Source organism: Ictidomys tridecemlineatus, chromosome 5 (genome assembly GCF_052094955.1).
Source record: "Ictidomys tridecemlineatus isolate mIctTri1 chromosome 5, mIctTri1.hap1, whole genome shotgun sequence".
NCBI lineage: Eukaryota > Metazoa > Chordata > Mammalia > Rodentia > Sciuridae > Ictidomys > Ictidomys tridecemlineatus.
Genome location: NC_135481.1, coordinates 159084049 through 159228227, shown reverse-complemented (window position 1 = coordinate 159228227; position 144179 = coordinate 159084049). Strand labels below are relative to the sequence as shown.

Below are 144179 nucleotides of genomic sequence, written 5' to 3'. Positions count from 1 at the left end.
TTCCAGAACTTTATCACTGTACATTTTATTATCTCTCTTATCATTTTTTTCCAAATGGACATATCTCTTATGAAGTCAATGCAGAAATGGGATTTGTTTTGAACGACTGAGCTGTCACAAGTATCCAACATCAAGAGAAGTTTGGCTTTACAGGATGATCAAGAACATGAAAACATCAAGATTTTTTAGCATCTGGTAAAGTCTAAGAATATGTTCCTTTTTCGTTTTTTGTTTGTTTGTTTGTTTGTTTATTTTGTTGTTTTGTTTTGTTTTGTTTCTGATTGGGAGATGTTTTAGACCCTAAATTCTTCAGCGAGGCACTCTCAGTTTACAAATATTCATTGGGACTCTTGTAGTCAAGGGCACGTGTGGATAAATGGAGGTGGAGGCTGCTTTTCTGAGTTCTGCACACAAAAGAAAAAGTCCAAGGTTTGTCCCCAATCTGGAAATCACCTGGGGCAGAGCAAGTGCTTAACAGAGAAGGAGAGCAGCCATGGTCTCTGTAGAACTCTTTTGAGGATGTAAGATCCTGACCTGGGGGACTGAGCACTACTGAATGCAAATCCTTGGGGATTTGTTTGTCTGGGTTTTGTTGTTTTGTTTGTTTTTTGCAGTGCTGGGGACCAGTCCCAGGGTCATACACATGCTAAGCAAGTACTCTATCACTGAGCTACATCCCCCAGCCCTGCAAATCTTGACTTTAAAGAAATTGAGGTATAGACAATGATGCAATCCTAAGGATTATTGAGGACCCTCATTCTGGAGAGATGTGTCATGGAATTCAAACAGGCTGCTCAGTAAAACAGAATTGTGTCAGAGAGCTGGGGGCCTAAGGCTGCCTATAGGCCACCTGTCTGAAATTTAAAGGGTTCCATGGTTGGGTTCAGTGTGGGAGGAAGAGTAGCAACACTCAACACCTACAAGGACAGATGGACATTTACTGAGATTCAACCTTGTGCCTGGCTCTGTACTAGGTTCTAGCAAGACAGAGAACAATAAGCTTCAGGAACCTGGGGGAGGGGGGTAGATTTGTTAAGAAGGGTCCTTCCCTTCCTCATCACCCTGTGCACAACCCCACTTATGCCCCCTCTTAACTCTTGGCATAAGTAAGGTGCTATTTTACAATACTTTTATCTTTATAATAAGGCCTCAGGTGCTCAATAGAAAAGTATTGGCAAATGAATTGAACAGACACCTCAAAAGAATATCTCAGTGGCCAATAAGTTTACTAAAAGTTTCTCAACACCAACAGTTACAGGGAAATGAAAAATAAAACTATAAAGTGCTCTGACTACACACTAGAATGGCTAAAATTAAACTTTCAAAAATATCAAGAATTGGTGAGGATGTAGAGCAAGTTAACTCTCGTATTCTGCTGGTGGGAGTGTAAATTGGTACAAGCACTTGGAAAGCTGTTTGGCAGTTGCTTCTAAAATTAAACATACACTTACGCCCCATATGACCAAGCAGTTCCACTCCTAGGTATATAGTCCCAAAAAGATGAGTGCTTATGCACACCAAAATATAGGAGCACAAATGTACATCACTGTTGAATTTATAATAGTCAAAAACTAAAGAAAATCCAAATGCCCATCAACAGAAAACATTGTGGTGTATAGCACAGCAGGAAAAATGAATGAATTGCTCTTATAAGCAGTAATATGGATGAATCTCAAAAATACAATGTTGAGCAAAAGAAATCAGACTCAGGGGCTGGGGGGTGTAGCTCAGTGGTAGAGCGCTTGCCTAGCAGTGGTATGGACCTGGGTTTGATCGTTGCACTGAAAACAGAGACAGAGAGATAGAGAGAAATCAGACACAAAAGAGCACATCCTAGAAGACTAAATTTCCATGTTGTTCAAGAACAGGCAAAACTCCTGAGGACATCATGTTAAATGAGAAGTCAGGCACAGAAAGACAAAAATACCACATGTTCTCACTTATATATAGAAACTAAAAAAAAAAAAAAAAAAAAAAAAAACTCATAGAAGGAGAGAGTAGAATAGTGGTTACCAGAGCCTGGTAAAGATGGGGGAGGGGAAGATGGAGAGTAGGTTCTAAGGATACAGGGATGCAGTTGGAGAAGAGGAATAACTTCTAATGTTCTATAGCACAGTAGGGTAATTATGGTTGGCAACAATTATATATTTCAAAATAGCCAGTAGATTGCCTGGCATGAACAATGCCCTGGGTTCAATCCCCAGCCAGGTGAAGAAGAAGAAGAAGGAGGAGGAGGAGGAGAGGAGGAAGAGGAAGAGGAAGAGGAAGAAGAAGAAGGGGAGGGGAGGGAGAGGGGGAGGGGGAGGGGGAGGGAAAAATAGCCAATAGAGAAGATTTTGAATGTTTCCCACACAAAGAAATGCTAAATGCTAAATGTTGAGTTACCCTAATCTGGTCATTACACAGTGTACACATGCATTGAAATATCACACTGTATGCCCATAAAGTGCACAATTAATATATGTCAATTAAAAATTAAAGATTATATATTTTTAAATTTTTAGAAAAAAAAGGAATAGGCAAAACATCTATGGCAAGAGATGTAGGAATATTGGTTGCCTGTTAGATAGTAGATAAGAACTGACTAGGAAAGGACTCAAAGGAACTTATTGGAGTGATGGAAATGTTCTTTATCCTAATCTGCGTGATAGTGACACACATGTTTACATAGGTAAAGATTCATTAAGTGTCTATTTTAGAAATCTGTGTATTAGCCTGTCATGGTGGCACATGTCTGTGATCCCAGTGCCTCAAGAGGCTGAAGGGAAGGATCACAAGTTCCAGGTCAGCCTCAGTGACTTAGCTAGACCCTGTCTCAAAAAAAAAAAAAGAAAAAAGAAAAAAAAAAGGCTGGGGATGTAGCTCAGTGCTGAGGATGTAGCTCAATGGAAAAACTTTTTTAAAAAAATCTGTGCATTAAACTATATGCAAATTATACTTCAATAAAAGAGTAAAGATAATCAAAAGTGCTGATTTGAGATAGACACAACTGAAAAATCAAAGGTCAAAGGCTCAATGTATTACAGTAAACAGAGTCATTTGGGGAATTTAATATAATTTCATAACAGCCAGGTGAGTCACATTCCCTTCCATGCTCACCAGCACCAGCACCAAAGGTGATGAGTCCCCTTTCAGCCCAGGAGGCTGGGAACCCTCCCACAGCTCTCAATGGTTCACTCCCCTGAATTGTCCTCTAAGTCTCCAACAGCACTTGGGGCCAAGCAGATGAGCTACCAGCTGCAGCAGCTCTCCAGGAAACCCCCACGCTCAGACCCAAACAGAGAGGACCCTGCAGATCCTTGGAGGAAGGCTAAGAGCCCCAAGCACACTGGCCACACAGGGTTGGCTTGTAATGAAAGGTTAGATGGAGGAAGAAGCCCATGAGGAAGGCTCTGTATGTAAAAATCTTTTCCACTAGACACGTGCATGTATAGTCATGATGCACCCGAGACCAACAACAGGAATTTCCAATCTCAATTGAAAGTCTGAATCCTGGAGATGCTTTTGACACATGCTGGCTGGGCCTGTCTGATCTCCACCAACTGATTAGAACCTCTCATTTGGTGCCTCTCCAAGTACGTCCCCCAGATCAGCAGCTGTAGGATCACCAGGGGAATCTGTTAACATGCATGTTCTCAGGCCCCACTCCAGACCTAGGGAATTCCAAAGCTGGCCCTAGTAATCTTTGTTTTAACTCTTCTGATGAGTTCTGCCAGCAATTCTGATGCACACCCGGGTTTGAGACCCACGGCTCTAATTGCAAATTTGCCTTTCTAGAGAGTTTCTGAGTAATGCAAATTTCTTGGGCTGCTGTTCCAGGGATCACACTTTGAGAACCACCTTGGTCTATTTGTTAAGTAGCACCAAGCTCTGAAAAAGAGTGGGGGAAAATAAGAATGACCTAAGTGAGTGGCCCTGCAGCCTCTAATCTGACAGGAGGCCCAAATCTGGAGAAGAAAATCCATAGAAGTAAAAGAAGAAGAAAATTATCTCAGTTTAACCTTTCTGGGGCCTCTTTTCATTCCAACAAAATTTACACTTTGAGGTTACTGGTGTGACAGAATCCCCTTTCTAGGTGTCCAACCCTGAGAGTTGGCTCCAGCAAGACAACCTAGAGAGCAGCACACACTGGCACAGGCCTATAATCCCAGCCACTCAGGAAGCTGAGGCAGAAGGATCTTAAGTTTGAGGCCAGCCTCAGCAGCTTAGTGAGATCTAGTCTCAAATTTTTTTAAAAAAAAGCAAGGAGGATACATGATATAGATCAGTGGTAGAACACCTGGGTCCAATCCCCAGGACCAAAACAAAAACAAACAAAAAGAACTTGTACTATTAGTGAGTTCACTAATAGGAAGCTGAACAATGAAAAAAATGAAGGAAAGACATGAACCAACACTTCACAAAAGATATGCAAATGGACAGGTATATGAAACAAGGCTCGATATCAGAAGTCATCAGAGAAATGCAAAACAAACCACAGCAAGATACCACTTAACTCCCACCAGAGTTTTAAAATCAAAAAGACTTGTAATATCAAGTGCTGGTTAGGATAGAAAACAACAAGAGCTCTTTTCATTTTCCAGCAGGAATTTAAAATAGTACAACCACTTTGGAGAAATACTGGAATATCTTTTAAAGCAAAACACATACCTACCATATGACCCCATAATTCTACTCTTAAGTATTTATTTACTGAAGGGCAATGAAAACACATATCTGAAAAAAAAAGAAATCTCATACACATAAGCAAACAGCCACAGGAAGCTAGTGACCATAACTCCATAAACTCTGGATGCTCAAAAGCTTGTGAAAATCTGCATGAAAAGAACAAATTATCTTTCAAAAATGTCTTGTACACAAATGTGCACAGCATCTTTATTCACGGTTGCTTATGACTGGAAATGATCCAAATCTTCATCGATTAAGGAATAGCTAAACAAAATTTGGTCCATCCATAAAAAGGAACAGTAATCAAAAAGTTAACATCACTAATAGATGCCACAACATAAATCATCTCAAAACCACTATGTGGAATGAAAGAAGCTGGATGCAAAAGAGAGCCTACCATATAATTCCATTTATAGAAAACATTTAAACAAGCAGAACTAATTCATAGTGACAGGAAGCAGATCAGTGGTTGACTGGGGACTGCAAGGGAGACTAAAACTTTCTGGGGTGATGGATGAGTTCTATATCTTATTAAGTGCTCATATTTCTCAAAAGTCATCAAATTAAATGCCAACCATGTATGCATAAATTTTATTGTATGAACATTATACCTCAATAAAGTTTGTGTTTTTTTAAATTATTATTGTTGTTGTTGTCATTATTATTAGTAGTACTGGGGACTGAATCCAGGACCTTGTGCATGCTAAGCATGTGCTCTGCGGTTGAGTGACGCCATCAGCCCAGTGGTCATGCATTTGTAGGGGATGGAAGTGGATGGGAACAGGGACAGGGACTTAGGAAGACTATTTGGATATACTTTTCTATCTTCATTAAAATTTAGAAAGCTATGAATTCATTACCCATTCAAAAAAAAAATCTAAGTGCTCAGTGTGTTTGTAATCTATTTAAGGAGCCGGTTTCTCCCAATTAACCGAAGATGGATTTTACCTCATTAGCAAGGTCTAATGGGTTTCAGCCCTGAGGGTGGTGCAGAGGACTTTATTATCATCTTTATCGACATTGCTACAATTCCTACTGGGGTAGATTATGAAACAGGGTCAGGTGGCCCTTCCCACTTTGCTGGGAGGGGCACTAAGAGCACATTGCCACTGTCAATCCCAAGACTCCTCTCTCAGCATTCTTTCTTCAGTCTCCAGGAAAATAAATAAATAAATAAAAGACAGCTGCAGAGAGTATGGAGTGGCTGAGGGTGGAGCCCAAGACTCACAGGATGATGGGAACCTTCCCCTAAAGCAGATGTCAGGATTATTATTTGGGCTTTGCATGTAAACTGGTGAGCATCTGACAAATGCCTACATCATGTTCTAAAATTTCTGTAAGAGAATCTGGGATTATAGGTGTGTGCCACCACACCCAAAGATAATATTCTTAATGGCTGCTGAATATCCCATTTAATAAATACACCATAATTTATTTAACATTCTCTTTATTGAACACTTAAAATTTTCCTTTTTTTTTCATTGTGTCAAATAACACTGCAGAAAATATCCTTGCATATAAATTTTTTATCCTTAGCATAGATTCCAGAAACAAGCTATAAATATTTTTAAATTTATATTTTTACCAAAGTATACTATGCATATGGGTTTTAAAACTCAAATGAAGAAATAACAACAAAAAAACAGTGAATATTTGAACAAAACTTCTAAAATAAAATAAACTATAGGAGAGTGATTGCTAAAATAGGCTCTGTCCCTTCTATCACTAGAATCCAAGATAGTCTTATGACATGCTTTTTTCAACAAAAACAGAAGCGTTACAAGGTTCTGATCATAGGTCTCAGGAGGTGCTGCAGAACCCTGCCCAGCCACTCTGTGAACAGCCTGAGCTGCCTGCTAGAGGACAAAGGATCACATGAGGGAGAGCAGAGTCATACCAGCTGAGACCAGAAAAGATCAGCCAGCCCCTACCAACCACCAGCTGCCTTTGTGCATATGAAAGACCCCAGGCAAAGTCAGCAGAACCCAACCCAAATGAGCAGAACCAACACCAACTGCTAGACTTATGACTAAAAATAAACATTATTTTTGTATGCCATGGAGATTCTGGTTTGGTGGTTTTGGGTTTTGTTTTGTTTTGTTTCTACTTAGTGATTAAGTTGCTGAGGCTGGCTTTGAACTCTCAATCCTCCTACCTCAGCCTCCCCGAGCTGCTGGAATTACAGGCATGCACCACTGCTTCCTTTTACCTAGTATATCATATCTGGTTTCCAACACAAAAATGACCAGGCATGCTAAAACATAAAACACAGAGTTTGAAGATGCTGAACAAAGACCAGAATCAGATTCAGTTGTGGCAGGAATGCTACAATTTTTAGACCAGGATTGTTAAAACAAAAAACCTATGATTAACATAGTAAGAGATTTAATGGAAAAAAAGTATACAACATGCTTTAGGAGGGTACTATATGCAAAGACATGAAAATTCAAAGAAAAATAAACAAAATATGCCAAGTCATGATAATAGAAATTTCCAAAACTTAAAAAATAGAGAAGACTGAAAAAAAAAAAAGAGCATACAAAAGCTGTGGATTGACTATAAAAGATGTAACTGGTGCATAACAGTGATAAAAACAGGAGAGAGATATAAATAAGAATTTTTGAAACAATAATCACTGAGTATAAGGTCCTTGCTAAGCATCTAGATAGCCAGCTTAAGTGACAGCTGCTGTTTTAAGAAAAAAGTTTCACTTTCCCACCCAAGGGCATTTCTGAGAAAGGTTCACCACCACTCATACCAACTCAACCCCTAACCGCCTACACTAGGACCCACCCCGCTCTGATTCCTGAGCCTGCCCCAAAAAAGTCCTGGAACCAAAGCCTGTTTTGCTTCTCTCCACTATAGAGAGATAGCCTTTATTTGTCAGCTCTGACAAATAAACTCTCGTGTGTATCTCTGCCTGGTCTCTGTCTTTCATTTCTCACTTACCTGTCTTGTTCCTTGCTTTCCCTTCACTGAAAATTTCCCCAAATTAATGGCAGACACCAAACCACAGATCCAAGAAATTCAGAAAACACCAAACAAAATAAATGTTCAGAAAACTACACCTAAGCATACAATATTCAGATTGTAGGAAATCAAAGAAAAAAAATTGAGCAAAATCATTTTATCAATACATGAGCAAAGAATTCCATTTGACTTCTCAGAAGTCATGCAAGCAAGTTGAGAGTGAGTAAAATATTTAAATTGGTAAAAGAAAAAAGGAAAGAAAGACACAAACTACTAGCATAAAATTCTGTATCCTGTGAAATTATTCTTCAAAAGGGAAGGGCTTTCTTAGACAAACCCAAATTGAGAGGATTTGTTGACAGTAGAACTATCCCGTAGAAATGTTAAATTATTTTAGAGAACTAGAAACAATATAGGTCAAAATTTCTCACCAGAAACCATGGAACATAGAAGAAAGTAGCACAACATTTTTTCAAGGGTTTAAAGAAAAGAACTACCAACCTGGAGTCCTACATCCAACAAAAATATCCTTCAAGACCACTAGAAGAAGTCAAGACATTCTCGGATGAAAGAAAACTTGGAATTTGTCACCTGCACAACTATCCTAGCAGAATGGTTAAAGGACTTTTTCTAAACAGAAAGAAATCTATAAACTAAGGAATACTGGAACATCAGGATGAGGAGAATAAACAAAATACATCTGGAAAAATATGATAGACTCCTCATTTCCTCTTCAAAATAATGTTTGAAAGTTGCAGCAAATATTATAACAGTGGTTGATGTGGTTCAAAGGGTATGTGGAGTAAATATTGAGTTACAATCATATTATAAATGCAGGAAGATGAAGGGGAGTAAGTAGAATGAGATGCCTTACATATATATGCCACAACAATAAAGGAAACCATGAAAAAAAATATGCCAAGAGAAACACTCAAAAACACTATAAAATATATGCTAAGCATTTGTTAAAGCAGAAGAAAGAGAAGTGACTGTATTAGTATCAGATAAAGTAGACTTCAGTGCAAAGAATATTACCAGAAACAGGGAGGGACATTATATAATGATAAAAGACTCAATTTACCAGGAAGACAACAATCTTAAATGTGCATGCACCAAATAACAGAGCTATAAAATGTATAAAGCAAAACTGACAGAACTGAAAATATAGACTAATCCACAGTTATACGGGAAAATTCAACATCCCTCCCACAACAGTTGATAGAGGATCTGAACAATCACAAGGATGTAAAATAATTCAACAATAATATCAAACAAGAGAATCTAGGCTAGGGATGTGGCTCAAGCGGTAGCGCGCTCGCCTGTCATGCGTGAGGCCTGGATTCGATCCTCAGCACCACATACAAACAAAGATGTTGTGTTCGCTGAAAACTGAAAAATAAATATTAAAAAATTTTTAAAAAAACAAGAGAATCTAATTAACATTTATAGAACTCATAACCCAGCAACAACATAATGTGCTTTCTCTTCAAGTAACCACGGAACATAAGCCAAACTATCCTGAGCCATAAAACAAACCAACAAACTTAAAAGAACTGAAATCATAAAAGGTGTGTTCTCCAACTAAAATGGAATCAAATTAGAAATCAGTTAGCTGCAGTGACACAGACCTATAATCCCACCAATTTTGGAGACTGAGGCAGGAAGATTGCAAGTTTGAAGTCAGCCTCAGCAACTTAGTGAGACTCTCAGCAACTTAGCAAGATCTTGTCTCAAAATAAAAATAAAAAGGGCTGGGGGTGTAGCTCAGTAATAGCATATCCCTACATTAAGTCCCCAGGAGAAAGAAGGAAGGAACGAACGGACGAACGAAAAGAAGGGAGGAAGGGAGAGAAGCAAAACGAAAAGAAAGGAAGAAAATAGGATAATCTCCAAAAATTTAGAGACTATACAACATACTTCTAAGTAATCCATGAGTGAAAGAGGAAGACTCAAGGGAAATTTATAATATGCTGAAATGAGGACTGGAGATGTAGCTCAGTGTTAGAGCATTTGCCCTAATATGTACCACGCTTTAGGGTCAATTCCTGGCACCATAAATTAACTATTAATTAAATAAAAATTAAAAGTTAAATGAAATATGTTGAATTGAACAAACATGAAAACACACCCAAATTTCTGGAACACAGCTAAAGCAATATGGAGAGAAAAATTCACAGCAATAAAACATATACAGGGGGCTGGGGATGTGGCTTAAGCAGTAGCGTGCTCACCTGGCATGCGTGCCGCCCGGGTTCGATCCTCACCACCACATACCAACAAAGATGTTGTGTCCGCCGAGAACTAAAAATAAATATTAAAAATTCTCTCTCTCTCTCTCCTCTATCACTCTCTCTTTAAAAAAAAAAAACATATACATTAGGAAAAAAATCAAAAGTTTCAAATCAATAATCTAAGATCCCAATTCATAAATTTAGAAAAAAAAGAGCAAACAATGAAACTCAAAGAAAATTTAAAGAAGAAAATAATAAAAACAGAAATCAATAAAAATGAAAATAAAAACTAATAGAGAAAAAAAATCAATGAAGCCAAAAAGTTGTTTCTTTGAAAAGGTGAACAAAATCACCAAATCTTTACTAAGACTGACAAATAATAAAATAAGACACAAATGACCAATATCAAGAATAAGGTATGGGCCAGGCACAGTGGCACACACCTATAATCCCAGTGGCTCAGGAGGCTGAGGCAGGAGGATTGTGAGTTCAATATGAAGTAGATAATATGACAGTTTTGTAACTATTAAGGAAATGGAATTTGCAAATTGAAAACTCCCAAAAAAGAATAAAACACCAGGTCTATGTGGTTTCATTGAAGAATTTTACGAAGCATTTAAGGAAGAATTAACACCAATTCTACACAAGTTCTTTAAGAAAATAGAAGAGGAGGCAGTACTTTTCACTTCACTTTATAAAGATAGGATCCCTGGTACAAAACCAGACAAAATGGTATAAAAAAAAGAAACTACAGATTAATACTCTTCATGAATATAGATGCAAAGATCCTTAACAAAATATTAGCAAAAAATTCAGTAACTATAAAACAAGTCATACACAATGAACAAGTGGGGTTTATTTCTGGGATGCAAGGCTGGTTCAACATTCAAAAAATCTATCAGTGTAGTAAGTCTAAAGAAGAAAACCACATGCTTACATCCATGAAGAAAAAGCATTTGACAAAATTCAACATCCATTCACAATTTTTAAAAACTCTCAGGAAAAAAAATAGATATAGAGCTGGGTGTGATGGCACACACCTATAATCCCAGCGGCGCGGGAGGCTGAGTCAGGAGGATTGTGAGTTCAAAGCCAGCCTCAGCAACAGCGAGGTGCTAAGCAACTCAGTGAGATCCTGTCTCTGAATAAAATACAAAATAGGGCTGGGGATGTGGCTCAGTGATCAAGTGCTCCTGAGTTCAATTCCCAGTACCAAAAAAAAAAAAAAAAATACAATGAGGGGCTGGGGTTGTGGCTTAGTGGTAGAGCACTTGCCCAGCACCTGTGAGGCACTGGGTTCGATCCTTAGCACCACATAAAAATAAACAAATAATATGAAGGTATTGTGTCCATTTACAACAAAAAAAATTAATTTTTAAAAGAACTGAAAAGAAGTAGCAGAATAAAACTTTCTGAAAAGCAAATCATCTCATTTCAGAATTCTAGGATCAAAGAACTCTAGAGGAAAAGAGAAAAGTATCAAAGAACCTCCTGGGAGCTTTGTGGGAGAACGTGGGGCCTGTCCACACCCCACTACTCACTGAGGATTCGCCTGGCTCTTGTTCACTACATCAGTAGCAAGCCTCTCTGTCTTCCAGCTTCGTTCAACTTTGCTTTTGTCTGTCACTTCAGCTAGAATTCAGGAGGGAACTAGTACCTGCACTCCCCCTCTTAACTCAGAAGTCCAGCTAGAGTTTTATCCTACACTAGAATCTGAAATCCAGATTCTTTCTTCTGCCCCTGGCTGCCTCACATGGGCTCAGAGGCAACTGACCCATCAGTCCATTCCTCTTCCAGCCCTCTAGGCTGTAGCTGGGGCCCAGGTGGCCTTTTTAACCAACTCCACTCTCCACATATATTGTTCACTTTGGTATTTATTATTTAGGCAATTCCTATGTCACCTGCATCTCAAAGGGAGTGGTGGAGTCCTCTGGGGAGGCATGGAGGTGCTGGGAAAATGGGTTCTCAGTGTAACTTAGGGGCGAGGGAGAGCTTCTGCTTGCCTTAGATCTACCTTGACTTTTTAAAAATTGTACAAGCAGCTGGGTCCAATGTCTCATGCTTGTAATCCCAGTGACTCAGGAGACTGAGGCAGGAGGATAGCCAGCTCAAGGCCACCTTGGCAAGTTAGTGAGATCCTGTCTCATAATAAAAACTTTTTTTATAAAGGGCCAGGGAGGTGGTGGTATCCACTTCCAGTCCTTTTTCTTCATATTTTCACAAGTATTCATGTACCCACAGGAAATGTGTAGTGTTGGTCATTATGGATTTTTTTTTTTTTTAACATTTACTATATGAGAATGTTGAGGGAATCAGACAGGTCAAGAAGCCACAAACGGCACTCGGCACTCGGAGGGTGGGAGAACTCAAACTTTATTTTAAGCTGGTGGGCACAGAGGAGATCAGAATCCAAATTCTGAGCCCCCATCTCCAGTTTCTCACAACATTTATAGGTTATCTGGTGCCATAAAATTTCTATCTACAGATAGAAAGCCCGTGCTCCAGGGGGTGGGGGCAGGGGTTGGTTTAGAGGGAAGAATGTTTACTGAAGAGGAGAGTGATAAGAGGAAGAACAGGCTCTTCTCACAAGGCCTTAGATAAATCAATAGCCTTGGGCCCAAAGCCTCCCAGGAGGATGTTTACACTTCAAAGGGGCGTAGTTAGATTCCTAGTGATAGTTATTTACAATCCAAAAGGTAGAGGGTTCCTGAAGAAGGGTGACTAAGTGGGAAGCAAACTCCCCCTGTCCTGGACACTAGTTTTCATGACAGTGTTTTTATAGTTTATTTTACATCCAGGCCTGGTTTTGTCATCCAAGAAAACCAGAAAACTATGTATCATTTTTCACCTTGCTTTTTTTTTTTTCACTCAATAATGTGTTTTAGCCATTTTCCCCTGTAAAGTCTCGCCTCCTTTATCTCTTACCAGTACATGGAATTTATGGCATGGACACACACTCATATAGCCATTCTTCTGCTGATTGATGTTTAGGTAGTTTCTAAGTTGTTTTATTTATTTATTTACAAGTGAAGCACTATGCAGGGATACTCAAAGTCTACAACTCCCACAACCACATAAGCTATTTATTAACATAACAGTCTCTGGTAAGAATAAAAATTGAGCAGAGCACTGTGGAGCATGCCTGTAAATCCCAGTGGCTGGGGAGGCTGAGGCAGGAGGATCACAAGTTCAAAGCCAGCCTCAACAACTTAGTAAAGCACTTAAACTTAATGAGACTCTGTACTGTAATTAAAATATTTTAAAAGGGCTGGTGATGTGGTTCAGTGGTTAAATCCTTGTGGGTCAAATCCCCAGTACCAAAAAATAATAATAATAAAAATTGAGAGTGTGGGTATGTTGTAGCTCAGTGGTAGAGCACTTATCTAGCATATGTGAAGCTCTGGGTTCTACTCCCAGCACCAAAAGAAAAAAGAAAGATCGAAAATAAATTGAAGGTAAGCATTGAAAAACTTTGATGGCATTTTGGCAGAGCAATGTTATGTTGAGTCTCACAATAAAAATTGGAGGGCTGCTTGTGGATTATGCATACTTGTAATCCCAGCAACTCAGGAGAATGAGGCCAGAGGATCCTAAATTCAAGGCAGTCTCAACAATTTAACAAGGCCCTAAGCAACTTAGTGAGACCCTATCTCAAAATAAAAAATAAAAAGGGCTGAGAATATAGCTCAGTTGTAAAGTGCCCCTAGAACCAAAAAAAAAGAGGCCTGTATTTTCTAAGTCTTTGATTTTTAAAATCTTTCTTTCTCTAGTAATTCATTTTTATTGCAAAAGCAAAAATGTACACATTTACAACAGATTGGAGATAAACAGGAGCTTGCCTCCAGCTTGCTGAGAAGCATTGCCTTTGTGAAAAGGCTTGTTTATGCAAACTACCTCCTTCTTCAATGTCAAGCATCTCTCCTATAGATAGAAAGAAGTAAGTCTAGATTGGGGTACAGCTTAGTGACAGAGCACTCACCTAGCATATGCAAAACTTCATCACCTAGCACAATCCCCAGCAACACACAAAATAAAACAATGATTCTCTGGGATGTAGAATATAGATGTCTTTTATTGTAATGGATGGTATCCATTTGTTCACCAAAGGCTGGTCCTCCAACATCACTGGTATCTTGTAATTCTCTTGCTCCTGAATCCAGTGAGGTAGAGCTTCTATGTTTATTATCATTTTACATGTGTCTTACAGCCTGCTTCAAACCCAGGAAGCCAGCCAAGCCCTGGGTTGTGAAACTATTTCATAACTGTATCTGAGGGCTGGGGATGTGGCTCAAGCGGTAGCGTGCTCGCCTGGCATGCGTGCGGCCCGGGTTCGATCCTCAGCACCACATACAAACAAAGATGTTGTGTCTGCCGAGAACTGAAAAATAAATATTAAAAAAATTCATTCTCTCTCTCTCAAAAAAAAAAAATAACTGTATCTGATTTGAATTTGGGGGCAATCCTAGTATTCGGACCAGGCAGAGGTAATTTACTCTTTAAGCATTCCAATTCTTCCTGTGAGAAACAGGAACATATCTATTGGCAGGGCCAGTCTAAGCCCAGGTCTCCTAGCCCAGAATTCTTTCCATAAAGGTAGCCTAGGTTCCAAAGTCACTAGAACAGGTTGGAACTATGTGATGGCACAGGAGAAGGGGGCAGCTGAATAAGCACCAAGAACTAGAGGTGGGCAGTTGAGAAGGGAAAGGGGGAACAGTGAAAAAGCAGGACATACCACAGCCTATCTCAGCACTGGAAATGTCTATCTCCTAGAGTGTCAGAAGGACTTGGGGCCAGAGAGATTAACAGATTCAATGTCAGCCAACAGTCTAAGCAAAAGCTAGGAGTTTCTTCTGTCTATTCGCCTAATCCTTTAATAGTGCTTATTGGTAGGGCTGATGTAACTCAAGCCTCCTGAAATAATACAGGGACTTGTCCTTATCCAACACAAAGAATGAACTCACAACCACCAAGATATTAAGCCAAACCATCACTCATTGTGCTTGGGTGTGCCTTTGTGCAAACACTCACCCTGCCAAGTCCAGGAGGCTATTTCCAGGAATAATGGTGATAATGACCAGTCCACCTGGTGGCAAGCAAGCACAGGAAGAATACACCCTAAGCAGTAGAGATTTGAAAGTTGGGTGGAGACTAGAATTTATGCAAATACATAGGGTCAAGTACTAGATCCCAGATAAGTGACTTGGCTTCTCTGAACCTAATGTCTTTGTTTGGAAGGGGGATCTGCTATGCTAGATGTCATTGATACCTCCCAGTGTTCTGCAGCCCTTACCACCACATGCACAACTTAGCTTGATACTAACAAGTGTGTAAAAATTAACATGCACAGGAGAAACCCTCAACCAGAGACCAACAGGTGGGTATTAAAAAATCCAGGGGCTGGGGATGTGGCTCAAGCAGTAGCGCGCTCACCTGGCATGCGTGCGGCCCGGGTTCGATCCTCAGCACCACATATAAACAAAGATGTTGTGTCCGCCGATAACTAAAAAATATTAAAATTTTCTCTCTCTCTCTCTCTCTCTCTCTCTTCCCCACACACTCTCTCTCTTTAAAAAAAAAAAAATCCAGCTCCCAAGGAGAAGGATAATCCTGAAGTACATGTTCTACTTGTCTCCCAGAATTCTCCAGTGAGACAGAGCAGCAGTTGCCCACAGTGGTGAGGAGCCTGATGATATAGCCTACCCTGGCTGCTTTCCCTTCTCTGTTTCACTTCCCCATGGCCCCTTGGGATCACCTGCCAGAGACAGTATTTGCACTTGAAGTTGTAACAGGGTCAACTTCTGAAGGATCCCAGACTTCCTGACTTTCTCAAGGTGTAAATTCAAGCAAAGTCCTTGAACAAAGTTCAAGAGCAGAGGCACACACCTGTAATCCCAGCAACTTGGGAGGCTAAGGCAGAAGTGTCAAGAGCTGTCTTTGGGCTGTGTGTGGACTGTTGCGCATGGGAGCCTAATGAGGGTATAAGTCTGGCATTGGGAACCTCTCATGGCACCCCCACAGGGATCGACCCTCCTGATGCAGGTGAACTTCCCCCTCAAGCTCTGCCAGAGATCCCACATAGCACCTGAGATGGGTGTGACCTGCCAAGATGTCAGTCAGCCTGCTGACTGCCAGACTCCGGAAGCAAGAGTCCACCCTTGAAACTTTATCCCTGTCTTTGATGTTCCCCAATATAAATAAAGCAAGCAGGCTCCACTTTGCCACAGTTTAGAAGCTCCATCCATCTGATCAGCTTGCCTGTCCTGCCCCCACTTTTGAAACTACTTTCTGTATCCTGTGGGGTTTTTTTCATAGTTCTGTTTTTCTTAGATTTTATTTCTCAGCCAGCCCATTCCACCGAGGGGAACCCCATTTCCATCACCTGTGCAGGACATAGGTGAGACAGGAGTATAACAAAATTCCAGGCCAGCCAAGGGAACTTAGTGAGATTCTCAGCAATTTAGCAAAAAACTGACTCAAACTTAAAAAAAAAAAATTAAAAGGCTGGGGATATAACTCAGTAGTAAAATAGCTCCAGGTACCAAAAAAGAAACAGAAAAAAAAAGTTGAAATCAATGTTATGGTCATGAAATCTTGGCATTATTCAGTATGTCAAGTCAATCTGAGTGGGTATTCTGGGGCTTTTGAATTCTAGATGCTCATGTGGAGACTTTAAAGCAGGAAGAACATAAGCCATAAAAGAAAGTAAAGACCAGAGGACGCCACTCAGGGGAGAGCTCTTGTCTAGTATGAGTGAACCAGCACTGAGAAAAAATTAAAAAGATAGTAGAATTGGAGCCCACTGAGTCCTGCCTGAGCAGTTGTAACTGCTCCCAACACAACTCCCAACCTCCAACTTTCAAAGAATCATCTCTTCCAATATAATAATGAACTAAGTACAATGTTGAGCAAAATCAACTAAGTTCATCAAATGATGTGAAGCAGATGATATTTTTTTTTTGGTACCAGTCATTGAACTCAAGAGCACTCAACCACTGAACCACATCCCCATCCCTTTTTTGTATTTTCTTTAGAGACAGGAACTCACTGAGTTGCTTAGCCTCGCTGTTGCTGAAGCTGGCTTTGAACACTCAAGCGCCTGCCTCAGCCTCCCAAGAGGCTGGGATTACAGGCGAGCGCCACTATGCCCAGCTTCAAGCAGATGATTGATCTATGGCCTCAGTAGCTCACCATCTATGCAAAACTCAAAGAGAATATCTAACAATGAGCTTAGCAAACATCTACAGTAAATCTTGGCACATCGTATGGAACCAGGAAAAGATAGTTTGTGGAAAGAATACAGAAGCCATGGATGAGCTCCCAATGGCCAATAACTGAACAATGAATAGCATCAGACCGTAACCCATGGAATAAAATTAATAACCATGAGTTCAAACTGATATAAATAAATATTTGATTAAATAAATCAATAGAGAAGTGGCTGTTCTTCTTTGCAATGGAAATCCAATCAACCAATGTGAAAGGAAAGAAGAAGAAAATGAGCATTAGGCCAACACAACTGTGGAGACTCCTGCAGACAAAATCTGCTGATAGATGTGAGAATCAATGAAAAGTTTGACAAGAAAAAGGATTTGCAAATCCTCAAGATATCTCTCGGAGAAGGTGTGCTGACAAGGACAGCAGACAAGAGGTAGATGCAACATCACATAGGAACCCCATAGGACCGCCTGACCGGAAATGAGACACCATCAATGCCATGGGCCTTGAAGCTCAGTGCACTGAGCCCCACCTCTGTCACTACATCACCAGAATACATGGCCTGCAGACAATCATGAGAAGACCCAAACAGACCCGAACTGAGGGACTTCAGCAAAGTGACTATCGATATTCTTTAGGGATATCTGAGTCCTGAAAGGTAAGGAATAACAGAACAATGATTGCAGAGGGCAGAAGACCACTGACTTTTAAAAAGCCAACTAAGTGCAAATGTTATTCTGACTGGGATCCTGAAGCAAGAAAAATATGTTAGCAGAAAAATTGGTTAGGGTGGCATAGGGCCTTTAATTGATGAAGGGTATTGTAGCAAGGTTGATTTCCCAGTTCTTGTCTTTGGGTTAAGGTTCTGTTAAATGTGCTATGGTTTTATAAGGTTGGAGGAGACCGAGGGAGGGATACAGTAAAACCCAACTATTCTTAAAACTTTTCTACTACTTTTTTTTTTTTTCAGGGCTGAGGACCAAACCTAGGACTTTACAAATACTAGGCAAGCACTCTAACGCTGAGCTACACTCCCAACCCTATTACTATTTCTTTTTAATTCTACTTGTCTAAAACTAGTACAAAGTAGAAAGTTAAAACACACACACACACACACACACACACACAGAGCAGCAGGGCTCAGAGGTAGAGTGCCCCTGGATTCATTCCCCAGTTCAAAACAAACAAACAAAAAACAGTAGCAAAGGAGGTGGAATATGATGGGCATCATTATCCAAAGTACATGTATGAATACACAAATTGGTATCAACATACTTTCTATACAACCAGAGATATGAGAAATTATAATGGATATGTATAATAACAATTGTAATGCATTCCGCGGTTATTAATTTTTTTTAAAGAGAGTGAGAGAGGAGAGAGAGAGAGAGAGAAAGAATTTTTTTTTAATATTTATTTTTTAGTTCTCGGCGGACACAACATCTTTGTTTGTCTGTGATGCTGAGGATCGAACCCGGGCCGCACGCATGCCAGGAGAGCGCGCTACCGCTTGAGCCACATCCCCAGCCCCTGTTATTAATTTTTTTAAATAATCAATTTAAAAAAGCCTAGTGTTTCAGCAGTATCTGTGAGAAAAGGGACAATTGCGTATGAACAATGCTTAAAACTGGGACCAAGCATCATAAAATATTTTGAAATGTGGAAATGGAGTGGTAAAGTCTGATGCATTTTCTCTTGGAAAACTTCCCCTGAGGTTGGGAGGAGGCAACAATTACAAGGTCCCAGATGAATAGATTTAGGAGAAAAGATGTTGTGACCTGTCCTGGGTCTGTCACACACTTATCAATAGCGTGAGTGACTCTACATATTTCCAGTTCAGGTCTCTCAGACCCATGCCCTGGCCTCAGTCTACACCAAATTCTGATTCCACAAAAAATGATGTGCATATATGTTTCAAAACACATGACCTTTTGCCAGCCTCTTTGTGGCCTGTTCAAATTTGGATCCAGGGCCATGCTGGAGCCAGGAGTATTTGAGGGATATTACGAATGTTTTGAGCACCTCTGTTAGAAGCTCATCAACTAGATAGGCTCATCAACTAGACACAGTGTATGTGAGCCACAAAATCAAGTCAGGGTCTTACAAGGGAAATGGATTCAAGAATGAAGTGAGAAAGCTCTCACAAGACCTCAGGCCCTGGCAGTGGGCCAGAGACAGAGGCAGGCCTGTCTTGGGAGCCTCTGCAGGGAAGAGGCAACTCCCCAGAAATGGCACGCAGGGTACAAGGCAAAGAGGAAAGACAGCCTCATCTGTCCCTGCCCTTTAAGCAAATATCAGGCTATTTGAGACCAGGAAGAAATAAATATTGACAAAGGTGAGAAGCAACAAGACCTGGTGGCCAGCCCCAGCGAGAGCATGTCCTAGAAAGGGCTCCCAGGAGAGTTCTGAGGAAACCCCAGGTCTGAGCTGCCCTCCCTAGGGGCCCCCGGAGAAGCCTCTCTTACAAAAGTCCTCAGTGCCTCTGTGAAGACCTATAGGACCCTGGGGACTTGAGTCAGGTCTCTAGAGGCTCAACTGCTCTTGTTGGACAAAGATGTGGCTCAGAGGAGCTACCCAGAATCTCTGAAGGATCCTTCAGCTGGAAGACCCTGGGAAACACCTGTCCTATGGGTCCCACAGTTCAAAGATCTGCTGACATTCTAGGGTTGAAACTCCTTTTTTTTTTAGTTGTCAATGGACCTTTATTATTTATTTATTTATTTATTTATATGTGGTGCTGAGAATTGAACCCAGTGTCACACACATGCTAGGCAAGTGCTCTACCATTAAGCCACAAACCGAGCCCCGGGTTGAAGCTTCTTGAATGTGGGCTCAAGACTCTCACCAGAGGCCCCTGGGGTACAAGGTGCTTGGTAAAAGGTACAGCCTGACCCTCATCCATCCTGCCTCTATACCAAGGTGCTCAGGGATAGTTTTACAACCTTCTCAGGTGATTCTGTTCAGGTAGAAGGCCATTAGAGCCATTTAATGTAAGAGGAAGCCAGGACCCAAAGAGGGGACATAACTCTCCATTGCCACCTAAGGAATGAAGGGCAGCAAGCAAGAGGGGAGAGTCCAGGTTTCCTGGCTTCTACCTGACCTCAGATGTGCTTCTGTTGCTTTGACTGGAAAGGCTCTTGTTATGGTTTTCATGAGCTGTTCCCAAAAGCTCATATGTGAGACAAGGTTCAGAGGTGAAATGATTAGATGATGGGAATTAACTGGGTGGTGACCATAGGCAGGTAGGGTGTGGCTGAGGAAATAGCTCACTGGGGTCGTGCCTTTAGGGTTTATATTTTGTCCCTGGTGAGCAAAGCTCACCTGGTGGCTATATCCTGAACTGCTTTTCTCTACCACATCTTTCTACTAAGATATTCTGCCTCACCTCAGGCCCAGGGCTATGGAGTCAGCCATCTATGAACCTGTGAGTCCCAAATAAACTCTCCCTCCTCTATGTTGTTCTTTTCAGGTCTTTTGGACACAGAGATGAAAAAGCTGATTTAAACAACTCTTCTTCCCTTTTCTCTCCTGGCCCCTGCCTGTTCCTGGGTCCCCTGTCCCCTGGCTTCCCACTCTCTAGCAATGGCCACCCTGGAGTGTGATTAACCACCAACTGGCCATCCCATACCAACTTGGTGACCAGTACACAGTAGGCAGAGTTAGATGCAGATGTCTGGGCAATACCATCAGGAATTCCTCCCAGCATCTCAGCCCTGTCCTCTTTGGCCCTTATAGGACCATACCAACCCATTCCCACCCTGGAGCTCTAAGGCTATCTCTCCTTGTCCTGTTGGGGGCCATATTCCTGTGTGTGAACCAGTCTCTGTAACTCTACTGGCCAGAGCTAGTGTTCTAGCCACACCTGCATGCAGAACATTGAGTCATCACCACCTGAAGGGTGGAAACAGGAATGGGGCAGAGGCACCCCATGGAAAAATTGGGAGGTGGGGTTTTTCTCCTCAAAAGCATCTTTAACAGCTAGGTAGACAAAACTCAACGCCTATCCACTCTAGCTTATCACACCTTTCCTGACCTCACAAGGGAGCTGCTCTGATGACCATAAATTTCTATGGAATTGAGTCAAGTCGTATCTCCCCATCTCTTCTACTTGCCACATCTAGTTCGGCTTCACTGTTCACCTGAGAGTGCTGAAAGGTTTACTGGAAGTTCTCATGACCCCCACCAAACCCCACCCTGCTTACCTCGGTGCATCCTTGGTCCTGGTGCATCCTTGGTCCTGCGCTCTCACTTCTTCATGTGCCACCACTTCAGTTCATGGATTATAGACCCACCCTGTGCTGATGGCCTGCCACAGAAACCTGTCATTCCCTAAGCATAGATTGCCCACTTCTCAGTCCCTCAAATGGGTCCACATTATCTACCACCACCACACCAAAATCACTCTGGTTCCTGGTTAGTTAGCTTTCTGTAATTAAAACAAAATACCTGAGATAATAAAAAAGAGGAAAAGCTTCTTTTGATTCAAAATTTTGGCAATTTCAGTCCATGGTTTGCTGGCCCCATAGTTTTTGGCAAGGCAAGTACATCAGTGTTGGAAGTGTATGCCTGTTCACTTCATGGCAGAGAAGCAACCTTCTGAAAACTTATTTGTCTGTGAGTGTGTGAGAATATGTGTGTGTGTGCGCATTTGGTGTGGGAGGTATGGATTTACATGTGGTGTGTAGAAGAGGCTAGAAGGATATTTGGAATTATCACCTCAGGGTCCTGCCATTGCAGTGACTTTATTTCCTTTTCTGTGTTTTGTACTTTAGTATGGAATTGGGGGGAAATTAAAAGATCAATTTAAGAAAATTAAGCTGGGCAGAGGTGGCATAAACCTGTAGTCCCAGAGGCTGTGGTCAAAGGATCACTTGAGTCTAGGGGCTTGAGGATAACCTGGACAACATAGTAAGATCTGGTCTCAAAAAAAAAAAAAGAAAAGGATCGAAGGGGCGGGGAGGAGAGTAAAAGCAGCAGATTGTACTGGAAAAGACAAAAAACTTGAAGTTAAATAAGATTGGGTTTTGCCATATTTGTATGACCTCAGATGAGCAGCTTGTGCCTTTAGCCCTCTTAGCCCTGGTTTCTCAACTGAAAAGAGCAGAAATGGTTATGATCTTTACAACTTCTCCCATCAAAATATGGAATTTATTTTTCCGGCTTGAACATAGGCTGCTCTTGTGAATTGTTTTGGCCAACAGAAGGAAGCAGAGGGATGGTGCCTGTTCAGAGTCCACCTGATGGGCCCTGCAGCTTCCCTTGTGCTCTTGGATCCCCCGCCCAGTGCTGAGGGCCATTACCAAGTAGGAATGACGCATCGAAATTTCCTTGCCAAGCGTACCCCATGCTGCTTAGAGGACATTTGATGGGACATTGCATGCATGCTTTAATGAGGTGACCTTGCTCAAGGACCAAGGCAGATCTGGGTTTAGAGCTGATCAGGTTTGAGGAAGTAACCGGCTCCTTGAGTTTAAGGCGTTGCCAGTTTAAGATAATGGGTTTTAGGGAAGTTGGCGGTTGAAGATTATTGCCGGGATTAGGGTGTTCCTGCTGCTTGTTCCCGTTGAGTTCTCGTGAGATTAAAATGGGATTTGGAGAGAGCCTCGTGGAGTAGGTGAATTGTGCGGGAGACGGTAGAACGCGTTTGCCCCTGGACCTGTGTGGAGGTGGTGTGAGAGCTGGAATAAAGAATTGCTGTTTGAACCTACAAAGCTGTGAGTGCCTCGTGATTCTGGTGCCAAGCCGAGACATTGGCCTTGGCATTTTGGTGGCCCGTACGCGGAACGTCTGAAATTTGGAGGTGAGTAAAATCGCTCCCCCCTGAGGGAAGGCGAGAGAATGGGTGACCATTTCAAAAAACAATGTGTTCTTGTTTTGATTTATTTCGTTTTTGTTTCAAGCTGCCTATCCCTAGAAATTTCTCAGGCAAACTGGGAAAAATGGTTGGCTCAAGGTTTGAAGTTTGTTAGCCCCGAGAAAGAGAAAATTGATACAGTGAATTTTTATTCAGTTTTTGTTTCATTCAGTTGTGGTTTTGTTTTGTGTTATCTTATTGGATTGCGTTATCTTTATAGAAGATTAGAAATTATTAAAAAAGAAGCCGAAAAAGTGTTAAGTAAATTGTTAGAGATTCAGACCATGGAGGAAGACATTTTAGGTCAAGCAAAAGAGAAGGTCTCTCAAGCTAGTCAGAGAAAGGGAGAAAATTTAAAGGAAAAGGGGTTATTAGAAAAAAGGCCACAACAAGAGGCTGTCACTAACTCCGTTTTACCAGAGGGTGTAATTCAACCAACAGCCCCACCGATGGAGACAGCTGAGTGGCCCTCAAACCCCGTAGTTGATAGATGGGATCCTGAGACAGGACCTCAAAGATTAGCATGCCCTGTATTTGAACAGGCAGGAGGGCGGCGAATTCACCGTATTTTAGAATTTAACACAGTGAAGCAGTTAAAGGAGGCTGTAACAACCTATGGTCCTCAAGCCCCCTTCACGGTAAGCATGGTGGAGTCCATTACTAACTTGGACATGACGCCAGCAGATTGGGCTAGCATGTGTAAATCTGTGCTAAATGGAGGACAATATTTGTTATGGAAGGTTGCCAATGAGGAATTTTGCATGGAGACAGCTAGGCGAAATGCAGCAGCCGGTTACCCTCAAAGAAGTCTTGAAATGTTATTAGGAAAGGGACCTTATGAGGGTCAGCGGCAACAAATGGAATATGATCCTGCTGTATATGTACAGATTGCTGCAGACGCAGTTAGGGCATGGAAGACTTTACAAGGACATGGAGATTTACAAGGTCAGCTATCTAAGGTAATACAGAGACCTAATGAACCTTACGCTGACTTTGTAGATAGGCTTATTCAAACGGCTGCCAAAATTTTTGGTGACACAGAACAAGCAATGCCATTAATAAAACAACTGGCTTATGACCAAGCAAATCGTTGCTGCAGAGAGGTTATTAGACCATGGAGACATGAAGATTTAAACACATATATTAAATTATGTAGAGATGTTAATGAACAAGGGCAAGTCTTGGCAGCTGCAGTACAACAGGCTTTAGATGCCAGGCTAGAAACATGCTATAATTGTGAACAAACAGGACATTTTAAAAGGAGTTGCCCCATAAGAGGAGGGTTTAACAAAACTAGAAATCAAAGGAATAGAATACCGGGTATTTGCCCACGATGCCGTAGAGGGAGACATTGGGCTAATGAATGCCGTTCTCAAACCACCATAGAAGGTACTCCCTTATCAAAAAACGGACAAGGATCAGGTATTTACCCACGATATCGTGGAGAAAGGCACCAGGCTTCATTGCCAAAAAACGGACCGGGGGGCCCAATGCTCCGGGGCCCACAACCACAAATATACGGGGCAGTGGAGGAACCCAGAAACCCCATCAGGGTGGTGCCCAGGACACATTGTCCATTAAATCCCTCATCAGACAAACCCGAGGGAGCGCAGGGTTGGACATCTGCGCCTCTGCCAGAGCAGTATTAACTCCAGAGATGGGAGTTCAAATCATTCCCACAGGAGTAAAAGGACCTCTTCCCCAAGGAACAGTAGGCTTATTGTTGGGACGTAGTTCATCTACATTAAAAGGACTTATGATAAGTCCTGGGGTAATTGATCCCGATTATGTAGGTGAAATAAAAATTATAGCTAGTTCTCCAGGAGGTATATCAGTAATTTCACCTGGAGATAGAATAGCACAGTTGTTAATACTACCCAGCCTACATAATAAGTTCTCTAGTCTTAATGTAGAAAGAGGTTCCAAGGGATTAGGCTCCACAGGTGTAGATTGGGCTATGTTGTCTTTAAATTTAGATTCTCGCCCAATGTTAAAACTAAATATTCAGGGTCGTGACTTTAATGGACTGCTGGACACAGGTGCTGACCTTAGCATCATATCTCTTCAAGAATGGCCAAAACATTGGCCATTACAACAAGCCACTCAAACGCTTCGAGGCCTAGGAGTGGCGACTAATCCCCATAGAAGTGCTATGGTATTAGATTGGAAGGATCCTGAAGGATGTGAAGGAACTATACAGCCATATGTTTTGGATCACCTTCCTATTAATTTATGGGGACGAGATGTCCTAGATCAACTAGGTTTGATGTTAACAAATAACATCAATCCTAATGTGCCCACTACTAGGGCTAGACAAGGTATCAGGAAAGAAAAAAGTTTAGGAAAACAAGAACAAGGTATAGCAGCGCCAATTCAAATAGATCAAGGAACAGACAGACATGGGTTGGATTTTCAGAAAGGGCCACTGAGACAATCAAAATTACTTGGAAATCAGAAAGACCAGTGTGGGTTCCTCAGTGGCCCCTGACTAAAGAAAAGATAGAAGTAGCCCATGATCTGGTCAAACAACAATTAGCGGAAGGACATTTACAATCTTCCGTATCTCCCCATAATACTCCCATTTTTGTTATCAAAAAGAAATCGGGTAAATGGAGATTATTACAAGATTTAAGAGCAATTAATAATGAAATGGTCATTATGGGACCTGCTCAATCAGGGATTCCTCAATTGTCTGCTTTACCAAAAACGTGGCATGTTTTAGCTATAGACATTAAAGATTGCTTTTTTTCGATTCCAATTCATGCCGAGGATAGTCCACGTTTTGCATTTACTATCCCTGCATTAAATCATGAAGGTCCTGATGAGAGATATGAATGGAAAGTACTCCCTCAAGGAATGGCTAACAGTCCAACTATGTGTCAAATATATGTTAATAAGGCAATCCAGCCACTTAGAAATCAAAATCCTGAACTAAAAATATTTCACTATATGGATGATGTATTATTGGCACATAAAGATAAAAACACATTGCTGGAATGTTATGCCACACTTACAAACTTGTTAAAAAATTATAATCTAGAGATAGGAATAGACAAAGTACAATTAAATTTTCCAATTAATTATTTAGGAGTTCTATTATCCTCAACCATGGTCCGTCCACCTAAAATTCAAATACGAGTAGATCAACTCAAATCACTTAATGACTTTCAAAAGTTGTTGGGAGATATAAATTGGATAAGGCCTTATCTAGGCATACCAACAGGAGAGTTGGGACCTTTATTTGATATTCTAAAAGGTCCATCAGATCCAAATTCACCCCGAATGTTAACTCCTAAAGCTAGAAAGGCATTAAAAACTATTGAGACATATATGGAAAATATGCATTTAGATAGAATTGATATAAGTTTGCCTTTATTATTTATTGTACTACCAACAAGAAATATTCCTACAGGAGTATTTTGGCAGGAAGGTCCATTATTGTGGATACATTTATCTTATTCTCCTAACACTATTCTTACTAGGTATCCTGAGGCTGTAGGACAATTAATACTCAAAGGTATAAGAGCAGCAAAGACAGTGTTTGGAATTTCTCCCAATAAAATTATTACTCCCTATACTATGGAGCAAATTGATGAGTTAGCTAATGAATTAAATACTTGGGCAATAATCATGTGTAAATCGAATGTTTCATTTGATAATCATTTACCATCTAATCCTTTGTTGTCTTTTTGGTCTAAGCATCCTGTAGTTTTTCCTAAAATGACAAGAAAAACACCTATCATGAATGCTCCAAATATATTCACTGATGGGTCTAATAATGGTACAGCTGCAGTAGTTACCCCTGATCAAACTTTTACATTTTTAGTTCCCAAACAGTCAGCTCAAAAGGTAGAGCTTAATGCAGTTCTACAAGCTTTTGTGATGTTCAAAGATTCTGTATTTAATTTATTCTCTGATAGCCAGTATGTAGTTAATGCTATAATATCCCTTGAAGATGCTGGTAGGATTTCCCCTTCCTCTACTGTTTTCTCTTTGTTTTCCACTATACAAAGTCTAATCTGGGATAGAAAAGATCCATTCTTCATAGGACATATCAGGGCACATACAGGATTGCCTGGAGCCCTTAGTTTGGGCAATGATTTAGCAGATAAAACTACACATGATATACATATTTTTTCTACTGTAGAAGAAGCTACAAATTTTCATAAAAGGTTTCATGTTAATGCTAATACTTTACAAAAGCGTTTTAAAATAACTAAGGAACAAGCCAGGCATATAATAAAACAATGTCAAAATTGTGTGACCTTTTTACCACAAGTTAATCTTGGAGTCAATCCTAGAGGATTGATACCTAACCATATTTGGCAGATGGATGTCACACACTTGCCAGAATTTGGAAAATTAAAATATTTACATGTTACAGTTGATACTTCTTCCGGATTTTTGATGGGCTCCCTTCATGCCGGAGAAAAAACTAAAGATGTTATAGCTCATTGCTTACAAAATTTTGCCACTGTGGGTGTTCCTAAACAGTTAAAAACTGATAACGGTCCTGGTTATACGTCTAAATCTTTTAAACAATTTTGCTCATCATTTGGTATTACTCATATAACAGGAATCCCATACAATCCACAGGGACAAGGCATAGTTGAAAGAGCTCATCAAACTATTAAAACGTACCTATTAAAGCAAAAAGAGGGAATTGGAAAGGGGTATATATCCCCCAAAGATAAACTTAAAATAACTCTTTTTACTCTAAACTTTCTAAATTTGGATTCATCAGGACTTAGTGCTGCGGAAAGACATATGTATCCGAAAAATGTACATAAGCCTAAGGTACTTTGGAAAGATATTCTAACAGGACAATGGAAAGGTCCCGATCCAGTTATTGTCTGGAGTCGGGGTTCCGTTTGTGTGTTCCCACAGGGAGAACAGCAGCCGATTTGGATTCCAGAGAGGTTAACCAAAACAATTTCTACAGAAAAAGAAGATGATTTGACTGAAATCCATAACAGCTGAAATCCAGAGCTCCAGCTTGGCTATTCTTACATCTGCGACAGTGATTAACCACGGTGCCTTTTTTTTCAATATCTATTTTATTATTGCATTTTTCCCACATCGTAGTTCTATTTTATTTTTTGAGCTCATACAAACCTAGGTTAATGTTTTTCTGATCAGTTTTGTTTTTTGACTGTGTTTTATTTTTTGACTGTGGAGTTTTTAAACATTGCAATGGAGATTTTACCTAGGTAAAGCTACAAGGCCGTTATTATTGTCTTGTATGTTGTATGTTATGTGTGCCCTGTTTTGTGTTGCATGTCAGTATGTGTGTATGTCCATATTTTTATATGAGGAGCGCTCATGAAAAAATGGATCCGAATTTTTTTTTTTATTCACGTGATTTAAGTGGTTTAATCTAATTAGGTAAACAGCTGTTAATGATTGTTTTCAAGGGTGGTTAATAGATCTGTTTGCTTACTATTGTTTTTAAAGGTGATTAACAGATCTGTTTGTTTACTTTCACTTTTCCTTTTCATTATATTTAATAATTCTGTTCAGGATAATGTCTCTTTAACATCATTGCCAGAATTCCCATCTCCATCCCAGTGCCGGTGAAGACAAAGAAAACCAAACTACAGCTTCTATGATAGCTACCACAGTAAACTGTATAAACTGATGCATCAATGAATATAACTCAACAAGTAATGCTCAATCAAGGACTTGATTTACTTTGGGAGGAAATGGACATATTGATAGACTCCTCCGATTTGAACTGCCTGCAGAACTTGCCTGGACTATATATCAGTTGCATGCATTGTGAACTATCGTCTGGTGCAGCGAATTGTGGTACTGCTGGCATATTTTTGCTGATGGTGTCACCAGTGATGCAATTTCCTTGCCAGCGCACCCCATGTTAATTGTGGTAATGCTGACATCTTTGCTGATGGTGTCACCAGTGATGCAATTTTTCCAAAGGAGCCGTCAATTGGCTTGGTGTTGTGGCATTTCTGTATCTTCCTCCCTTCTACTAGTGATGGTCTAAAATTTGGGGGCCAACAGAGGTGAGGCAAGAACCTCACCCCCCCACTGGCACCAAGGTTAAATTTGGGGGCCAACAGAGGTGAGGCAAGAACCTCACCCCCCCACTGGTGCTTAGGCCTATCCACAAGCATGGCTGAATGCTGGACCGGTAGTCAGCGACGGGTTGATCTGATTGCAGTGGATTCAACCTAAGACAGGGGACTGACGCCTAGAGGTCAGTTCATCCGATGACGGGTAAGAACCATATGTTGAATTGGACAACCTACCAGGCACGGTCCTAAGCCACATTGCTTGTTGTTTAATTAATCAGAAGGGGGGAGATGCTGAGGGCCATTACCAAGTAGGAATGACGCATCGAAATTTCCTTGCCAAGCGTACCCCATGCTGCTTAGAGGACATTTGATGGGACATTGCATGCATGCTTTAATGAGGTGACCTTGCTCAAGGACCAAGGCAGATCTGGGTTTAGAGCTGATCAGGTTTGAGGAAGTAACCGGCTCCTTGAGTTTAAGGCGTTGCCAGTTTAAGATAATGGGTTTTAGGGAAGTTGGCGGTTGAAGATTATTGCCGGGATTAGGGTGTTCCTGCTGCTTGTTCCCGTTGAGTTCTCGTGAGATTAAAATGGGATTTGGAGAGAGCCTCGTGGAGTAGGTGAATTGTGCGGGAGACGGTAGAACGCGTTTGCCCCTGGACCTGTGTGGAGGTGGTGTGAGAGCTGGAATAAAGAATTGCTGTTTGAACCTACAAAGCTGTGAGTGCCTCGTGATTCTGGTGCCAAGCCGAGACATTGGCCTTGGCAGCCCAGCCACCATGAGGACAAGCCTGAGCTAGCCAGATGGAGGATGAAAGCACACATGGAGCAAAGTCCACTCATGACCATGGAGGCCAGTCAACCTAGCCAGCCTCAGAAGACCTACCAGTTGATCTTCTACAACTGAGTACAATCACCTACCTACCAGAGGAACTGCCCCATGAGTAGAGCCATTAAACATAAGTGGCTGCTATGGTAAGCCCCTAAGTTTTGGGGTAGTTTGTAATTGTATCAAATTAACTAAACAGAAACATGCTTCCCCAAAATGTGAAAGATTGTTAAGTTGAAGACAGAACACAGGGAGCTCTCTACTTACAAGCACGACAGAGATTCATAAAGATAAAAGATATTTTTTATCCTCCCTGCATCTCCAGCCTAAAGACAGGATCTAAATCCTCCTTTACAACCCTTAGCAGTTTAGAGATGATGGCAGAGGACTCAGCAGACTTTACTCCATTAATGTTTTCCATACACAGTGCTTTCCATGGTTTCCTGCCACTGAAAGCCTGGGACTGCTTTCCTTTGTCTTGTCACTTGTCTAAAATGGCCGGACTTCTAAACCATTGCCTTGAGTTACTTTTCTGCCTGGCATGCAGGGCATAAATTAATAAATTTGCTTGTTTCTCTCTCGTTAACCTGTCTGTTTTAATCAGATTTTCATCACAGTAACAAAACACCTGAGAAAGACAACATAAAGGAGGAAAGATTTATCTTGGTTCATGGTTTTGGAGGTCTCATTTTATGTTTATCTGGTTCCACTGTCTTAGGCCTAGGGTGAGGTAGAACATCATGGTGGAAGGGCATGGCCAAGAAAAGCTTCTCAGCTCATGGCAGCTGGGAAGCAGAGACAGAAAGAAAGTGAGGGAGGGTACAGAGCAAGCTTAAGGGGTTTAGGACGAGATACGGTCCCCAAGGGCACTCCCCCAAGAACTCACTCCCTTCAACCAAGTTCCTACCTCTTACAGCTTCCACCACCTCCTAATAGTCCATTATGAATTCATCAGCTGACTGATTAATCCATTGATAAAGACCAGAGCCCTCATGATCCAATCATTTCCTAAAAGCCCCATCTGTTCCCATTGCTGAATTGGGAACCAAGCCTTTGGAGTGGAGGACAGTCCAGATCTAAACTAAAACACTGTAGGAGTTTGTCCCAACTGTCCCAATTCATGAGGATTGAGGAAAAATTATTTTTCTCTCCTTTAAAACAATAGCTAACTAATACATCTCTATCTCAAGGCTTTTGCCCTTACTCTATCCAAAACTCTCTTCCTACAAATTCCAACTGCCTCCCTCCCTCACTGCCCCAGGTGAGGGGCACTGCTCTGGAGGCCTCCGTGCAGGTGGAATGAATGAGCTCATCCTACACCCTAGTGATTCCAATCCAGTTGGCCATGAACTACCACTGAGACATTCTGGGCCTTCTCCATCTGCTGCCTTGCTCTGGGCCCTCATCTCATCAGTCACAGTAGTGACTCCATTTGAATAACCCTTTAGAGTGTAAAAAGGGACTTCCACACTTATTTATTTGATCTTTTTGCTCAATCTGCCAGTGGAGTCTGCAGGCCCTGCTTCCTACCCCTATTTTTCAGATGAGAAAACCAAGACTAAACAACTTGTACAAGAAAGTAAGGGTATTTTGAGGTATACCTTGCCCACAGCTCTCTGGACCACTGGACAGAGGTGCCTCCTCCTTCTGCCAAAGGTCCTCCCAGGCCCCCCACTGAAGACACCCAGGTACTAGCCTTTTCTTTCCTCAAACTGCATTGAGGCCTGAATTGTCCTTAGTATGGAAAGACAAAAAGTAAGAAAAAAGTAAGCAGCCCCAGTGCTGGGATTGTGGCTCAGTGGTAGAGTACTCGCCTAGCATGCATGAGGCCCTGGGTTCGAACCTCAGCACCATATAAATGTAAAATAAAAATGTGTCCACCTAAAACTAAAAAATAAAATAAATAAGCAGCCTCTAACATTCCCAGCACTACTTACATTGACTTTACATGGTAAAGCCACCAAAGGAAAACAATAAGGGCTATTAGACCTTGCCCACAGAGCCCCTCTCCGAGCCTCAGTGAGACTAAGGGAGAGGCCCAAGAAAAAGGGTCTGAAACAGGGAAACCTGAATAAACCTTCACTTGCTTTCAAGCTACTTGTTTTTGGCACCAATCTTAGAGGTCACCTAGCTTTGCAGTATACTCCCATTAACTTTGCTATAGATAACACCTCTGATATATGGCCCCTGTGGAAATGATTGCTTCAGTTGCTTTTCAGGAATTTGGAGGTAACCTTGTATAGCTCAAAACCATTGAAACTACCTATCCCTCACTTGGCCCTATGCAGGTGTCCAGAGGATGACCTTTTGAGGTCAGAGGGCTGAAAGTCCACCCTCAAGGCATGCTGACACCACCATTTTCTAAGCATGAATCCTAGAAGAGCCATGTATTTTGACCATGTATGGGCAGGGCAGAGGGCTAATTACCTCATTTTTTCTGCCTCAAATCACCTTTCCCTATGCCTCAGTCCACCCTGCTTTTTTTTTAGCTGTAGATGGACATAATACCTTTATTTTATTTATTTATATGTTGTGCTAAGGATCAAACCCAGTGCCTCACACATGCTAGGAGAATGCTGTACCTCTGGGCCACAACCCCAGCCCTCACCCTGCTTCTTTACCTCATAAATAGCCATAAACCCTGTCCTCAGGGAAGCAGACTGGAGTCTCAGGGCTGCCTCATTTAGTCACCTTGTGAATAACCTCTCTTTTGCAAACTGCTCACTTCAGGGATGGGCATACTGCATGGTGGATCAAAGGGAAACAGGCCCACCAAGTACGTCCCACAGCACCTCATGGCCCAGCTGAAAATGGCTGCAGCTTAGTAGCCCACCCTCCATCCTGGGCACCTTAGGGGGGAATCCAAAGGAATTTGAGAGGAAAACCAGAGAGAGTCTCTTGATTTCTTTGTAACTGCTTCGTAATGTTGCCTTCGTTCAGGCTTTCCCCAAAGTCCACCAAGAGGAAAATTCAGGCAAAGCATTTGATAGGGAGGTAGCCCCAGGAAGCTCTGGTAGGAAACTAGGCAAGTCAAACAGGGTCTTCCAGCAGACCACTGCTACGGACCCATGGGGCTTGGCCGCCCATTCTGGGGCTTCCTTGGGATTCTGTAGAGCTTGCCTCTGATTTATTGCAACTGGGGGCAATAGCCCACCTGTTGCTGCCCCTCACTTAGTAAGGAACACTCCTATGGCACCAATTCTGGGCATTCACTGCCTGGCAGAGCATGTGCTGTGGTCAGGGATGCCACTGGACAGAGGAAGGTAGGTCTTGAAGTGGGATGCAGATGTGTTTCAGGAAGGTGCTGCAGGTGGCCTAAGTGGGCCAGGTACCTGTAGAAAACTGGGAACAGCATTCCTGACTTCAGGGGACCTGCAAGGCCCCAGGGCACAGAGCGCAAAAGATAACTGGGGTTGGGAGTGCTTTTCAGCAGAGCAGACCAACTAGGAGCAGGAGGACCCTCCACCTTCAGGCTGGATATTAAATTTCCCAAGCCCACCTGGCTAAAGGTGCCCACTGAGGCACCTGAGCAAAGGGTCAACACTTTCAAAGAGGGCTCTGAGCCACTACTGGAGCACTACTCAGCCTTAGAAAAGCCACAACAATCACCTCTGGTCACACCCTTGAATTCCAGAGATTAAGACTCTTCTGCAGAGATGGAACTCTTAGAATCAGCCCCTAAACCAATGGCATTGCATGCAAAGGTACAGGCAACCCTGATGAGAGCCTACTGTGTGCATACCCACACCAGAAAATGAGCAGGAAACAGTAATATAAAGCCAATATCATATTTATGAAGAACTTGCTAAGGCTTCATATCAGTTACCTCCCTCTGTCCTCCCAGCTCCTCTTGCCAGACAGAGTTACTATCCTCATCTGAGAAGGGGCCAATATTCCAAATGCCTCTCAGGGAGGTGGGGGGCACAAACTGGATCCCCCTTCTTTGCCCAGAGTACTTTCCTTCATTTAAAAAAAAATTTTTTTAAATAAGTGTGGAAAGGTTTGAATTCCATATCATCACTGCCAGAGAGTAGAAACCACAGGAAGTCTGGATAATTCAAACACATCAGATTTCTTACCTTAAAGGAGCCACCAGGGAAAACAAGACCTTGTGGAAAATCAGTAAGAGACATTAAACTGGATTGGAGGCAAAAGGACAATAGAGACAGGAAAAGGACAAGAGAGTCTCAACCTAGAGCCAGTTGTGCACATTCAGGTGTTGGATCCCATTGCCTTTTACTCACTCCTAGGATGCCCTGCCTCCTACTCTTTAGAGGTCTGTGGAGTTTCTCAAGGTATCTATCCAGGCAGAATTGCAAACACCTGTAATCCCAGAGACTCAGAAGGTGGAAGCAAGAAGATTGCAAGTTCAAGGCCAGCCCGGACAATTTGAGAGACCTGTCTCAAAATAAAAATTAAAAGGCTGGGGATGTAGCTCAGTGGTAAAGCATCGCTGGGTTAAATCCCCAGTACTAGAAAAGAAGAAGAAAAAGACCCCAAAAAAGTACTTAGAAGGGCTGGAGATGTAGCTCAATGCTTGCTGAGCACATGCAGGGGCCAATACAACCATCACCAAAAAAAAGTATTTAGAATGGCATTTGGTGGAGCTGGTGGACACAAGGGGTTGTCACCTCCTGTTCTAAACATTTGCCAACACATTTTCCCATCTCATGGGCTCTGCAAATGAACCTCTCCCTTCAGCTAGCCAGCTGCCTCTTCCTTATGCCAGGGAGGGACCTCCCCAGGTCCTTGGAGTTGCTGAAGGAGCAATAAAATGAGAGGGAAGCACTGTGAGCAAATTACAGCGGGAGAATGGGCAAGATGAGAGAGGCTTTCATTAACCTGATTATCAAACAGACCCAGCCAAAGGGAACAAAGACAAGTTGTTATCTACCCTTGGGGTGGGAGGTAAAGGACAGGGTGTCTAAAGTCTAGGGGCCCTAGTCATAGGCCTCTGCCTTCTGATCAGACTCTGCCTTTCACTGAACGTAAAGGACCCCAGGGAGGCCCAGGTGCACTGTTTCTCACACGTTGATCCTGGGCACCTGGCCTGGCCTCCCTGCACCTTATTCTCTTCCTCTGTAAGGTGAAGCTGATGAGAATCCCCAGCTCACAGGATATGACTGAGACTGAACAACCAAGTGATCTCAACCTTGGTTGTATATCAGAATTGCCAGATATATCTGTTAAACTACCAAGATCTGGGCTGTACCCTGTGCCATTGAAATCTGGTGGAGGTGGAGGGGGAACATTCCAGACAAGGTGGCCATTGATGCAAAGGCCCTGAGGCAGGAGGGAGCCTGGAGTGTTCAGGAGCTTCAAGGAGGCACCAGCTGGAGTAGAATGAAGGAAGGGACAGCACATGGAAAGGTCCAAGAGGCTAGGGGATTTCCAGCTACATTTATTGAGAAAGAAAACACCCATACTGAGTGCCTGAAATAACCACCATTTTATTACCATTTGGACATTTGTGTCAAGAGTCCAGACAGAGCTTAGGACGAATGACTTGTCCTAGTTACACAATGTTGGGGACTTTGGCTAGACTTAGCCAAGAGTGGTGATGCATACCTGTAATTCCAGGGACTCAGGAGACTGAGGCAAGAAGATCACAAGTTTAAGGCCAGCCTCAGCAACTTGGGAAGATCCTAAGTGACTCAGTGAGACCCTATCTCAAAATAAAAAGGGCTCAGTGGCTAAGTGCCCTGGGTTCTCAATTCCCTGTAACCCCCCCCCACCCCGCCAAAGAATGTAATTAGAGTATTCACCTAGCACTGAGAGACCCTGGGTTCCACATCCAGCACATATACCCTTCACCGACCCCCCCCCAAAAAAAGAGGAAAAAGAAAAAGAATGCCTATTGGCATTATCTAGAACTCACTGTCTAATACTTAGCTACTAGTCATAAATGCCTACTTAAACGTAAATTAAAATTAAACAAAATGTAAAATTCAGTTCCTTAATTGTACTAGTCCCATTCTGGGTGATCCAGACAGAATTGCAAGGCTTGACAAATAAAAATGCAAGACACCTTGTGAAAATTTGAATCTCGGATAAAAAACACACAATGTGATATTATATGGGATATATTACACTAAAGAAGTAGCGTATATGTTATCTGAAAATTAGATTTATCTGACAGGGCCTCCTGTGTTTTATCCAAACCCTAACTAACACGGGGATAATGGCCACCATCCTGGATGGCACAAACACAGCATTTCCATCATGCAAAAAGTTCTATGGGACACTGCTGATGGGAAGACATAGTCACTCATCTGCATCCTGGGCTGGAATGACTGGGAAGCTCCACAGACTTCAATGGGACACCAGGCCTCTCATACATGTGGCTTGGATACTCACTGCAAGGTAGCCGAGTTCCAAAACTTCCTCTGCCCTATACATGAAAGTTGCCCTTCAATGTTGCTTCTGTCCCATTCTCTGGGTTACCTCATAAGTCATTAAAACCACCTCAGATTCAGGAGGAGGGCAATTAGATTCCTTTTTCTGGAAAAGCAACAAAATTCCATTTCCAAAGAGCAAGTGGGATTGGAACTATTGCTGTGGACACTTTGGGAAAGTATAATCTTGGAGTAGCAGGCATCAAATTAGGTAAGGCCTTGTAGTCACTGGAAAGATTTGGGCTTTTGAGTCAAAAGTGGAGTCATGGGGGGTATTGAAGAGTGTGCACATAGACCCCCGATCCAGACCCAATTCTCAGAAGTTCTGCTTCTGCCTATATCATAAGAATTAGCTGCCCACTGAAGCCTATCTTTTATAGATAAACTGCATACTAAAGTTAGCTAGGAAGGCACAAAATCCTCCCTTCCCACACTCCCTGGTCCCAAGTTACAAAAGAAGGTCACACCTGGAAGAGTGCTTGCCAGAAACATTGACCACAACAAAAACCAGACATAGGTTACTTTGATAAGCACAGAAACTTTGATCATTTGTGTCTTTAGATCCGCTGCACTGCAAGTCTCAGCAGACTATGTGAATGAGATAAGTACACAGCCCACATGTCAAAAAAAGCTACTTTAAAAAACAATGGACAACTGAGGCGCCCAATTGTCTAGGACCCAGATACCTTCCCATGAAAAATCATATCAAAGTGTCTCCTTTAGGGTAAGCACATTGGAGGCAAGAGCCAACCGTTTTCCACCATGCTGCCTTGTTGCTCCTAAAAACCTCTCTGTTGGATGGCAAAAAAAGGTCATAATCTGACATACATTCTACAGATATCTTTTGGGGCTGGGGATATAGCTGTCGGTAGAGGTGCTTGCCTCAAATGCACAAAGCCATAGGTTCAATCCCAGCACCACACACACACACACACAAATCCCTTTTGTTTATTTGCAGTTATAAGGACTGAACACAAGGGCATTCTACCATTGAGTTACATCCCCAGACCTTTTTAATATTTTTGAAGAGCTGAGAATCAAACCCAGGGCCTCATACATGCCAGGTAAATGCTCTACCACTAAATAAACCACACCATTAGCCCAACTTTTTTATTTTTTAGAGACAGGGTCTAAGTTGCCAAGGCTGGCCTCAAACTTTTGAACCTCCTGTCTCAGCCTCTTGAGTGACTGGGATTACAGGCATGTGGCACTACACCCAGCCTAAAAAGATCCCTTTGATTGCCTTAAGATATAAGTATGTGATGGCAGGGCCTGGGACTGTATTTTAAGTCAAGCTCAGCCTTGACTAGGCTCAAATCAGACCCCAGCCAAATCCTTTGTGATTGAGTCAGCATGAGGATCCTGGTCTCCAGACCCCACGTCCCTCATGAGCATGAGACACCTCACATCAGCTTTCTCTTGTCCCAACTCTGAAGCAATTTATGTGTGGTCAGTTTCATTGCCCCTGCCTCCTCACTGTGCAACAAACATTTTAACAGTGCAGAAGGGGTCACAAAGCACTACAGACACAAACCAGACTTTAAAAAAACATGTAGTACAAGGCCTGTTGAGATTCACAGCAGGCTTTTCCAGTGTTTCTCCAGCCGTGAGCCACAGGCTCAGGATTTCCTGTTTTCTCAGGCATTTGTTGAAGCCAAGATCAGCTTCCCCTGGAGGAAGGGATGGGGCTTTGCATTTTTGCCTTTCATCTGTCCCTTTAGGATTCTTTCATGTATTTTTCCTCCTACTCCTGCCACTTTTTCTTCTCCAGATACATGTCTGGCCACTGGTCTCCAACACAACCAAATCATGGGATCATGATAAAATCAACAAATCCAAGGAACACCGGAGCCCCAGGAATTGCAGCCAGGCTCTAGAAGGCCGTAGCTTGAAGTTTCCACCCTCCTGCAAAACGTTCAACTTCATAGAAACCTCCCTGACCTCAGCAGGGTGGGGCTAGAAGCTGAGACAATAGGATGAATTGTCTTCTTCTGTGGTTTTGCAATGTGGAGAGGAAATGGCAAACAAGTTGGGCATGGTAGCACACACCAGTAATCCCAACTAATGAGGCTGAAGCAGAACAATCTCAAGTTTGAAGCCAGCCTCAGTATGCCCTAACCATAGTGAGGTCTAGGGATGTAGTTCAGTGGTTAAGCACCCCCAGGTTCAATTCCCAATACAACTACTACTGTTACAACTAATAATATTGCCAGTAAACAGTTTAACTGGCTAACCTTCCAGTTTCCTTGAAGCAAGCTCAGTGGAAACTCCACAATGGAAGCCCTTCAAACTCTCCCCTTTGACTGATGCTAAAAATTCCCCAATAGGCACTTTGTTTCATTAGTGCAACAGGTGAATTAATGCAACTAAAAGGTGACGATCCAGAACAAAAATGGCTGTGGGGTGGGATTATAGGTTCTTCTTTTCATGCTTTGACTATTACAACCCCCAGCTTTTAATTCCTTAAAAGGATTCTTATAAAGCATGCATTAGAAAACAAAATCTCAGTAAAAATCAAATACTCCAAAAACAGCTTTGTAAGTCATTCAGAACTTCCAGCTAACAAGGTTTTTGAAGGGGGGGGGGGGTTACTGAAAGGAGGGAAGAGTCTGGATGGACTGAGGAAAGGACCAAGATTCTCTTATTCATCTGCAGGGAAATCTGCCCTTTTAATGGGAAACTAGCAGTGGAAGGACAAAGATACACAAGTAGTTTCAAGTCTCTGGAAGTTTTATTTCGTAAGTCTGAATGAGGCCTAGCCCATAAAGAGGAGGGACTGCAGATATAATTCAGTGGTAGTGCACTAGCATGCACATAGTCCTAATCACTAGCACCACTAAGCAAAACAGCCAGGCATGGTAGTGCACACTTGTAATCCCAGCAGCTCAGGGGGCTGAGACAAAAGTATCTTAAGTCCAAGGCCAGCCCTAGAAACTTGGCAAAACCCTGTCACAAAATCAGTGGTTAAACACCCCTGGGTTCAATTCCTAGTACCTACCTCCCACCCAAAAGATTAAAGTCAACCAAACCTCCAATAAATAATCACTTTGGGAGTGCCACCTTAGCAGAGGACCCATGTGTTAGGGGGTAGGTAAATAGGAGAGTGCCTCCCTGGACCTTATAGTTCCAGCTGTCTAAAGTTCCACTGTACAAGGTTTTTGTACAGCTGTGGTCCTCTGCTTCCTTTTCAGGTACTTGACATGGCCAGGCTTTGAGCTCCATTAACCCTGACTAGCTACTAAACAGGCTAGGTTCTCTTCCTGGAACAGAAAGGCTTCAGCCAGGGAGGTTTTCATGGGTCACTAAGAACCCGAGGCTCAGAAGTCTGGGCAGACACAATCCACAATTACTAGAGATCCCAGGTAGCAGGACACTCCTCTTCCTGGTACAATCAGCACCTGAGCAACAGGACATTGATCTGAGGAACTCTGCAGGAATGCTGGGTTCCCTTAGTTGCACCAAGGAGGGCCCACCTGCACCACCAGCCCTGGGCCTGTAACTGAGCTGGGTCTGGTCTGCCACCTACAGGTAAAAGATTGGTGGTGCAAGATGCTTACTTCACCTGAAAAGACCTTCAAAGTGGAAATCCCCCCTTTAGAGAGGAGCCCAAGCATTACCTCAAATGAACTTCCAAAAACATTGAGCAAGGCAAATATGGAAAAAACATGAAGAGAAATGTGAAACAAGTATAGATGTGGAGAGGTGAGCTGCCTATTGCTTGTAGTGTTACCCCATACAGCATGGATCTCAATTTGTCTACAAAGTTTAATGTTTTTTCTCTTGATCATTTAAAAATTTCTCTTTATGAATAATGTATAATCTGAATTTGGGGTCTGTATGTTCAGTGTGACCCCAGCAGATGAGATCCTTAGTACTAGACTTCCTTAGGTGGCCTATCTCCCAAACTATTCCCCATTCATTCCATTCCTTGCTTTTAGAATACTTCTCAAAGAGTTCCATAAAAACTGTGCATATAACCAGTAAATGAGATTTCCTGAGGGATGACTAGCTAGATTTTTCAAGACAACCCTTAATCTAAAAGCACTCTAGCCAGGTAGCGTGGTGCACACTTATAATCAGGAGACTTAGGCAGGAAAATCCTGAGTTCAAAGCCACCCTCAGCAAATTAGTGAGGCCTAGTCTCTAAATAAAATACAAAACAGGATGGGGATGTGGCTCAGTGGTTAAGTGCCCTGGATTCAATACCCAGTACCAAAACCAAAATTTTTTTAAAAAGCACTTTAAAAAGATACACCAAAAGCTTTGAATCATCTTTAAGAGTTCAAACTACCCATTTCCCATAAGGAGTAATTCTATCAATTTCCCATAAGAAACTTCCCACATTGAATTACCCCTGCTGAGGCTGTGCAGAACCTGCTTGCCCAGATCTCAGCTCTAGCATTCCTGTATCTGACCCCAAAGGATACCATACAGTCTGCATCTAGTCCCAGCCTTGCCTTCACCGGTGACCTCTCCTGCCAATTCACTTACTTCCATAAGGACACTATTATTACAGCCTAATTCACTGCATATAATATTAACTGTAAGCTGACATGGGTAGAAGAAAAAGGACTATATATAAACACCCCTGACCCATTCGGGCTATCATTCATCATCATCAAATTTGGGAAGTGTGAAGGAACATTATAGCAGCGTGAAAGGTATACACATCCAGAATTGTGAAACAAAGGCTGATTTAGAGACTAATGGTAGTTAAGGTAACTTGAGGGGCACCTAGTCTAAAATGCCAACTCCAGCTTGCACAAAATTCAGATGGTTCACATGGGGAGGCTGCTTAAGCAACTGGGAATGTGGCAGAGCCAGAGCTCATATCCCACTATCTTTTTTTAATCAAGTTTTATTTCATATTTGAATAACACAATTATTGTGTAATCCCACTATCTTATAACCAGCAAAATATCCAGTCTGAAGAAGTATAAGACCCCAAGCCCAGTAACTAGAGAGCTCAGTAAACCAGGTCTGATCACAAGGGTACTCAGCAGCTATGGTCAAGGTCGGAGTACTAGCTCTGTACTGTGTGTCACCCATCCAAATACAGGACCTTGTGGTTGTGCTAGACTGGAGAAGTAACAGCTGAGCTTAAAAATTCATCCATTACATGAATCACACTTCCCAAATAAATACCAGAGGCAGTAGAGGACAGTGTGGCCAGCATATAAAGACAGCCACCTGTACCTAGCTGGGAAGGCAAGACATCAACACCTGCTAAAATAGAAAAGTGCTCCCTGTGATATTCAAATGATCAGCTAAGTAACCCTTGTAGCAGCTACTGATTACACTATAATAGATATTAAAGATTTTACCTAATGTCAAAATATCTTATTACAAAGGTAAAAATTAAGCTTTACAGTAAAGAAAACCTGACAGACACAACAACCTTGGGTGCTTTGGAGTCATTGCCAAAAAAGATGACATAAACCCAAAGACACAAGTGTCACATATGCCCGTCAAAAATACAAACCTGAATAAAAACAGGAACAAACAGACCAGGATTAAGAGACCTCCTAAACAACTGGCCTAAAGTCCTCAAAAATTAAGATTAGATAGAAGGACGGACCGCCTCAAAAACTCAGTGAGACCCTGTCTCTAAATACAAAATAGGGCTGGAGATGGCTCAGTAGTCAACTAGACAAGGCTTAGCTTAGCTGCAAACGCATTTCATCTTTTCACAGAAAAACTCCATAAGTAGTATGATTTATTATTTTATTGCATACTTTATAAAAAAACAAAAGCCCAAACACACATTCCCCCAACATCAGGGAAAGAGCTTACATCTTTCTTGTGTAGCCATCTTTAAAGCAGGCCATACTGTTTATTTTTATATATACCCCTACATACTTCTCTCCCCTCAAATATTTATATCCCAACTATAAAAATGGAACTGCAAAGGGTTTTTAAAAAGATAAATGAGATCTTTTTTGCCCTTGTTATTATACAAACACTTTAGGTGACTCAAAAACATGAAAGTAACAAGGAAAAAAAAAACCCTAATGAAGGAATGGAATGTCTGTTAGCTGTAACAAGTAGCTATTATCATTTGTTGAACTGGCACCTTCCTGACAGATCAGGGTGTAGGGACATGGGCACATGAATCGGGATGACAGACATGAGCCTGGTGATTGCTTCTACATATTTCCAGAAGGCACATGTCTTCCATACCCTTTCTTATATAACTGAAGACAAACTACAGGAGAATCCAGTATTTAGATTCTGCCCACTCTGAGGTATTAAATGCATAAGGAAAAGATTAGTTATATCCAAGCTGCATGCAATAAAAATATTTTTAAACCAACATGGTTAAGTGTTAAGATTTTTAGAAATCAAAATATTTATTCACATAATTTTAAACTAAAGTCAAAGCTAATCATATTCTATGGTAATGATTTAAGTGCAAGTGATGCAGTTTTCACATTTGTTTCCTTCAGAGAAAAGGCAGATAGATCAGTTGTTCTTGAATAAGTCAATGCAGCTCTGCAAGAGGGAGACATTGTTCTGGGGAAAAAAAAAAAAAAACACAAGTAACATCAAAGTCAAAGTAGACCAAAATTGTTATATACTCAAGAATGAAGCATAAATTCAACTGACATAGCATGTCCATAGAGATCTAAAACTAGCCCAAGTAGGTTGTCATCTTTCTCCTCTAAATCCCAATTAAAGTACACAAACTACTCACCACCCATTTCATCTGGAGAGTTTCTCTCCCTTAAGAGAGTCTGTCTGGGACTACTCTAGCATCTCCCACCCTATCTGCTCCCAAACGCAACCATGCCTGTTCTGCTTTACAAGGCCTTAAATAGACCAGATAAAGATTTGCTTAAAAATTAGTCAGGTTGATGCCGGGCACAGTGACTGCACACCTATAATCCCAGTGGCTAGGGAGGCTGAGATAAGAGGATCACCTCAAAAACTGTCTCTAAATAAAAAGTCATTGGCAAGATTAAAAATTGCTTTACGAAGTTCTCACCTCAAAGACATTAGAGAGCTGTGATCAATGTCCATACCTGTAATCCCAGTGACACAGGAGGCTGAGGTAGGAGGCTTGCAAGTTCAAAGCCAGCCTCAGTAACTTAGCCAGACCCTGTCTCAAAAAGGACTGGAGATGTAGCTCAGTGGTAGAGTATCACTGGATTCAATATCTAGTACCACCTCAAAAGCAACTTAAAAAAGAAAAAAGTGCCCAGAACATGGCTGATTTATGCAAAATTATGCTTTAAACTCCAATGAAAAGTCATAAACAGAAAGCTGGACCCAATTAAAAAAAAAAATGAGGACTGGGAATGTGGCTCAGTGGTTGGATAAAAAGTAAGCACAAACTGAAGGCCAGTGACAGTTCCTTCCAAGGGAGGAATCCCTGTTATGGTCCTTAAGGTTGACAGGCTGACCTCGTCCATAGCAGTCTGAAGCCAAGTCCTTGAATGGCCAAAGGAGATACCCTCAGGTACCAAAAACTCTCAAAAGACCCCATTAGATCTAACATGTTCCCAGCATTGAGAACAGTGTTCTCTTGCTTCTGTGCTAAGCTACAGATATATGCAGCAGAAGATTGTCTTCCTTTCTAAACCAAGAAAGTATACTGAAAGAAGCTTGGCAAACAAAAAGTTGTTTCTACTGAAAGCCAATGAAATCCAAGATACTAAAGAGTTTACTGCTAAAATACTAGAGCAGGCTGTCAGTTTGGCTCACAAGCCCTGTGAGGGGGAACCAAGGGAGCCGTAACCAAGAATGCTCTTCTCAAAACTATTTCAAGGCCAGGCACTGTGGCACATGCCTATAACCCTAGCAGCCTGGGAGACTGAGGCAGGGGGAATCACAAATTCAAAGCCAGCCTCAGCAAAAGATAGGTGCTAAGCAACTCAGTAAGACCCTGTCTCTAAATTAAAAAAAAAAAGGGGGGGGGGGGGAGTAGTGGCTTAGTGGCCCTGAGTTCAATCCCTAGTACCCCCCACCAGGTAAACTGTTTCAAGATATGGATTTCTGATTTGCAGTAACAAAAATATTCTGATGGGTGGTTCCCATTTACTTAGTACAACATGGAATTAAAACCACACGGCAAACCCTATCTGCCTGACGACATTGGGAAAATGAACTGGGAAAGAGGGGTGGAACCTAAAATGATATTGGTTTAATTTGAAAACACTTACTCTGGCATGCTTTATTTCCAGTTCAGACATCTCAATTAGGTTTTTTCTAAACGCTGCCACTCTCTTCCGTTTGAAATTTATAAGTTCTACAGGAAGAAAGAGTTAAAGTTTATCAAACCAAGAAATACTACTAGTTACATACTAGTTTCAAGAAATGTTAAGTTTTCATATTCACGTAGCTTCCAAATATCATTATGATCAAACCACCATTATTTCCTCCTTCTTAAGCACTCTGACTGGGACATACACTAATTGTCTTCTGGTCACTGTGATCCTAAGCAGGCCACACACTACTCAACCACCAAGCATCACTGAAGAACTGCCTCACTCTTGCCCTCAAGATAGTGGGGAAAAGTGAGTCAGGAGGATCCCAAGGTAAAAACTCTATTCAAAATACAACAGTCAAAAGCGTCTTGAACTCTACTAACAATAGCCAAGACATGGAATCAACCGGTGTCTATCAATGGACAACAAATAAATTTTTAAAAAAAACGAATTACAGACACAATTGAGTATTATTCAGCCTTAAAGAAAAAAATAAATAAAGCAAAATTCTAAACCGGTGGAGTACATCTGTAATCTTTACAGACTCAGAAGATTGACGCAGGAAGATTTCAAGTTAGATGACAGCCTGGACAACCCAGCAAAATCCTGTTTCAAATAAAAGATAACAGGGTAGTATAGTGGTAGAGCATTTCTGGGTTCAATCCCTAGTTTAAAAATCAAACAAACAACAACAAAAAAAATAGAATCTATTTTTAAAGAAAGAATAGGGCAGTAAAAAGATACTTTAGGGCAGTAAAAAGATACTTTGAAACAATCCAACACAGCCAGCAACATAAATATTTACATGCAATTGCAAACTTGCAATAAAAAGCTCTTTGCCATACAGACAAAGCATTAGAAGCAAAGCACAGACATCTTGCTTTACAAAATCTAGACTTAGACATGTTTTTATGAAGATAATTCCAATACACATAAATGGCTCTACCACTGGCCAAAAGAAAACCAAAAAGTCCAGTGACAAATATGCTTTAAAATGAGATAGGGATGGGCATGGTGGCACGTGTCTATAATCCCAGAAACTTAGGAGGCTGAAGCAGGAGGATCCCAAGTTCAAAACCAGTCTCAGCAACTTATTAAGGCCCCAAGCAAGGCCCTGTCTCAAAAATAAAAAGGGTTTGGGAATGTGGCAGCTCAGTGTTTAAGACCCCCTGGGTTCAATCCCAGGATTTAAAAAAAAAAAAAAAACCCTGTTCTGGAAGAACAAGAAAGAATATAGTGTAGTGGACACAGACTGGAATTAAGTCATCAGGATAGACTCATGATCCCTAAAACTTGTCTAGGTGTGCAATTACATCTCACAATTCTGTCTCCTAAAGGGTCTAGATGCAAAGACACCCCCAAACAATAAGTGCCCCAGCACACCCAAATCTTGGCTACTATTACCTAAGAAAAAGAACCTCGGCTCCTTGAAAAATGGTCAAATCCAGGGTTGGAGTTGAATGTCTACAGATTACATAGAACAACTAACTGTTTAAAAAAAAAAAAAGTGTGTTTAATGTGTCACAAAGACATACTAGTTTCAAGATGTTCCCATTGGAAAAGTTTGGACACTCTGAGCACCATAGCACAGTGGTAGAAGGCCTGGTTAGCATGCTCAAGAGCCTAAATTCAATCCCCAGCATCCCACAAAGAATTAAGATGATATTTTAAAAGGGATGGAGGGGCAGGGCTCTTGTTTGTAGTATGAAGGCAACTGCTGACCTGCAGATGAAATGCTAGAATTGAGGGAGGAGGCATCATCTAATTGCAACCATCAGACTAAATGCTGGTTAGGAAAGAATCATACACACTGAGCCCAGGGAAGTTTAGTGAAAAGCAGAACATGTATGTGATCTTCAGTTATCTCCCCTATAGATAGGTGATGGGGAATATTAAGTGCAGTGGAGAAAGTAGACACTTGACTAAGTAACCAAAATGAACACCACAACTGGAAAGAAGATGCACACAAACATTATAATCTATTTGTAAAAATCTTTTTACAAAGAGATATTTTACAAAACAGTTAAAAGATATAAATATTGCAAACAACAACAAAAACTAAATAACCAAAAACTTCCTAATAAAGGAGACTAAGATCTAGGATAACTAGATAGGAAACCCAACAAAGTTTTTAGGATATTCATATGGACTAGGAACACCAGACATCCATGTTTACACCATGTGAAGGAAAGTGTTAGTGTCCAAGTGATAAAGGATATGTGGGACATGTGGGTATTATTGCACTTTTGAAAAATTTTTCCTCTCTGTAACCTTTTCCAAATAAAACGTAAAATAAGTAAAGAATGTTCCTCTCAACCTTCTTTTGCAGATTCAGAAAGCTGTTCAAATTTCTGGCAACATTCCTGTTGGTGTGCCTCAGCCAACTTGACATCTTTGCTTTTTAACCGGGCCTTATCCAGAGCTTTGTTTGAGTTCTCATAGTCAATGAGGGCTTTGGTGCGTCTGTATAAAAGATCCTGAGAAGAAAATTAACAGAACATAAAAATCTCCAGAGAACAAAATAGGAATACCAAATAGCTTACACAATCCAGAATCTAATCTACCTTTATGCTTATATCTACCCTCATAAGATTAGCAGAGATATGCCACTCATATTTGAGGGCTTTCCCAGAATTCTTTATGTGTAAGGTTAAAACAGAACAAAACTCAACAGTGGGGCATGGTGATGCATGCCTAAATCCCAGCAACTCAGCAGGGAAAGAATCCCAGGATCCTGGTCAACCAAGACAATTCAGCAATATTTTGTTCCAAATTTAAAAGGGTAGAGGAATGTTGTTCACTGGTAGAGAGCCCCTGGATTCAATCTCCAGTACCTGGGGCAGGGGTAGCGGGATGATCCAACAGAGTAAAAATAAGGATTATTTTCTAGTTGATTCAATAATTGAAAGCAATGTTGTGTACTAAAACACATGCACAGTTGGTTGTGGTGACATATGCCTAATTCCAATACTTGGGAGGTTGAGGCAGGAGGATCACAGGATTGAGGCCAGCCTCAGCAACTTAGTGAAATCCAGTCTCAAAAGAAAATAAAATTAGAACACTTGACTAGCAAAACATGAGGCACTTGGGTTCTACCTCTAGTATCACAAAACAAATAGCAGCAAAATCTAATAATGACAACAACAAATCACGTTACTGCTGATGAGTCAGAGCAGAATACTTCAAGAATACAACTAAGCAACAAAGCAGTCTGGACTACACATAACCCTACCCTGCAAATCCTGCTTCTGGATATATATACTAGGGACTAACCTAATTTGAAATAATGATTCTTTGCAATCATTAGAAGTCACCTCAACACCAAAAACTATTGAAGCTCAGTGAAACTACTGTACCTAGCTAGTTTTATAAGTTAGCTCTTAATTCCATGAAAATGTATAAAGCATTAAAAATGTCCAAATATAAAAATAAGAAAAGGTATGCTCAGGTCAAGAGATTGGAGTTTATTCTGCATACTACTTATGGATCCAATACCAAAAAAGGGCACATCACTTAACAAAGAAGTCTGATAAAATTCCTATCTCCCTCTTATAAAGCAACTTTCCTTTTTACCAAAAAAAAAGGAATAGCTCTAGCATTAGGTTTCTGGCCACAACAGGTGGTCTAGCACTGTGTTGGGTTTCCCAGTTCCTCATCTCACCTTTGCAGCCTCTATATTGAGCATGTAGTATCGAAGAAGCTCTGTCAGCTTTAAATCTTCATCTGATGAAACACGACCCTCCACTTTCTATTTAAAAAAATAAAGGTCACTATCAAAGCAGTTATGTACAGATTACAAAATATATATTTTATTAAGACAGAAACAAAAATTCTTACCCTAAGTTTTTCAAACAGTTCAGCAACCTTCAATAGGTATCTGAAAATAAACAGTTGTGGTTTAAGGTATTAAATAAATGATCTTATCAAAACTCAAGACATGAATGAGTACAATGTGCTTTGATTTTTAAAAGTAGTGTTTTCCTTCCAAATGACTATAAAACTGAGCACATTTCCAGTGCCACAGCCTACTGGCATTAGCCTCTCTTTTTTGCCATTCAGTCACCTTGTCTTGTATCCAGTATGCTGTTATCAAAGGCCTATCCTATGTTCAAAGAAGGTCAGATTCTAATGAGCTTCCCCCAAGGGCATCATAAAGCAAAAATATGCTACCATCTCATCTTGGTTCTACTATTAGCATGTCTTTCAACTTCAAGTTAGAGGTTGTATCACCTATTATACCAAGTAGAGATGTGTTAGGTTAAAGTCTTATACTCAAAATGCCCAGTACAGAAAAACAGTGGAAAGCAAATGTAAAAGTCCAAGATCAGGATAGAGTCATTGAATTGTTCCCCAAACCAGCAAGAGCCAGGTGTGGTAGTGCTCGCCTATAATCCCAGCAACTGAAAAGAGGATGAGGCAGGAGAAATAATAAGTCTGAGACCAGTCCCAGTAACTTAGACGCCCCAAGCAACTTTATAAAAACCTGTCTGAAAAAAATTTTTTAAAGGCGGAGGGGGTGGGGGTGGGGGAAGGAAGATATACTGCTGGGGTTATAACTCAGTGGTAAAGTATCCCTGTTCTGGGCTGGGGATGTGGCTCAAGTGGTAGCGCGCTCGCCTCGAATGCGTGTGGCCCGGGTTCAATCCTCAGCACCACATACAAAGATGTTGTATCTGCCAAAAGCTTAAAAAAATAAATAAATAAATTCTCTCTCTCTCTCTCTCTCTCTGTTCAAACTACAGTGCAAAAGAAACAAACACCCCCAACAACAACAAAAAGAAATCTCTTCAAGAAAGACCAGATAGAACGGCAAGAATCAATTAACAAAGAAAACCAAGGCAAACTTCTCTCAAAGACAACCACAAAATTAAAATGAACAAAAAGGAAGTCACTTGGGCTGGGGTTGTGGCTCAGGAGTAGAGTGCTTGCCTAGGATGCACAAGATCCTGGGTTCATCCTCAGCACACACGAAAATAAAGGTATTGTGTCCAACTAAACTAAAAAAAAATTTTTTTAAAGAAGTCATTTAATGTGACAGAAATAAAGGCTCTACACCGTATCTATTCAGCTACATACAGAAGATTCCAAAGTCTACTATGATTCTCTTACTAGTGCCTTCGAAACACTTGAGTGCTGAACAGTGTAGTGTTCTTGATAAGCTGGTGTTCCAGGGAAGAACTGCCTCTGTCAGTACTCTTTATTCTTTAATTATATCACTCAGTAGTCTTCAATCAGGAAGTCAGGGAAATGCTTTCACAACAATAGCTTACTTTTTGATGACTGTGGGTTCTTCTAAAGCCAGGCTCTGCAAGGAGGCCGCAGTGTGAATATAGTCATCAGCAACATCTGGAGAGACAGTGCAATCCTTATTATATGAGCAGAGCAGGCACACTAGCAAAGCCAAAAGTGGCTAGTGGGTAAAAGATATTTACTTTTGTGAGATCTGGTCATTCTGTCAGCTTTAGCACAGGAATCCTTGATCCTGTTGTAATAGTTAATAAGGAAGTTCTTCTCTTGCTCAAAGAAGTCATCTACCTCCTAAAAGGAGATAAGAAAAAAAAAAAAAAGAACTTTAGCATAAATTACAAGAATGTATTTTGTGACAAATTTCTAAGTAAAAAGTTTAACCTCCACAGATAAGACACAGTGATAATACCCAGGACTAGCAATAATCAAGAAAATGTCAGAATCATTTTGAAGAACAATCTCTGGTAACCCAAGACCCAATGTTTTTATTACTATTGCAGCAGTTCTGCCAAGTCAGGTACTGCCACCCAGACTTGAATACTAGAATATGCATATGGTTATTTTTTATTTAAATTTAGATGGCTTCAGTTTGAGAGGCCATACTGGTACACCTGGTAGGCACTGGCCAAAGATGTTAAATATCATTCAATGAATGGATAGGACAGTCCACACATCTCAGCACTGTGCCAAAGAGTTTCCAAATTTATGAAACTACCCTCTCTACTATGCACCTATACTGTTTCCCACTTAAGCCTTACCCTGGAAAGAAAGTCAGATTCTGGTGGTAAATATTAAAGTATCTCAGTTTAAAAGGAGGGGAATGGCCTGAAGATTAAAGAAATTTGAAATCACATCTATGAGGGTAATGAAAGACTTGTGCTTTAATTCTTATTTTCTAGAACAGCACTACCCAAAAGGAATTTCTGATGCTAACTTCTCTACTGGTATTCTGGGAAGAGTAAAATTAATTTTAATATTATACTTAACCGCATAACTAATGTAAAACAGTAGTAAGACATTTTATATTTTTTTCTTTGTAGTAAATTCTTAAATCCAGTATGTAAATAAAACAAAAATCTATTTTTTTTTTCACCATGCCTACTAAGCTACATGTCAAGTGCTCACCTGCCACTTGTGGCTGGCGGCCACCATACTGGAGAAAGGCATGAAATACTGATCTTCTAGCTTATTTTCTTTTTAAAATTGAGTAACCTCTGTCCTTATAAAAGGAGAAAATACTCAAGTGTGGAAAGGTTCACGTCACTTCTCCTGAGAGAGAACAAGGTGTTTTGGAGAAATAAGCAAAAACTGAATTAAGTAAATGAAAATAGCCCATTCCTTAAAATTAGTACATTGTGGTATTATCTCATCCAAAGAAATAGATGATCTATTCCTATAAAGTTATGAATTTTCTTAAAAAGCTCAAGTCCCTTACCTTAACTCCAGAAAAAAGAACTTCATCAGCACTTTTCACCACACTTTTAAAGAAGCCACCAAACATTTCTTTGGTATTTTTCCGCCTAACACTTAGCTAAAAGAAAATTCCAAAACAGTTTATGTTACATATTTTTTCTAGGCTCTCAAATTAATAACATTCCAAACAATACTAATATAGAAACATAGATATCTTTAGTTCTGCTTTACCAACTAAACTGAAAAACATAATAAATGGATAATGTTAAACGTAAGTAATCTCTTTCTAAAAGGATCACATATGTAGGAACCAAGTCTTTGAGGATTTTCAGTCCTTGGCAGAATTACATTCTTTTCAATCTACATTGATTAGGCTTTAAGCTTCAGAACTCTAAATCAGGGCTTGTTTCATCAAGGGACAATAAATATAACATGTAAAAAAAAAATAATAATACAAAAATAAGGATACAAGCACATCTCCTTTAAAAGAAAGGGTAACCAATGTAAATCAATTTAATTTCCTTCTAACAATCCCAAACTTAACAAGGAAAAAACTAGTCTTTGGAAGATGGATAAAAAAGCCAAAGCTTAGGCAGAGTCACAAAAATGACTTCTGTAATGGATTGGGGGGGGGGGAGCATCCCCAAACATTTCCATTGTGTTTGTGATAAGTCATTTTTCAGAAAGTATAAATTTTTCTTTTCCAGTACTGAGCTACACTCCCAGTCATTTTTAAAGCTTAAGACAGGATCTTTCTAAGTTGCCAAGGCTGGGTTCAAACTTGCAATCCTGCCTCAGTCTGAGTAGCTAGGATTACAGGCATTTGGCATCATGCCTGGGTCATAATCATACATTTTAACTGAACCATGGAAATGTGAGTAAAATTGCCTTACATCCTGATCATATTCCAGGAAAACATGAAAGTTTCGATCTTTACTGAGAACAGGATGAGAAGAAAGCCGCTGAAGAAATACTTCATGAGAGGACACAGTCTTCTTAAAGACAGCGAGATATTCACTGAAAAGACAAATGCATACACAATTCAGTTGGCATCACTCTACTACCTGATGGATATTATCATGTGCTGCTGGTCAACGATCTATAATCTAGTGATCTGCTCATTTTTATTAAGTAAAATACTACAACTAGGCCAAAACAACATACTGGTTTGATTTGGTAGTTAATCAGTTGGCATTTTAGAATCTGGAATGAACCAATAGAGGAAGAAAGTGGTGCTTTTCTGCCTTCTAAGACTCCCCAAGCCTACATGTAATTACTTGAAATTTAACAAGTACGTTGACATTTGTTGCTTTAAAAAGGATGAAACCCCTTTTAGGCAGTCATGTACACAGCACAAATCCTTAATAAGGATTGGGATCAGCATTAATTACCAAGCAGTGTTACCTCAATTAAGGCATTCAAGATGTTAGGGTTTGGAAACTTGTGTTGAGTGCTTTATCCCCAGGGCTGGACTCACAGGCACTCCAAAGTGCACAGAGTTATTCAGGTGTGAGCCCTGCCCTACACAACATGGGCTTGGGACAGAGTATTGAAGAGTTGTTGAAAGGAGCACCTGAATTCTAACTTGCCGATGATGATAAGAGGAAAGGGTGAATGCTTTTGAGCCAAGATAAAGAAGTTCAAGAGTAGAGGAATAAGAATTTAAAAAAATAATAATCATCATCTATAAGTAACCAATTTAACAAAGTGAAATACATAGTTGCACACACATATAATTCTATGGATTTGAGAAAATGAGATAAGACGATGGAAAGTTTGAGGCTAGCCTTGACATCTCAGTGAGACTCTGTCTCAAAAAATAAAAAGGGCCGGGTACATAGCTAATTGCTAAAGCACTCAGGAGTTCAATCCCTAATACAAGGTGGAGGTGAGGAGAGCACAATACATTTTCTCTAACCTTCCAGTACTTAAATGGTATGTGGTTTTAGAATTCATATTTGTTTTAAGGAAAGAAATAATGGTTGAAAAACATCTGCTATAAGTTTTTCAGTACTCAGTAATGCAAACCTACACCTATGAAACAGAATAAAGAATACAGTTTTGCTTTAAAATTAAAAGCAGATTAAAATATGCTGCCTATGTACCTGGTCTCTTTCAAACCATCAATATGGTTATTTAGAATGCTTTATAACAGCATTTGTTACAACCTAGTTTCTTCTAATACTTCTTATAACAAAACTTCAAGGGACAAATTTTTATACATTTTAACACTTTGAAAATGTTGTTTATGAAGATTTAAGGGTCCACTTTCTTCCCTATGCCAGACCAGTATGCCCTAATAAAAGTATGGTTTATGTGGGAGAAAAAATGCCTTTCAAGGAATAAAGGTCAGAAGTACAAAAACTGTACCCCACAAAACTATATTTACAAAATGTAATTTTAGAAATCAACACTAGGCAATTAACAGCTACACTGTTTAAAAAGAACCCACCCACCAGGTGTGGTACACCTACAAGTTCACAAGTTCAAAGCCAGCCTCAGCAACTTAGTGAAACCCAGTCTCAAACTTTAAAAAGAAAATCCACTTACGCTTCCAGTTCTTGCTTCATCTTTGCAAACTCTTCTTTGGTCATAGACCCTTCACCCTCTCCCAGTTTCTGCATCTTTTCTCGAGGACCATCGAAATCTGGTTTTGTAGGAGCAGGGGGAATCTGCAATATAGTCAGGTAATACATGATGAGCATTTTGCCCGCCACGTTTTAGTTGATGCCTCATTCAACTCTGGCCACCCAAGTGGGGCTCTCTAAAGTCACTGGGTTTCATCCTTAAATCTTTTGACCCCAAAGTATATTCCCCACAGTTGGGCATTCTGACATAATCATTTGTTCAGTTTATAGAGAACTAGCAGAGTACCAGTTTGACATTAGCTTAAAATTAAGATAAAATGATTAAACAAAAGCAAAATTTTCAACCTCTAAGGACAATCAAAAGATCCTAATTTTAAATGAAGAGAAGACCCCTGAACAGAAGTTCCCACAGCCAAAAATTAATTCTCAAAGTGACAATGGCCTCTTTATTCTGGGAACTATAACAATACTGAAGTTTCCTAGAAATCAACTTACTAATGCCCAAAAATGACGCCAGAGAAAAGGTAGATAGGACTTAAATCATTAAACTTGTTTACCTACTTATAAAGTATATACTATATTCTGTGTATGCTTCATCTCACAGCACTATTCAGTTAAAGACTATACCAATCTGGAGTTGCAGATAAAAATCAAGAGTTTTCACAACCCATTATAAAATGTTGGTGAAATCTAATACCAAGGTAGCATAACTTAATTACTTGGTATGCTAAAACGTACTCACAATAAGCCCAGCATAGTCTGTGGTTTCAATAAGTGTATCATGTAGCCACACGAAGTCTTCATGTTGCCTTGTAACAGAAAACTCTGAGCTCTGAAAAGTGGGCAGTGTAGTCTGTAAAGAGGAAGAAGTTAATTGCTAACCATCACCTGATAATGTGGTTTGGGTTTCCTGGGCTGCACTATGGGAAAATTCTGCATAATACAACATCATGATAAAGAAGTAGCAGTATATGATCTCCAACTACCACTTAGCCACAGCTAAGACTCAATCTGATCTTTAAGGAAGACTTTTCACAAAACTACACTTATTGGAAGTTTGCCAAGGTATCAAATCAAAGAGAAAAATATCTACTAGTAAAAGAAAAAGTTCCAGGAAGTTAAACAACCCTACTTCCATCTTAAAAAAAGGAACTTATCCCAGTTATGACCAAAAAATATCATCATCATCATCATCATCTTTTTAAAAAAAGTCTCAGCTACTAGGGTGGTGGAAATTATCCTTGGCTTCCTTTGAACTCCTGCGAATGCTAATTTTATCTACTATGATCAAGTCAACTCAAGTAGAGAATCAGGTTGCCCGTCTTGACACTTCTGAAGTATACCTGAGGTATACGAAGAATACCACAAACAAAAGGGCCTTCCAAACATAAGATTTAAAGCAAGCCACAGACACTACCTTCAGATGCAAATAAAACCAAAGGTGCAAGGTTTGAATTATATAAATAGGCAGCACCCAGCTATATCACTTTGTCATTGTGGCTTCACCATAGCAAAAGGATGCTGAAGCAACAGCACTTGCTAACAGCAAGCTATACATATGAGAGAGGTTCACACTATGCAGTTGGTACACAGCAAACAGTAACCATTGTAGTTAATGGAATCAGTCTTCTCACATCCAAACGTGAACAAGGCTATAACCTAGCATTGTTAGTATTACCAAAGCCATTTTGTCACTTACCTTGGTGTGCACTGTAAACTTGACCTTATCTCTCTCACTGAGTGCATCAGGTATGTCAATCTGAAGTGAGGGATCAACATTCAGGTCCACAGACACAGACCTCAGCTGAAACACATTTTTTGAGTATTAATTTCATCACTTAGAACAAAGTCAGTTTTGATATTTGAAATTATAGGGAAACCTGCTCTTTAAGTCCAATCCATGTATCCAAAGCATTCCTATAAACTGAACAAAGCAACTAACTATGATTCTAATATCACGTACATGAAATTGTATTTCTTATGACGGTACACTAACTAGATGAGTTCTTATGTAAATGTTAATGGCAACATTCAAAAAGCATTATTATTAAATAATTTTAGTTGTAGATGGACAGCATGCCTTTGTTTATTTTTATGTGGTGCAAAGGATCAAACCCAGTGCTGTCATACATGCTAGATAGGTGCTGTGCCACTGAGCTACAGACCCAGACCCTCAAGAAACATTATTAGTTAGGCACAGTGGCACAAAACTCCCAGCAGTTGGGGATGGGGCAGGCCAAGAAAGGAGGAGTTCAAAGCCAGTCTCAGCAACTTAGTGGAACCCTAAGCAACTTAAAAAGGCTGGGGATGAGGCTCAGCGGTTAAGCACCCCTGGGTTGAATCCCCAGTAGCATTATTGACTGTAAAGATTATATATCACGAGGATCCAAAAGACTAGAAAAACCTTGAAAAATGACAGAGAACAGTCCCTTGGTATGCGGTCCTAGATGGAGAAATAAATGGACCTAATTATATTCAGACAGTTACAAACAGCTGAGAAATCTAGACAAGAAGGGTGAATTACAGAAACCAGATACTAACCAAAGCAGAATCCTACTATGGTTACACATGAGCACAAGTGTGAATCCTGCCCTGGAAACTAAGTGACTGACTTTATGAGCTATAAATCTGGAAAAATGGTGTGGGGGGCCTACACACCCATCTTCATTTTGCCAGATTTAAGAAAATATTTCTTTTCAGAATAAGGAAAAAAAACAGTACAAACACTAAAACTGAGTTACTAGTAAAAAGCAGTTAAATAGTTTTATTACTAAATTTAAATCAAGTTAAATTCTTTAATTCTTTTTTTTTGGAGAGGGGAGGCCAGGGATTGAACTCAGGGGCACGTCCTCTGTCCTATTTTGTATTTTATTTAGAAACAGGGTCTCACTGAGTTGCTTAGCATCTTACTTTTGCTAAGACTGGCTTTGAACTGGCTTTTGAACTGGCTTTGTAGGTGTACAGCAACGCACTCAAACAATTCTTTATTAAAGCTCAAAAGTATCTCCTTTCCCATTCCTCAATGTAACTAATGCTAAAATCATAAAACTCTAGAAAATGTTCAGTGAAGTCTGAGGTGTTTCCCTTTTAATTCTTGTCTTCAAAGTACAAACGTAAAATCTAGGAACTGATGAACTTAAATAAGAAACCTGGCCCAATCACCTATAAAAAGACTACATTCGTTAAAAATATATAATTAGGGTATGGTAAAATGCTTGCCTACCATGCATGAAGTCCTGGGTTTGATTCCCAGTACCAAACAAACAAACAATAAATATAATTACTTCTCTCTCCCCTATCTTAGAAGTTGTAAGTACTTCTCTTTTCTGTAAGCATGGTGACAAAGAAAAGGTTTCAAGTTGTAAAAAACAAACCAGAGGTAGCCCTATAAAGATGGTTTTGAAGGGCTGGGGATGTGGCTCTGTGGTTAAGCAACCTGGGTTCAATCCCAGGTACCACAAAAAAAATATCAAAAACTCAGAAGGACATCACCAACTTTCTCACACTGTAGCATACAATCCTCCAGATGAAGCACACATCATCATGGAATAAAAAGTTGTAAATGTACTGGGGATATCGCTCAGGGACAGAATTCTTGCTTATCATGTATGAGGCCCTGGGTTCAATCCTCAGCACTGGGGGAAAAAAAGAATTGTGAAATGCTTAGAGCTTCTATCTAAGTCAGCATTCCTTCTTACACTTGATTAACAAAACCAATACCCTTCAGTCCCATGCCCCAGTACTTGCTACATAAATTGCCAGACTCAGGGGTAGGAAGGGATGAGCATTCTTCTCCTTTTACCCACCTCTACCCCTTATCTTGATTAAACCACCCAGAGTACTATTTCACATTCGGTGAAGCCAAAACTGTGAACATCTGTCTTGACCCACATATTAAATGACTTAAACAGATGTTAAAATACCTAGAATTTACATAGACATTTACATTCAGCAGGATAAGGAAGGCTTCAGAACCAGGTTCAACCTTGGACATTAGGGACTGGGAAAATGGCTCAATCTCAGACATTTGACATGTAGAGTTCAGTTGTCTCTCAGACCCCTTGTCATTGAGAGAATCAAATTTCAAATACCTACACCCAAACAATGGAATTGAGTTTTAAACTGACTCTTATAGATTTTCCTATAAACCACTGCATCACACACACAACATAAAGTTCCTCTCTACCAGATCCATCTTTCAATAAGAGATACAGCCAGGCACAGTGGTACATGCCTATAATCTCAGAAGCTCAGGAGGCTGAGGAAGGAGGATCACGAGTTCAAAGCCAGCCTCAGTAACTCAGTGAGACCCTGTCTCTAAATAATATACAAAAAAGGGATAGGGATGTGAGTGGTTAAGTTCCCATGAGTTCAATCCTCAGTACGAGGGGGGAAAAAAATGGGAGGCTGAAATATCTCATTGGTAAAGTACTTCTGGGTTCAATCCCCAGTATTAAAACCAGCAGACTACAAGCACCTTCCTCAAGACCAACAAGGGGTAAAGAAGTACTGCTTTGTTTAGAAACAAACCTTAAACCATTTAAGAAATCTGAATGCTTTTGGTGAGAGAGCCAGGCACTTTCCTGAAGGGAGAAAAACTGTTAATGACTCCCCTGTGCATTTTCCTCCACTTGTCAATCAGGCACTGGTGGTAGGACAACCCGGTAGATCTTCGGGACGTTCACTTTTGGTTCAAATCTCTCTTGTGACTCATTCTGGCTCAAGACTGACTTAATGCCATCAGCAAAGCTCCCTCTTCAAAAGATCTAAAGGATCACAGATGGCAAAAGGGCAATATTCCAAAATTCAAAACCCACAGGGGAAACAAAAACACATGAAATTATAAACGTCAGGTTGTTATGCTGCTTGCAAATTCTGATTTAGACTAGTGCCATATAGCCAAAATGAAACTCCATAAACAGGGATATGCCAGAGTGGGAGCTAGTGAAATAGCTATTTTAATCTAATCAGTTTTGTACACAATGTTACAAAGTTATATGTCAGTCCCAATATTCCCCTATGTATCTGAATATTACAAAGAAACTACTACAGAGAAAACATATTTGTTTTGTATAAGTGTACAAGGAACTGAGAGGGGAAAGATGCCTTCTGGATCAGATTTTAATTTTTCCCCATAGTAAGCAAAAGCAAGGCAAGGTACTAATACCTTCCTTTCTAATACTGATTAGTATGAAATAAAATGCAAAAACATTCTACCATAGATTGGGGAGATTTGAGGGGAGGATTTCAAGTTCAAGGTCAGCCACAGGAACTTAAGAGACCTTGTCTCAAAAAAGACTGGGGATGTAACTCATGGGATCAATATCCAATTCAAAAAAATAGAAAGAAAAAAGAAAAACTTGTCCAAATACTCCAGATTTATATTATTTTCTGCAAATATTTGAGATCTGTCTCACACATGCTTATAAAACATTAATTTGTTACTGTTTTAACTCACAAGAAGAAAGTGCTCTAAGAAATACCATAGCCTTCCCTATACCTCCCTTCATGGTTTAAGTGTATTAAAAGGCAAAAATGATTCAAAGTATTGGTATTCTGAATTGTTACTGTTTTCTCCTACCCTAAAAATAACTAAGATTTGGGGCTGGAGTTGTAGCTCAGTGATAGAGCTCTTTCCTCACACATGTGAGGCACTGGGTTCAATCCTCAGCACCACATAAAAAAATATATAAACAAAAAAGTTTTTGTGTTCATCTACAACTAAAAATATTTTTGAAAAACAATTAACTAAAATTTAATCTCCACTGAAGCACTGGTACATAAAACAACTGAATCAATTATAACCACTATACTAATTCTCTCTGCCTTTATGAGTAATTGACTCTTTCTCCCCCCATTGGTTCTCCCTGATTGAGGCCTATAACCATATATCTATCCTCTAGAATAGGAAAACTGGCTGGGATTGTACCTCAGTGGTACAGCACTTGCCTCACATCTGAGGAGCACTAACTGGGTTCAACTCTCAGCACCATATATAAATAAGTGAATAAAATAAAGGTCTATCAACAACTAAATGTATGTGTATAAATTTTTTTTTTTAAAGAGAACTTAGGACTTCTAGATCTCAGGCTACTAATAACAAGAAAATTACTTAGGCACAGGCTTAACAAAAACCTGGAGGGCTGCAGCAAGTGATCAGATTTGCACCACTCATCTTGGTAAGATAGGACCCAGAGGGACCCATCCCTGCTGACATCAACCACTCTTACCAGTAGGCTACCAACACACAAGCAATCTGCAATAGAACATTGCAGACTGCAGGGCATTTGGAGGCTACATAGCACCAAAGTTTCTAGAACAGGAACTGAGGCTTGGAAGAAGGTCAATGCAGCACACTCAGCGAATGGATAAACTGAATCATCATTTCACAAGGCTGCAAGTCCATTCAGTAGTCAAATCTCAACATAGAAAATAGAAAAGAGATTCCACTGAATTAAGTTCATGTCTAGAAATCCATCTAATTAGTTGATATCTGAACTATCTTCAAATGAGTTCACAAAGCAAAAAGGGTTGGGTGAACCATATGATCTGCAAGTATCTCTTGGCACAAAAATCCTACTGGGAAACAACCACAACACTGCAAGAGAAAAAGCTCCCATAGTTGAAAAAAAATATTTCTTTCATTCAGAGCTAAAGCCCTTCACCTCCACCCAAAATTTGCATATTTATGATTTGCCTTTGGGGTTTCCCTTAAAAAACTCAACAAATGCCAGTGCAAAGTTTTGCATGCCTATAATTCCAGCAATTCCAGAGAATGAGGCACAAGAGGACTGCAAGCCTAGCAACTTCATGAGAACCTAACTCAAAATAAAGAGCTGGGCACGGTGGTGCACACCTCTAATCCCACTGCCCAGAAGACTGAGGTAGGAGGACCTCAAGTTCAAAGCCAGCCTCAGCTACTCAGCAAAACCCCATGTCCAAATAAATACATAAAAAAATAAGCAATCAAGCAAAAGGGAATGTAGCTCAGTAGAGCACTCTGGATTCAATCCCTAGTACCAAAAAACAACAACAACAACAAAAAGTCCATGTCCCTCTTTTAGAATTAAGATAGCTATCTTAGGAGTAACATATCACCTGACCAGAAATAGGTTGGAGGGCGAGAGAGTGCTTTTTTTGAAAAGCTACATCAGAGAAACTTCTCTTTTTTTGGTGCAGGGGAACAAACCCAGGAATGCTAGGCAAATGCTCTACCAGTCAACCACATCCCCAACCCAGAGACTTTAATTATTATGGTACTTAAATAAGTTTACCACATTCATGACACATGACGTCCTACAGCCATCTTCTTTTCCTGTTTCAAAACGAAAAAGCAGAACTGAAAGTTCTGAAAGTCTTTTCTAAAAATATGGGTATCAAGTTTACAAGTTTCCTTAAATACTAACTTTTGCTGCATACTTCTTTGACCACTGGCTATTTGAGATATTCAGATTTCTAATCTATATGCTGTTCTTAATTTACTCAAGAAACAAAGCCCTGGTAGTAAAGATAGCAAGCAAAATTAAATAAACAGTAGGATTTAAAATCATCTCACCACAGCACATTTCTCAGTGAGCTTTAATTTTTTGCCCACAGAGCTTTTACAGGTGTTATGGCACAAGAACCCCAGGTTTACAATGTCCAAACCCAGGACTTCATTCACAAACATAACATATACAAAGTTGTCCCTTTATAACCTTTAAGTGCCCCAGAACCTGCTGAAGACAACCATTTAACATTTTTCAACAAAGTTCTTCAATGTTAGTGGAAAAGCTACCAAAGATATCAAATCAATTATCTAAGTTTTATGTTACTTCCTTACACAATCATAAACCTCAAGAACTTGCATCAAACTAGCCAACTAAGACTAGCATCTATAACACAACTTTACGCCAGCCATTAGCACATCATTTTGGAGTCAATTTAAATGGTGATTTTCAATCAAGGGTCAATCTACTGGGCCTCAAAGGACATATGACAAAGGCTACAGATATTTCTGACTATCCAAATGAAGAAGAGGAGGCTGCTGTTACCTAGGAGAGGCTGATAATGTTGTTCAACAACCAACTATGTATGTACAAGACAAGTTCCCAAAACAAAATGTCAACAGTGCTCAAGTTGGAAAAAATCCTGGCTTAAAGAAAACTTCTAGATTAGATGTTGTCACTTACTATGTCTTACCAAATGAGAATTCAGTTCTCAGAAAAAGTCAAATCTAGAAAATTCTCAAATAACCTCTTGGTCATTTCTTCCTGTAACCAAAAAATAGGAGATCATCATAAATTGTCAAAATAGTATTCACAAATGGGGACCTTAAGACACTGTGTGCAAGTTACTGATCCAGAACTAGGGCGTGGGCAGCTTTGATAAGTCAAACTTCCTGGAAAAAATAGTCATGAGTGTAACAAAAAACATTAGACCACAAAAACTGGTAAATTTGGACTTAAAGCTGGTCAAAATTCAGGAATGGCCCTGCAGGACATTTCTCTATCCTAGCTTAAGTGCCCTCACCCCTAAAAGTTTCCAAATCAATTAAGAACAGATTTCAATCTTAGATAGCTTTTTCTTTCCAAATGTTCAGCTTACTTCAGTCCACTCACAATAAAGGAGAAAAATCTGAAGCTTTTCAGAACCAAAGAGACTATCACCCACAAAAAAATGCTGTTACATTTGATTTGCCCTTACACTAATGAGAAAGACCAAATTAACCATGCAACTTTTCCCCTGAACTGATTTTTGAGGAACAAGCAAACACATTAGGCATAAGGATATTACAAATACTGGAGTGTTCAGCTACCAGACACAGCTCGATACTTTTAGTTTTGCTCACTTTTCCAAAATGAGTATATAGTAGCATTCAAAATCCTCAATAATCAATTTTACCCTCTACTTTTGTTTTAACCCCATAGGGTGGTAGGGTCTATGCAAATCCATGAATTCCACCCTTGTGGAAATTGCAAACTAAAGCAAATAACATCTAAACATTAAGCTAACATGTAAATGTTTCTGTATGATGCAGGCACATACACCTGTAATTCCAGCATATTGGGAAGCTGAGGCAGGAGGATTTTAAGTTTTAGGCCTGACTGGGCAAGTCAGCAAGACTGTCTCAAAATTTAAAAAAAGAATTAAGTAGGGATGTACCTCAATTATAAAGCAACCCTAGACTCAATTCCAAGTACCATCCCCCCTCCCCAAATATTTCAGTTGACTAACAAACTATAAAACTATTTTTTTTTTTGATGGTGGTGGTGGTGGGTTGCACTAGGGACTAAACCTAGGGGTACTTGGCCACTGAGCTACATTACCCAGCCGTAATTTTTATTTTATTTAGAGACAGGGTCTCACTGGGTTGCTTAATGCCTCCCCTTGCTGAGACTGGTTTTGAAATAGTGATCCTCCTGTTTCAGCCTCTGAACAGTTGGTGTGCCACCGTACCAGGCTAAAACTGTTTTGTTAATCAAGATTTTACCCAAGACTTGGCCACAAACTCCCTGTTGGATAAACTGTAAAACTATCTAGACCTGATCCACCACAGCACAATACTAGTTATCAGCACAGATCAGGCAGCAAAATGAAGGGTAATTTGTTTCTGTAACTTTGTCAGAAGGATCCCAGGGACACCAAAGCCAGCCTCACCAACTTAGTGTGACCCTGTCTTAAAGTAAAAAGGTAGCTCAGTGGTAAAGAACCCATAGTTTCCAAAAAAGGTATCTTCACTACTGATAGACCAAGTTCCTGGAACTTGAGAGGCAGTTGGTAGTGTTCATAACCCTCTTCCAATTTTGATGGAGAATCAGGGTGCTGGGGAAGTCATTTTAAAAACCAATTTAAATAAATAAGGTGAGCTGAAGCAATCAAATCTTTTTTGTTGTTGCTGAGGCTGGCTTTGAACTTCAAATCCTCCTACCTCAGCCTCCTGAGCTGCTGTGATTCAAGCAGCCCCTAGTTCCAATCCCTGGTACCCCTCACCAAAGAAAATAAGAAAAACAAATGGCTATAAAAACTTCTATCCAAAACCTACATTTTGAAGAGAAAAATAACCAGAATACTCAAAGAAACTAACTTCAAGTTCTCACTTTGACTTAAATGAACCTCTTTCAACTTAAAAAAATCAGTACAAAGCTCTGTTTCAATAACTAATACAATGGCGCCCTTGTTCCAACAGTCCAGTTGCTCAGCCTGCAACTTCGGGTATTTACTTACTAGAAGAATAGTTTCTCCAAAGATGCCTGTGAGTTCGAAAGAGCTGTTTTTAACATGGATCCAAAGTTCTTAAATTTGAGAGCGACTAATTGTTTTATATTTTATTTTTAAAATTTTCTGTCAAGAAAACTATATGATGATTCTGCATTTAAGATAGCGGCTCCGAACAATTCAAACTTAAAGGACCAATAAAGAGTGGAGACTCACCTCTAAATCTTTAATTGGCTATGGTAACCTCAGTTTATGGCATTTGCAATCTTTTGGACTTCAAGAAACGTGCCTGGGGCTTACATAAATACACAGAATTTAAAAATAAAAGCGCAGCTCAGTAAACATTTCAGACCTACTAAAAATTACACAACTCCCACGAGGACGCATTTAGCGTTTACGAAGTTGCAAGGAACATGCTACAGATTTGAATTTCCCCAGTTGTTTGGGCTAAAAAGACCCTTTTCTTAAAGGGAGTTGGGAGAGGCGCCAGTTTGGAGACTACAAACCACTGACTTTTGTTTCATAATGAGTAAATTTCACGTCCACCTTCCAGTCACCAATGGAAACCAACGGAAGTTTTATGAACTTCTAATATTAAAACACATTCTGGGGTTTTCGAGAATTAGTCAAGGAGACTGGCCAAGAGACCACTCGGTATCGGTATCAGGCAGTGGAGGAGTGATTCCTAAGTAGGGTCCTTCCAGCATGTGTGGTCCTCTCCCCAGTGGGAGAATCGGGGGTCACCGGGATGACCCCGGACAGTCTTCAGATGGAACAGAGCACAAAAGGGGCACCAGATCTCGAATGTGTTACGGTACTGGGAGGGGGGGGGGTTGGGGTCCAAGAGCAGCCAGGCCCCTGGGAGAGGGTGGAGAAAAGAACAAGGCTCCGGGAGGTCGACTGGGCCTCCCGTCCTGGAGACTGAGGGGAGGACCTCACCTTGTTACGGTCCTCCTCCTGCTGCTGCAGCAACTCGGGAACCGCGGCCATGGCGACGCGGGCCTAGAGCAGGGGCCGCCTGGCTGTGCGAGGAAAGAAGAGGCTGGGCCACCACCGCCGGGGCGCCTCTCAGGGGCGACCGCGGCCCCGCCTCCGCTAGCCTCCCTGCCCGACGGCGGCAGGAGGCCTTGGGACTCCGCCACCATCCCAGCAGCCCCGGGAGCAGGCAAACGGCGCGCCACGTGCTCCCCTAGAGCGGCCTCCCCGTCCCGGCTGCCGTCCATCTTGGAGCCGGGCAAAGAAGTAATGCGGGGCCTACCCTCGCTCCGCACCACGCGGAGAACGCTGACCCGAGGACTGCGACGCGGAGCGGAGCCACTGACCCTCTTCCTGCGAGGCACGCTTCGACAGAGAGACCACGCACCTGTACCAAGCAATTTATTGCTCAGCCCGAGTCCAAGATGGCGACGAGAGGTGACGTATGCAAGATCTCGTGAGAGAGAAAGTACGAGATTTGGAGGTGCCCGCGCTTCAGCACGAGGGGTGGGACTCCCTATGGGTTGCTTGCCTATGGAGGCTTGAGAAAGGACAGGGGGTGGGGCGTGAGCGCCGCAGTGCATGACGGGGCAGTCTTGCCTGGGGCGGGGCTTGACTCCAGGCCAAAGCGCGGGACTGATAAAATTAGGATTCACGAGAAGGTGTTGGCGCCCTGGGAGTTAACAAAGCGTGGTGGCGTCCAAGGTACTAACCCTGCTGTAGGCTGACGTTCTGTTTCAGTTGTAACTCTTCCCTGAGCCACATTATCCCCACACGGCCCACAGCCGCTCTGTCCCCGCCGTGGGTCTGCACCTGCTGTGGAGCGGGAGACCACGTTGTCAGGATAGGTCGGCGGGCCCTGCTGACCGCGGCTTACTAGCTCCAACCTGTGACAAGGCCACCTTTCAGAAGTTCGAATTTCACGTCCGTAAAACGGGATCACTATAATGCCCACTCTAGAGTGTGTGAGGATTAAATAAGAAATATCCGTATATTTAACAAAAAAACCTGATATTTAGAGATCCATAACTACGACTCGCGGCTTTTGCAGGATGCTTCCCATCGTTCTATTTTGCGGTCTCCCAGGAAAACCTTCCTTCCTGAGCGTTGCATCTCTTAAGATTAAAGATTAGGGGCGTCTTGCCCAAACTATCTACTAGTTGGCATTTAATAAGTGCTAGTCTTTCTGGGTTTGATTCTTGCATGGGAAATAGCTTTCTGCAAACACGTCGAAAAGGTTTACTAAATACAGTTAGATATGCAACGTGATTCCGATGCAGCTTTCACTGGTGGTTCAAATATGTTATAGGTCTGGTATCTAACACCACTTTTCTTTTTAATAGGAATACAAAATAAAAAAGGTTCTCGACATTGCAGAGATAGAAGTGAAAAAAAAATTAAAGATGAAGGCATTTCAGACCATTTGCAGGCACCTCAGAAGTTTAAAGGGGTTTTCTGTAGAGCCAGCTCCCCTTGTGAATTTCTCCACTTCCCTTTATTCATGTGGCCGGAAGAAAAAAAACCCTTATGAAGAAGTGGACCAAACAAAATACTCTAGTTTAGTAAGGTCTGTTTTGTCATTCAGAGGCCTTGCCCAGACTCCAGAATCATTGTTTGAGGAAGATTGTTTACTCTATGGACCCGTGAGTAAACATAAACTCTCAAAGCAAGATAAGGGGGCAAGAGTCCCACGAAACTGGTTTCCCATCTTCAATCCAGAGAGAAATGACTCTTCTGATCCAAATGATTCTTCAATGCCTTTGAAAATCCCTTTGCAAAGGAATATGATACCAAGTGTGACACGGGTACTTCAGCAGACCATGACATCACAACAGGTTTTCTATTTGGAGAGGTGGAAACAGCGAATGATTCTGGAGCTGGGAGAAGATGGCTTTGCACAATACACCTCAAGTAATTCTCTTAATTCTGGTTCTATAATTTTTAGAATATAGAGAAAGTATTGGTATCAAAAGAACCCAAGATGGTTTCTATTGGTGGGGGTGGGGTAGTAAGGATTGAATCCAGGGATTCCCTACCACTGGGCTACAGTTTCAACCCTCTTTATTTTTATTTTTTTAATTTTGAGATAGGATCTTGCTTCGTTGCTGAGTCTGTCCTCTAACTTGCCATCTCAGCCTCTTAAGTTACTGGGTTAGAGGTATATACGACTTTACCTGGCAGAATTAAGCATTTTTAACCTTACTAGTGAGGAACTATTTATTTAATTAGCATAAAATAGCACTTCATATGTATTAATGCAATCCTCATGACAATCCTGTGAAACATAAACTAGTTCCCCATTTCATAGATGAAACTGAAGCACAGAGATCAATAATTTGACTACATGAACATAAAATTAATTTGTTTTATAAGCTACAAACTATATCAGAATTGGTTATTTTCCCTAATTATGGAAAAAAAAGTCACTTGATAATAAAATTCTCATTTGGTAGGCATCAGAATCAAATAAATACCTGTTCAGTAGATCAAGTGTAAACTGGTAAATTTAAAGATCCTGGCAATAAGCCAGAACACATGGCCCATTATTCAGATATTCTTGATTAGGAACTAAAAGTAAATTAACTTTAGCTTTCAAGTCCTAAATTTCTTAGATGGGTAAGAATAGCTTCCATTCAAAAACACATGATTTGTTTAAGCCAATTAGCTGGTCCCATGAGGACAGTCTTGGTACCCACTGTGATCCCAGGTACTTCGGAAACTGAGGCTGGAGGATTACAAATTTAAGGCCAGCTTCACCAAATTAATAAAACACCCTATCAAAATAAAATGAAAAAAAAGTATGCATAAGATCCTGGTTTTTATCCCCAGCACCACCAAAAAAATAATTAGTTAATTTTTTAAAAGTGGGGCTAGGGAGTTAGCTCAGTGGCAAGATTTGCGTGTATGTTTTGTTCAAACTAAATTTTACATAGACATTCCTTAGCCCATGCTTCCTTAAGATCAGTACATATACCCCTAGTGGTACATGAGCGCTTTTCTTTTTGTTTTAAAAGTAGTGTGCTTACTAGACATAGGGGCACTATGGTGTTTATAATATAACATAGTGGCATTTGTGATTCCAGCAACTCAAGAAGCTGAAGAAGGAGGATCACAAGACTGACCTCAGTATTTAGGGAGACCTCTAAGTCTCCAAATAAAAAGGGCTGGAGGATGAGGCTCAGGGATGGAGTACACCTGGGTTCAGTCCCTAGTACTGAAAAGGTAAAAATAAAAGTAGTGTACTTATTCTCAAGCATTTTAGAAAATATGATGTAACCATGCACACATTTTAAAGAAAATTAAGTATGTACAGTACCTGGTCAAGGCCTTACCCCCTTTTAATATTCCTTAGCTGTATAGGGCAAGAATTATATGCAGAGGCTATTGCCATGACCCAGCTTTTTTTTTTTTTTTTTTTTTTTTTTGGTGTGTGGTACTGGGGATTGAACTCAGGGGCGCTTTACAACTAAACTACATCCCCAACCTTTTTTTTTTTCAGGGGAACTGGAGATTGAACTTAGGGCTACACCACTGAGCCACATCCCCAGCCCTATTTAGAGACAGGGTCTCACTGAGTTGTTTAGCGCCTTGTTTTTGCTGAGGCTAGCTTTGAACTTGTAATGCTCCTGCCTCAGCCTCCCAAGTTTCTAGGATTAAAGGCATGTACCAGCATGCCAGGCTCAGGGGCTGCCTTCTTAAAATGGGTAACTAGGGATAACCATGAAATTATTCTCCGCTTTCTAAATCAGTACCAAAAAACTCTTCTAATGACCTAAGTTTTGTATTTGTACCACTAGAATTTATGTTCCTCATGAGGAATTGTTTTGATTTTCCTTAAACAACTTTCAGGAATCTGAAATTACTGGTAATTTAAGAATTGTAAAGGGAGAAATCTGCTGGGTCACATGGGAGCCTAGGGTCTGCAGCTCTTGGCACAGAGTAAGGAAATGCACTGGTGGCCCCCTAGGTAAAGGAAAGGAATTTCTCTTTGGATTGCAAATGTGCCCCTGTAACCCCTGGCGCATTTCAGGGTCAACTTTGTTGATCTAGATGAGCTTTCTGCTGTGTTTTTCTATTAACTCTGGATCAACCTTCAATTCACTCTTTAAGAAAATAGGGACAATCACATACAGATTAGTGTCATGTCAAGAAAGAGAAAAAAAGAAGGAAGGAGAAAAGTCACTAAATTGATTACTGGGTCTAGAGAGGCAATCTGAATACTACTGGATTGATAAATTCTCTTTAGTCATCCAAAGCCCAAAGCATAGGGATATGCCCAGAGGCTCACCTTCTTCCAAACACTTGAGCAATTTCCAAGTATCAGTTCACTTTTTAAAAGAAGGGTGAGGATGAGAAAGTCTGTTATACTCAGATTTAAGTGTTGATCATGATGAAAAAGGCTGAAGTTTATTCTAATTTATTTATTTTTTGTTGCACTCATTTGTTTTTGTTTTGTTTTAGTGGTACTCTTCACATGTTCTGGGCAAGCACTTTACCACAACAACACCCTCCAGTCAACACTAATTTTTTTTTAATCCTAAAATATCAACTATCCTGCCAGTTCTAGCATCAGAATATTGACGATGCGTGATTTCTTTTTAAATGCACTTGTACTGAGACTTAAAACATTTCACTTGCATTCCTTTATTGAATAAATACTCTGACTTGATGATACCTATAATCTATTCTTGAATTTTTTTTTTTCCTGGTGCCAGGGATTGAATTCATGACCTCATCTCAGACCAAATTTATAAACTGAGTCAGTTTGATGTTCTGAGCCACATACTCTAAGGGACTCTGAAGTCTAGATTTCCTTTGTGAGGTTACATATATTGAAGAATCTAGCCACAGTTCAGGTCGGCAGCAAAGAATGAATTGCCTGTTTGCATGGCAGTAGATAAAGCAACATTTTCTTATGTATGTTGCTGGGGAATACCAGCCACTTCACATATGCTGAGCAAGCACTCTATCACTGACCTACGCCCCTTAGCCCTCTTCCTGTTTTTGACATGTTTATCTTCTGATTCATTAAGCTAGATAAATACCATATCTCTATTCTTTAGGTTTTAATTCCATCAGTCTTAAATTTTTTGTAAGCCTTCTATGGGCTAATAATCCAAATTGAGCAAAGTATATGTAGAATAGAATAATTTATTTACTAAGTTGAATTCATCTTTAATTCTCCAAGTAATTTCCTAGAAGCAATGCCATTTTTTTTTGCCAGTGGTAGAATTCAACTTTCAAAGTCTTCATAAAAATACTTGACAAGGGCTGGGATAGAGCACTTGCCAAGCATATGTGAGACCCTAAGTTTAATCCCCAGTAGTGCAAAACAAACTTGAAAAACTTAATATGGTTTAATTTTACCTATTGGATGAGATTGTTTTTCTCCTTTTATGAGGGTCTGTCTCCAAGCATGTATTATCTCCTACTAATTGTTGTGTGTATCTGAATGGTGTTCTTTCTTTGCTTGGGGTGAATTAAAAAGAGCAGATTCTGGTACTAAAAAAATAAATAAGTGTAGAGGAAGAATGCCACATATTCTTCTCACCTCCCCATCCAATTAAATATTTTTAATCTATGCCTATCTTAAGTTTTAGTTGTAAAAAGAACTAACCAGAAGCATAGTGCCCTAAATTTCTAATGGTTTTTATTACAACCAGTTAAAACTCTTTAAATTGGGTACTTATACAGACAGTACCACAAATTAGATGTGGTCCTTAAGCCCCCCAAGCCACCCCCAGATCTTCAGTTTTAGCTTTGGCTTAATTCTACTAGAAATGTTTCATTTAAATGTGTTTCATTTCTAAACAGATCTGATCCCTTTGGTTTTTGAAAGTACCTTCTTAGGATCCACCAGAAGCTAAATTTTGTATCATAGGGGTTGCCCCTTTCTCTCTTTTTCTTTCTTTCTTTCTTTTTTTTTTTTTTTTTAATTGGTACTGGAGTATTTCACTAAACTACTTCCCCAGTCCTTTTTAATTTTTTTTTTTTTTTAAGACAAGGTCTTGCTAAGTTTAGGGCCTCACTAAATGTCTAAGGTTGGCCTCAAATTTGTAATCCTCCTGCCTCAGCCTCCTGAGTCACTGGGATTATAGGCCTATGCCACTGTGCCCTGCTGGGGTTGCCTTTTAAAGGTAACTTTTATGGGTTGTGTGTTTTTGTTCTTGTTGTTTTGGGGGATTTTGGGTTTTGGTACTGGGGATTTAACCAATATCATGGGTGCTTTACCATTGAGCTATATTCCCAGTCATTTTTATTTTTTTATTTTGAATAAGGTTCTAAATTATTGAGGCTAGCCTCCAATTTGTGATCCTCCTGCCTCAGCCCTCCCCCATTCGCTGGCATTACAGGACTATGCCACCATGCCTGGCAACTTTCATGTGACTTTTAGTTTTATGATGTCTATAGCATTGGTTTTTAGTATTAGCTTTGTTTTTGTTTGTATCTTTTTTTTCCTTCTTTTTCCTTGATTTTTCTTTCAGACATCTTTTTACAAGGGAAACAGTTCCATGAAGCCTTGGAAAGCATACTTTCACCCCAGGGGAGCATAAAAGAGAGAGATGAAAAACTCCTCAAATGTGGCTACATCGAAAGCATCCAACATATCCTGAAAGATGTCAGTGGAGTGCGGGCTCTTGAAAGCGCTGTTCAGCATGAGACCTTAAAGTATGTAGGTCTACTGGACTGTGTGGCTGAGTATCAGTAAGTATGAAATTGTTTCTGTCACAGTGTGGTGGTGAGTGAATGTCAGGTAGGACAGATGGTGCCTGTCAAGAGATACTTCTTTTCCTGTTTTTTTATTTTTATTTTTATTTTTTGGTACTGAGCATTGATCCCAGGGGTACTTAATCACTGAACTATATTCCCAGCTCATTTTTATTTTGAGACCATCTTGCTAAATTGCCCAGGCTGGCCTTGAACATGCAGTCTTTCCTCAGGCTCCCAACTTACTGGGATTTTAGGCGTGCACCCAGCTTACTTTTTCTTCTTTACCCCTACTTCAAGGGATACCTATAGGTGTTGTGGCATTGCCTCTTTAAAATCAAACCTATATTATAGGTGAAAGTATTGGGTGCAGGGAAGGAGATATAACAGATACAGAAAGGAAAGGTGCATAGTCCTTGATAATCAGTATTCTATAATCAAACTGCTGGAAAAAAAAGTCTAGTTTTCAATATCCCCAGCATGGTGCCTTCCAGCCTTTCCTTTTTCTCCTCTCTCCAAACAGGATACCAGCATAAGATCCAGTTTGATTCTTACATTTCCTTTTTTCTCAATTTTTTTTATTTTGGGGATTTTTCTTTTTTCCTGTTTTCCTAAACCTAGTACCATGACCTGTTGGCCCTGAAAATCAACTCTCTTCCTGTTGAGTTGTTGACATGATAGGAAGAATTCTAAACTTACTGAAGCTTCCTGCCGTTTTAAAATTTCTGCTGTTTCTGTTTTTTCCAAGTTAGTCCAGATTCCAAGAGTAGCTATAACCTGCAGGCACCCTTATTCCAAATAAAGCATGTGAGCAATGATAATAGGATGGGGAGTGGGGGCGATATCTGTGTGTATAGCCCATAGAGCTCTAGTTAAAATTTAACTTAAAAAAAAAAAGACAGGGCTGGGTATGTAACTCAGTGATAGCATATATACTTAGCATGCATGCATCAGGCCCTGGGTTTAACCTCCAGCATCACCACACACGCCAAAAAAAAATTTTTTTTTTAATTCTTTTGGCAGTGTTTGGGGTGGTGATTCAATGGTAGAGTGCTTGCCTAGCATGTATGAGACACTGGGTTCAATCCTCAGCACCACATAAAAAATAAACAAAATAAAGGTACATTGACAAGAAAAAAATATTTTAAAAAAAAATTCTTTTGGCAGGGGGAGTACTGGGAGTTTCACTCAGGGCGCTATACCACTAAGCTACATTCCCAGTCCATTTTATTTTTTTCTTTTGAAACAGGATCTCACTAAATTGCTGAGGCTAACATTGAACTTGTGATTCTCCTGCCTCAGCCTCCCAAGTCACTGGGATTAGAGGCGTGCACCATCATGCCTGGCTTCTTTGCCCAATTTTTAAATGGAGTTATTTGTTTTCTTGTTATTGAGTTGAATTCTTATATATTTTGGATAATAGCTCCTTATTACATGTATTGTTTATAAATATTTTCTCCTATTCTATGGTTTTTCTATTCACTATATTGTTTCCTGTGCCGAGTAGAAGCTTTTCAATTTTATATAATCCCATTTGTCATTTTTGCTTTTGTTACTTGTGCTTTTGGGGTTATATTAAAAAAATCATTGCCCAGACGAATGTTGTAGAACTTTTCCCCTGAAAGTTTTATACTTTCAGGTCTTATAATTAGGTGTTTAATTTTCAGTCAGTTGTTGTATATGGTGTGAGATAAGGATGCAGATTCGTTTTTCTGCAAGTGGATATCCATTTTTTAAACATTTATTGAAGATACTGTCCTTTCCCTATTGTGTTCTTGGCAGCTTTTTTAAATCAGTTGACTGAAATGCATGGATTTATTTCTGGCTCTGTCCTGTTCCATTGGTCTGTGTGTCTCTTCTTTTTGCTGGAACCATGCTGTTTTGATTACTAAACTTGATTTATTTATTTATTTGGTACTAGGGATTGAACCCAATGGTACTTTACCACTGAGCTATATTCTCAACCTTTTTTATTTTTTATTTTCAGAAGGGTCTCACTAAGTTCCTGATAATGGCCTTGAATTTGAGATCCTCCTGACTCCAATCCTGAGTCTTTAGAATTACAGGTGTTAGTCACCATGCCCAGCATATAATTTTTAATTTGAAATCAAGAAGTGTGGTGCTGGGCACAGTGGTACACTTATATAGTCCAGGCAACTTGTGAGGCCAAGGCAAAAGGATTGCAAGTTTAAGACCAACCTCAGAGGGCTGGGGATGTGGCTCAAGCGGTAGCGCGCTCGCCTAGCATGCGTGCGGCCCGGGTTCGATCCTCAGCAGCACCACATACCAACAAAGATGTTGTGTCCGCCAAGAACTAAGAAAAAATGAATAAATGTTAAAATTCTCTCTCTCTCTGTCCCCCTCTGTCTCTCACTCTCTCTTTAAAAAAAAAAAAAAAAAAAAGACCAACCTCAGAAATTTAACAAGGCACCAAGGACTTAGCCAGACCCTGTTTCAAAATAAAACATGAAAAAAGGGGCTAGGGATGTGGCTCAGTGGTTAAGGTCACTGGGTTCAACACCTGGTACCAAAAAAATAAGTGCAATGCTCTGGCTTTGTCCTTTTAGCTCAATTGCTTTGGCTATTGAAGGTTCAAATTAATATTTTAGGATTTTTTTTTCTATTTCTATGTAATGTGACATTGGAATTTTATTAAGGATTACATTAAATCTGTATGTTGCTTTAGGTAAGTGAGGACATTTTAATAGTATTTTGTCGATCCATGAACGTGGGATATCTTAAATTTTATTTGTGTCGTCTTCATCTTCTTTCATCAATGTTTTTACAGTCTTTGATATGCTACTAAGATGTTTCACATTACAGGTTGAACATCTCTCATCTGAAATGTGAAATAGTCTAAAATCTGAAACATTCTAAACCTGAAGTTTTTGGTTTTCATTTTTGTTTTTGCACTAGGGATTGAACCCAGGGCAATTTACCACTGAGCTACATCCCCAGCCATTCTTACTTTTTATCTTGAGACAGGATCTCACCAGATTGCTGATGGTCTCTCCCAGTTGCCTCCAAGGCTAGCTTCGAACTTGTGGTTTCCCAAGTCACTGGGATTACAGGCATGTGCCTGTGGCTTAAATCTTAAATACTTAATGTCCTAAGCATTTTGGTTAAGGCTAGATATCCAACCAGTGTTAAGTTCTATAATTATAGTACATTTCTATAAACAGTGGTCCATGGCAGAAAGTTGGGGTTTTCTTTGTTTCGTTTTTTTGAGGCATTTTGATTTATTCAAGTGAAAATTAGAAATACCATCCTCATGGAGTTACTGGGGCTCTCTTATTTAGGTAGATTCTCAGACTTGGCAATGTTACATAACAACTATAAAGACAATAAAATTATCTCTAGACCTGTATTGAGTAGTCACTACCCATAAATGGCTATATAGAATTTGAAAGTGGGCAATACAAACTGAGGTGTGCTGTGACTATATACAAACTAGTTTTCAATGCTTTAGAACAACAACAAGGCAAAACACCCCATTAGTAACATTTTCACATTAATTATATGCTGAAATGATAATATTTTAGACATCTGGGGTTAAATAAAATACTAAATACCTATTTTTTTCTTTTTTTAATCATAGCTACTAAAAAGTTTAAAATGACATATATGGCTTGCATCTTATTTTATGTATTTATTTATTTATTTATTTAATGATGCTGGGGACAGCACCCAAGGGGCACTTTACTGCTGAGCTCTATCCCCCCATTCTTTTTTATTTTTTATTTGAAATAGTGTCTTGCTTATGAATTGCTGAGGCTGACCTTGAATTTACTTGCTCCCTCCTCACCTCCGAGTTGCTAGGACTTCAGGCATCTGACATTTTATTTTATTTTTTTAGTGGTGCTAGAGATTGAACTCAGGGCCTTGTACATGTGAGGCAAACACTCTACCAACTGAGCTATATTCCCATTCCTATTTTATTTTATTTTAGAAAGTGCTGCTCTAGCTAGGCAGGGTGGCACACCTTTATAACCTCAGCGGCTCAAGAGGCTGGAGCAGGAAGATGGCAGGTTTAAAGCCAGCCTCAGCAGTTTAGCAGGGCTATAAGCAACCTAGTGAAACCCTGTCTCAAAATAAAATATAAAAAGGGCTGGGAGGGCTGGGGATGTGGCTCAAGCGGTAGCGCGCTCGCCTGGCATGCGTGCGGCCCAGGTTCGATCCTCAGCACCACATACCAATCCTCAGCACCACATACCAACAAAGATGTTGTGTCCGCCGAGAACTAAAAAATAAATATTAAAAATTCTCTCTCTCTCTCACTCTCTCTCCTCTCTCACTCTCTCTTTAAAAAAAAAAAAAGGGATGGGAATGTAGTTCAGTGGTTGAGCACTCTTGGGTTTAATCTCTGGTAACAAAAAGAAAGAAAGTGCTGCTCTATTTATATAAGTCTGCATAAGTTGTAGCTATCTAGCGTTATATTGACACGAAAGTAACATACATACTTTGTACAAAATTTGTTTTTGTACACTAAGTTGCTGAGGTTGAACTTGAATTTACAATCTTCCTTCATCAGCCTACCAAGTTACTAGAATTATAGGCTTGAGCCACTGCACCCAGCCAAACTTCTGATTGTGAAATGAAGTTTTAAAAGACAGATTGAACAGATAGCACCAATGATATCTCTCCACTACAATCCCTTTAATATCTATAATTGTAATATAAGAGCCCACCAGGCTGGGCACAGTGATGCATGCTTATAATTTCAGTAACTTGGAAGGCTGAGGCAGGAAGGAGCATAGCAATTTTGAGACCAGCCTTAGCAATTTAGCAAGGCTCTAAGCAATTTAGCAAGACTCTATCTCAAAAAATAAAAGGAATGGGGATGAAACTCAGTGGTGAATATACCTGGGTTCAATCCTCAATACCAAAAATAAATAAATAAGACCCCCACCAGGATTGGGGGAGTGAAGAGGGGTATACTGGTTACCTGACACCTCCCTTGAAAAAAAAAAAAAATAGCGGGCTGGGCACAGTGACTCAGGAGGCTGAGACAGGAGGATTGCCAGCCCAAAGCCAGCCTCAGCAACAGCAAGGCACTTAGCAACTCGGTGAGACCCTCTCTCTAAATAAAATACAAAATAGGGCTGAGGTGTGGCTCAGTGGTCAAGTCCTCCTGAGTTCAATCCCTGGTACCAAAAGAAAAAAAATGGCAAGAAATTTTTATTTTCCCAATATCCCAGACTCCCTTCCTTGTATGTAAACTTTTAGTAGAGGAATCAGTGCCTATTAATTGTTAATGAGGGGCTGGGGATGTGGCTCAAGCGACAGGGCACTCGCCTCGCATGTGTGCGGCCCGGGTTCGATCCTCATCACCACATACAAACAAAGATGTTGTGTCTGTCGAAAAATAAAAAATAAATATTAAAATTAAAAAAAATTGTTAATGAATTTGAACCCTAGCTTTGGTTTTTGAGCAAGAAAATGTTTGAAGTGCCATGATACATAATCTTTCATGATGGGGACTTCACTATTGACATATTGTGTTTCATTCTGAAGATTTTGAAGCAAATCACATTTTAATTCATCTGTCAACTATTAAATAAGTCCAAGGAATTATAAGAAAGTTTAGAAACTTAGGGCAAGGACTGTGGCTCAGAGTGCTCTTGCCTAGCACATGCGAGGCCCTGGGTTCAATCCTCAGCACCACATAAAAATAAATAAAAACAAAGAAAGTTTAGAAACTTAAACTGCAGAAAAGTTGGTTTTTGTTTTGTTTTGTTTTGTTTCAGTTTGACCACGTAGTTCACATCTGAGGTTCTTGTTTATATTGCTCAGGATCAAAGCCAAGACCTCATGCACCTTAGGAAAGTGCTCTTCACTGAACCATGTGCCCAGCTGTATCATGCCTTTCTAATCCTAAAGAAGTGAAACTAGTTTTGGAAAGTGGTGAATATAAACAGTGGTCATTGGGTAAACTAAGTAGTAAATGGTACAGAAGAGTTAACCTAATAGAGCTTCTTAGTTTGGACTGTTACCTACAAAGACTTCCTTTGGTTTCTCCTCAGGGGCAAGTTGTGTGTGATTGATTGGAAGACATCAGAGAAACCAAAGCCTTTTATCCAAAATACATATGACAACCCTCTACAAGTTGTGGCATATGTGGGTGCCGTAAACCATGATGCCAACTACAGTTTTCAGGTTAGGGCACTGAACCTCTACTTACTTATATGCTCAATGCTTATTTACAGCTGCTTCACTGGTTTTGGTTTTTACCCTATTTTTATCCCACTGCTAACTGTCTCTTATCCTTGTCTCACCTAAATATCACTGTTTTTCCTTTCATTCTGGGCATTTGTTTGAATAGTTATTTAATGATCACAGACCATTCTTTAGTGTTTTATCTGTCATCTTTGTGTTCCATGTGTCCTGGTGAAGTCTTTGATCAACCCACCTTAGAAACTGAATTAGAATTATTATGCTTAGTACTGATTGAATTTGCCCTGGAGTAAGAAGAAAATAAACCTAATTCTAGACCTAATATAGAAATACTGGTATCACCCTGTGTTTCTTTCTAGGTTCAGTGTGGCCTGATTGTGGTAGCTTACAAAGATGGATCCCCTGCCCACCCACATTTCATGGACGCAGAGCTCTGTTCCCAGTACTGGACCAAGTGGCTTCTTCGGCTAGAAGAATATGCAGAAAAGAAAAAGAACCACCATATTCAAAAAACAGATTAGAGTTGGTTACGGTGGTGTAGACCTGTAATCCCGTCTGTTTGGGAGGCAGAGGCAGGAGAATCACAAATTCAAGGATAGCTTGAGTAACAGTAAAATCTTATTTCCAAATAAAAAATATGGGCTGGGGGTATAACTCAGTGGTAGAGCACCACTGGGTTCAATCCCCAGTACTGGAAAAGAAAGAAAACAGGATAGTATACCTTTCAGGAATATTAAATACTTTCTCATTGTTTAGATAGATTCATTGCTAGTCACTGTTCTAAAAGAGGAGATATCACTGAATCTTAAAACCTATATGAACACAAGAAGAAATATTAATTGAAAATGTGTTGTTGGCCTGAACACAAGAAGAAATATTAATTTGTTGAAAATGTGTTGTTGGGCTGGGGCTATATCTTAGTTGGTAGGGTGATTGCCTAGCACATGTGAGGCACTAAGTTCAATCCTCAGCACCACATAAAAATAAAATAAAGGTATTGTGTCCATCTACTATAAAAAATATTTTAAAAAGAAAGAAAACATGTTGTTACTAAAAAGCCAGAAAAATTTAAGATTTAAAAAGCTAGATATTGGCATGTGAAATTCAACTATTCTTCCTCTTATTATTTACCTGAAAAGAGGGCAATTAGGATTAGTAACCACATTTGTAGAACTTCTGTGTTTCTGGTACAATGCCCAGTCTTTGAATTGAGATTGGAAGGCATTGAGGCTTGATGTGCTAAGCATTTCCCCAGGGTTCACAGGGAGAGAAGGGGCATATCCCCAGCGGTGTAAAAGTTGAGAGAGACCTTTATACTTGTTCTGTACAATTCTGTATTTGTGTGTGTTCTCCCCTCATCCCCATACTGCATATATTCCTGTAACCTGTAATTTCTCCAGCATGTATATAGAATGAGGATATATATTAGCCAGTCACCACTGCCAATGCAATTTCCTAAAACTTGCTTTTATATATTGGGGTTCTCTATATATTTCATTTAAGGGGAAAAACTTATATTGAACACTAACTGCATAGACATGTGATTATTTAACCTGGAGTAAGCATTGCTATCTGTAAAGATGGCGCACACTTACCATTTCATTGACAGTATGGCATACCACATAACCCCTAGAAGTAGCCAGACATGTGGAAATTGTCACTATAGGTGTTTAGTAACTGCTTCTGGTGTCAGTCAGCTGATGCTGTACATAAAAATTTTATTTAGAACTTTGTAGCTATGGGAACACTAACAAAATCTATTAAATTTTTTCTATGTTTGATAAGTAATAAGAGCAATTAGTTGTTCTTGGGTTTGAGAAAGTTAAATAAATGCCTGTTATTGCCCTGGGGGAAGTTCTTCTGTTTTATGAAGTAAGTCTGGAAGCATTTAAGTTATAGTTGATGACTTAAAATAATAGGCTGCTATAAATTTCATTTACTTTCTCTGGTGCTGGGGATCAAACCCAGGTCCTTGTACATGCTAGGCATGTGCTGTACTAAGGAGCTACATGCCCAGGACTTTGTGGGTTTTGTTTGGGTTTAACCCAAAGGTTCTTTACCACTGAGCCACAACCCTAGCCCTTTTTATTCTTTTTTTTTTTTCTTTCTTTTTTTTTTTTTCTGTGTGTGTGTGTGTGTGCTGGAGATTGAACTCAGGGGCACTCGACCACCGAGCCATATCCCCAGCCTTATTTTGTATTTTATTTAGAGACAGGTTCTCACTGAGTTGCTTAGCACCTTGTTATTGCTGAGGCTGGCTTTGAACTGATGATCTCCTGTCTCAGCCACCTGTTAGAGAATACAGTACAGGTAGGAGAGAGGAGGGTTGTGGGAGACCTTTATACTTGCTCTGTACACTTCTGTATTCATGTGGAGTATGGAGGATGGATTCCCATACTGCATATATTCCTGTAGCAAATAATTTTCAAAGTTAAAAATCAAGTGAAACTGTTAAAAGTTGAGCTAACAACCTGGGTGTGGTGGAACACACATGTAATCCCAGTAACTTAGAAGGCTGAGGCAGGAGAATTGAAAGCTCAAGGCCAATCTCAGTAACTTAGCAAGACCCTGTCTGAAAATAAAAAAGGACCATGACTGTATCAGTGATAAAGTGCCCCTAGGTTCCATCTTCAGTACCATCAAAAAAAAAAAAAAAGTTATTGCCCTTGATATGGTGCAGGAGACTGAAGCAAGAGGGTCACCTGAGCCTAGGAGTTCAGGATCAGCCTGGACAACATAATGAGACCCTATTTCTTTATTTAAAATTTTTTTTAAAAGTTATCACTACTAAGACAGGAGGAGAAAGCCAAATCTGAATTCCTGAATTGAGTCACAATTTTTCAAGAATTAATATGTAACTTATTGATTTTTGGATACTACCTTTTCTCCTAAGTGATACACAGCATATTAAAATTCTGTGAAATGAAACTGAGGTTGCACAATAAGGAGATATTTTCTAATTAAGCATTATTGAAACATTTTTTAAAAGAGATAAATATTGCTCTTTAGGAGGCTTCCTCACAGAAGTTCAGGACATAACCTTGTAGTTTTTACTTTTACAAAAAATATTAGATTTAAAACTAACTATATTCCCTTTTCTGATGTAATTTTGCTCTTTCTTAATATATTCAGCAGCTGACAAAAGCTTCAAAGTGGTACTTAAAAACAATTTCAATTTAAAAATATAAGTATGGCTTTTTCCCCCTTGAAACATGGTCTGTTCCTCAGAGCCATCAGACCATGACAATCTGAGGACATTAACCCCTATAGATCTATTACAATTCCAGGAAAACTTGTCAACATATGACCTCTGGTTTTTCATATGTGTTGACCCTGGTAAATACAGGAAGAGGGTTTGTCACAAGTCAGTGTTTCTAGGTAACCAATTTGCCTGCTGACTTTAAAATGAGCTGGAGATGGGTAATTTGTTTAAATCACTGCAGCTTTCCACCTGAACAATCAGACATTTTATTATAACCTGCCCTATACCTTCCCTCCCTACCCCCACACAGAAACGTGAAACAAGGGAATAGTGGGAACTTATATAAAGAAGCACTTCAGGTGTTTTGAGCTGATACCTAAAGAAAAACATTTGCTAAATAAAAGGTAGAACTGACTCTTCCTTCTAGTCCCACAGGCCTAAAAGTTAAGCACAAATTTGCTGCTCCTTGATGTCTAACCAGCTGATCCTCTTAAATAGAAGGGAGCTTGAGAGAATCTCTTTGGGAAGATGCTCATTATTGAACAAAAAGCTTGTAGTCACCTTGACACTAACAGTTTTCAGGTTTGAGTAATGCAGTTGTGAAAACACTAATCAAAATTATGTTCTGGGTTAGGGTTTGAGTCTTTTTTGATTAAAAGAAAGAGAAAGTAAATAGAACATTACAGATAAAGCCCTTGTGTTTGTTTCCCTAGTCCCATTTCCCTCTCCCTTGGGACAAACATCATAAATTTGGTATGTATCTTTCCAGTGTATCCTTTTTATAGTTTTATTATATGTATGGTCTCCATGAGTAATATAGTCCTATTTTCTATGCTTTTTAAATTTTTACTTGGTTTGTCTTGACTCCTCCCCCCACAGTGCTGGGTATCAAACCCAGGCCTTATGCATAGTGAACAAGCTTTCTACCACTAAGGTTAACCCACCGCTCTCAACATTTCTTTCTGAGATCTGTCCAGGTTGACCAATTCTAGATCTAGTGCTTGGGCTTTAGCTGCTCTGTAATATTTCTTCATTTCTTATTGTTATACTAATGGTCTCTAAGGTTGACAATGTTTTGGTACTATGGACAATACTGCAGTGAACACCTTTGCATTTGTGTCCCAGTACATACAAGGCATATGCAATTAGAGTGGAAAGAAGGGTGTGAATCATGGCTTTGCCATTTACTAGTTCTGTGACCTTGGACACAAGAGGTTACCTGACCTCCTGACCTAATTTTTTCATTTGTAAATTCAGGGGTATTTTAGTCAGGTATTTCACTGACCTGACAAGAACAATTTAGAGGAAGAAAAGTTTATTTGGGGCTCACAATTTCAGAGGTCTCAGTTCACAGCTGTCTCCATTGCTCTGGGCCTAAGGTAAGGCAGAACATCACGGTAGAAAGGTATCACTGAGGAAAGCAGCTCAGGATGTGGCAATCAGGAAGCAGAGCTCTACTTATTAGGGACAAAAATAAACCCCAAAGGCACTCCCCCAGGACCTACCTCCTCCCAACACCCAACTGCCCACAGTTACCGCCCATTAATCTGATTAGGTTACAGCTTTCCTAATCCAATCATCTCACCTCAATTTTCTTGCATTGTTTCACATGTGAGCTTTTGCAGGACACAATCTAAATCATAACAAGAGGGAATAATAATCCTTAGAGTTGTGAGAATTAAATGAGCCAACCACTTAGAACAGTGCCTGCCACAAAATGTCAGCTGTCGTCATTGTCAAATGATCAGACCTGGACATGTCTTTGCTCGGTGACAGCTTGAATATTACTGCCAAATTTCTCTTCATAATGGTAATATCAACTTACACTCCCATGAGTAATGTCTGGAATTTCCTGATTTTCCACGTATCTTAATACCTTTTGGTCCCTACCTTTTAGGGTGAACGTTCATTTTTTATTTGCAACACCATTACTGCTTGCCTTTGAAATCTGCTTTAAAACGGGATTGCCCTCTAGTGGTGAGAGAAGTACAGTGCAATTATGGGGCAGGATCCAAAAAAGAACAGATTTTCTTGTATCTTGGGGTAAATTAGGCAATTTTGGTTGCTATTAGGTTTGAATAAGATCAGTTACATGATTCTTCAATTATCTACTCTATTTTTAGGCAGCTTGTACTTTTTACTTTTTCTACTATGGTGATAGCCTTTTCTGTAAGTCCAAGATGAAGGAAGATCTGTCTGCAAAGCCCAGCCAAGCTTCTTGCAGCTGAATGCATCTGGGTCACTGCTCAGAAAAGAGGAGTGAGATAAAATAGGAAAGAGGCTACTTACCAAATGGGCAGGAGACTGCCATTCCTTGAGCAGTCTTGAATCTCCAGTGGGAAAGACGGTAATGTGAACATCAGTGCTAGTCACACAAGCACCACAGAAGGCTGAGCTGAGTTGGCTCAAAAGGGTCCCCATTAATATCTTTCTATATTGGCCTCAGATTACCTGCTGTGAAGACTTCTGGAATCAGTCTGAAAGAAGTTAAGAATGCTTAAGATGTTAAATATTGATCATCAAAGGCATAGATGCATTTTAAAATATCTGTACAAAAATGTTCATGAGAGTTAAGGATATAAAGAAACTATATTAGCGGTGGCACACACCTGTAATCCCAGCAACTCAGGAGGCTAAGTTAGGAGAAGGGCAAGTTTAAGGAAAGCCTGGGGAATTTAGTAAAAACCCCTGTCTCAAGATCAGAAGTGAAAAGGGACGTAGCTCAGGTAAAGTGCCCCTGGGTTTGGCTCCCAGTATCACAAAAAAAAAAAAAAAAAAGTTTTGGAAATGTTACATATCTTTAAATTACTGTCACTAAATTTATATCAAAATTTATAGTAAGAAAATAAAACCTAAACAACAGCAAGTAAAGTTTGGTTGTAATTAGAAACATACATTCAGAGCAATCTGGACTGCCCCACCACACCAGGTTCATGTCCATTTCTAAGCTTCTGTTTGTAAGGATTCCTTTGCCCAAAACAACTTCTTTCATCCTTTTGTTCAGCCATATCTTTAATTGTCTAAGTGCCTATACCCATATCCCAATCCTACCCATCTCTAGCCCAAGTTTTACCTGTTCCTCAGGAAGCAAGTTAGTAGAGAGAGGAGGAAGCTGCAGAATCATGCAGATGTGGGTGCGAGTCCCAGCCCTGCAGAGTTAAGTAAGTCATTTCACCCCTCCATGCTTGTTTCTTCAGTGGTAATTTGGGGATAGTAGTAAAATCAGTGCTGTTGGATATTAACATGAGAAGATGTGACAAACAACATAGAATAGGCATTGGGCAAATATTAGTTTGTCCCTCCTCAGAACTGGCTCCACCTTCATTGAACTCCTGTGGTGCCACTATTTTTATCACCCACTTTAATTATTTGTTTCTACTTTTGTCTGTCACTACACCGATTCAGATATGAATATCATCTCCCCACTTCATGAGAAATGTCTACAGTGCCAAAGAAATGTGAGGCATCCAGCATACTGTCTATTAAATGAATTTTCCTACATGTGGACACCTTATTTTCCATTACTATAATCTCCAATTAAATGTGTGTATTGTGCTGTATGCAATGGTGCATGCCTATAATCCCAGCTACTTGGGAGGCTGAAACAAGAGCATCAAAGTTGGAGGTCAGACTGAGCAACCTAGACCCTGTCTCAAAATTTCAAAAAGGATGAGGGGGTATATAGCTCAGTGGTGGTGTACTTGCATAGCATGTGTGAGGCTCAGTATTGGAGGTGTGGGGAAAGTGCACATTGCTTTTTAACCTAAGACTTGGGTAATAGTTACACAACTTCATATGTAGTACAGGTAGTCACAAGTTGAAAGAATTGGCTGCATCTTGAATTCAAAGTCAAGCAAATGAAAGAAGTATACAAAAGCCACATAGAAGGGTTCCTTAAGAGAGATAAGAGAAGACAAACAACAGGAAAACTGCCCTGCCTCATAATGACAGAAAAAGAACAAGGGGCCAGAATAACTTACCAGAGACTTTTTTTTTATATTATTCCAGTTAGTTCTGGTCAGCCCCTGACTAAGAGACTATGAGTATACCTGTGAACTCAATTTGAAAGGTATGTGTCAACTAGAGGTGTTACATAGTGGATCAGGATTTATAAAATAGGACTTGTGAGGCAACACAGTGGACATGATGCTATAAAAGTCATGGAACCATGGGGCTGGGGATGTGGCTCAAGCAGTAGTGCGCTCGCCTGGCATGCGTGTGGCCCGGGTTCGATCCTCAGCACCACATACAAAGATGTTGTGTCCGCCAATAACTAAAAAATAAATATTAAAATTCTCTCTCTCTCCTCTCTCTCTCTCTCTCTCTCTCTCTCTTTAAAAAAAAAGTCATGGAACTGTGAGTTGGATGAAGCACTAGAGTTCTTCAGAGAGATAGAACCAATAGGATATGTAGATAGGTATATGAGTGAGGATTTATTTGGAGAATTGTCTCACATGATGATGGAGATTGAGAAATCCCATAATCTGCCATCAGCAAGATGAAGAACCAAGGAAGCTGACTCAATCCCATCAGAAGGCCTCAGAACCAAGGAAACTAATGATATGACTCAGTCTGAGGCTGAAGGCCTAAGAATCTAGGGACCTGATGCTCCTAGTCCTGCAGTTCAAAGACCAGAAATCTGAAGTTCTGATGCCCAAGGACAGAAGAAGTGTGTTTTGCCTTTGAGAGAAAGAATTTGCCTTTCCTCTCTGCCTTTTTGTTCTATCTGTTTCCTTCAGCCAACTAGATGGTGCCTCCTCACAACCACATTGGATGAAGATGGGTCTTCCTTAGTCCACTGATTCAAATGCTACGTATTTTTTTCTGGAAATACCCTCACAAAAGGGCTGGATGCAATGGCGAACACCTGTAATCCCAGCAGCTCAGAAGCCTGCAGCAGGAGGATTGCAAGTTCAAAGCCAGCCTCAGCAACTTAGCAAGCTGTAAGCAACCTAGTGAGACCCTGTCTCAAAAAATAAAATATAAAAAGGGCTGGGATTTGGCTCAATGGTTAAGCGTCCTTGGGTTCAATCCCCAGTACCAAAAGAAAAAGAAAGAAAGAAAGAAATACCCTCACAAACACACCCTAAAACAATGCTTTACCATCTACCTGGATATTCCTTAATTCAGCCAAGTTAATAACTAAATTTACTATCGCCAATGGTAATTCATTCCTTCACCCAACAAATGTTTATTGGGCATATGCATCTATCTTGTGTTAGCTTTGTGCAAAATATGAGAGGCACCAAACAGACATAAAAATTTTAGATCCATAAAATTCACAATCTAAAAGAATAGCAAACAAAGTGGGTGTGGTAGCATACACCTGTAACCCCAGCAACTCAGGAGGCTGAGGCAGGAGGCTCATGAGTTCAAAGCCAGCCTCAGCAACCTATTGAGGACGTATCTCAAAATAAAAAATAAAAAAGCCACAACTGTGGTGCATGCCTAAAATCCCAGCGGCTCAGATATCCCAGAGGCTAAGGCAGGAGGATACTGAGTTCAAAGCCAGAAAAGTGAGGCCCTAAGCAACTCAGTGAGACCCTGTCTCTAAGGAAAATACAAAATGGGGCTGAGGATATAACTCAGTGGATTGAGTGCCCCTGTGTTCAATCTCCAGTACCAAAAATAATAAAATAAAAAGAACTGGAGATGCACCTTAATGGTATAGCACCCCTGGATTCAATCCCTAATGACAAAAAAAAAAAAACAATTAACAAGAACATTACATATTGAGAAGTTCCATGAAGAAACTGAGAATCACTGAGGCAGAGAAGGGAATAGCAATTTTGGGTTGGGTAGTTGGAAAGGGCTCCTCTCAGGCATAACAAGTCAGATGAAACCTGAAGGATGAAACGTGGCCAACATGGTCATGCACTCCAGTGGAAGGATCAGTGGGTTCAAAGGCCCAGAGGTAGAAAGGAAAGTATGTTGCTACTCGTGGAAGACAGAAAGTAGTAAGGAAAGGAAAGGAATTAAGGGATTGCAGACTTTGGGGAGGGGTGAGGCCACACTCAATAGCTCCTGGTGAAGAGGTTGGATTTTAAATAAAATGGGAAGGTGAGGAAGGATAAGCAGGAGAATATCATCATTCCATTCCCTTTCAAGAATGTCTGCATTGTTTGGAGACCAGAATACAGGAGGAAAGAATTGAAGCAAAGAGACTGGTTGGGCAACTAAGGGTCTTCCACATGCTAGACAAGTGTTCAGCTGCTGAGTTACATCCCAGCCCTATTTTTAAATTTTTTGAAACATATCAAAAGTAAGGCTAGAAGCTAGCTGTGGTGGCACATGCCTGTAATCCCAGAAACTCAGGAGGCTAAGGCAGGTAGATTGCAAGTTCAAAACCAGTTTCAGCAATTCAGGAAGACTCTGTCTCAAAATTTAAAAAGTAGGGCTGGGGGTACAGCTCAGTGGTAGAGCTCTTTCCTATTATGCATGAGGCCTGGGTTTGATCCCCAGCACTGAAAAACTAAAAATAAAAAATACTTTATTGGGCTGGTGATGTGGCTCAAGCGGTAGCGTGCTCTCCTGGCATGCACAGGGCACTGGGTTCAATCCTCAGCACCACATAAAAATAAAATAAAGATGTTGTGTCCACCGAAAACTAAAAAATAAATATTAAAAAAAATTCTCTCTCTCTCTCTCTCTTTAAAAAAAATACTTTTGATGCATGAAAATTATAAAAACTCTAAATTCCTTTGTCCATAAATGAAGTTTTGTGAAAACCCAGCCATTTGTTAACGTATCATCCGTGGCTGCTTTCATTCTATAGCAATCGGATTAAGCCTTGCAACAAAGACTATATGGCCTACAAAGCCTAAATTTATTATCTGGACTTCATCAGAAAAAAGTTGTCAATGTACTTGTGATGAGAAGTAAATAGTTCAGACTAGAGGAATGACAGAAAATGCCAGAAAGGAGCCAAATTTGAGATGTATTTTGGGAGCCCTCCCTCATGGTCGGATGAATAGAATGAGGAAGACAATAAGTGAACAGCAACTTCTAGGTTTGAGGCATGAGCAGTTGAGAGCTATTTGCTGGGATAGGAAAGACTGGAGGAGAGACACTCTGGTTCTATTCTGAGTCTTCTCCTCACTAACTCTAAGGCTAGCATTTTCTGTGTAACAAATCACCCCCAAATTTATTAGTTTAAAACGTATTTCTGAACTAAACACTTCTGATTCGTGCCAGCTCAGCCAGAGCCAGATAGATGATCTAGGATGACCTCACATGTCTAAGGATTGGCTCGGTGGCTAGGGAGATGCCTGTGACTCAACCTTCAAGAGGCTAGCTTTGGCTAGTTCATGCAGTGGTGACAGAGGGTTCTCAGCAGCAGCAAAAAAACAAGGCCCTATGAACAAGCACTTTATAGGACTTGGTGTGGGCCATTTTTCCCATTGTCCCCTTCACCAAAGCAAATCACACAGCCAAGGCAAGGTGGTGTGGATACAGGAAAGGAAAGAATTGTGAACGCTTTTATTATCTATTATGCTAACAGCATAACCCAGGCAAGTTATCTAAAGCTTCTGCAGCTCCATTTATTCATCTGTAGATGGGAAATTATAAATACTACATAGAGTTTTCTTTATTTTTGTTGTTTTTGGTTTTTGTTGGTTTCTTTTTGTAATGCCGAGGACTGAATTCAGGTAGGGCCTCGAACACACTAGACAAGTACTCCACCACTGAGCCACGTTCCCATCTATTGTTCTTGTTTTAATTTTGTTTTGTTGGTATTGGGGATTGAACCCAGGGGTGCTTTACTGCTAGCTGCATCCCTACCCCTTTTTATTTTGAGACAGGGTCTCACTAAATTGCAAAGGCTAGCCTCCAACTTGCCATCCTCCAGCACTCCAAATAATTGGGATTATAGGTGTGCACCACCCTCTCATCCCCCTTAAGGTTATAATAAAGATTAGAATGACAAATTTAAAAATCCCTGGCATATAACAATATTCAATAATAGCTGCTTAAGGGGCTGGGGATGTGGCTCAAGTGGTAGTGCGCTCGCCTGGCATGTGTGTGGCCCGGGTTCGATCCTCAGCACCACATACAAATAAAAAGATGTTGTATCTGCCGAAAACTAAAAAATAAATAAATAAATAATTATCTCTCTCTCTCTCTCTCTCTCTCTCTCTTTAAAAAAAATAATAGCTGCTTAATTGTTATCATAATAATGATCAAGTTTAATCTCTATTAGGTAAGCTAATATTTCTTTTCCTTTTTTTTTTTTTTACCAGAGATTGAACTCAGGGGCACTCGATCACAGAACTACATCCCCAGCCCTATTTTGTATTTTATTTAGAGGCAGGGTCTCATTAAGTTGCTTATGCCTCACTGTTGTGGAGGCTGGGTTTGAACTTGAGATTCTCCCGTCTCAGCCTCCTAAACTGCTGGGATAACAAGCATGTGCTACTAAGCCTGACCTCGATATTACTTAAACTTCAGTAACTCCCATGCCAAAAAAAAAAAAAAAAATTCTATATTTTTGCATATCTGAGGACCACATAGATTGCTATTTACACATTTTTCATTAAACAGCTAACTATTTAAAGAAATTTATTTCAAAAGTAAATATTTATCTTACTACTACAGTGGAAAATAGCTCTCCTTTGGCATAAATAGATGGTAACCATAAAATAAATATAATAAAAACAAAGCAAGGCTATTGATTAATTCTAACTCAGTTCTTTCCAAAAGCTGAATCTAAGGGCTGCTCTCTTTTCAATAAAGACGGTATTCCAGGGCTGGGGATGTGGCTCAGTGGTAGAGTACTTGCTTAGCATGTGCAAAGCCTCAGGTTCAATTCCCAACCAACACTGGGAAAAAAAATAAAGAAGAAAGAAAGAAAATCCAGGTACAATTTAGCAAGGCCCTAAGCAATTTAGTGAGACCCTGTCTCAAAATAAAAAATAAAAAGGAGCCAGGGACATGGCTCAGTGGTCAAACTCCCCTGGATTCAATTCCTGGTACCAAAAAAAAGTGTGGAGGGGGAAGTATACTCCAGAAAAAGTCAGGTGCCAACTTCTTACCTCCAAAAGTTTTCTTCTCAATAATGATCAGAAAAATATAAAAAGCACTAACCTATCTAGGTGTGGTGGTGCACACCCTTAATCCTAGCTGCTGGAGAGGCTGAAGCAGGAGGATCACAAATTCAAGGTGAGCTCAGCAATTTAGCAAGAACCCATCTCAAAATACTTTTTATTTTATTTTATTCAAAATACTTTTTTTTTTTAAGGGCTGGGGGTGTAGTTGAGTGGTAGAGCACTTGCCCAGCATATGTGAAGTCCTGGGATAAAACCCTGTACTACAAAGTAAATAAATAGGGGCTGGGGATGTGGCTCAAGCGATAGCGCGCTCGCCTGGCATGCGTGCGGCCCAGGTTCAATCCTCAGCACCACGTACCAACAAAGATGTTGTGTCCGCCGAGAACTAAAAAATAAATATTAAAAATTCTCTAAAAAAAAAAAAAAAGTAAATAAATAATTTAAAAAATAAGAAAAAAAACTGACTTTTCTCTGTGCTCCTGTCTCAACTTCCCAAGTAGCTGGGATTACAGGTGTGGGCCGCCACACCCAGGAGAACTTGAGAATTCCTGCCTGAAGGTTTTGTTTGGGTGCAGATGGGGCCAAAGTTCCACCCCTGGGGCAATTCTTAATCGAGGAAAATCAGGAGTTAGTGGATAAACAGCCAGCCTAGAGCAACTCTGGGCCAAGTTCTGCCAGTCACCCAGGGGTGCCCAACAGTACTGGGCCCCCATTTCCCATAGCAGAGACCTCTCCCTAACCACTCTGTACTGGCTTTCTTCTCTTCCCTATTCACCATTTCACTGCCTTACACACTTCCTGGGGTCATATAAATGACTGTCTGAAGGTCTGCTTCTTGGGGAACCTAAACTAAGATAGTCAGTGGACTGGTTGCGTGTGTGGATGAGTATGCTTTGCAGTAAAATGGAAGCCAGCTTGCCGGCTGTCCCCTAGCACACACTGCTGCTGCCACAGTGTGTCTAGACTACGTTGGAACACGTGCACAGCCAACAGTTCCGGCACAGGAAAAAGCACTTCTCAGCTGTCCCCACCATCCTGCTATTTGTCATTCCATCCATCTGCTGTCCCCACGAAACACTCACCCACGTCAGCTAAAATGGTACTCTGGGCTTGGAATCGGCTGAGGAAATGTCAGGCTGATAGAACAAGAGGAGAGAATAGCAACTGTGTGGACCATGGTGGTGACACAAATCTGCCCCTCTGCATAGGGGCAGAGGGAGTCCAGGAGGCATCTCAATGGGCAGTTGTTATATAGAGGGGACTCAGAGGTGGACCCTGGGAAGCATGAGCAGCTGGATGAGAGCCCTACATCCCCCTCTTCCTTAGTACCTCAGGGCTCTTGGCCCCTTCCTGGAACCAGCCCTTGCATCAGTTACTACTTCCTGCCCCTCCACAACAGAGGGGATGCCCAAACATACAACTGATTGCTTAAAATTGCTGTTTATTTTAAAATATTTATGTGTAGTTTTCCAATCAGTCTTCCATGTAGCAGTTCAACAAAAATATGTGGATTTTCATGCATGAGGTCAGTTGCAGGATGCACCTCAGGGAACAGTATGTGTCCTTGTCAGCTAAGAATGAATCCTCCCCCAGGCGGAAAGGGCCATTATAAAAGTGATGCTATTTGGATACACACACACAGAGAATTGAACCCAGGGGCATTTTACCAATGCGCTACATCCCCAGTTCTTTTTCTTTTTTATTTTAAAACAGGGTCTTGCTAAATTACCCAGACTGGCCTCCAACTTGTAATCCTCCTGCCTTAGCCTCCTGAGTGTCTGGTATTATAGCCACCACACCCTGCACTGTTTGGATTTTAGAAGATTAAATACTTAAATAGTCAGTCATTCAACAAATATTTATTGGGTCCCTACTTGAAGCTAGGCACTGTCCTAAACTCTGGGAATAAAGCCATGAGCAAATCACACAAAATTCCCCACTCTCATGGAGATTAGAGTCCAGTAGAAGAAGTGAACAATAAACAATATGGGTATAAATGTCATGATGTTTTAAATGCTGTGGAGAATAGCAAAGCAGAGGAAAGGAAATAGAAAGACATAGAAGCTGCAGTTTGAGCGAGGGTGGTCAGCAAAAGTACTCTGGCTATCTGTTTCGGCATCATAAACCACCACAAAATGACAATCATTTTATCATCTCTCAAGATTTTGTGGACTGCCACACATGGTGGTGCATGCCTGTAATCCCAGTGGCTCAGGAAGTTTCAGGCCAGCCTGGCCAACTTAGTGTCACAAAATAAAAAATCTAAAAGTGGGTGGGGATGTAGCCTGGCACAGGAGGCAGGAGGATCACAAGTTCAGAGCCGCCTTAGCGATTTGGTGAGGCCTTAAGCAGTTCAGCAAGATCCTGTCTGAAAAAAAATAAAAAATAAATAAGACTGAAGATGTGGTTCAGGGGTAAAGTGCCCTGGGGTTAAATCCCTGGGACACAAAAAAAAAAAAATTACAGACTAAAACTGGGCTCTGCTAGATGGTTCTTCATCCACACAGGATTTTATGGGGGCTGCAGTCATCTGGGACTTGACCAGGCTGGAGCATCTAAAACAACTCATTCACTTTTCTATGGCTTGTCAGGCGATGGCTGAGAGCCTGGGCCCAACTGGATGTTGGAATGGGACAACTAGGCTCTTCTTGTAGTCTCAGGTCCTTTCCTTCGACACAAGGCTGGTCCATGCAGCCTTTTGTTAGGATGGCCTTAGGCCTGAGTCTAAGCAACTCCATTTTAAAAACTCCAGTTTGAACCCTGCAGTCTCACCAGGCACACCCACAGAGCCCTCCAGGATGGCCTCAAACAAGTTACTTCCCCTCACCCCATAAACAGAGTGAAGCCCCTGGCAGGCTGTCCTCACCTGATAAGACAGAAAGGTGAGAAGATCGGGGTGGAGACCACCAGACCAGGGTTTCTGACCCCAGGGTAAATGATGTCACTGAGAAATCCAGTGATAGCTGATAAGGATTGAAAGGGGGGTCAAAAGCCCCCAAATTTAGTATAAATAGTAGAGCAAATGAACAGGGATTCAGCCAGCCAAAACAAGGATGCACTGGAGCTGGAGAGCCTGATGAGGACCTGACATCATTTCCTAATCCTCTGCATGATCCTTACTGCTCTCAAATTCTACTGCCTCGTCTGGTCCTTGGTGAGAGCCGCAACTTCTCCTTAAGACCCTCTCCTCAACCGGTCATCCACTCCACACCAGGAAAAGCCTGCCTTGGTTCCGGACCCGGTCACCGTGGTCTGAGTGTGTGTGCATCTGCTGGACATAAAGCCTAAGGCTTAAGACTTTTGATCTGACATTTGAATTTAGCATGCAGAGGACATGTCTGTCATTAGCCTATCATGATTACATGTGTTTTGCAGTGCTTAGAATTAATCTAGAATTGTTTGCTGTGAATTGATTATGTCTACTGCTGTGCCTAGCATTAAGGATTGTCATTTTCTTAAGAACCTATAGAGTAAAATTGTTCTAAGTAACTTGAGTGAATAAAGCATTGAAAGGGGCAGAAGTGCGTGGATATTCTTTAATTTCTCCCCTCGACTGCAAACATCACAATTTTGCCCCCTCGAGACACCTTTCTAGCAGTGTGGCCAGACATGGCAGCTTGGGGCTCGCAACATTCAAAAGCAAAAGCTGCCAGGTTATCATAAGGCCCCACAAAAAAAAAAAAAAAAAGAAAGAAAGAAAGAAAGAAAGAAAGAAAAGAAAAAAGATCAGAGGACAGAGCTGGGTGTGTTGGCTATAATCTCAGTTACTCAGGAGGCCAAGGCAGGAGGGCTGCAAGTTTGAGGCCAGCCTGGCCAACTTAGTGTCACAAAATAAACAATTTAAAAGGGGGTGGGAATGTAGCCTGGCACAGTGGCACACTCCTGGAATCCCAGAGATTCAGGAGGCTAAGGCAAGAGGATCACAAGATCCAAGCCTCCCAGTGTCACCGTGCAGTCCTCACCTGGCATTCTCCATACTCCTTCTCTGCTTGACAATTTCTCCATGGTGCTTGGCACCATGTGCATACTTGATATTGTATACATTTATCGTGTTGGTGGTTGTCCTTCTCCCTCTAGAATGTGAATTCAAAAGAAGCAGGGATTGCTGTTTGGGCTATAAGCCCACAACTGGTATTGGTTATAGAAAGGAACTGATCCGTCTTTGTATCCCCAGCTGGGTCTAACACAATGTGTGACACAATGTGTGAAGACCCTGGCCAAAAGGGAATGACTGAATGGATTTAGCAACAAGATAACTTGGTTTACCCAAAAGTCACATTCCCTCAAGCAATTATCCAGGGGAAATGAAGAAGGAAGCAGGAAGAGGCCTTGAATCAGCTCAAACAGTGACTAAAGGTCACAGGACAGACCCTCCTTCACCTGTGGTTCTTCCACACCTGATAAACTCGTTATCTAGCAATTGTATCCTGGAAAGCCCGGGATTAAAGGAGCCCAGGACAAGAAGGAAAACAATAGATGCCACAAAGAAAGGGCAGGAAAAAGCAATAGAGGGTGGTGTTTCAGAGTAGCAATCTAGGGCTGCATAGCAAGAACAAGCCAGCCAGGGGCCTCAGCAACTCTGGAGGATGTGCCTACAAATGATTTGACAGGTGACATCTGTGGCATTACTTAAAAGAGCCAATGGTGCTGGATATGTGGCGCAAACCTGTAAACTCAGCAACTCAGGAGGCTGAGACAGGAGGATGGTGAATTTGAGACCAGCCTGGGCAATTTAGCAAGAGCCTGCCTCAAAATAAAAATTAAAAAGGGCTAGGGATACAGCTCAGTGGTAAAGTGCCCCTGGCTTCAATCCCCTGTACCAGTTGGTGGTGTGAGTCAGTGAGTGCTTGTTGCTTCAGCAGCACATATACTAAAAAGTCAGACCCATGCAAAGATTGGCATGACCCCTGGGCAAGGATGACGTGCATATTTGTGAAGTGATCCATATTTTTTTATGTATTGTTAAGTGTTGTTTGTTTGTTTGGCACAGGAGATTGAACCCAGGGGCGCTTTACCTCTGAGCTATATCCCCAGCTCTTTTTATTTTTTTTAAATTTATTTTTAAAATATTTTTTAATATTTTGTTTTAGTTGTAGTTGGACACAATACCTTTATTTTATTTTTATGTGGTGCTGAGGATGGAACCCAGAGCCCCACACACTCTACCGCTGAGCCACAACCCCAGCCCCTATTTTTTAAATCCTGACACAGGGTCTTGCTAACTTGCTGGGGTTGGCCTTGAACTTGCAATCCTTCTGCCTCAGCCTCCTGAGTCTCTGGGATTAAAGGCATGTGCCACCATCTCTAGCATTGTTAAGCTTTTTAAAATACATGTATGAAATGTTGAAAACGGGCTGGGGATATAGCTCAGTGGAGAAGTGTTTGCTTGGCAAGCATGAGGCCCTGGGTTCAAATCCCAGCAACACACAAAGTAGAAAAGACATAAAAGAAATAAGTTAGGAGAGACCACTTTGTAGCAAACTGTCATTCCTACTGCATTTTTATACTTTTGTTTGGAAGCATTAAATATTTTTGTTAAATTTGAAAAGAGAACTGATAATATTTGCTCTCCTGTTTAATATACGAAAGTACACATGCCTAAGAAATTTTCTCTTTCAAAACAAATAGTAACTGGGCATGGTGGTACACACCTGCAATCCCAGCAACTGGGGAGGCTGAGGAAGGAGAATCCAAGTTCAAGACCAACCTCAGTAACTTAGTAAGACTCTCGGCAACCTGTCTCAAAATAAAAAAATGAAAAAGAATTTTTAAAAAGTGGAGGGGGGATTGGAATTGTAGCTCAGTGGTAAAGTGCCCCAGGTTTGATCCCCAGAACCAAAAAAAAAAAAAAAAAAGTAACATCACGAACCTACCCTGATGTAGAAAATACACTTCCACATAACAATGACTCCACTGACTTCCACCACTTCCCCTCCCTTTCTACAGCAGCTCCATCCTACTGTGTGCTATGGTTTGGATATGGGTCCATTACAGGTGAAGGTTTGGGCCCCAGCGTGGTGGGATTCAGAAAAGGAACCTTTAGAGGGCCTATGGGAAGTTCTTAGGTAATTGGAGTTTTCCCCTCAGAAGAGATTATGGGACCCCAGCCTCTCTCTCTCTCTCTCTGACTTCTTGTTTGGTGATGCAAACTCACACACTCACTGTGTTCTGCTGTGATGTGACATAGCTGGGATAGGGGGCCTCACCAGATCTGAGCTGATGTCAGTGCCCTGCTCTCGAACCTCCAAAACTGTGAACAAAATAAACCTCTTCTTCTTCATACATAATCCATTCAGATATTTTCTTGTAGAAACTAAACGCCAACTAATACACTCTCCCTCATTGATTCTTCCTCACTAAAACTTGAGGACATGAAGCTTTATGGCTTCCTGCTCCCTGTGATCCAGTAACACAAATTTTCTTTGCCTCCTCATCCCTCCTCCTTTAACTCTATCCACCACTCACTGTGTCCCTGTGCCTTTGAGACACTTGGATGTCTTATTAGCAATTTAAAAATCCAAACCTGAACTCCTGATTCACACCCTCCCCAGACCCGACTCCCCTCACAATTCTTCCCATACAAATGATGCCTTGATTCTTCAAGTTGTACCAGGCAAAACCTTTTGGAGTCATTCTGTTATCCTCTCTTTTCCTTCTAACCAGGATGACCATATACTTTCTTACATAAACCAGAAGTGCCCCAGACAAATAAGGATGTATGGTCTAGCCATTAACCCACATGTAGTCCATCAGCAAACCCAGTTAGTTCTATTTTAAAAAATATATCCAGCATCCGGCCATTTCTCACCAACTCCTCCACTGTCATCCTGGTCCAAGCATTCATTGTGTCCTGCTTTATTTTTGCAACAGCTTCTTAATTGGTCTCCCCACTTCCACCCTTGCCTCCCACCCCCAAATCTGTTCTCACAGCAGCCAGAGCAAATCCATTAAAACATAAATGAGAGCATGCTATTCCTCCCCTCAAAGCTCTCCTTGGTTTCCGTTATAGTTTGGGTGAGTGTCCTCCAGGGCCCATGCATTAAAGGCTGGCCCTTTTATTGGGATGTGTTATAAACCTTTAGGAGGTGGGGCTTTATGGGAGGTCCTTAGGTCATTGGGAGCATGCATGCTCTTGAGGGGGATTATAGGACTCTTTTTCCTTCCTGGTCATGAGATTAGCGGTTTGCTTGCCTTGTGCTTCCAGAGCAGATACTCTTCCAGTATCCCCACCAGATGCACAAAGCAATGGATTTGCCCAATCTTGGATTAGAGCTGCCAGAACTGTGAGCTAAATAGGCCTTTTCTCTTTATAAGTTAGTTATCTCAGGTATTCTGCTATAGTAATTCAAAACTAACAGTTTTCCAATTTACTCAGAAAGCAAGCTAAAGTCTTCACAATCAGCCTGCAGTAACGATTTGCTGCCTGAATCTCTCTGACCCCCATCTGTCTACATGCCCCCCACCTGTTCCTGCTCCACATAAGCTAATGCTCATCATCCTCATGCTCTTCACATAAGTCGAATATACTCCCTCTTGGCCCATGACTTTGCTGTTCCTTCTGTCTGGAATCCTTGCCCAGATAGGAAGCTTCCTCCCCCACTTCTGTCGGGTCACACATCCCTTGCCCCCCTGTATACAATGCCACCAACATCACTTCTTTCTCATTCCAGACTTCTTTACTTCAGTAGCAAATTGTATTTTCTAAAAATGGCCACAGCAATACATATGGTCCCATTAGCTCTTCAAGAACCATTCCTCCCATCAAAAGGGAGTCTTATTTTCCTTCTCTGGAATATGGGCCAGCCTAAGTAACATGCTTCTGACAAATGGTGGCAGCAGCAACATTGCACAACTGGTTAACTGGGTCTCAATCTAAAATGCACCATCCACCTGACTCTTTGAGATTACCTATATGAACCCACCATGTCATTGGAGCCCAAACTGGGCCACACAGATCATAAGGGGACATTCATGTGGAAAGGAATCAAGGCTCCCAACCAATAGCAAACATTAATCACAAGGCACGTGAGTGACCGAGCCTTCAGACAATTCCAAGCCCCAGCCTTCAGGTCTTCCAGCTAAGGGTAGAGAAAAGTCATCGGCTATCCTATCCCCTATGCTCCTGTGCTGTGCCTTGTCCAAATCTCTGATCCACAGAACCAGTAAGTTTTGGCACAATTAGTTACACAGCCAAGGTAACTGGAACGTCTTTCTTCCCTATAATTCCTAACATGGTATAAATATATTTACTTGCTTATTTATTGTCTGTCTTTCCCCAAGAGAATGTGAACTCCTTAAGGGCAGGGACTATGGTCTATTTTTTCTAGCTTCAGTATCTAGAAAACTATCTGGCATACAGTGGACACTTGAGAAATATTTGTTGAACAAATGAATCTTTGCTAATTAAAGAAAACTGCTCCTTACTATAATTCGCAACACCTTCTGCTGAGGCACGTGACCTTTTCCTGAAGAAAGTGTTCTCTGGTGTGTTTTGGACCAGCTCCCTGTTAAAAAATATCTCTTGTCAGCCATCTGGAAAATGATAAAGTTGGATCCATACCTCCCACTATACACCAGGAAATAGTCCAAACAGATCAAAGATTTCTACGTGATAAAATGAAGCCATTAAAGTCCTAGAAACAAGCATGGCAGAATTCCGATATAACCTTAGAGTGGGTAGTCTTTTCTAACTACAACTCAATTTCCATCAGCCATAAAAGAAAAAGATGGGTCAATTCAAACTACATAAAAATCAAAAAACTTCTGCTTGGTGAAAGAAAAAAAGACAAAACAAAACAATACTTTAGCATCAGCAAAATCAAAAGCTAAATGACAATCTGAAAGAAAAACTATCCAAAGGGCTAAACTGCCTGATACATTAAAACAAGCAAATAAATTTAAAAAACTCTGAGAAATTAGGCAAGAAAAAAGACCAAGAAATTAGGTAGAAACCTGGTGGGAAAATAGACATTTAGGCAGTTAACAGCAAATGGAATCACAAATGGCCTTAATCATATGAAAAGACCTTTAACTTCTTTCTCTCACACATAATAAGACAAATGTAAAACAACACTGAAAAACTATTTCTCCCATATCAGATTGGCAAAAATCCAAACCTGGAGCAATACAACATTGGTCTAATGGTGAGGACATGGGGACTCTCACACATTGCAAATTGGCACTTTCTCCTTCTAAAGGAGTCATATCTACCAACAGTACAAAAGTCAGCAACTTACATTACAAAAGACCAAACTTTCTGATAGTTAAAACACACACACATACATATACAACTTGTAGAAGTTAGGCAGAGGGGTTAGGGATGTAGCTCAGGAGTAGAACCTTTGCCTAGTCCATCATCCCCCACTCAGCAAAAAGAAAAAGAAAATAGGATCAGGGTGCCGTGGTGCAGCCCTGTAATCCCAGCAATTTGAGAGACAGAGGCAGGAGGATCACAAGTTTAAAGCCAGCCTCAGTAATTTAGCGAGGCCCTCGAAACTTGGTGAGATCCTGTCTCAAAATAAAAAATAAATAAATAAAAAAGGCTGGGGATGTGGCTCAGTGATTGAGTGCCCCTGGTTCAATCTCCAGCACAAAACTAAAAAAAAAAAAAAACACCCAAAAACCACCCAAGTTAGGTAGACAAAAAGACTACCAAATCCACTGGGGAAAACAAATGAGGAAGGGAACTACAAATGGCCCTTACTGATGTGAAATTGTTAGCACTGCCAATTGCATTTCTAGGAATTTATCCCGCAGATATATTTGCACATATGTGACGTGACATATGTGTAAAGTTACTCACTGCAGTATTGTCTATAGTAGCAAACCTTTGGAAGCCACACAAATGTCCATCAAGAGAAAACCGATAACCTAAATTATGGTGCATCCATACAACTCAATCCTAGATAGCTGTAAAGAAGAACAAGAACACTTTTTGGAACTATTCCGGAAAGAACTGCTGGATGTACTATTAAAAGAAAAACACATGTACTGTCATGTATAACTAATTAGAACAAATAGAAATAATAATAATAATAAAAATAATAATAAATGGGAAAACAAAGAAAAACACAAAAGATCTGTCAATTACAACTTTACAAAAATAGTAGGAAGCAAACATACACATTCATATTACCTTACATATGGGTAAAGAAACTCAGGGAAGTTACACTAAGAAGCAAATGACAGTGGCTAACTATGATGGGAGAGGACAGATTTGGCAGATGAGGGAGATGACTTTTTTCTTGCATACATTATTATAGAAATATTTTTAATTTTTTTCCTGAAACACTATCTAATTTTGCAATAACTGATTCACTCCTTTAGCTCCAAAAGCAGATTCTTCATCAACATGCCAATATTCCAGGGAGAAGTCATCAGATCCTTTTTTACTTCTAAGAATCCATTCTGTCTTTTCTCTCCCCTACTTTGGAGATCTCCAAGTGAATTAGCCCCTAGGTGCTTTGAACATTGGTTACTAAAGAGCTTAGTTGCTGCTAACTGAAAATGCTCAGAGATTATATACTCCTCCTCCACACACATACACATTAGAGTACAAGTCACATGTGATAACTGGCTCCTTGCTCAAGGTGGAACTTCTATGGTGCCATTCACACTCCTCTGTACGTATGAAATCAGGCTGCAACTGGATTTTAGTGAACCCATATTGTTGCCTCGTTTCTTCCTGTTGGATCATGCTCCCCTGACTTCCTTATTGGTTTCTTATGAGAGCTGCCTGCAATAAATTACTCACCTCTGAATCCCTGTCTTTGGTTCTGCTTATAGGACCCCTAAGACACCCATGTAGTAAATCACACTGAAAGATAATAGATCCTTTTTTCCAAAATGAATGCCCAGTATGCACTTTTCTGCCTAGCAAGAACATTTGCCTTCTGTACTGACCTAATGCCATCAACACAGGTTATACTGGGCAAACAGTACAAGTCAACAACTCATGAGTCTCCATCCCCGGCACCTACAGACCCGAGGTTCCAGGACCACCAGCCATTGAACCAATGCCCTAAATCATGAGCCTGGCCTTGTTAGCTGGATTTCCTGGCAACTGGCTAAGCAGGACAGAACAGCACAGCAGGGTTGGGATGAGGAGGGGGTCGAAAAGTTGAGAGTGAACATCCATTGGTTTTGCTTGTCATGAGAGAGACAGCGAGTCATCCGCCATAATAATCCATCCCCTCATTTGTCATTCATTCAGAAGTGTGACTGAGCAGACTGAGTTTTTCCATCTAGTTAATGTGGCAAAATCCTCCCCATGGATCCTTCTCATGTGAGTGGAAAGGTCATGTGCCTCATCCAGGCTAGCACCTTCAGGTAGTAAGTGTGACTCTACCATACCCATACCAGACACGGCTGTCACCTTGCCCAGGTTTGTCAGCTTCCAGATCTACATGCTGAAGGTTGCTTTTGTTTATCTCTGCATAGAGATTTTCCAGGCATATAAAACATGCATGGCCAATGCACCAGGCAAGTTGGAAGAGCCCAGAAATGAATGCCCCAAATGGCAGTGTCCCTCCACCAATGATGGATGGGGAATTAGTGGACTTTCCTCTTCCCAACCACAGAAAACAGACATGTTCTACATACACTGCTTCCCAGAGGGGATGAACTCCAGTTGCCCACTGTAGGAATTTTAACTCTCTTGCTTTTACTGTCTCTCTTTCCTGTCTTACTTGCCCAGGCCCCTACAGATGCTTCCTGGGTCACCTCCTAAGCAATCGACTGGAACTTGACTCCTTGCCTCAAAATTGGCTTCTTAGAGGAATTGAAACCAAGATGACTGTGCATTGAGACCCACAGAAACCCAGCTTCAACCATGCATATCTTGATAACATCCTCGGACATGGCAGAGCAATAGGAGAAATCTGGGTTCTTGAGTGATGCACTGGGGGAGAAGCACCTAACCGAGAACTGCTATGTGAAAAACAACCTTCTCTCTCCTTTACGCCACAGGATTTGCTGGGCATCTTTGTGAGAGCAGCTGTGCCTTATCTTAACTAGTACCCATCCCCTTCCCAACATCCATTCCATCTTCAGATCATGGCCTCTTCATTTGCAGTCGGGGAACCACCCTCCGACCACTTGCAGGCCAGGATGGAGCTGCCCTGCTTACTGCACCTGATTCAGGGGAGGCAGGAGCATGTGACTGAGGCCTGGGCCAAGAAGGTGGCACACGTCCCAAAGGAGTGATGGTTCAGGGTGGATACCAGAGCCAAATCAACCCAAGATCTTAGGCTAAAAAAGAAACCCTCCTCCGGGTTATTGCACTGTGGGATACAAATGCAGAACTGTGGACAGCCATCTGGGCTTCACTTGAGAGCCTGAGAAAGAAACCACCATGGGTAAAACAGAGCTCAGAGATGGAGGAAAAGAGAGATGAAGCTGTCATTTAAGTACTAGTTGTGGCCACCCCTGAAACTAGAATAACCCTAGAGTTTTCAACTAGTATATTCCCTTCTTTGCTGAAGCCATTTTTTTAAAAACTTTTTGTTGTTAACGGACATATTTCCTGGGCGAAACAGGCCACAGGCCATTTGTCTGAGCCTGCCACAGATATTTCTTGCTAGGAAGGCTTGTTTTGTCATCTGCATTACCCAGATAACTAAGGCAAAAGGCAAAAGGCAAAAAAAAAAAAAAAAAAAAAAAAAAGCAAATAAACTGCCTTCTAACCTCTCTCTGTGGCAAAAGCTAGAAGATACAAGGTCAGCAACTTGTCCTCTGGAATTAGGACCAAGCCCTTCATGTTTCTGGTGTGCTGCACCCTGTGCCATTTGCAGTCCCCAGGTCAACACTGCTGATGGTTGAATGTGGTCAGTCAGACTGTGTGGTGCCACACCTCAACTCATGTACCTGGGGCTTCTGGTAAGGCAGAAAAGATCCTGCAGGCTGGCTAAGCCTTACCAGTCAGGGGAGGGAGCTGAAAGGGATGAGGTTCCCCAAAGTCAGGAACCACCTCCGTGTGCTCCCATTTGAATCTGAAGCCTTTTTTCTCCCTCCTTGAGGGAGGGAGAAAATAGAGGGGTTTCAACTAGACCTGAAGGCCTCTGCAGTGGCCTCCTCTGCTCATGGAGACAAGACTGCTGACCCCTGGGGATGCCCTGCAGATGTTCCAGAAGACATCTGTGCAGGGAAGGTTGCCCAGCTCACCACCTGGCACATCACAGGTGTTTCACAAAAGGGTTTTGCTTCCTTCCTTCTGAAAGAAATGCAGAGATTTGGAAGAGAAATGATAACGTGAAACACTTAAAATGCCCAGGTCTTGGCATAACGCCTGGCTTGGAGTACAGGAGAGAAATGAAAGGAGAAAGGAGAGAGAGAGAAAAGAAAGGAAGAGGGTAGAGAGTGGGAAGGTTGGGAATGGGGAGGGAAGAAATAAGAAAATAGCCTCATCATCCCAGCATTTCCATAAACCAAGGACAGGCCCTGGCAGTGCCCAGGAAACCCAGGTAGGCAGAGAGATAACATAAAGCAGCTGATCAGCAATTCCTACTCAATTCAGGCAGCAGCTCACACGTCTGAGTAAAAAGCCTCTCTCAACCATGGGGCTTCCTGGGAGAGGGTTCTGGACCCTTCCTGCTGCTCCTTCTGTCATGGAAGGACCTTGAGAACTACTTTGTTGTTCCCCTGGCCAGCTGCCTCCTTTTGCCCTATCTCTCTAATCTCAACTTTTGCCCTATCTCTCTCATCTCAACTAGGACTTAACTGTTAACCTCCCCGGCCTCAGGGAATGGGCATCCAAAGTGAGCAGACAGAGATATCAAAGGAGACTGCACCAGGCAGGTACACTCTTTGTGTGCAAGCAGGTTGCTCATGCTCCAGGGTTTGCCACATACTGTACCCAGTGCCAGACTCAAGGGAGGAAGCAGAGCCTCCACCCAGCAACTCCCTGTCCCCAAAAGCCAAAGGCCTCTGCAGGTGCCCCCCAGGCCATCAACAAAGACCAAAGTGGATGAGTTCCCTGGTATTCCCATTCCAGGTATGTCTGCCCACCAACTTGTTGCTCAATGCTTTCGACCAACCATTTGTTCTTCCCAAACATCAAAACTGGCTTCCTTGCCAGGTGCAGTGGTACATTATTATATTCCCAGAGACTTGGGAGGTCAAGGCAGGAGGCTTCAAGTTCAAGGCCAGCCTCAGCAATTTAGTGAGACCTTAAGCAACTTAGTGAGTTCTTTTCCCAGAATAAAATAAAGTCAAGAAAAAAACTGAGAAGCCGGGTGCTGTGGTGCATTCCTGGAATCCAAGTGCTCAGGAGGCTGAAACAAGAGAATTGAAAGTTCAAAGCCAGCCTTGGCAACTTAGCAAGGCCCTATGCAACTCGGTGAAACACTGTATCGAAATAAAAAAAGGGATGTGGCTCAGTGGTTAAGTGCCCCTAGGTTCAATTCCTGATTAAAAAAAAAAAAAAGGACTAGAGATGTAGCTCGGTAGTAAAGCAGCCCTAGGCTTAATTACCAGTACAAAAACTAAATAAATAAATGAAAATTTGCTTCCTCAAACCTATGAGACCATCAACCTCCCCACACAATTACCTGGAGTCCAACGTTCACAATAAACCCTAAACACAGAATTATATGTCAACACTCTATTTTGTTTGGAAAGAGAACTTTCACATGAATGTTTCATTTATTAAAATAATTTCTGTAAACTCTTTCAGAATAATAAAATTCATTTTCCTTGCTTAAATAGCATTTCAAGGCACCATAAAATGATGGTCTCTCAAGGAACACCCCTCCCTCCATGTGTGAAATTAAAAAAAAAAAAAAAGTTCTACACGGTGATTTCAGCCGTGACTCTGATGAATGTGACTGTTCAACTGGACACAAGGGACACATGCCACATGATAATTGACAACCTTGGAACAGATCCTACTGTTGATGTCTGGAAAAGACAGAGAGGTGAACTCAACACTTGCAATTAAAAAGAGCCAGTGGAAGCTGAGCACCATGGTGCTCGCCTATAATCCCAGAGACTCAGGAGTCTGAGGCAGGAGGATCCCAAGTTCAAGTCCAACCTGGGCAACTTGGCTGCATCACAATCTTAAAATAAAATAAAAAGGGATGAGGGTGTAGCTCAGTGATAAAGAGCAGCTGGGTTAAATCCCCAGTACTGGAAAAAAAAAAAAAAAAAAGCCAGTTGGATGAAGGGAGGGTATGACAGCCTCCAAACCAAGTCCCAATAAACATGGCGGCACTAGCATTTCTCTTTCCCTTCCTCATCCTCCTCATTTCTTCTCCTCTTCCCCACTCAGGAGGGTATTTTCCTGGTGTGTGGACATCAGCTTGCTCTGCAAAAGGGCTGCCAACTTTTTGGATGTCTTTTTGAGAAACGTGCTGCCCGGGTGGGCACTGTTCACGTGGAGGTACAGGTCCTCCTGCGTGGGGCCTGTGTAGCCACAATCCTCACAGACGTAGAGTTTGTCCCGACGTTGCTTGTAGGCATACTGCTGCTGCACCCCGTGGATTTTCTTCAGGTGGGACTCCAGGGAGCAGCGCTGGGTGAAGGCTTTGTTGCAGATGTCACATTTGTAGGGGCGGATGCCTGCAAAGAGGAGGGACAGATACATCATTGTTAGGTCACAGCCAATCCAGAGCCTCTCAATTATGAAACCACCAAAAATCACCAAGACCAAGATTTATGGTAACATGAGAAAAATGATTAAGGCAAAACACAAAACCGTCTGCAAAAGATCATAGCATCCACACAAGCAAACCTGACACAAAAATGCCAACAGAGCAAAACTGACACCTTCCTCCGGGAGGGATTCTTGTTTTTCCCACATGTATGCCTTAATGTTTTCATTTTACAGTGGGCAAAGTCAACTTTGTTTTTTATTTTCTTTCTTTGCTTTTTTTTTTTGGGGGGGGTAGGTGGGGTAAGGGCAGGGAGCACTGGAGATTTAATCCAGGGGTGCTTTACCACTGAGCTACATCCCCAGCCTTTTTTATCTTCATTTTGAGATAGGGTCTCACTTCTAGTTCTAAGGGCCTGCTAAGTTACCCAGGCAGACCTCATATTTCGATCCTCCTGTCTCAGCCTCCCAAACTGCCACCATACCCAGCTTTGGTTTTCTTTTATGTAGTTTGGGTTTTCTTGGAAACACACACTGAATCAAATACTTCAGTCCAAGTAGTTTGAGAGGCCATTCTGGGAATCACCAATTGGGTATTGAAGAAGCGAAACAGGGAAGGGAAGGAGCCAGGGCAGGGTGAATTACCACGCCAGTCTCTGGAGTGGGCAGCCAGGGTCCAATGGTGCTGGGCAATGTAGTAGGCAGTGTAGTGCACACACCCATACTGTTCAAACATTGCAACCACATAAATGAAATTAAGTGATAACCATAGCAGGCCAGGGGTATAGCTCAGTCATGGCGCACCTGCCTGGTATGCACAAGACTCTGGGTTTGGTCCTCAGAATGTCCATTAAAAAAAAAATACCCAAATCAGAGTAAGATCCAATTTAGGCTCTAGAGGGAATGATCGTGGCTATAAGAGGGATGGGAAGCATGATAGCCTGGAGAGGTGAATATGGTACTGGGGCTACACGAAGCAGGAAGGAGCTGCTGCCATGGCCCTTGAACCATCTTGGAGCCTAGGAGACAGGAGGGCTGCCACCTGGAGGAATCCCCCAAGGCCCGTAAAGATTTCTGGGCTTGCCTTGACCCTAGAAACTAGGTGTGGGGGCTAGGAAACTGTATTTTAATTTTTACATTTAAATAAAAGCAGTTGCCTACCACAGTGGCACATGTCCATAATCCCAACAATTTAGGAGGCTGAGAAAGGAGGATCCCAAGTTTAAAGCCAGCCTGGGCAACTTAGACCCTGTCTAAAAATAAAAAAATAAAAAGGGATAGGGATGTACTCAATGGCAGGGTGCCCCTGGGTTCCATTCCTAGTACCACAAAGGAAAAAATAATTTTTCTTCACTTAACAATATTCCTGCTGATTTTTCCAAATTGGTGCTTACATTAATCTCAATCCTTTTAACAGTACCATGGTGTCTCACTGCATAGCTGTATCCAAATCTCTTATTTTAAAAACTATGAAGACTGGGCTAGGGATGTGGCTCAAGCGGTAACGTGCTTGCCTGGCATGTGCGGGGCTCTGGGTTTGATCCTCAGCACCACATACAAATAAAATAAAGATGTTGTGTCCGCCGAAAACTGAAAAATAAATATTAAAAAAATCTCTCTCTCTTAAAAAAAAAAAAACAAACCAAAAAAACATGAAGACTGAGGAACCCCTCCCATCACATTACAGTGCTTTGTACAACCTAATAACTCATGGGTGGTCCATGGACCAACTGTGACCACATCAGCTGGGAACATGTGGGAATACAGAATCTCAAATCCTCTTGTGGCTTGGATGTGCTCTGAGTATGTGCCTCATAGGTGCATGAGCTGGAAATTAGTCCTTAAATATGGTGGTATGGGAGATGGTAGAAACTTAAGTTGAGGGGGCTGGTAGAAGGTAATCACATCTTGGGGGCTCCATCCTCTTGAAGGGATTAATGTGGCTCTCACAGGAATGGATTAGTTCTCCCAACAGTAGATTGCTATAAAGGGAGACCACCTCCTACACTTGGCCCTTCTCCATGTGGCCAGTTCCCTTTCTGCTTTTATACCATGTTGTGATAAAGCAGAATGATGCTGGACCTTTTAGCCACCAAAATCCTAAGCCAAATAAACCTCTTTAATTACTAAGGACCCAGCCTAAGATATTTTGGTATGCCAACAAAGAGCAGAGTATAACCTAGACCTACTGAATAGGAATCTAAAAGCAGACATTCTCAAACTTGATAGAGCATTAGACTAAGTATAGATTCCTGTGGCACATGCCTTTAATCCCAGGCTGAGGCAAGAGGATCAGAAGTTGAAGGCAGCCTTAGCAACTTAATGAGACCCTGTCTCAAAATAAAAAGAAAGGAAGGAAGGAAGGAAGGAAAGAAGGAAGGAAGGAAGGAAGGAAGGAAGAGAGGGAGGGAGGGAAGGAAGGAGGGAGGGGCAGGCTGGGGTATAGCTCAGTGGTAAAGTATCCTGGTTCAATCTTCAGTATGAAAAAAAAAAAAAAAGAAAGAAACAAAGAAAAGTAACAAAGCAAAGCAAAAAGATTCCCATATCCCATCCTGGAATTTCTGATTCTGGGGGCGGAGCTGACAATTTCTATTTAATAAGTTCCCAGGTGATAATAAGACTGCTTCTGGATCATTCTTTGAAAACCCCAGGACCAAAACAATGCAAAATTAAGCCTAAGGACAGCAGTCAGACATCTGAAGGCAGCCAGGTCCCAAGGCTCTTCTCTTCAAGGCTGAATGTCCCCAGTTCCTTACTGACAGTTCATGGAGTGGGGATCAAGAGAGCCACTTAGAGCAGGCACAGTGTTGCACACCTATAATCTCAGCAGCTCAGGAGGCTGAGGCAGGAGAATTGTCAGTTCAAAGGCAGCCCCAGCAACTTAGTGAGGTCCTAAGCAACTCAGCAAGACACTATCTCTAAATAAAATACAAAAAAAGGGGTATGGCTCAGTGGTTAAGCACCTCAAGTTAAATTCTGGGTACAAAAAAAACAAAAACAAAAACAAACAAAAAAGAGCCACTTAGCCACTTCTGTTCATTATTATTATTTTTATTTAACTACACAGATGACAAGTTCAAAATGGAAAAAAAAAAAAAGGATTTCTCCTCCACTCCATCCCACTACTTCAAAAAAATCAAATCGTTTCCATATTTCTTCCAGTCTACATCCAGAAGCATAATTTCCTACAACACCCACATAAGAAAAATGTGTTGGAGCAATGTCCTGGTAAGATGTTATTCCAGCTAATCAGGTAAAATGCAGGCCTTATTATATTCTACACATTCTATCTAGAAAGCTGCCAAAGAAGCTCCCTTTATAATCTTCAGTGCTTAGCACATAATGGGTACTCAGTAAATAGTTTTTATTTTTATTTTGGTACTGGAGATTGAACTCAGGGACGTATAATCACTGAGCCACATCCCCAGACCTTTTTTGTATTTTATTTAGATACAGGGTCTCACTGAGTTGCTCAGCTCCTTGCTAAGTTGCTGAGGCTGGCTTTGAACTCATGATCCTCCTGCCTCAGCCTCCTGAGCTGCTGGGATTACAGGTATTTGCCACCACACCTGGCTCAGTGAATAGTGTTTAAATGAAAAATTGAATGAACCCTACTAACCTTGGAAAAAAGAGGTCACATCTTTGGGACAAGTTTTTACAAAGTAAGGGCTATTGATGTCTTTCCTAAAGAATATACCTACTTTATCTTTCATTTTTGCACTGTGATGCAAACTTTGTGTATTAAAGGGTCTTTTGGGCTGGTATGGCAGCTGGGAGCTGGCTCCCACCATCCCTGGCTGGTCAAACTGCAAACCTAATTTCAAACCTACAGGTCATCAAAACAAATTTACCTAGAGATCAGTTGCCTTTTTCTGTAGTTATGGGAAATGATCTGCTGCTGTTTTAAAATGTCCAGACTAAAAACAGAGGAAAACACACTGACATCAAGCTTCAACGTGGATCAAGAAACTTCTAGATGCCCAGAAATGGATATTTCCCATGGTACTGGAAGTCCCTACCCAGAGGGTGATCTGTCTCTGGGAGAAGGCAGTGGTACCTCTACCTAAGCCCAGTGTGCCTAGGGCCATGTCTCCTTTTCCTCTTCATTCAATACATCTTCTCTGTCTTCTATTTGCAGAGTACCCAGAAAGGCCAAATAGCAAAGGATAGAATTCAGAGTCTGGTACCACATGGACCATGGAGAATGGAGATGACGGTTGCATCTCCACTGGGGGTGGGGTGGGATTTGAGCCTGGTTTGGAAGTTGGGTGACTCACAGACACAAACATGAGTTCTGGAAGCTCTAGTTAGGGTGTTTCTGACTTGTAAACCTGACACCCCCTGCCCCACTCCCACCCCTAGACAGACAGACATCGGTCAACACCAAAGCTCCCTGGTATCTGTTTCTGGGCCTGGGAACAAGCTCTCCCCACACCATGCATTCAGGGGATGAAGGCGGTGGACAGACAGGAGGCCTGGACAAGGGGAACTGAGGCCAAGCCCTGCCCCCAACACTGAATCTTCACCCATCTTAGTGCTGTGGAGCAAAGGCTAATCTTCTCCACTTCTAAAGTGCGGAACTAGGAACTGAAATGCATCATCCATGCCAGATATCATTAACCTACTGACACCTACGTGAGTACCAAAGTCCAAGGCCAATGAAAAGCCAGGCTTCACACATCTGCCACTCATTAACTGGGTCCATGGTGAGACTGCTTAACCCCTCCAAGGCTCAGTTGCCTGGCCTGTAAAGTGGGGATAACACTCACACTCCCATGGATGGCTGCTCTGAGGGTTAACTGCGACATCACACGCAAAGCACCTGGCAAGACTAAGGACTCAACAAGATACAAGGTCAGTGCTCACAATCCCTCTTGACATCACGCCCCATCCACAAGCTGTCTGGTGCCTATATACATATTTCTTTTTACACTGTCAAATTTTCTATCCATGGGCACTTTTGTATGTATTATTTGTTTCACAACAAAAATTTCTGTTTTTAAAATATTTTCAAAATAATTTTTAAAATTTTTAAAAATAATTTTAAACATGGTCACTAGATGGCTGGTGGAAAGATTTCTCTTACTTTCTGCCTTTGGGAATGCTGTACCACAGGCCTGTATGACCTCTCTCCCCCACCCCCCACCCCCAAATATTCTTTGTTCATTATGAAAATAGAGTTTCTCAGGCTGGGGTTGTGGCTCAGTGGTAGAGCACTTGTCTAGCATGCATGAGGCACTGGGTTCAATCTCAAGCACCACATAAAATATTAAAAAAAACAACAGGGTTTCTCAGGTCAGGTGTGATAGTGCATGCCTGTTAATACCAGTGACTCAGGAAGCTAAGGCAGGAGGCTCACCAGTTCCAGGCCAGCCTCAGCAACTTAGCAGGAACCTGTCTCAAAATAAGAAGGGCTAGGGATGGAGCTCAGTGGTAGAGTTGCCCTGGGTTCAATACCCAGCACTACATAAAAAAGTGTGTGTGGGGGGGAAGGTGGCTTCCTTTTCAAGTTTTTTATTCCTAACATCAAATTAAGCTTCATAGCACAGATCCTCAAGAAAATTCTCTGCTACTGGAATTTTCTGCTTGCGTTCCTTGCTATAGCTCATGTGTCCCTTTTTGAACTTGATCCAAACATGAACTTCAACAAGAAGTTTTTATAGGCCTCCTTGTGGGAGCAGACACGGAGGGCAGTCTTCTGGGAAGGATATTTGGTAAAGCCTATAAAAAAAATCATAATATCCTTACCCTTTGGCCCAGCAGTTCCACTTGAGGGAAATTATACTACAGAAAGACTTCCACAAGTAGACAAAGGATATATGAGAACATTCATTCACTCATGGCATTATTGCCTGAAATTAAAAACGAACCTGAACATGGAAACAAGTGTCCACTGCGGAACTAGAAAAGGACTGTGTCTCCATGTTGGAAACTTTGCCATGATTTCATATTAAGAAATGCTCCAAAGAGTGTGGTGGCTCACACTGTAATTCCAGTAACTTAGGAGGCTAAGGCAGGAGGATCAAAGCCAGCCTCAGCAACTTAGTGCACCTGGGTTCAATCCCCAGTACCAAAAAAAAAAAAAACCTCCAACAACTAATAAAAAGAGAAAATATATGCTTACTATGCAGATATAAGGGAAGCTCATATCTATCTATCTATATTTTCATACATATATATAACATAAAAAAGCAATGTGCATTAAAAAACTTCTGGAAAATAATTAAATGACCACTTTCATTAGTGCAACTGGGCTTGGGCCAGTAGAAAGAGGTTTACTCTTTTTTTCCCTCTTAATTCCTCATATGAATATATATATATATTAGCTAAAAATATAAGTTCAAATAAAAAAGAGTAAGACAGCAGGGAGAGACAGTTTGCTAAGTGGATGAGGCAATTCCACAAGATAGCCCTCTTGCTGCTATAGCGAGTATACTTGATTCTTTTTCCCCTGGTTGCCCTGCTCCAAACTTCTCCCAATCTGCATTTTTCCCAATCAAGTCAATCCTTCCCATCAGCTCCCAACAAAGACACCATTGTTTTCTGTTCTTTAATCAAGATGGGATTTGTTTGCCTTCTCATCCCTTTCAGTGTAGCCCCTGATGGAAGATAAGGCAAGAGGGCTCCTGTCCTGTCCCCTGGGGTGGAGCCACACTGCAGCCTTGGCTAAGGCCCCCTTCCCCACCCCCTGACCTCAGATCAGAATTCTTCAGCTTCTCTATGGAATTCACAAGCTTCCACAGAAATGACATGTGCTTCAAATGGCCTCCTTTATTCTAGCTGGAGTTGTGAGTGTATTAACCAACATGAATTTATTATCTCCCTGGGCCCCATCTCCCCACCAAGACTGAGCCAGGAACCCCACTTTCTATTGTGGACGATGACTTTCTTCTCTACAGCTTTATTTATTTATTTGTTTTGCAGTACTAGAACTGAACCCAAGGCCTCATGAAAGTGCTAAGTAAGTGCTCTACATCCCAGCACTTTTTTTTTTTTTTTTAATATTTATGTTTTAGTTTTCCGCGGACACAACATCTTTGTTGGTATGTGGTGTTGAGGATCGAACCCGGGCGGCACGCATGCCAGGTGAGCGCGCTACCGCTTGAGCCACATCCCCAGGCCCACTCTTTTTTTTTTTTTTTTTAATATATTTTCTAGTTGTAGATGGACACAACACCTTTATTTATTTATCTTTATGTGGTGCTGAGGATTGAACCCAGTGCCTCATCTATGCTAGGCGAGTGCTCTACCACTAAGCCACAATCCCAGTTCGCCCAACACTTCTTATTTTAAGACAGGGACTTGCTAGGTTGCCAAGACTGGCCTTGAACTTTCAATCCTCATGCCCCAACCTCCTCATTGATGGGCATGAACCACCTTGCCTAGCATAAAAAAAGCTATCCTAAAATGGTGAGGCTGATACACTGAGGCACTCAGGGTGAGTCTGCGCTTCCAACATGTTCCCAGGTTCTACACTTTGAGTAGCAAGAATGTGGACACAAAGGGCAAAGTCCAGCATATGCTAGTGTTCAGTTATTATTTTTTACTCTAAAATACAGATCTCCCCTCTACCAAAAGCAAATCAATTACATCAACAGATAGCCCTACTTAGGAAGTATCCCAGGTGGTTCAACCTAAAACAAATAAAACCAAAGAATATTCTATTTAAAAAAAAAAAAATCCATGATGACTTTCACAGGCTGTGAACCGCATATACAATCATCTCTTTGATGTTTATATGCCCTTTCTCTATTTTGACTTGGGGTGGGTAGATAGCCATAGTTTCTGGCCTCAGCAATCCTGTCCACTCCTCTGGAACAGAGCAATTTTTTCCACTATGATGTGTGTTGTAGGTGATGCTGATTCCCTCTCCAGACCCCCTTTCTGGGCCAGTGCACATCATCAGCTGCGGTGTGTTCTGGCAGCTAATTGCTCTTGGCTAATCAATTCTCCAAGGGAACTGACCTCCCAGAAGCTCAGGGAGATTTGACCATCTGCCATGTCTGACTGAAAAGGGCACAGAAGGTTTCCTGCAGACAGAACAATTCCAGGGTATCACTCATACTCCAGAGCATCCCCTGGGATGGGACTGACACTAGACTCTGACCACACCTCTTCCCAGCCCCTTTCTCCCATCCAAGAGCTTTCCCTCAGTCCTTCCAAGAGCTTTCCCTTCATAATTAATTTGATAAGAAGCTGCATCCAGGAACAAGACCTATGACAATTTGGATTAGAAACAGCCATTCATTTGCTGATATATTTTAACAAAATGTTACCAGAGCTTTTTCTGTAGCAATTGGTTTCTCTTCTCCCATCTTCAGTCAGATGTCATTTAACTCACACCCCTCCCCCATCACACTCATTCTCCACCCTACCCCCATTTACTCTTTTCTTGATGAAGTCATAATCCAAAAAGGAGACCTAATCTTTTCTTTCATCTGTCTGAATATTAATATAAGATGTTTTCAGGCTCTGGTTTCCCTGGATCTTTTCCAAGAAGTTCCCTGTGTGTTTTGAGTCATTCCCTAGTTGCCCTGTTCTAAGGATCACAAATTGGAGGCCAGTCTGAGCAACTCAGCAAGACCCTAACCCTAAGTAACTTAGCAAGATCCTGTCTTAAAAAAAAAAAAAAAAAAAGTTAAAAAGGCTGAGGATGTAGCTCAGTGGTAAAGCACCTCTGGGTTCAATTCTTAGTACCAAAAGGGGTGGTGGCCAGGAGAACTGGTCCAAGTCCTTTCCATAATGCTATTGGGTTGACCACTTTAAGAGTGAAAATTAACATTTTTTAAATGGTTAACAATTATCTTAATGCTTTCCCATAGAAATTAAAATGCAGGCCACTTTATAATTTGAATTTTTCCAGCAGCCTCATCAAAACCAATTGAAAGAAACAGTTTTAATGATATATTTTGTTTTTGTTTTTATTGGTAGCGGTTTTGTTTATTTGTTTTGTTTTGTTTTTAATTTTGAGATAGGGTCTCACTAAACTGCTAAGGCTGGCCTCAAACTTGCCATCCTCCTGCCTCAGCCTCTCAAGTCACTAGGATAAACAGGCATTGACCACCTCACCCAGTTTAACAATATATTTTAATTCAATATATCCAAAATATTATCATTCAAACGTGAAAGCAACATTAAAAAACTGAGATTTGGGGATGGGGTTGTGGCTCAGTGGTAGAGTACTTGCCTCGTACATGTGAGGCACTGGGTTTAATCCACAGCACCATATAAAATAAATAAATAAAATAAACATATTGTGTCCATCTACAACTTTCTTTCTTTTTTTTTTTTAAAGAGAGAGTGAGAGAGGAGAGAGAGAGAGAGAGAAATTTTTTTTAATATTTATTTTTTAGTTCTCGGTGGACACAATATCTTTGTTGGTATGTGGTGCTGAGGATCGAACCCGGGTCGCACGCATGCCAGGCGAGCGCGCTACCGCTTGAGCCACAACCCCAGCCCTACAACTTTCAAAATGTATTAAAAGGGCTGGGGGCTGGGGATGTGGCTCAGGCGGTAGCTCGCTCGCCTGGCATGCGTGCGGCCCGGGTTCGATCCTCAGCACCACATACCAACAAAGATGTTGCGTCCGCTGAGAACTAAAAAATAAATATTAAAAAAAATTCTCTCTCTCTCTCTCTCTCTCACTCCCCTCTCTCTTTAAAAAAATATATATATATAAAAAATAAAATAAAAGGGCTGGGACTGTAGCTCAGTATTTTATTTATTTATAAATAAAATAAAGGCATTGTGTCTGTCTAAAACTAAAAAAATATTTTGTAAAAATGTATTTAAAAATATCACCACAAAGCCTTTAAAAATTTTGAGATGTTACCCCCTACACACCTTTTTTTGTTTGTTTGTTTCAGCAAGTCTTCAAAATCCAGTGTTTGTTTTATGCTTAAACCATGTCTCAATGCAGCTCAGCTCCATGCAGGGGCTCAGTAGTCACATGCAGACAGTGGCTGCTGTCCTGGCTAACACAGCTCCACATTCTCCATGGCTAGACATTGCCTAGGCCTTTCCCCAATGGACAAACTGGGTAAAGAAGACCTTTACAAAAGCATCAGCTAGAAAGTGTATTTATGTACCAACTTATGTGATTTTCAGCACTACACGAAAGTCACTAGAAGTTTCACCTTTGAAGAACAGAAGCTGGGAACCAGGGGGTTACAGGCCTCCCCCTTTCCTGCTGTCCCTTTCGTGGAAGAGGGCATCTTGGCACACTGAACACATACACTCACAGGCTTCTCTAGAACCTCCTAACTACTATCCTGGAGTGCACAGTTCATGCCAGCTCTGAATTTCCCTTTATCTCACCTTCCTTCAGAATTAATCAAGCTTCTAGAATCTGCAATGGGGCAGGCCGGTGAGACTCCTGCCTCAAGAAGAATACCAGAAGGCCCTGGGATACAATGAGGGAGACAGGGATCCTATAGAAGATAAATGACCTTGAACTTCAGGACCAGACTGTCTTGGTTCCCAACTCTACCACATATGGATCATGTGAGCTCTCCAAGCCTGGTTCCCTCATCTGTAAAATGGGGCTAATAAAAAATAGTAATGGCTCCTTGGAGTTGTTTGAGATAATGGGATCAATGTTGAAGACCTGGTATGCAGGACAGGGATGATGTGTAGCTCTCTGCCATCTGAAGGAGTCTCCCAGTCACCGATGAGCCACCACCTCACCTGCTAATTCTTCTGCCTCCCTGATGAAGACACTGTCAACACCCTTTACAGGTTAACTCGGCAGACCACCAGGGCATCTCAGATGGTTCCAGCACCTTTCTACCTGCAGCTAGTTCCCCAGGAAACACAATAGGCTTGCAAAGGGCTGGGGGCGGGAGTACTGCCTGGGCATTGAAGGTCCCAGGATGGACCCCTAAACAAGGTGGAATGGAGGTAGACAGAACAATATCCCAGCTTTCCTACTCCTGGAGTGACCTGGGGCACATTTGCATCCCTAGTCCTTTATTTTGAGACAAGGTTTCATTAAATTGCCCAGGCTGGACTCAGATTTGCAATCCTCCTGTCTCAGTCTCTGGAGTCCTTGGGATTACAGGCAAATACCACAGCACCCAGCGCCTGTACATTCTATGTGGTTCCTCAGAGGGTCCCTAGTGGGACTGTTCCCCAGTTGCTCTCAGTGGTAACCTGCTCATTATTAATGCACTCATATTAGCTGTCTACTCCCTATCTCCCCTCCCCATTCCCGCACCATGCATCCTGGGATTACCTCCTAAATAAACTGTGTATATCCAAATCCTTGTGTTGGGGTACTCTTCTGGGGTAATTCAAACCAAGACACTTCTATTTGCAGTGCCTTCCCATTCCTTCCATACATTCCATGGAAATCTCACTATCCTTCAAGATCAGCCTAAAGGCCCCCTCGTCTGAGAGGCCTTCCTGGTATGCTATCAGGAAAAATACACCTGCCAGGATGCTTCAGTGACAGGTGGCCACTTTTTCTTCTTACTGGCACCTCTGATACTTCACTTGTACGACAGGAGGATGTCTGGGGTATTTCTCACTGTTGGCTGAGCCCTCCTAATTACAGAGCTGAGTGTGCACAGAGGGCCTGCCACATCTTGGGTTCTCAGGAAACCTGTCAATTGCTGAAACTTTTACTACTAATAATAATTAACAATATTACTAACAATAATTAAAATCTACAATAATTAAAATAATTTAACAATAATTAAAATCTACTAAGCACTTGCTTTTTTGGGGGGGTTGAAACCACTAGCTTTACTACTGACCTACATCCCCCAGCCTTTTTCATTTTGAGAAAAGGTCTAAGTTGCTAAGGGTGGCCTTAAGCTTGCAATCCTCCTGCGTCAGCCTCATGAGTTGCTGATGATTACAGATGTATCTTCAATCCCCAGTACCAAAATGGAAAATAAGAAAAAGAGAAAGAAAAGCTAAAATGAAAGGATAAGAGATGTAGACAGGCTCATGGTCAGCTAACATAGACATGAGTTTTTGTTATTATTTTATTTTATTTTTTGGTACCAAAGATTGAACTCAGGGACTCTTAACTACCGAGCCACATCCTCAGCCCTTTATTATATTTTACTTAGAGATGGGGTCTCTGTGAGTTGTTTAGGGTTTCACTGCTGGGATTACAAGCTTGTACTACAGCACCCAGCTCTTGGTTTTTGTTTAATCATAGTACTGGAGATTGATCCCAGGGCCTCACATCCCAGGGCCTCACATCCCTACCACTGAGCTACATCCCCAACTTTTTTAATTTTATTTTTTCAATGTTCATCACAAGTGAAGGTATCAGTAGCCCTCCATGTTCCCTGAGCCCTAGAGAGCATGGGTAGAGGAGTGACTATAGAATCTACCAGGTGAGGAGCAGAATCAACAGGCCAGGTCCTCAGGGGTATCCTCAGATAGAGATGAAGAAGCTAAGAAACTTTCCTAGCAGAAATGACAATTGACCTAATAAGTAGTTCCTGATTTCCTCCTGCCCCTGGGGCCAGCTGCCCCCAGGCCCAGATTTGCAGCTACTCTGTAAACCTTTGCCCTCTCCAGGATCCTACACTACTCTGCCAGATCATCACTTATAGGACCCCACCACTCCATAAGCACTTTGTCCCCCTAATGACTAGCCTGGCCTTTCAAGTTAGACTTTACTGATTCACTAGGATAAAAAAGAAGGAGGATGAGGAAGAGGAGAAGACATAGAAGGAGGAAGAAGAGAAGGAGGAGGAGGAGGAAGAAGAAGAAGAAAAAGATGATATCTTAGAGATTAAAAAAAGAAGACTATAGCCAAACAACCTCAAAGAGTATACACTATGGGGCTGGGGTTGTGGCTCAGCGGTAGAGCGCTTGCCTAGCACATGTGAGGCCCTAGGTTCGATCCTCAGCACTACGTAAAAATAAATAAATAAAATAAAGGTGATGTGTCCAACTACAATTAAAAAATATTTTTTTAAAAAAGAGTATACTCTATAGGAGTCCATTATATTAAGTTCCAAAATAGGCAAGACAATTACGCTGTTAGAAGTTATGATAGTGGCTGCCCTCGGAGGCAAGGAGGTAATGACCTGGAGGAGGCAGGAAATATTCTGATTCCTATCTTGGATGCCAGGTGCATGAGCATATTCACTTTGTAAAAACTCCTAAATTCATTAATCTAGACACTTGTGATTTGTGTACTTTTCTAGATATATGTTACATTTTTCAACGAAAAGTTCACTTTAGAAAAATATTATAGCTGGGCACAGGGACTCATGCCTATAATCTCAGCACTCAGAAAACTGAGGCAAGAGGATCTCAAGTTTGAGGCCAGTCTCTGAAACTTAACAAGACTCTCAACAACCTAGTAAGACCCTCTCTCAAAATAACAAAATAAAAAAAAAAGGGGGCTAGGGATGTAGTTTAATGGTGAAGTGCCCCTGGGTTCAATCCCAGTAACAAAAGAAAAAGAAAAATATTTTAAATGAAAAAATTAAAAGGGTATCTTTTCATATATGCCAGTTCACTAAATTGGGAAACACTCTTCCCCTGCCAGGGAGGCAGCTCATGTCCAGTACCCTAAGAACAATAACATATGATAAAAACTATGAAAGAAAAATGGAATACAGAGGGCTTAAGAACAGCATTATGAGTGAGTGAGGAGCTGGGGAGTCCATCTGGAGGGTAGAGTGGGGTTTCTCCTAACTTAACCAAAATGCCAGGGAAAACTCTAAATTCTGAAAGGACTTGAGTGATCAGGGTCACTACACAGAGTAAATTCTATGAGGTTGTTAGAAGGGTAGGTGGCAACCTAGATGGGGCTGAAGGGGTTGAGATGAGATGGTTTAAATGAGATGGAATAGGAATTATGGAAATGGGTTAGGATGGGATGGGACGACCTGAGGGAGGTTCTGAGAGGATGAGATGGGATAGATGAGGGGAGGGTTAGGCTGGAATAGAAGAGGGATTTGACAACAGGGACCCAGATTGTGAAGGACTTTACATGAAGCTCATCCAACAGGAAATGAGGAGTCTGGATTTCCTTCTGCCAGAAGTTGGAAATTTTTTACCAAGGAAATGGCATCCTTAAAATTCTCCTCAAGGGATCACTGGGCAAAGGTGTGGACTATGGGCCACACCTAGTGGAGAAGCCTAGAGGCCAGATGTCTCTAAGATAAAACTAATGAGGCTTATGACCCATCAGAAGGGCTGGGAGTGAGGCCAAAGGGCATCCCTCCCCATTCTCTGTAACCTGGAGCTGGTAAGGACTCCGGCTCCACATTTCATAAGTCAGGAAATAGACTGGGGGTGTAGCTCAGTGGTAGAGCACTTGCCTCACATGGGTGAGGCACTGGGTTCCATCCCCAGCTCTGAAGAGGGGGGAAAAAAACGTCAGGAAACAGGAGGCCCAAATGGAAGATGCTTATTGACCAAGCTCACATAGGAGGCTCAGGTCAATTCTAAGTGAGCTGAGCCTTTTCTCTTTTGATCTCTTAGGAGGAACACAAATCTAAATACCAAGGCAGGCTTACTTCTCAAGAAAGAGGAATAAAGTACTTATAGTAAGACCACAGAATCACATTCCAGAAGTCAGGACCAGTCAGGGCTGAATTACAATATCCCCCAGCATTTGTTTCATGCATCATAATTCTCAGAATCCTTTGCTTTGAGACTCACCAGCACTTATATCATTATCCCCATTTTATAGGGGCAAAAAGAGGCCACAGGAGGCAGTTTGCTTGGCATGCTGGCAGGGAGTAGAGTCAGGAAACGAACCCAGATGGGCTGGCACCAAATACTCAGTCTACGTGACCTTTCCAGAAATAGGACCCTGCTCCACACTTCTGAGTTGGTTCTTAGAGGGGAAAGGTACAGGAACTCTTGGCCCAAAAACATAGGCTTAATAGCAAAGCACACGGCCCCAGCCTTACCTGTGTGTGTGCGGACATGCCTCTTCAGGTCAAAGGTGTCGTTGAAGCCCTTGCCACAGAAGGTGCACAGGTGTCTCTTTACCTGGTTGTGGCACTTGAGGTGACGGTTGAGCATGCGCTGCAGGCGGAAGCCTTTGCCACACAGGTCACAGCTGTGAATCACTGAATCATTGCACGTGCCTGTGGTGTACTGGGAGCAGAGAGAGGTCATGAGTGTCCAGGGAAATTACTTGAGGGACCTGCCTCCCTGTGTCTCTAGGTTTGCCTGGTAGTGGTGGCTTCTTCCCCCTACAACTTCCAAGGGGGCTTGGTTTTGGAGAAGGAGAAACAGTAACTGGCAGATCCTTCTGATGCTCATTTTCCCCTTCTCTCTTAGAAGAGACCTCTGGTTTCTAGCTGTGCATGCTGTCTTACAACAGCCTTACAACAAGATGTGACCATTTGACCAGCTGGCTGATTAAATAGAAATTTCCTTAAGGGGGAAAGAGTGGCTCCAGCTAGTTAAAGACCCAACAGCCACTTTGGATCATGAGGTGAAAGTAAGGGCTAAGGATGGAGAAGCAGAAGAAAGGAATCTGGCTCCTGTTGTAGATAACCCAACCGATTATTTCCTCCTTGTACCTCTGTGTGCTCCATCCATCAAGACATGAATCTGGGTAGGGCTTATGACCACTGGGACCAACAGAGTGCAGTAATAATGTGTCAGCTCCAGTTCTTAAGGGATTTTGCAGCTTCCACTGCTGCCCTCTGGGAAGCCAGAGGCCTTCTAAGAAGTTCAAGGCCACTATCTTCGGAGGAAGCCCGAGCTAGCCATGTGGAGAGCCAGAGGCCATAACACAGTGCCAGATATGGATAAAGCCTCCTTGGATCTTCTCACTTAACCCAGGGCTGCCACCAGCTCAGTGAGTGACCCCCGCTAATGCTATCCAGTATATACTGCTTAGCTGAGCGGTGTCCAGTTTCTAATCTACAAAATCAAGATCAAACAAAATGATCACTTGGGGAAGTGATTCAGTCAAGACCTCACAGCTTCATTATGTGTAAAATCAAAATCACCAAATTCAACCTCCACTGGAATTGCAGAGGTTTTTCAACTGCATTTGCTGGCTCTAGGAAGGAAACTGAATCTCTAGCTATATAATGAAAAAATGCAGATCTGATAGATTCAAAAGTTACCAGATCAGATGCTTTAGAAAATGGATTCATTGCTCTACTGAAATTCTGTTCCCCTAAGGGCATCACTCCCCATTCTCTGTAACCTGGAGCTGGTAAGGACTAGGCTCCACATTTCATAAGTCAGGAAATAGACTAGGGGTGTAGCTCAATGGAAGGGTGCTTGTTTAGCATGTGTGAGGACTGGGATTGATCTTTGGCACAGATATATCCCACTGCAAAGAAAAGCTTATCTTTATTTAATCATCATTAGCAGGAAGAGCTGGTCCTTTCCTGGCTCCACACTAGCTTCAAATATCTTCCTCTCATCATCTTAGAGGAGGTATTGCCTCCTCGAAGACCCGGCTCAACTGCTCCCTGGCTGATACCACCTTCTCCAAATATGGCTGCCCATGCCCAAACTGTTCTTCACTATCCCCCTTAAACTAGTGCCTCTCAGAGGGTACCCACATTCAAGGGAATTCCAGGGAGATTATTAAAATGCAGACTCTGGTTCAGGAAATCCAGTAGAGTTTGAGGTACTGCATTTCTAGCCAGTGCCCAAGAGTTGCTCCTGTAGATGGTATTTATGGCACTTGAAAAGTGGGTAGCTCAGTTGTAGAGTGTTCGCCTAGCATATGCAAGGCCATGGATTCACTCCTTAACACTTAGAAAAGAAAAAGAAAAAAGCGAGGCTAGACTAGAACACTAGCCCTGAGTTCAGTAGTCCTCCTTTGGCATCCTTTGGGGATTGATGCCAGGACTCTCTGAAGATACCAAAATTTGTAAATGCTCAGGCCCCTTATGGTGTAGTTTTTACCAATGTACAACCTCCTATATAACTTAAACCATCTCTAAATTACTTATAATATCTAATACGATGTAAATGCTATATGAATAGTTGTTAGACATATTGTTTAGGTGACATTGGCAAGAAAAAAAGGTCTAGGGCTGGGAATATAGCTCAGTTGGTTCAGTGTTTGCTTCACATGCACAAAGCCCTGGGTTCAAACCCCACAGTGCACGCGCGCACACACACACTCCACACACAAGTCTATACATAATTCATTACAGACACAAAGATTTTTTTTTAAATATTTTTAATAGGCAGTTGGTTGAATCCACAAATGTAGAAACTGCCGACAGAGACGGCCGGCTGTACTCCAATCCACTTCATTCCAGAGGTTTCATTAGGCACACGGGTTCCTTTAGAGTTCACACGGTCTCCTCAACTCAAGGCCTTGAGGACAGTCACTAGTGTCCACTCACATTCCTACCTCCCTCCTCCCTTCCCAGCGCCTCAAGGCTAGCCCTGGGCAGGTGCAGTCAGTAAGTGTTGACAGGCAGCTGGGAACAGATGGCAGGATGCAGGAAGTCTGGAGGGAAGCACGAGACCCCAGAACAGGGTTTTCTAGTTTGCCTCCTCCTCTTTTTTTTTTTTTTGGTGGTTATGGGAATTGAACCCAGGGCCTCACACAAGCCAGGCAAGTGCTCTACCACTGAGCTACACCCTGGCCCTTCAGTTCTTTCTCATTTGCTTGGAGTTTAATTTTTCTCAGTTAACACTGAAGTGGTCGGTCTGAAACAAGCCCTGTGCTCAGTCAGTGGTTGATCTGAAACAAGACGGCTCATTGCCACTGTCTAGCGGGAAGCAGAGAAGTCATCAGGCAACTGAGATCAGACAGGCCAGAGGCACCTTGGGCAAGCACCAACTCCAGATGCGGAGGGAGTCCTGGGGAAGATGCTTCCAGAGAAAGAGGGCCCCTCAGCCATGCAGCGATGAGGAGGAACACAGGTAAATGGCAAAGAGTGTTCGGGGAGAGGAGAGTGGGAAACAAGGGACTATGTGTGGTTCAGTGGGGGCAGCCAGAGCCTGGAAAGTATTTAATGGAGAAAATAACAGTAATGGAGAGAGGTAGGATCCCCTCAGGGATCTACCTGGGCGACCCTAATGGAGCTGAGATATATATAGGAGGGCACCCCTGGAAGGCAAAGGATAGTCTCAGGGGTCAAGTTGGATGACCCAACTGGTTGGCCATCTTGGACCCTCTATTGGCACACGGGGAAGTGCTGCTGCCCTGCCTCTCCCAGAGAGGAAGGGGCTGCCTCTGGCCTGAGGAAGACCCAGCCATGACCAAGGTTTTCCTGGCACCAGGACATGGTCTCCTTGTCCGGCGATTCCCATCCAGATCACTACCTCCCTTCAAGGGGTTTCTCAGAGAGGAAACGTGTTCCACAAGTACTTTGAGCTTCTGACGGTCTCATCCACATAAGGTAAAGGTAAAGTGAGAGATAGTGAGGGGCTAATGAAAAAGAATAGAGACAACTCACCCTCCCTCACAATTCCAATATAAAGTCTGTAAAACTCCAGGGCTGTCTTTTTTAAAAAACATTTTGTACCTCCATTGAATCTAGGGGTGCTTTACCACTGATCTTTACATCTCCAGCCCTTTTCATTTTGAGTGAAGGTGTTGCTGAAGTTCTCCCGGGTGGCCAAGGCTAACCTTGAACTTGTGATCCTCCTGCCTCACTGAGTCACTGGGATCATAGGCCTATGCCACTGTATGCAGCTCCTAGAGCTGAACTGTCTTTTGAATGTCTTGTCAACCACAATTAAAACCTGAACACTTGTTTACTTTTTATTTACCTTAATCTTTTTGATAAATTCCTTTTATTTTTTTTCCCCTTGTGTTGCTAGGGATCAAACTCAAGTCCCCTTGCATGCTAGGCAAGTACTCTACCACCAAGCTACGTACCCAGCCAATACTTTTCTCTTTTTCTCCTTTTTTTTTTTAATCCCTCTAGTATAGGGACTGAATCAAGAAGTGTTCTACCACTAAGCTACACCCCTGTTCTTTTTATTTTATTTTGAGGCAGGGTCTCACTAAATTGTCCAGGCTGGATTTCAACTTGTGATCCTTTAGCCTCAGCCTCCTGAGCAGTCAAGATTACAAATGTGCACCACCATGCCCAGCTTTCCTGTGGTTCTCCTACAGCAGACGTTGAAATTCTCCAAGTATCCTGCAGCAGAGGTTATTTTCCCATTTCTCCATCTTTTTGTAAACCCTACTTCCTGGCATTGAAAACAGCCACCACTGAGACTCCTTTAGGGAATTCACTGGGAGGTACACCCTACCATTCACAAAGCACTGCATGCCACCCTTATGACCAACACAGCCACCAGATGTTAACAAATTATATTGAAAGCCTAGAGAGAGACGTGTTCAAAGAAAATGCAAGGTTAGTTAAGTGGTAAAATACTATGGTTGATGAAGAAAGCTTCTGCCAGACTATCAGCAGGCCTGCCAAACTATTTCACTTCTCAGAAAGAAAGGGATATTTGCAATATAAATTCCTAAATAAAAAATTTATTCCAAAAAGTGTATTTCACATCTTGTGCCTTGAAATTTGGTCTGTGATAACAATAGCCTGAAAACTACTTATATGTCCATCAGAAGGTACTTATTAAAAAATGATGGTAGACCCACTCAATCAAAGCAACTAGGAAAAGACTGGAGACAGGGGCAGTTAATATCAACTGCCAATCCTCTGAGTGAGCCCTCTTGGATATCTAGTGTAGGGAAGGCCCTGGAAGACTCCGGCCCCAGCTGCCGTCTAGCTGCAATCATAAGATAAATTCCCAGGTAAATTACTGCCCAGCTGAGCCTTTGCAAGTAGAAGACACAATATAGATTATTTTTAGTTACCAAATTTGGGGTTACTTGTGTATCATGACTGGGTAAACTAGAACAGTAATAAATGTATCATATTCTTTCCAGAATACCAGATCTGCCACATTTCATAAATACTTATTTATTTATTTGATTACTTACTGTATTCATTTTGGTGCTGGGGATGGAAGCCACAGCCTTGTACATGCTAAGCTCATTCTCTACCACTAAGCTGCACCCCCAGCCCAGATCTACCACATTTCTGGAGTTCTCTCCCAGGATGGGATGCATGACACAAAACATTTTCTGATTCCTGGAAGGACATCACTTGAGCCAGAGGACCAATTCTCCCTCCCCAGGTCACATATTTGCTCACTGGGCACTTTTATTATGTTTACACAAGTCTGTACCAAACACTCTACCTCCTAAAAGTTCAAAGGAGAGTTTACCAGTCTTCCCTTATTACTCCATTCTACAAATACTATACCAAATTACATCTGAGATCTAAACTGAGACCTAAGTCACATTTTGGTCATATTGGTTACGATTGTGGAATAGATACAAGAAATGCTGAGGAATTGGATGAAAACCTAGCCCTGGTTATTTGGATGATGTGAAATGTCATTTAATATCCCTGGGTCATAGCTTCCCTATATGTAAAAATATTAAATGATCCTATGTGATCTCTTTAGCAGTACCAGGAGCTAACATTAGGGTTTGTTTTCCAACTTTCTAAGCTCAATTCCTTCTCCACAGCTTACAGTCTGAGGGATATAGGTGAGTTACATAACCTCTAAACCTTAATTTCATCACTTGTAAAATATGAATCATGATATTTGCCTCTTGGAAATAAATTAAGGAATTAAGGAAGATAAGCTACTTTAAAAAGACTTGGCACTTGTTAAGACCTATTGCAGTTAAACCAGCTCCAAAAATCTGCGATCCTAAATAAAAGGTAATTGGTCAAAATCTTTAGTTTCTCAGTGTGCTTTTGAATTTTTCTCTCTGCAGCTTTAGAACAAGAGAACTAATCTTCAGTGTGAGCTACAAACCCCCCAGTCCTTCATCCACAAAGCTATAATCCCAAAAGCTCTGAAAACTAACATTTCTTTTCTATCTCCCTGGGCAGTGAAATCTGACCCGAGCTGATGTGAAAATATGCACAGACTTTATTCCGTGTAGTGTCAACATTCATGTGTTTTGATACAGAAATTATTAATGCATTTAATTATAGGATACTGTTCCAGACCTGCCAAGGGTGGTATTTACATCATGCTACTTTCTGAAAAAGCCTAATAGTCTCACCCTGAATCCAAAATTATCACTTTGTAAAGTCTTATTAATGAAGTGGGGAAATTACCCTAGAGGATGGGAAATGACATCAGTCTGGAAATTAATTCAGGGCAAGAAAGATGAAGAGCAAATAAGCAATTTTCCAAGTTTTTGGTTTGTCTTATTCTTCTACTCATAGTCCTTTCTCTGCAAGAGCTCTGTGTGTATGTATGTATTCATTCATTCATTTATTCATTTATTGGTACCAGGGATTGAACTCAGGGGCACTTGACCACTGAGCCACATCCCAAGCCCTAGTTTGTATTTTTTTAAGAGACGGGTCTCACTGAGTTGCTTAGTGCCTCATTTTTGCTGAGGCAGGCTTTGAACTCCGGATCCTCCTGCCTCAGCCTCCCAAGCCTCTGGGATTACAGGGTACGCCACCAAACCCAACTCAGTTTTTGTTTTAAAAAACAAACAAAATTCCCCTCAAGTCTTTCTAAAAAGAACAGGCTTCTGCAGCAAAACCAAAATGATTATTGTATCAGGGCTGCGGAAAACGTCAAGAACACCCAGGGAAGCAGGGATCTCACCTGGCTCTATGACCAACTTCAAAGCGGGCTAAGATCACTCACCTGTCAAACTTCTAAAGAAAAACCAACAAAACGGGGGAACAACTCCATTTTCCATTATGATTTTTCCACTAGACCAGTTTATTAAATTAATGGTCCTAGGACTGGGGATGTGGCTCAGTGGTACAGTACTTGCCTAGCATGCATAAGGCCCTGGGTTCTATTCTCAGTACCATTAAAAAAAAAAAAAATCAATGGTCCTATTTACTGTGGAAAGATACTCTGAGTTCAAGACTACCTTCCAGTGGCCATTTGGACAAGATTTCCACTGACATGTTGCCTATGCTTGAATGCTCACAGCATGCTAAGCTAGCATATTTTCCCAACTTCTTTGAATTCAGATTTCCCTCCATTTAACATGTAGGCTGAGATGTCACAACTTCCCTAACAAGGCAGAATACAGAACCTCAAAGGCAGAGATGATGAAGGGAATACCTCCTTATAAGCCAGAAGATAAAACCAAGGCTCAAAGATATATAAACTGTCCGTGGTCACCTGGCCTCTAAGGTACCCACATGGAGATTTTTAAAAGTGAAACTTGCGTTATACTCTCCTCAGTACAAGTCAGGGCAGGACAGGTCCATGATCTGGGATTGATGTTGGAAAGGGGGAGAAGAAATGCACCTTATGGTTCAACTTGTATCTCCTCGAGGAACAAGTTCAGATTCCTTAACATCAGATTCAATAAAGGCTGAAGTGTCAAAGCTACATGTTGACCATGCCTGTCATATTGGATGGTGTAGTTGTCCCACAATGCACAAAAATGCTAAAATAAAGATTCTTGGGTTGGGCTCTGCCACTAATGACTGTGAGGAATTCAATAAAAACTTGAGAGAGAATTTTTCTATCACCTCAGAAAATTCTATCCCAAGATAGGAACTTAGAGCCCATGGGTAGGGCTTTGGCTAACTGCAAAGAATTCAATGAAAATTTTCTGGGCTTTTCCTTTCTTACTCGGAAAGTAAGGAGTCTAGGCCATATAAGTTTCCAAGATTCCAGCGGTGAACCCTATGATTGGACAATCTCAGTATCAATTTCAACTTCTTTTGTTGGGCCTTCCTGTACTATAGGGGCTAGAGAGCTGCAAACTACATTTCCCAGACTCCCTGGCAGCTATAGTTTAAGAGGAGACTTGGATTCTACCAATTGCACACATTTATTGGGGGATTTGATTTCAACCCTGAGTTAACTGGGCTTCTGCCCAATTCCAGGCAGGAGACAGTCAGCTTACACTCTTCATTAACAGAAACATCAAGCCATAGAGGCAGCAGCTTCCTGGCTGGGCAGCAGCCATAGTTCCACAAGTGACTTAGTTTCTACAGTGGGGCTCTTAGGATCATTCCTGGGAGCCCAGTTTGGTTCATTTAGTACCATTTAACTACTCATTCTTTGTTTTAATTAGCTGCTGTGGATTCTATTGTCTGCAATTAAACTCAGGCCATCCCTTCCAACAATAAAAATCCACTTCACCTTTATGCAAATTTAAAAGTGGTCTGAGGGGCTGGGAATGTAGCTGTTATAGAGTGTACTTCGCATGTGCAAGACCCAGAGTTTCATTCTCAGCACAGCAAAATAAATAAATAAAGGCTAAATTACTTTTAAAAAAAAACAAATAAATGAATAAATAAATAAATTAACTTGATAATTCATTCTTAGCATTTTTCCAGATCCCCTTTTCCTCTTCTTTCCTGTGTTTTCCTTCAATGCTGTCACTTGTCTATGGACAATTGTCTTCCTTGCCTGCATTCTTGTTCTGTGTTGATTTGTATCTTCCTATGAGTCAGGCACTACTGTCAGGTGCTGGGAAATGAGCACAGTAGGCAGTATTCTCTGGCTTTGATGAGAACACTTTAAGGAGTCTAGTCAGAGTGCTATAAAACCTGTAATTCCAGCTACTTGGGGGAGCTGAGGCAGGAGGATCACAGGTTCAAGGTCAGCCTCAGCAACTTAGTAAGATTCTATCCCTACTTTTTTTTTTTAAGGGCTAGGAATGAGGTAGTAGAATAGTTGCCTAGCATGCAAGGCCCTGGGTTGAATCCCTAGTACTGTTAAAAAAAAAAAAAAAAGTCTGGTTAGTCAAATACACAAGAGGAAGATAGTCAGCAAGTTTCACTGGGGAGAGAGGAAGGGTATTCAATTCTGCCTTGGTAGATAGGTGACAAGAGGCAGAGTTTCGAGACAGAACTTATGTTCCCTTCTAATATCAAATCAATAGGTTTTTTAAAAACAGCCTAAAACCATGTTTCACAACAATGCTTTGAAATAACTAATTGGCTATCACTGGAGAATTTTGGTTAGCCAATTAATTATCTTCATTCATATATAACAGTAAGGATATGATATGTCAAGATCATTGTATTGTCATGTGCAACTAATAAAAAAATTAAAAAAAAATAACAGAAAGGAATCGAGCATTCTTCTGCCTTTCCTGGATGAATTGTCCCAATAAGAAACCAAATAAGGGGCAGAGGTTGTGGCTCGGAGGTAGAGCACTGGCCTGGCATGTGTGGGGCACTGGGTTGGAACCTCAGTACCACATAAATATAAAATAAAGATATTGTGTCCACCTATAACTAAAAAATAAATATTTTTTTTAAAAAAAGGAAACCAAATAATAGATGGGGGGAAGTCTCTCTGTAAAAAAATGGGCTTGGGTTGTAGCTTAGTGGTAGAGCGCTTGCCTAGCATACGTGAGATATGATCCTCAGGACCACATAAATATAAACAAAGGTATTAAATAAATAAGTGAGCCAGAGGACTGGAGATGTGCTCAGTAGTACAACATATGTTTAGCATGCACAAGACCCTGGGTTCAATCCCCAAAACCACACACGTAAGAAGAAAAAAAAAAAAAAAGACATATGTAAGGGCTGGGGATGTGGCTCAAGCAGTAGCTCGCTCGCCTGGCATGCGTGTGGCCCGGGTTCAGTCCTCAGCACCACATACAAACAAAGATGTTGTGTCTGCCGAAAACTAAAAAATAAATATTAAAAAATTCTCTCTCTCTCTCTCTTTAAAAAAAAAAGACATATGTAAGCTCATAAATGAAGAACAGAACTGGAATATCACTGTTTTGCAATATCTGATAATCAGAAATATTTAGCCACTGAGCATAACAGTTGCTAACAAATATTCAGTGCCTCTTGATGGAAATATACAACCCCACAGTGACATATTCTAGCCAAAATAAAATAAATCTGGTCAAGCATGTAGAACAGTACTACCCAATACAACTTTCTAACGGTGATCAAAAGATTCTATTCTGTACTGTTCAATACGGGAGCCACTAAAAAAACAGCTAGCGTGGCCAAAGAGCTTAATTTTTAATCTTACTTAACTAAAAAGCCACATGTGACAAGGGCTATCACACTGGACAGTACAGCTGCAGCACCAAATACCCATTTAGAGAAAACAGAGAGGACTGAGGAATGTTAAAACCCCTTGGTGATACATTCAGCAAAATCCAGACTGTTGGGAACTCCACAAAACAATAACCCATTTCTTTAACAATTAACTTGAAAGGACATAAAAAGAAATGGAGGGAAAATGCATCAATTAAAAAAGACTGAAAAACGTTGCCAATCAATTACAATGTGTAGACATCATTGTAGACCTGGTTAAGCAAACTGGCGGGGGGGGGGGGGGGGGGAGTAGGAATTTATGAGATATTTAACAATAGTTCATGTGGGTGTGATCATGTATTTACCTATTAGAGGTACATTCTGAACTATTTATACTCGCAATACAGTCAGGCATTGCTTAATGCCAGGGATATATTCTCAGAAAACCTTGTTAGGCAATTTCATCATTGCGCGGGCATCATAGAGTGTGCACTTACACAAACTAAGCTGGCTAAGAATCACCAGACATTGTAATCTCCGGGGACCATAGTTGTATATGTGTGTAGTCTGCAGTTACTCCGTGCATGACTTAGAGTGACGTCTGAGATTTACTTCAAAGTCATGTGTGAAAGGATAAAGGGAGGTATGTATGGCAAGACCGGTCAAGGGCAATGGTTGTTGGGACTAGATGACGGATACATACCGCTCTGCCTTTGAAATTCTCCATAATTAAAAGTGATGAGGAAGAAAAAGAGTACTCCAAGTTCATATATCTGTCACGACTGGAAAAGTCACACTAGAGAGATAGGTAAAAGACTGAGAGTACTTTCAGAGAATTCTAAACTCAGCTGTTTTGTTTTTGGATGCTGAGGATTGAACCCAGAGTGCTTTACCACTGAGTTACATCTCTAACTCTTCTAATTGTTGAGACAGGTTCTTGAAAAGTTGCTTAGAGCTTCGCTAAGTTGCTGAGGCTGGCCTCAAACTTGTAGTCCTCCTGCCTCAGCCTCCTAAGTCACTAGGTTTATAGGCATGTACCACTGTGTCCACTAAACTCAATTTCTTTTACCCACAGGAGAGGCCGAAGGAAGAGAGAAAAGTTCAGGATGGATAGAACAATTTCACCTGTTAGTCTGTATTTGATGCTGGATTCTCCTAGCCACACTGGGGAATAAATAATATCAGTCAACTGAATTAATTCCAAACTTTGTTTCTGATAAGACTCTGGACAAAGGTAATCAGTATTTTCTGGGTTTCTCTAACCCACAGCTGGAGATCTACAAATGGTTCTATCACAAAAGGAATCAAAGAGACCTGGCATGAACACTGTCCTAGATATACGTTATCTCCCCACCTCAATCTGTTTTGTAAAATTACAGAATCCTTGGTATTAAAAAGACAGTTTCACAACTTGCCCTGAGGTCCACAGTCAAAAGGCAGCTGGGATGGATCACATTTCCTAACCTGCCTCCAGGACTCCTTTTCTGATCCCCTCACCACATAAACAAGAGCAGGTTGCCAAATCCCAAGTCTCTATAGCAGGCAACACAATGTTAGACCTTAGTAGACCTTGCTGTATGTCACTGTCAGCCAACTCCCTGTTAGACAGTTTGTGCATGCACAAAAGTGCTAAATATTTTGCGTTTGTTATCTAACTATTTAACCAACACCATGCTTCCAAGGCCAGTTCTATTATTTCCTCATTTTACAAATCAGGGAAGAAGCTTTGAGGAAATAAACTGTCTATGAGGACAGATGGTAGGATTTGGTTTTCCTTCTCAAAAACCTTCCAGAGCTTCTTCTCCAGGAGCATCCATGCTTCTTGGCTTGGCCCCCTGAACCATCTCACTCTGTCCTCCTTTTCCAACCTTATACTTCCAACTCTCCCCAACTGCTGCATCTCCTATCATTTAGACACCAGAGCTCTGAGTCTTTTCCTTACTCAAGTTGTGGGGCTCAGCCCATACCACTCTAAAGCCTGCCCTGCCAGCAATTTCCACAGCCTTCAAATCCATGTCAAGCAAACTTCCCTATTTGGAAGTGATCACATCTTTGCCTATGCTTGGAAGTGATCACATCTTTGCCTATGCTTCTGGTTGGACATTCATTCTCCTATAATAGTTAATAGTATGTATGTTTCCCCACCAACCCAAACAGTATCTACAGTTACTGGGCACATACCATGTTGTACCTTTAACTTATTTATTCTCACAACTATCATTGTTAGCCCCCATTTTACAGATAAGGAAACTGAGGCCCAGAGGATGAGCAACTTGCTCAAGGTCACAAGCTAAGAATTGACAAAGCTGGAGCTTAGATGCTTCACCACAACTGAAAGAGGATTCTAGAAGGAACACCCAGATGGGAGCGTTTTCATTGCCTTGCATACTGCAGGCACTCCATAAAGTAGGATTGTTTGTTGCCTCCCTGTAAAGGATACAATGGCTCAAATTTGCCCTTACTCCTATCATTAAAGCCCTCTGCCTAGTGAGGTATTAAAGCATGCCATCAGGCTGGGGACCCTAGCTCATGGTAGAGCACTTGCCCAGCATGAGGCCCTGGTTCCATCCTCAATACCCCTACCCCAAACAGCAATGCATCATGAATGGTCCTCATCCTTGAATGGCTTTCCTTCTCTTCCACTTAAGAAACTAATTCTTTTTTTTTTTTTTAATATTTATTTTTTAGTTTTCGGCAGACACAACATGTTTGTTTGTATGTGGTGCTGAGGATCGAACCCGGGCACACGCATGCCAGGCGAGCGCACTACGGCTTGAGCCCAAGAAACTAATTCTTAAAAGAAACTCTTTGAGTTTAGCATGCCTTGCAAAGAACTTTAGAATTGCACAACATGCTAAATTGTGGACAATTTGATCAGTCATTTGAAAACCCACCAATACCATGGCTGATATTCTAAAGGATCAAAGAATACTAATACTAAGATTTCTCTCTTTGAGTTAGAGGCAGACAGAAGGAACCCGAATGCTATCAGTAAATAAAAACTCCCTAGGAAACTATGGAGAGAAGGATCCTTGTAGACTGCACAAGAGCAAACTACACCATACACACCCTCCCAGCTCCCAAGAACATAGTGACTGATCTTGGAAATAATTGATTTATTCCCTTAATCCAGGGTTCCAATGGCGATATTTGCTTGGGTAAGGAAAGAAAGCCCTCAAATGTTAGATAAGGGACTAGATCTCTCTCACACCTCCCAGTTTCTCTTCAGGGGATTCTGGGCAATGTGGGGTGAGGGGACAGAGGGGCAAATTGGCTACAGTACCTCCCAAAACAACGGTTGTGATTGTCTCTCCAGCCTGGTGATAAATATGCAAGTGGGACACTTTGTAGAATTTCCCAAAGGGCAGAGCTACCAGCCACACGGCAAACCGTTCCCACCCACTTAACCCCACCTGGCCCAGAACCACCACAGGCCAGCTGACTTTGAACCTGAGCAACACTCTTTACGGCTAAATAGCAGGCGCAGTTGACAATATCCTTTAAAGAGGTCTTTCCTCCGGATTCTAGCTCTAGCCTCAAACCACAATTCATAACCAAATGCAACCCCGCCTACCCCTGAGTCAAGCCCCAGGAGCCAGGAATGTGCATGGGGAGAGGGACTGCCTCTCTCAGGAAAGTTAACCGCTGTTCTCACAACCCCCAGCTAATGCCTGTATTCTCCACCCCAATCTCCCCCACCCCCCTCTCCGGCCACGGTGGCAGGACCGCCCTAAAGTTATCACATACTTTGCAGAGTGGCACTGTAGCCCACCAAGCTAGAAACCCAGGTCAGGTGATTCATAAAACACCACCCCCTACTTCTGGCTGGCTATGAGTCTGTAGAACGGGATTCCTTAATCCTGGGGGGTAGCGGATCCTTTGAGCAGGTGATCATGGAACGTCTACCCAAAAAAGTGCACATGGGCACCTAAATAATGTTGCCTACAATTCTAGAATTCTTGATGGAGCGCCGAAGCACGACAGTAAAAGGGAAACAGACGCTCCAAACCACTGGGTTAAAGGCTCTAAAGAAATTCTTATGTGAACCCTTTTATCCATCAACTTAATTCACCAAGATTTGAGACAAACAACGAATCAAAGTGCCCAGTACAGGCCTCCCGTCTAAACACTCCACAATTGGTACTAGGAATAACTATGGTTGCAGAGGCCCACTGTGTGCTAAGCTGCCTCAAAACACAAAGGATATGAAACTCTAAATCACGTGGCGCAGGGGGCTGCGCCCCAGAGGATGGAATTTTTGAAAGCCCTCGTTCTTTTTTTTTTTTTTTTTTTTTTCCTGACCCTGCAATCCCAAAACCTGGTTATGAGTCAGGCCTTGTGCGTAGAATGGGCTGCTAAAGGGAGGAAGTGGTCCTTGATCCCTCTTGACAGTTCTAGAGGCCACTATCGGCGTCAGGCGGGGCCACCCAAGAGGATTGAGTCCGCTTTGGAAGCGGGTCCACTGGGCGAAGCGGCACCGGAAAGAGGACGCGCGGAGAAGCCCTGGCCGCCGCCCAGAGGCAGGTGCAGGAGCGGTGTGACCCGCCAGCTTGGGGCGCGGGTGCTGGGGTGCGCGGGCGGGCGCGGCAGGGAGGGGCGCCGGCCCCGGGAGCCCGACGCCAGGGCGTGGTGCAGGTGGCGGCGGGGGCAGAGTCGACACCGTACCTTGATTTTTGACCTGGCAACCGGGCGCTGCTTTGCTGCCAAGTGTCCATCTGGGTCCTCGGCGTCGCGGGGCTCGGGGGTTTCGCGCTCCAGGGCGCGCGGGGACAAGCTGCTCTCGGCGCCTCCAGGTTCCCCGGCGCTGCTGCTGCTGCCGCCGCCGCTGCTGCTGCCGCCGTCGCTGCGGCAGTCCTCGGGGGGATCGTGGAGCAGACAGCCCAGGACCACTGCAGAGGGAGGGAGGGGCCGCAACCGATAGACACACACACGCGGCGTCAGGCACGGGCGCCCGCGGCAGTTTGACCTGCGGGCGGTGCCGCAGCCACCGCCCCGCCCCGGACCTGGGCACCAGGCCAAGTGGGCAATGTCGCCGGGGTATGCGAGTAAACACCCATTTCGGCCCCTCGAACTACTTTGGGGTGCTGGGGTCAGATCCTTAGCCCCAAACCGGTTCCCACGAGGAACTGAGGGTCATGCGCGGCGGAGGACCCCGCGCGCCAAGTTTCTTGTGCCCGGGGAGGCGACTCCGACCTCTTCCAATCTAGCTTTAGAGGGGTTGGCGGACCTTCATGCACCACCACCTCCCTTGAGGACGTGGGATTGAATGTATCCCTTTTTGGTTTTCAACCTCCTTCCTGGGCCACCTCCGCCCGCGCGGCAGCCAACGGTCCTGCCGCCGGGCAATTAGAGGCTCCCACTAGGGGGAAGGGAGCGCAGGGTGTCCCAGGCTTCCCAGCCTCACTCCCCTCTTTTCTCCGCCTGGAAGACCCTAGCGTCCTCCGCCCGAAAGAAGGAGATGAGGTGGGGGGAACCCAGCCCCGACCGATGAGTACAGAGAGCTCGTCCGCCCCTTCCCCCACCCGGAGAGCCCCGCGCCCAGGCCCGGCCCCCGCGCCGCGCTCACCTGGGATGTAAGCGTCTGCCCTTTTTTCATCCGGGAGCTCATCCCAGCTGCGGACCGTGACTCCCGGGCTCCTCCTCTTCACCAGGAAGACTTTGGGCATGGTGGGGTCCCTTTGCCAGGCTGAGGCCCCCTCCTCTCGACTGCTTCCCGCTAGGGGCTGAGGTGGCGGCTGGGTCCCCAGCTCCCGGCGGTCAGAGCCCACCTTCCCGCCTCGCCTGCCCTCTTCCTCTCCCCCCCGCCGCGGCGTTGCCCGGGCCTCTCCCCCGCACTCCCGGAGACTCCCAGCCTCTGGGCTTGGCGACACCTAAGCCTTAAATCGCGGGTGAGACCACGCCGGGAAAAAAGTTTCATAAGGTGGAATAGAAAAGGCACCAGGAAACTTGGGAGTGAGCATGCGCCCTGCAACATAACGGTGTCAACAAGCTCGCTACCTGTCCGACCGGTTCCGGCGGCCGGGGCTGCCTGTTCCAGCCCTTCCTTAGGCATGAATGTTTGCAAAAGAATTTAACGTCTGATTCTTCCCCCCTCCTCTTTTTTAAAAAAGAAGGGCATTTTTTATTCAGCCCTCTGCCCCCTTCTCCCTTTACGTGCATCTCAGAACGAACTCCTCGAGGTAAACCGCAGGTCTGCTGCCTGGGACACCCCTCCCCCGAGTTAGAGCCTCCCGGGAGTTGGCCCCCACCTCCCGAGTGGATCTGTCTCAGACAAGCAAGCCAGAAAATGGCTCGATTTCTCTAGACCTTGTGGATCGCTCCAGAGGCTTGCTGAAATTTTGGTGGTCGGAAGTGGGAGGCGGTCGAAAGTCTCCTCGGGACTCTAACCTGGTAAAGGGGAACGTGAGGGTTTAAGCTTTCCGGTTGTCTACAACAGAATACACAGTAATAAAAAAAATTAAAAGGTAGCCTCTTTGGAATATGTGATTTTTACTAATTTGTGCCACACAATCTAAGAAAAACAAGGTTTGCTCCTTCAAAGCAACGTCCGCCTCAAGACCTTACATCCCAAGAGTCCCTTCACCCCAAATAAATACATGGTGGAAACAAAAGCCCAGTGCAGGTTATGCAAACGCAGCTTCAAAGCAGAATCTCCAGTTCTCGCCTACTCACATTATTGCCTCCCCTAACCACCTGATCCCCAAATTCTAAGACTAGAAAATGCATTTCAGGAAGTCAGGAACTGAGTGCAGTTACACCCTCTTTCTCCTCTTTACCGGGGAGGTGGCTGGAAAGTTTTGTTCTTATTTTTATTTGCATTTCTCTATCTACTTTATTCCTGGAAGGGGGAGGAAAAGAAAGAAGAGGGGTTGGTAAAAGATGTTAAGTTTCTAAGGGCGGTATGCTCATTTTGGGAGCGGCGCTGCCCCTTCCATAGCCCAGTTCCGATACGCCCAAGGCAACCTGCCCTGCCTGGTCATTGTAGGTGCCCCTCTCTGGGGTACCAGCTCCTGGGGGTTGCGGAGTGGGAACATCTGGCCAGAGGTGTTCTAGCGGCCGCAGCTCACCCGGCCCGCGGCCTCACCTGTCTGTAACCTGACCTGCTGAGCGCCCAGCCCAAGGGGCGGGGGAATCAACACAGCGGTTTTCCTGGTCTTCTTCCGCCTTGGAATGGCCTTTGGGGACACCGCAGCCTGGTAACGGATTTCTCGGCTTGGCTGGCGTATTCTCAAGGCGCGCGGCGAGGGGGCGCAGCTTTGCCGGGGTTGTGGAGCGGACAGGCGCGCCACGGCTCCAGACCTGCCTTCAAGTATTCGCCCTGTCTGAACTCCAGATTTTCTCCGAGAAAAACGATCCAAGAATGAAAGGGACTTTGATCCCTGTGAGCCAGAGGAGGAGGAGGAGGAAGACATTTCTACAGCAGCACAAGAAAGGAGGTTTCTTTCTTGGCTACAAGGCTGATGGCGCAGCTTCTGGGAGACTCTGCAGATGTATTTTTATCTGCTAACGAACTGGAGATTTGCTAGAAAGAAGGCGCTGGGTTGAATGAAAGAGTAAAAAAACGGGGGGGAGAGGGAACTCTGCCATCAGAATTATCCCTCATCTTCAAAAAATTTTAAAACCTCGTTGAAAATTCCTATTTTAGAAAAAAGGGCAGTCAACCCCATTAGTAAAGCTTTAAAAAAAAAAAGATTTCAAATCAATGAAAAGACCACTTTATCTATTTCTGTTACTTGTGAAGACTATAGAAAAAAATATATGCCACAATGAAACCACTATTTTGTATAATTATTATGCACCAATAAAAACTTTTTTAAAAATTTATAGAACAGTGGATATATATGCCTAGAAACCTCAAAAAACACAAATAAGTTTAAGGATTTGGAAAAGAAGAATAAGGGATATAACTATATCTATTCTATGATTATCGAATACACACTTATAATAGATGCCAAGTGTTTCTTTGGGAGAAAGAAATTCTAATAGTGTTTTCTTTCTTCTGTTTTTTTCATGTTCATACTTGGCAGGTATACAAAGAACAAACTTTTGTCTTTGTTAACTTTATTGTGAGTTCAGTTTTCTAAATACTATAGGAAAATAGAGTAACCTCTCAAGTAGGATTGAATGAACCCAATTCTTTAAAAAACCTCAGGCTTGAAGTTGGAGGAGACAGAAGACATGACAAGGTCTATACTCCACCATATTGGAGGTGAGAGTCCTGTACAGTATCCTTGAAATATGTATCCAGGTCTCTTAAATACTTTCATTTCACTATCAAACAGTGATCTATTCTCTGGTAAGATACCAATGATAGTTTTTCTTTCTACTATGTGGAAATCTTCTTCTCTCTGCTTCCATGTTACCTCTCATTTGGTTCTGGAGCTACTGAGACCATCCCTGTGTCCCTTTCTCATCCTGATAGTTCCAAATCCATGGCAGCAATCATCTGTGTTCTTACTTAAGACTTACTTTCCCCAGTAACGTAGAGTTGAGTCAAGTTGAAACCTGCTCAGTGGTATCCTTAGTGTGCATAGTAATAAGAAGAGGTTAGGACTATTCCTAAATTTTTTTCTTTTTAGTTTTTATTAATGTATAGTAAAGTACCGTGAAAATGGATGTCAGAAGTATACGGCCTGATATATATTTTTTAAGTATTTTTGAGTTGTAGATGGACACAATACCTTTATTTTATTTATTTTTATGTGGTGCTGCGGTTCAAACCCAGTGCCTTGCATATGCTATGCAAGCCCTCTACCACTAAGCTACAAACCCAGTCCCAGCCTGATATATTTTCTAAAAAACTGACTTCACATGTGGGAGCAGCCTTCAAGAAAAAGACAAGACTGCCAATTCTCATCACTCCTTTCAAAATCAGATCAACGTCCTTGAAGGTACCATAAGACAAAAAAGAAGAAATAAAGGTATAAGGATTCCAAAAGAAAAAGAAAAAAAGGATTATTTGTAGTCAGTATGATTGTCTACATAGAAAGATTTACCATAATGATGGATTGGATGACTTAGAATTAAAAAAAGCCAAAATCCCTAAATTCTTCTGCAAATTTAATACAAACCTCCAAAATACTTGAGAAAAAAAAAAGTTCTTTATTGCAGAACTGACCAACTTGTCTTAAAATTTCTGTGAAAGAAAAGTCAAAATATTCCTGAAGGATAGATGCATAGACTTAATCAACTTGATACCAGTGGTAATTAGAATGGTGAGTGGGTGATGTTCCCAAGCCCCTCATTAAGGATGCACCAGGATACAAAGAATGTGCATCCAGAGCTCAGCTCAGCAGGAATCAGCCCTGAGTCCACTAGCCCTACCCCACCCCCAGCCAGGGATGTGCCTCGTGGGGACCCCTGGCCTGAGGTTTACGCTGTCTGTATACATACTCAGAAGTTTCCAAGATCTCAGCAGCTCCTCCGGAGCACGTTTGTGTCTGTGAAAGGGTGGGAAAGGAGGACCTTACTAACTCGAGTCTTTCTTGAGGAAGACCACCTGGTGTTTTCACATTCTCCAGCATCTCCTATCGTCCAACAACTTCAGTCTCATTTTCTTGGGAAATTGCTCCTTTTCCACTCAGCTAGTGCAGTTCTAGACAGGCTAACTCCACCCCTCCTGTGGGAGGTGGGCATTTAACTCAGTTAATTAGAGCTTCTGTCAACTTGGCCACAGTGATTGCTTCAAGGGCAGAATTGAGACCCAAACAGAACCAACTTTGGTTGAGATTCTCTTTCCCCTGAGCTTGAGGACAGGATGCGATATCAACCTGGGGCAGCCAACTCTGCTGCCAGCAGCCACCTGAGACTAATGACAAGAAGAAAGCAAAGCCAAGAGATAGAGTCCCCAATACAGTGCTATATCCAGCCCTGCCAGAAGCAAAATCCATCCCTGGAGTAGTCAAATTATTTTCTTTTGTCTTCCTCTCCCCTCCCTCTCCTCCTCTTCTTTCCTCCCCTCTCTCCCTCCCTCCCACCTTCCCTTCCTCCCTCTCCCTCTCTCTCCAGTTAGGGTGGTGCTTCTTCATTTGCTACCAAGTTTCAACTAAACTCTTATTAAAGTGATACCTGCTCTCTTTGTCCTACCAGTGACCCATGGAAAAGACACTGTATCCTTTTCCAATAAACTACAAGCTGGTTCTCCAAAGGCCACGGGAGCCCAATAACTTTCTAGCTTGTTCTTGTGAGACAGAGGATATGGCTCTGTACATTAAGGATATAGATAGATAGATAGATTGATTGATTGATTGATAGATAGAGATAGAAACAATTCTCCATTATTTGGGGGTAACATGAAAATATAAATGTAATCAAATGGCTAGGGAGTGATTTGATTATTATTGTAAGAATTACTGTTTTAATATGCTTAGGATGCTTAGAGTCTGAATGAATCCAGATTCACAAACTCAGGTGTGTAAATAATGTCATGTGATTTTATTTTAATTTCACTCCACAGTTTCACCCCAAGTGGTAGGCTTATAAAATAGCTGCCTTCTTTTCCCTCCCCTCCACATCTTATCCCCCAAAACGGGTGTATAGTTTCTTCCTGCTGTCTAGATCCAGAGCCTCTCTCTCCCTGAACAACCTCCCATTTCTCCCTCCATGGACATATGTCTACATCTTTCTCTTCCCCAATCATGAATTATATTTTTTTAAATACTGCAAGTGTGCTTGGTGCAGTGGCACACACCTGTAATCCCAGCAGTTCAGGACGCTGAGGCAGGAGAATCTTGATTTCAAAGCCAGCCTCCGCAATATGCCACAGATTGAACACAGAGGCACTTAACCAATGAGCCACATCTCCAGCCCTTTTAATTTTTTATTTTGACCAGAGTCTCACTAGGTTGCTGAGACTGGCCTTGAACTTGTGGCTGATCTCAAATTTGTGATCCTCCTGCCTCAGTCTCTTGGATTACAGGCATGTACCAATACACCCAGCTTGTGTTAAAGTGGAAGTGTCAATTGAGAAAGTTATTCTGTTTATTTGCTTTTTTTTTAAGTATTTTTTTAAGAGAGAGAGTGGGGGGAATTTCTTAATATTTATTTTTTAGTTTTCAGTGGACACAACATCTTTGTTTGTATGTGGTGCTGAGGATCGAACCCGGGCCGCACGCATGCCAGGTGATCGCCCTACCGCTTGAGCCACATCTCCAGCCCCTGTTTATTTGCTCTTGATCTTTCTGATTAGGTTCAGGAAAAGTCTTCTCTTGGTGCCTATTAGATTTTTTTCCCCTCTCCTGCCTAACCTCCTGAGTAGCTGGGATTACAGGCATTTGCCTCCATGCCCCACCTCCCAAAATTGAACCCAGAGGTGCTCTACCACTGAGCTACATCCCCATCCCTTTTATTGTTTATTTACTTACTTATTGGTACTGAACCCAGGGGCATTATGCCATTGAGCTACAAACCCAGAGTTTTTGTTTTTGTTTTTGTTTTTTGTTTTTTTGAGACAGGGTCTTGCTAAATTGCCTAGGCTAACTTTCAACTTGTCATCCTCTTGCCCCAGCCTTCAAAGTAGCTGGAATTACAGAATTACAGGTGTGCACCACTGTGTCCAGCTCTAATGAGTCTTTGATACCTTTCTAACAATAACTAAATTCCCTTTCAAAAGCAAACCATCCTCATATTTGGGTTCTCTAGCAGGCAAGCTCTAGATATCTGGCAGAAATTAAATAACATTATTTAATTATTATTAAATAACAATAATAATGTTATGTGCTTAATAAACACGCTTTCCCTGTGTTTATTAAGCATGTAATTTTTTTTTTGGTCATTGTTTTATTATATTAGTTTTTTGTGGTACTAGAGATTGAACCCAGAGGCACTTTACCACTGAGATACACCCCAGCCTGCCTTTTTTATTTTATTTTGAGATAGGGTATCACTGAATTGCCCAGGCTAATCTTGAACTTGTGATCCTCCTGCCTAATCTCCTGAGTAGCTGGGGTTACAGGCATTTGTCTCCGTGCCTCCCCCAATGATATTGTTCTTATGCAAACAATATTGGGTTCCTATTTCCAGTAGAGATATATGTAACATCTCTTTCTTAAATATGTCTATTTAATGATGAGTTCATGTAAAAGTAAATATTAAGCAGGTAATAAATGTTATTCTAGGTTATCTAAGGAGCAGATCCCAAGAAGGGATTAAGCATGCAAGGAATTTATTGAGGGGTAATACCTGAGAGGAATAGAGAGGGAGTTCAGAGAAGTTTGGGGAACTGTCAGACCAGGATTGATGGCTGCTCTGAGGTGTTATCTGAGAGTGGGAGGAAAAAGGAGGAGATGGGCAGTATGTTTTTTTTTTATGGTACTGGAGATTGAACCCCAGGGTGCTTTACCACTGAGCTACCCTTTTTTATTATATATTTTGAGACAGGATCTCATTAAGCTGCTGAGGGTCTCACTAAGATGCTGATGCTGCCCTTGAACTTGCAATCTTTCTGCCTTAGCCTCCTGAGTAACTGGGACTACAGGCATGCACCATTGAACCCAGCTGCTAGGCAATTCTAAGGCAGGTGTAGCAAGGACTTTGGGGAGTTCTTAGCCAGTCACCTATCAAAGGAGTACCCTGATGGTACTCTACTGCTACAGTTCAGATCTTCAATGTCTCCAAGTTGTCCATGTGTTAAAGGCTTGGTCCCGGGACCATAGTGCCACGAAGAGGTGGTGGAACCTTTAGGAGGTGGGGCTATATGGCAAGAAGCTAGTCACTGGAAATGTGCCCTTTAAAGGTATATTGGGACCCTATCTCTCTCCTCTCTCTCTCTTTTGCTTCCCAGCTGCCATGAAGTGAGAAGCTCCTCTACCCCACACTTCTACCATGATGTACTGTGCTGCCAGAGGCCTGAAACAATAGGACCAAGTGACCATGGACGGAAACTTCTGAAATCATGGGCCAAAATATACTTTTACTCCTTATAATAAAATTGATTTCTCAGGTGTTTTGTCACAGTAATGGAAAGCTGACCAACACACCTAAAGAGTTCAGGCACTGGTTGGAGTAGCTGAGGGGAGTATGGCATTGCCCCCAGGGCTGTAACAGTGAGTGGACTTTAGAAAACAGTGGCTGAAGCCCCAGATCCATCACATGCCCTAGAACCAGGCATAGGAGTGGCATAGTCTTAGAACTACCATATTATAAAATCCTGCCAGTGATGTCAGAAAGAATGATTTGTGGGCAATGTTGTTCTAAAGGAAGATGACCTTTTAAATGGAAGAGACTGAACTTCAATGTCATCTCTTCTCCCTTCTTGCTCTGTCTCAGTAGGCCAAAAAATCCATTCCTTCTCTGCCTTCCCAAAAAATAACCAGGGCTTGGTGGTACAGCAACATTGTAGGCGGAGGCAAGAGGACCACAAGTTTGAGGCCAGCCTCAGCAAATTTAGTGAGACCTTATCTCAAAATAAAAAGGGTGCAGTGGTGCATGCCTATAATCCCAGTGGCTTAGAAGGCTAAGGCAAGAGGATCTCGAGTTCAAAGCTAGCCTCAGCAACTTGGTGAGGCCCTAAGCAACTCAGCGAGACCCTTCAAAGGCATAACCCTTCAGCACTTTCAGCTGTCAGCTAAGTGTGTTCTTCAAACCCTGCCCTCTAGTCCTTGTCTCCTAAGCACTGAAAGATTGTCAAAAACCTCCTATTACTTTCAGAGACTTTATGCTTAGCTTCCTAATCTCTTA

At 41.7% G+C, this 144179-nt stretch overlaps 3 protein-coding genes, 1 long non-coding RNA gene and 2 other non-coding genes across 12 annotated transcripts; 3 read left to right on the top strand and 3 right to left on the bottom strand.

The window, feature by feature from the left end:
* Positions 1-41903: 41903 nt before the first annotated feature.
* Snx5 (sorting nexin 5) lies at positions 41904-65265 on the bottom strand. Of its 5 annotated transcripts, XM_078051358.1 has the most exons (15): positions 64788-65079; positions 61833-61903; positions 60926-60966; positions 55351-55455; positions 54394-54504; positions 53614-53735; positions 51957-52080; positions 51086-51181; positions 49836-49941; positions 49674-49749; positions 48241-48280; positions 48065-48151; positions 46721-46880; positions 44359-44444; positions 41904-42709 (listed from the first exon to the last, which is right to left on the bottom strand). In XM_078051358.1, the coding sequence occupies exons 3-15, from the start codon at positions 60932-60934 to the stop codon at positions 42659-42661; spliced, it is 1173 nt and encodes a 390-aa protein (XP_077907484.1). In that variant the 5' UTR covers positions 60935-60966; positions 61833-61903; positions 64788-65079; the 3' UTR covers positions 41904-42658. The 5 variants fall into 5 exon arrangements, with proteins under 5 accessions (XP_077907484.1, XP_077907482.1, XP_077907483.1 ...); XM_078051356.1 differs by lacking the exons at positions 60926-60966; positions 61833-61903 and adding an exon at positions 65107-65265 and having other exon boundaries at positions 64788-64870; XM_078051357.1 differs by lacking the exons at positions 60926-60966; positions 61833-61903 and adding an exon at positions 65212-65230 and having other exon boundaries at positions 64788-64870.
* On the bottom strand, positions 59804-60041 carry LOC120887064 (small nucleolar RNA SNORD17). The gene has a single exon (XR_005730232.1). It is a non-coding gene; the product is annotated as a small nucleolar RNA SNORD17 (small nucleolar RNA).
* On the top strand, positions 65137-79555 carry Mgme1 (mitochondrial genome maintenance exonuclease 1). 3 transcript variants are annotated; one of them, XM_040274285.2, is made up of 5 exons: positions 65137-65292; positions 66167-66734; positions 71309-71528; positions 77555-77687; positions 78065-79555. In XM_040274285.2, exons 1-5 carry the CDS (start codon positions 65269-65271, stop codon positions 78224-78226), a joined length of 1107 nt encoding a protein of 368 aa, XP_040130219.1. In that variant the 5' UTR covers positions 65137-65268; the 3' UTR covers positions 78227-79555. The 3 variants fall into 3 exon arrangements, with proteins under 3 accessions (XP_040130219.1, XP_013211900.1, XP_077907487.1); XM_013356446.4 differs by lacking the exon at positions 65137-65292 and adding an exon at positions 65407-65528; XM_078051361.1 differs by lacking the exon at positions 65137-65292 and adding an exon at positions 65429-65528 and having other exon boundaries at positions 66409-66734.
* A 15242-nt stretch (positions 79556-94797) lies between these two features.
* On the top strand, positions 94798-94906 carry LOC120886988 (U6 spliceosomal RNA). The gene has a single exon (XR_005730164.1). It is a non-coding gene; the product is annotated as a U6 spliceosomal RNA (small nuclear RNA).
* Positions 94907-104556: 9650 nt separating this feature from the next.
* Positions 104557-137776, bottom strand: Ovol2 (ovo like zinc finger 2). Its single transcript, XM_005320446.5, has 4 exons — positions 136069-137776; positions 135168-135391; positions 120435-120624; positions 104557-105509 (listed from the first exon to the last, which is right to left on the bottom strand). Exons 1-4 carry the CDS (start codon positions 136166-136168, stop codon positions 105193-105195), a joined length of 831 nt encoding a protein of 276 aa, XP_005320503.1. The 5' UTR covers positions 136169-137776; the 3' UTR covers positions 104557-105192.
* LOC144378047 (uncharacterized) lies at positions 110183-116800 on the top strand. Its single transcript, XR_013439532.1, has 2 exons — positions 110183-110394; positions 115868-116800. It is a non-coding gene; the product is annotated as an uncharacterized LOC144378047 (long non-coding RNA).
* Positions 137777-144179: the final 6403 nt, after the last annotated feature.

Coding starts and splice junctions, on each gene's coding strand:
- Snx5 (XM_078051356.1), bottom strand. CDS start 64,838: ATGGCCGCGGTTCCCGAGTTGCTGCAGCAGCAGGAGGAGGACCGTAAC. Junction 54,505..55,350: donor AGTTTACAGTGCACACCAAG/GTAAGTGACAAA, acceptor TCCTCTTTACAG/ACTACACTGCCCACTTTTCA. Junction 44,445..46,720: donor TTCTGAATCTGCAAAAGAAG/GTTGAGAGGAAC, acceptor TTCTTCCTGTAG/AACTTATAAATTTCAAACGG.
- Ovol2 (XM_005320446.5), bottom strand. CDS start 136,168: ATGCCCAAAGTCTTCCTGGTGAAGAGGAGGAGCCCGGGAGTCACGGTC. Junction 120,625..135,167: donor TTGCCAGGTCAAAAATCAAG/GTACGGTGTCGA, acceptor CTCTGCTCCCAG/TACACCACAGGCACGTGCAA. Junction 105,510..120,434: donor GCATGTCCGCACACACACAG/GTAAGGCTGGGG, acceptor TCCTCTTTGCAG/GCATCCGCCCCTACAAATGT.
- Mgme1 (XM_040274285.2), top strand. CDS start 65,269: ATGCAAGATCTCGTGAGAGAGAAA. Junction 65,293..66,166: donor AAGATCTCGTGAGAGAGAAA/GTACGAGATTTG, acceptor TCTTTTTAATAG/GAATACAAAATAAAAAAGGT. Junction 71,529..77,554: donor GACTGTGTGGCTGAGTATCA/GTAAGTATGAAA, acceptor GTTTCTCCTCAG/GGGCAAGTTGTGTGTGATTG.